The sequence below is a fragment of the Alosa sapidissima genome, chromosome 5 (assembly GCF_018492685.1).
Source record: "Alosa sapidissima isolate fAloSap1 chromosome 5, fAloSap1.pri, whole genome shotgun sequence".
NCBI classification, from domain to species: Eukaryota; Metazoa; Chordata; class Actinopteri; order Clupeiformes; family Clupeidae; genus Alosa; species Alosa sapidissima.
In genome coordinates, this window is record NC_055961.1 from 13,248,546 (window position 1) to 13,375,492 (window position 126,947).

The window sequence follows — 126,947 nt, forward strand, 5'->3', positions numbered from 1 at the left end:
GTCTCAAAAATGGAGCATGTGAAAGGTTGTGGATCACTGGAGTGCTATAGCTGCTCTGAACAAGACAGCAAGCTGAGCCAGAGAATCCACAGGGTACCTCTCTCTCTCTCCCTCTCTTTCTCTCTCTCTCTCTCTCTCTCTTTCTCTGTGTGTATGTGTGTGTATTTGGGTGCAATGTCCCATGTAAGGAGTCCTAATGTTTCTATACTGATATACTCAAACTCCTGATCATGTGAACTCTTGATTAATTACCCTACCACATGATGGTATGACCTCATGGTGGGCCCATTGTCACATATTGCTGCTACAACAACTTTTGATTATATCTCTAACCTTTGCCTTTTTCACAGGAGAAACTAACTAGGAAGCAGGAAATGTAATTAATGTGTACATTGTCATGTCTTGATTAAGGCATTCTAATGGTCTCAAGTCTCATCAAAGTACTTCTCATGTGACCCAAAATCAGCTGACCTCCAATCATGTGATCCATTTCAATGTAACCAACCACAAACTAGGTAAACTATTTAAGTGAGGTTCACAGAGCATTCTGGGAGCCATTCTGTAGTCAGAATCTCCCGCACCACTAAGGTGTGTAGTCATCATCCTCTGAGCTGGTATGTTCATTCTCTGATTGCTTCATATGGTTTCCTAAATGTTCCTTTAACCTGTTTTCGTAATTTTCACATTATTCATTTAGATGTACCTTCTATAATGTATTGGATGAATAGCTTGTACCTGACAAATAAATTGTTATGCTTTGACCCGCATAGTTTTCTAGAGTTTCTTTAGATATCCCTCAAGTTTAAGATGGGCCAGGAGGAACGGCTAGGATTAGTCTCCAGGGCCGTGGAGGCTAAATCAGTGAAAGTGTAGGCATGCTACCAGGAGAACTGGCCATCGTATTGTACTGTGGTGGGTCACTGATTTTATTAGTAGTCTGGAATTAGACAGCTAACCTTAGCACACACTGAACCCTCTGTAGCTTCGGTAAGGTGTTCTGTCAAGATGAGCATAGTGGTCCAGGCCAGCACTATAGCCTCTGACCGACTTTCACACTAGGATCATTACTCAAGTGAAGGCGCCTCCCGAATTAATCGGCCGAGGAGGGCCTCGCACACTATTCTTGGGGAAGATGTGTCTAATTAAATAGCTAGAAGGCATTCTTGTAACAGCATTGTGGGTAGGCCCACATCGGCCTACTATGGATAGTAATATTACTTTGACCGAAACTTCTCCATATCTAGCGGGGTCAGAATCATTAGGTTAACAGGGGTTCTATAATCAGTTGTTATTTCCAACAGCGCGCGGACAGCTTCGCGATTTCCTTCGACCACTCCCAGTTCCCTCATTGGTCCTGACGAGTGACGTCTTACACCCATATAAATATACATGTGTCCTTATCAGACTTTTTGCACTTGTTTCTTGCAGGCACCACCTTCAGTTTCCTTGCATGTTCATCAGGCTTCAGTGCCATTAAGCATTTGGCTCAGTAAGCTGACACACAGCTGACATGGTAAATATACTATGTATATAACAAACTATGTATATAACAAATTATAATGTTTTTTGAGATTTCATTAACAACAACAATATAAGGGCTATTTGGTCATTTTCTTTTAAAGTGTTTGTATTGTTAGGGCATTGTGAGTGGGAAACATGTTTATTTGTACAGTGAATTGTGTGTGTATTGTGTATTGTGCTTTGCTCTGTACAACTTTGCTTTAATGTTAAAAATGTGATCGTGGCAGGCAATGACAGGAAGTTGAACGCCGGGGAGCAGTTCATAATATGAGCCATCATTGATTCTGAAGAGTTATTGCCACGCAGTAACAGAATGTTTGTGATGTTTTGGAACCACTCATGCACGCACACACACACACACTCACTAACGCACGCACTCACGCACGCACGCACGCATACACGCATACACTTTCCTTCCCTCTCTTATCTCTCTCTCTCGCTGTTTCTCTCTATCTCGCTTCCTCTTCCTCGAACATACATACAGTACATACACACGTGTACGTGACTCCCTATAGCCTGTATGTCTCGTTAGCTGGACTGGGGACAGCAACCCACCCCCCCACCTCTGACCCCAATTAGGCCCTATCCCAACTTTGGTGTTAATTAATCAGCCACAGCTTCTGACCCACATTCAAGGGGGAGGGCCGTCACCCATTCAAATGAGGCACTTGTGGCCTTTGCATTGAGCAGGGGGCACCAAGAAGACACACCATCGCTCCATTTAGATGAATGATCTGGATGAGAGCTTCCGTCTGTCATGTTTGCACACACTCACATTAGTTGTTTGTTTAGTTTAGTTTAGTTTAGTTTATTTGACAAACCATTGAAATACATGTAGGTACAAATCATGCATTAAAACAGTGTCAAGGATAGCACAAAAAAGTCATAGACTTATTTCCATTGTGGTCCTTGATCTTAACGATCTAAACCAACAACACTTAAAACACATAGCACAACACAACACTTAAAACACATATCACAAACTCATAAAACTACATGACACATTACTCCAACTCAACAAACCCTCCCACCCCTACCTACCCACCCACCAGCCTACCTATTCTTGGATTTTAGCTAAAAACCATTTCCTGACATTCCCTTTAAAACTGTATGGGCTTGTGTTCTGTTTGAGAAATAAATGCAGATTGTTCCACTCCGGTGCTCCAATATAAGCAAATGAGCATTGCCCCATTCTGGTTCTGCACCTCGGAGGGTGCAGGTTGGTTACGCTAGCCCTAGTCCTATGATTATGAGATTCCCCAGATCTGGAAAAATGGCTATTTAGGTACACTGGGGCCCTGTTGTTAATGACCTTGTGTACCATTTTGAGCCTCAGCTGGGTCACTCTGGTCTGAACTGGTAACCAGTTGAGCTCCTGGAAGTGCCTCCTTCCAATGTGTTCTCAAGGGCCCAGCCCCATTACAACCCTCACTAACTTATTCTGGGAGACCTGCAATTTTCTTTTTAGTGAGGTTGACAGACCTGCTGCCCATGCTACGCTGCTGTAATCAAAATTACACTGCACTAGGCAGTTGGCTAGAAGGCGTAGGCTTTCACTGTCCAGTAGATCGGCCTTTCTGGAAAGAAACTTTGTGCGGGCGTTGACTTTGCCCAGCACCTGGGGCCTGTTGCACAAAAGCAGAATTAAGACATCCGGGATAAGTTACTGAGCTGCGCTCAATGAATCCAAAACAACTGCGTACAGGCTTAATTGGTTGCACAACGAGCAAGCAGGATGAGTAGACACGGATTCATCAAGCCAGGTGAAACCTATCCTGGATAAGTGCGCGCTCACAGCTCCCTCAAATAGACCCCGCCACCGATCACAGATTCACTGATTCACCATGGCAACTAGACCGGCTTCATTGCTTCTTCTACGGTGTGAAGTACTGTAGGTAGCGATAGCCTTTTCACAACAGCAACAAACAGCAACACCTCTGTTTAGGAGAATATTGCAACTAGTTCCGCGACCACCACACACGAAATGGTTAGGCACTCCCATGACGTCACATTGTCGCATGACAGATCAGAAATGGCGAGTATGTAAAAGTTATTTAATGATCACAAACGTTTAAATAATGACAGTGGGTCTAGGTATATGTGATAACAATGTGTAGTGGGCAGTGGAAAAATTATTGGTTTCCGTTTGTGGTGACTGCTGACTGAGATAAGGGATGAGATTAAATAGATCCTGGAACATAGCCTGGTCTGGAGCAGGCTAGCTCCACAGAATAAATCGCCATGGTAACTTATACCAACATATCCTGCTGCCCCCTATCTCGCTTTTGTGCAACTGGATCACGGATAAATTGAGCCAGGATAACCAAGATATCCCGGCTTAATCCCTTATCCTAGTTTTGTGCAATAGGCCCCTGTAACGCTGTTGTTGTTGTTGTTGATGTTGTTTTTTTGACACCCACATTTCCGATACACAGACACAGATGAGTTGGCGCTGGCACGCGAGGCTGGAATTCTGAATACTGAGTGCCATTTGGACCTTTTTATTCCTGCTGAGAAAAAATAGTCTGGCCCTGGCTTGGGCAAGGAGGTTTATTTATAGGGTTAGACCTTTTGCAGGTACGACTTCCCTTTGGGACACAAAAGGCAGTAAAAGTGCACCGGCAAGCTACTGGAGTGGCAGAGGCGGCGATGTTCATGCTCAGTGTTTTTCCTCTCTGCGCCGCTGATGCCATTAAAATAAAATCTCTTCGAATCTCTTCAAGCCAGACAACATACCACTGAAAAAAAGGTCACCACAATCAGGATATATCACACCTGATTGTGATGCCCTATAGGGTATATTTCACTCCTTATTGTGGTAGCCTACTTTTCAGTGGCCTGTTGTCTGGCATCTGAATATGTGTGATATATGTCATATCCTGTTTAGGCTGTGCACTTAAGCAGTGGTAAATGTAGCTGTACACAACACTTGAATGTTGCTTTCGTAATCAGATATGTTTCCGGTGAAATGACAGCTTTCATCTGGCAGCAAATAGTGTAATGTCTGAAATAATGTGTGCCAGCTCACTGAGCTAAAAACGTAATGGCACATGAAGCCTGATGCACAGAAACACATATTAGAAAAACAGGAGATTATGATGAGGAAAAGCAAACAAAATATGATAATGAAACTTTTGAAGCATTTATGAAGACTACCATAATGTATTTACCACAGCAATTCATTTCCATGACCTGTCCATCTGAATAAGAGACCAGAGACAAGTCATATGCCTGTTGTTACTGCATTTGTGACTGTGAAGCCAGTGGATGCTGTGAGTAGCAGTTTGGCCTGAGGGACAGGAACAGTGATTAATTGCTCAGTTGCATATAACATAACACTGATGGTCCTCTTACATCTATATGCATGAGTCGTATTCTCAGCACCTGACATTAAAATAAATTGGTTTGATTTTTTTAAGTTTTAAATTACATTTCATACATGCTATATAACAAACATAACTTGTGTGATTTTTTTACAATATATGTCTGCACAGCCATCTTGTGACATATATGGCCACATCTATGGGATGTGAAGGTTGGAGAGAGAGAGAACATTACTGAAGCAGTAGTGGTACACACACCCGCAAGCATTTATGACAAGAACACACCGACTGACCAGACACATTGTCAGCCAGTCTGTGGTCTCCTAAAGTTCAGTTGCTGCCTCCCTGGAGCACTGACTCTCTCAGTGTTTGTGTGTGTGTGTGTGTGTGTGTGGTGTATGCTTAAGTGAGAGACCAACAGAGATAATGAGAGTGAAAGAGTGTACACATTCATTTGTGTAATTAGGTTGTGTGTGTGTGTGTGTGTGTGTGTGTGTGTTATTTACAGCACCTCAGTGTTTGTCCAGACAGCAGTAACACCATCGCATGAAGCCTGCATGCAGACTAGCTCTCCCTGTCTTCTTCCCCGCAGTCATTTTAATGACCAGAGAGGTTGCCCAGGGTCCATCACACCCCACTGAGGATTGTGGAGCAGCACTAACGTAGTGCTTCAGGATGTTGTAGAGCTGTTTGCCTTGTGTAATTACTTCTCTGCACAAGTTTGTTATGACCTTATTTTTTCATTCGACACTGTTGGTTAGGGCAGGCCATCATACACCCACACACCACAGAGTACACAGCTGTATGTGTACTGTATACAATGTCAAAGGTGACGGGTGGTGCTCTACTCCCGGTGTATCTTTATCTCTAACACACACACACACACACACAGTGTGTGTGTGTGTGTGTGTGTGTGAGAGAGAGAGAGATTACATTGAGTATGTGACAAACTGAGAAAATGATAAGATAAGAAAAAGAACTACAAGGTGCAAGCACAGCAATCCCAGTCAGGCACCATTTTACGTGCTGTATCAAGTGCTTAACAGTGTAAGATTAGGTTCCTCTTCCTTTTCTTCTCTCCCTTTGCATTCATACGCTATTGTTGCTGTGAATACAGCCCATTTGTACTTAATTTAGAGAAGCAGAGAGAGCAGATCATTGATGTGTTTTGCAAGTACTGTGCTTAACCTAGAAGCTGAAGCTACTGTATGAGGTGCAATCTCAGTGTTCATTGCAGGGTGTTAAGATTAAAAAGGACTTTCAAGGAAATTACACTTACACTGATTTTAAAAGTATCACATCTAATACTATTATAAAAATCCTTGTCTGTCCCAACAGCCAAGGGCTTTTGTGGTGCAAAGGGGGCATAATGCTCTTCGAACTAAAAAGTAATGTCACAAATCACACCATTTCATCAAAGGGCAAATATTAGACCAAACTACTCACTGTAAGGATATGTTTATAATACAGGGCCTTATGTTTGCATTTGTATGGAGGCATATGTCCATGGGGATTTGGAAGCAACCCAAACACAGAAACATCCTGACAACGCTTTAAAAACACATTTGATATTAATATACTGAGATTCCAAAGCTAAACCCCATATTTTGTTATGGTACAGTATATTATAGACTCTGTGTTCATAACTGAATAATTTATAGTCAAACTAACACACTGTTTATGTCTATTGCAGATATAATCTCAGTAAAGAGTATACAGTATCTAGGGCAAATATGTTTGTATAGTGCTGGATGTTTGCTTAAACATACACATGCTTTGCATGATCTTTATCATTTAATACATTTTTTGTAGAGCTTTTATGTGACAGCTTGTATATTTCAAATCATCTCCTCAAAATGAGGTAAGATTTTTCACTGAACATAATTGGTTGATCTTTGCTTCGTCTTTAAAAAAAGGGGGGGGGGGGGGGGGGAGTACCAAAGACAGCTGAACAACTTACATTCACACACTTACAGTACACACACTGTGCATTCATCTCACTGCTGTGAAACACTTCCTATTGCTAATCATCAGCACATTCAGCCACAAGGGGGGCCTTGGTTTTGGCTGCAGCCTGTTTTTTTATTTTTTATTTTTTTAATCCTGAAAACCCATCCAGCGCCTTCCTCCATGCACTCACCCTAATGACGATTATGCACTGTTTTGTTTTGTTTTTGCTCTTTTTTGTCTTGTTAGTTCCAGTGATTGGCTTGGGCTTTATTTGGCCTCTATCATAATTAGTCCTGCACTTGAAAGGGGGAGAAAAAAGGATAGAGAAGAGGATAGGGAGCCCCAGACCAACACCGCCACTGCTACAATCAAAACAACAACAACAACAAAACAACATCAACAATATTATTTGGCCTGGTGCAGGCTGGCGGAGAGCCTTGGTGGTGATGATATTTAACGAGGGAGGAGAGGGCGTCGGGCCTGGCCCTGTGTGTGATGATGTGGGGAGTCAGGAGGCGAGCGGAGTTATATAAGCACATTTAACAATGCTTACAGCCACCGCCTCCTGCCCTGGCCAGCTCTTCACTGCCCCAGGTCCCTTATTAACCTTTTCTCTCTCTCTCTCTCTCTCTCTCTCTCTCTCTCTCTCTCTCTCTATATATATATATATATATATATGTTCACATATATATATATATATATTATCTCTCTTATCTCTATGTCTTTCTCCCATTTCTCACTTTCCATTTCTCTTTCTGTCTGTCTCTCAGTTTCTTTATTTATCAATTCCTTTTTTTCTGTGTGTGTGAGATGTGTGTATATGTTCATATATGTGACACAGGGGTGTGTATTTACTGTATTTGTAGATATAAAAGTGTGTATACATATGCATGTGTATTTGTATGCAGAGGGTGTGCATGTGTACACATTTTTGTGTCTTTACTTGTTGTGCATGTTTTGTACATATGTTTAGAAACCAGGGAGAGGGATAAAGAGAGAATGAGGGAAGGCAGGGGATGTAGGTTTTCATCTGTGTGACAGGAATAAACAGTAGGTCAGTCGTTCAAGCATAAGATATCTCCATTTAGAACCTTTCCACAGCTCAGCTGGTTGCCTCCGATGCACACGTTCATGTATTCCGCGACACATGGTGTCCATCGGATAATAGCAGAGCACGTTCTGCAGTTGGTTTCCAGGTGGTGAGCCTGTCACAACAGCTGAAGATAGGGCCGTTGAAAAAAAAAAAAACACAAAAACACTTCCGAAATGCTTTTATTCTCCTCCCTCTGCCGGAGTAAGTACGCCAGCAGGATGAGAGCCTGGGTGTGTGTGTTGGTCTCGTCGGGGGCTTTCCCTCTTCATTTCCGCACTGCTCTAAATGGCCCTGTTCACTCGCATTACCTGGATGAGGGACATACTGTCCACGTATGGAGGAGGGAAAAGAGGGGTGCGGGGAGGGCAGTGGAAGCAGAGGATCAGTGGAATCAGGGAGGGCGGAGGAGAGAAGCAGCAACAGATATTTCAAGCTTTCAACAGATTCACAAATTGGGTTAAAATCACAGGCTTTGACATGTTGCACATCGTCGCTGTCAAGCTGAACTGGTGCAAAAAAATATATCCATATATCATATTGCCTCATAGAGAGTCATTGGCTTTTACTTTATTTTTGGGAATAGCATTTGGCAAAAAATAATGTTGTTATCAACAATATACTCCTGACACCAAAAATGCTTCTATTTATGATTCTGCAAATGAGTGAGCATAGTTTTTATCTGGGACGTAAATAGACTGAGGGCCTTGCCAAACAGAAAATCCATGTGTAAAGTGGCGCTTGATGATGAGTTATGGGCCACAGTGCTAAAGTGAAGTCCGACCACATACTCCTGGCAAGGATTTATCAGGCTGCTTGAATTAACTTGGAGCTGTATTGTATTTTTCTATCTTGTATTTTTTTCTGGCTATTACTGGCACTACCAGGCTTAACATTGTGGTTATTTGAATCTCTCACTGAACACACAGACGCATTATGTAAATTGGCTTTTCAAAGCAGCGAGAAAAAAAGTGCATTGCTGTCCATGTAATCAATGGCAATCGATCCCCCACCAAGAGCTGATTATACTGAAACTACTGAATCCATATACTGCATAGACCTATATGGCCCGGTGTGAATTATGCCACTTTAGGGGCTGACGTCACATTATCTAACAAGCTAGCATGTGTTCAGTTGTGGGTTTTAGCTTTTTTACTTTTGTTATTCCACTTTTGTTATTTACTCAGTGTTGGAAGACACACAATCATTGCGTCTATGTAGCTAAAAGCAAGACTAAAGCTTACCATATTTCATCTACTGTTTTTTAAATCATCAACCAAAATAACTTAGGCAGGAGAAGGTAAAAACTGCTAAAAGTATGCATGGGATGAGAATAGTTGGTACTTATAGGGTATAGTTTCCATTTTCATCTACTAAAAATAGTATATTTTATATTCATTTTATAAAAAAAGTACTCCATGGATGTGCTGTTCTGTAGCAGAATGTCGATGATAATATAAACAGAAGCTACTGTTTGTCATCTCAATTAACACCTTTCTTATGAATTATCTTGCAAGAAAGAATAATGGTAGTAACAAATGGGTAAATGCTTACCTTTGTGTAAACATAACACATTTCTGGGAAGCCGTTCTCCTTTTATAATGAATGTATGGTGAGGCAGAAAGACAACATCTTCAGTGAGTGAGTCAGTGACAAATTAAAAAAAAAATACATACACTTTTATTTAGCAAATACAAAGGGCACATTTTATACAAACTGTAAACTAGATACTGTAATAAATTTGAGGGCTTACCCTTGAAACGTTCTGTACAACAGCAGCACAACATTTTTTAATCTTACTGGCGTCTCTTTGTGTTCCACAAGCCCACATTTGACAAACAGCACAGTTATCTACTCACAATTAAGGATTTTTTCCCCAGATAAAAAGCACTTGTGTTCACATCTACATTTTAACATAATACAATACATTTTCTTTTTTTGTATGTTTGTTTGTTTCACTCACTGTATGTTACACTTTGTTGTTCAATACCGAGGTAGGGGGTGATTTTTTCAAAACAAATTCATCAAAAAATGTTCTTTGTTTTTTTTTTTCTATAACTCATTACCATAACTTTTCTTTATAACTCATGTAACTCAAAACAGCTAAATCTGCAGTGGCTTAATTTGACATCCACCCATCTTATTCTTAAAGATGGCTGACAAATAATCTGTAACAGACAAATGAACCCTTTACCTTGACAACAGTTATTCATTGGCGGTCATTTTTGCTCAACAGTTAAAAGAAGCTTTCTTTCCATTTAACTTTAGTATGAGAGTGGATGGGTTTGGTTGGCAGCAACATTTACTCATCAGATCATACTAATGACTGAGATCTCTCTCTGTGAATGGTCAAAACATTGAACAGAAGGTCATTAAACTAGAGAACATTATTAATTATTTTCCTTTTAATTAAGATTAAAGAGATAATCCCTTAGCCAAGGCAGAGGTGGTTCAGCGATAAAGCCTGCACCTGGGTCTCCCTTAGATTTTACAGTATTTGCCTCATTTTAGAGAAAGATCTGGAAGCACTAGTAACCAACCCTTAGGGTCATTACAACCCTGACCAGCATTGTTCAGACAACCGTAAAAGGTAAATAAGCATGATATCTCCCAAAAGCCTATGGGATTTTCAAGAGATCATGCTCAATTGTGGAAAGAAAATGCACTTGTTTAGATCAATTTGGAGAACTGCAGAATCTCAATAAACATAAATAAATCTGGCATTGAGAGAGTGAGAGAAAGAGAGAGAGAGAGAGAGAGAGAGAGAGATAGTGAGATACAGGGTGAAATAAAACTGTAAAATAATTGAGAGATAAAGAAACGCAAAGGGTGTGTGTGATAGGGATAATTAATGCCAATGAGCCTCCTGGGTACGGCTCCCTAGACTCAGGGATGATCTTGGATCAGATGGCTGAGACAAAGCTAAATGGGTTTCCGATACGGATTAAGGGGAGGGCGGTCTGTATATTGAATCACTTTCTCTATTGATTCACTATCAGTTCAATACTGCTCTGTTCAAGCCTTCATTATAACACCTGCTGTAGGGAGTGGAGACAGCATTTGGAGCTGTGGACTTTGGTCCTCAGCTCATAGCGAAGGGCTTGTCACATTGACTTATACAACAGTACAATGACTCTCCAGACCGTCGAAATACACACTAAACAACATGCTGAACGATTCAATGTTGATGTAGCTGGAGAGAGAGAGTGCCCTTGCCATCAACAAGGTGGCAAAAAAAATTGCCAGTTGCAAAAATCCACCCAGATCTTGGCTTTGAAAATACTGAATAAAATGCTTGAGTATGCATGTCTAAATGTGTTCAAGGGACTGCACTTATGGTACCGTAGAGCTAAACTATTTCAACCAGTGACCATTAAAAACACTGCAGTCATTCTGATTTAGAAAGCTTTTCTCCAACCATGCACAGGCCTGACATCTTAGGGCAGCTGCGGATGTGACTGTTTATATCTAAGAGACCAAGGCAGAGATGTCAACATTACTGTAAATACAGGCCAAAAAAGAACACTACAATACCATCTATAATATGACACTTTAAGAGATGAAATCACCAACTGGGAATCCTGTTAGGCCAGTATAACATCAACAATTACAAACAATTCAATTTTAAAAACCACACAATCAAGTGATTTGCTTGTTTTTGAATGGGCCACTGACTCACATAATGAGATTATTACAGTGAGGCATATATTTTTCCAGCCACACAACCAAACCCTTGATGACTCTCAATTTCAAAGTCTGAGTTATTCATGAGAGGTCACAACGTGCCATATGTCCTTCCTATCTTACAGTATCTTTTGTCATTGCTATCATTGCACAAGGTACTGTACTGTAATTGCATTTAAATTATGCATGGGCGACATTTTGCAATTTCACTGAGACCTTTTACGGCACAATACTGTTGCAGGGTACCAGTGGAAACAGGCCGTTGTCCTTCAGCGAGGGTGAGAGAGGTTACTGTCCCCTGAGGCCCCTGAGCGGATGGCTAGTTCAGCCCATACTGGAAATTGTCACTACACTCGGCTCCGACCAGAGGACGGGTGGGGGTGGAGGCCAGCTGCTGCACTAACGATAACTTTATAAAGGAATTTGGCTGCGAGATACTATCGAGTTCCAATGGAATGTGGAGGCAAAATGGCCTGTTTGAAATCCTGGCGTTGGCCTGGGAGTTCCATTTGATAATAGCAGACAGAGGCATCCGTCATCTAACCCCTTCAAAATTCTCAAAATAGCCTGTTAGAAAGGCCTTCCGTACATTGTTAACAATCCTATTGTTCTTTTTCCATGAGGGGCCATGACAAAATAAACATGACATTTGTTCATTCATTTTCAGTCTGACAATGTGAGTATAACCTCCATGAACTGGCACTGTACTCCTTGTTCTCTCTTTCATCTCTGTCTCTGTCTCTCTCTGTTCTTAGGTCCTTTCCCAGAAGTAAACTAATTTTAAAAAAGACAAATAATTCTCTTGTTATCAATGAGTGCAAATCTGAAAAATGGAAATATCACAAAAGACCCGGTGGCTTGACACTCCCCCTAATCACCATCAACAAGAACACAGAGGAAGGAGTAGATGGCCACATACTCACATTAAAACTGTCAGATGACCACACTTGCATCTATTTGATTCCTCTTAGTTAGCACAAATAGCGGTGTATTGAGAGGTTAGTTTAACCAACTTTGATAAACAGTGGAAACTATGTACACAACATCGTTGACATCAAGTAGATTGAACCAAAGACTCCTAATTGCCTTTGACCTGTACAAGTGGAAGTAAAGCACTCACCTACAAGGTAATCGACTAATACTCTAAGTATCTCATTATGTTTCATTGGCTTCTGGAACATTATTAATCTCATTTTATAAAACCACGTACATGTATACACACATGCACGTGAAACAATTTTTTGTATCTTATTTTGCTTACTTCAAGTTGAGGCATTTATCAACAAACCTGTCAGTGTCATTAATAAATGCTGAGAGTGTTTTGCAGATAGTTATCCAGGTTAAAGTGCCATCAAATATTTGACATTCTTTTGATTCCCACATTTCAGAGTAACAGTATTTAAGGTCTTCAGTGAAGCTCAGCTTAGATTCCCCAAACTGTGATTCTGGTCCCTCTCCAACCCTCAGCTAGTTATTCTCAATTGCACAAACTTGAATGTTTTTTTTTCCGTAATTGTCTTCTGTTGCACGTAATAACGCCACGAGCGAAATATGAGGCTCAACAGGCGAGGGATTTGTGCTGGCCATTCTGTGTGATGGGATTGATCTTCTCCAGCGAGACGTCCGTGTCGCTCTCCAAGTTCGCGGACATGGAGGGCGAGAGTTTCTCAAACTCCTTAATCCCAGTCTCCTCCTCCTTGCACTGGGCCTCGTCCTCAGGGCACAGGGTGCTGTGGGGCATGACGTAACTACCACTGTTGCTGTTGGGCTCCTTCGGGATGAGCCCCTTGGGCTGATACTGGTTGCAAATGGCCGCCGGTGGGGGTGGCGGCACCGCCGCCCCGTTGTTGTTGATGCTGAGGATCTCGACGGCGTTGCTGCTGCTGGGGCAGAGGCGGTGGCAGCCCAGCAGGATGGAGAACGCCTTGCGAAAGTCAGCATTGAAGGCGTAGATGATGGGGTTGAGCGAGGAGTTGGCCCAGCCGAACCACACGAACACGTCGAAGGTGGTGGAGCTGATGCAGGGGAAGTCGCTGCCGCCCTCGTTGTCGGGTTCGCAGAATGGCACCATGCAGTTGAGGATGAAGAAGGGCAACCAGCAGCACACGAACACACCCATGATCACCGACAAGGTCTTGAGGACTTTGGTCTCGCGTTTGAAGGACATCTTGAAGGAGCTCTCAGACTCAGCAGCGACGCTATTGCCCGTGCCGCTGTGGCGGTTCTTGGCACTCTCTGCCGCCCGCTCCAGCGCCGAGATGCGGCGGATCTGCACCTGGGCGATGCGATAAATGCGGGTGTAGGTGACAATCATGATGGCCACGGGGATGTAGAAGCTGATGAGCGACGAAGAGATGGCGTACGTCCGGTTGAGGCTGGAGTCGCAGTTGTCAGGTGGGATGTCAACGTAGGTGCCATTGAGCTCGCTGTAGCTGGTGGTCTGCGCCTTGTGCCAGTTGAGCTGCACGGGTATGAAGGAGATGAGCACAGAGAGCGTCCATGCCACACTGATCATCACAAACGCCACCTTCGGAGTCATCTTCCTCTCATAGCGGAACGGGCTGGATATCGCCCAGTAACGATCCACACTGATGACACAAAGGTTAAGGATGGAGGCAGTGGAGCACATGATGTCAAATGCCACCCAGACATTACAGAAGGCACCAAAGGGCCAAAAGCCAACGATTTCTGTCGCTGCCTTCCATGGCATTACCAGGATAGCCACCAGCAGATCAGAGATAGCCAGCGAGATGACAAAAAAGTTGGTTACCTTGGTGCGCAGGTGGCGGAACTTGGTGACGGCCGCACACACCAGTGTATTCCCCAGCAGAGTGGTGAGAATGAGGAGAGAAAGGAAGCAGCCTGTGAGCACGCGCTTAGACGAGTCTCTCTCCGACACGTTGCTATCCAGAACAGTGGAGAAATTCACATCCATGATTTACAGCCTGCTGTCAAAAGCAAGAATCACCCCATAGTTTCCCCTTTCTGGCGAAAAAGCAGCTAGATGTAAAAATGTTCTGCAGCCATCCACCGTGCACTTCGCTGATTTGAATGCACTCTCACCATCCTCAATGTGGTGATCATCATGCAAAAATGTCCTCATCAACTTTAAAGCAGAAGCTCTTTATTCATAAAGCAGACGGTGGGAAAATCACCCATTTTAGGCCACATGTCTCCAAAGCTGGCAAACTTTCAAAGCTTTTAAGTTCCTAAGAAATCCCAAATGTTTGCCGTATTTTGTCGTCAGAATTTATGGCCGGTGCTCTAAACTCAAACGGCTGGTAAGTGAACTTTCCCAACACATTCTTCCATGCGCGTCAAACAAACATAGGAAAGAACGATCGCTAGCCTTATATATGAGTCAATCAATATAGTCTATTGATCATATGTGTGCTGTGTTGGTCTGATTTGTTCTCGTTCATGACCGACGAGGCGTGTCCGCGCGCTTCTGTCCTTATCTAGCTGATATAAAACCCAGGACAAGCGCTTTTATGAGCAGGCTCAAAACAAACACACTGAACACAGCACGACATACAGGCATTGCCAACTATACCATGTTGATACTTTTTTTTAGTTATGTAGCTTTCGCAATTACATAAAACAACAAGTCAACCGATTGGACCATGTCCAAGCAGAGCACCTTACTTCTGAGGAGAGACGCTGCCTTCGATTGAACTATGATCAGAATGATGGTACGTTCCATATTGAAAGAAGCACGTTATTACCAGCATCTTTATGGTTCGGAGACTTGCATATGCCGATAGTCTGTGTCCATGCCATAAGTCCTTTTTCGTCCCATGTTTTCTTCAAATATCTCCTTTTTTGACGAATCAACATTTAACAAAGACCACGTGCCGATACCAATATTTATCCCAGAAATTGTATACTTTTAGATAACTGTTTGAGTTGTTGTCTTGTGTTCGTCTCCTAGACAAGAAAAGGAACGTGCTTCGCAATCCTTCCCTGCTGGCACGCTCTAAGATGCACGCTGCAGCCTTTCCTGTCGGTTTTATGACTCACTTTCCAAATCCTCTCATCCATACATTCGCTCAAGTTTACGCTGTTCTTGAAGCGTCGCTATTAATGTCAACACATAACGGAAGCTGTCCAGTTCTCAAAACTACGGCGTGCTCCACGAGGACTGTGCTTTATGTCACCCGTTTTTAAGTTGACGCATAGTGGTGTTACGTCTGCTTACACTCGGTGCAGACGTGTGCACTTCTAACATTACAGAAATGGGACTGTCATCATAACAAGGCTGTCTAAAGAATTTGCCTTCTCTCCCTATCTCCCTCCCACTAGCTCTCTCTCAAACTCTTCCTTTTCATCTCTCTCTCCTTGCTTGTAGTCGGACGAAGTGTGTTGTGAACAAAAAAAACAAAACACAACCTCATCTGTGTCCATTTCATTTTGTTATTCACGCACTAACATGCTGGGTGGTTGCTTCACTCTACAAGCGTTGAATCATTTACTGGTTATTGGTTCAGGTTTGGAGACTCTTCCGTTATATTACAGACATATTTCAAACCTACTCTCCAGTTTCCAATTTAAAACAAGATAACAGCTTTTACAACATTATCATTTATCAAATATAATGACAGAGAACAAGAGTATACTTGCATATAAACAGGCTCAGTGAGGCCATCTACTGGGTAAATCATCACAGGAGACTTGAATCCAAAGGCAATCACGTGAACATGTGATATGTGTTCTTATTTCATTAATGTTGTTCATAGTTACATTTCAAGAGACTGGGATTTATTGGAGGCAGGGATTTATAACTGTTGTGTAATTAATGCATGTTTTCTCATAGCATTGCATTCAGGAACATGACCACTTGCTACATGCAACAGTCTTGACCTGGCTTAAGTGATTAAGTGTTAACTGAATGGATGAATATCCCCAAGATGTATATATTCATTAGCATGCTTCCTCATGTAGGTCCTCAACCAATCTTGCTCTCTCTCTGTGTGTGTGTGTGTGTGTGTGTGTTTGCGTGTGCATGTGTGTAAGTAATTCATGTAGACATCTTTGTGCGGGAGTCCTAGCAGGCAGCGTGATCGGGCATGTCTCCTCACAGCATACGCTGTCTGCTCATGACAGAGGGACCGGTCAGAGGTGAACCCTAAGCCGTGTGGCGGCAGATCTTCTTGCACTGACAGAGGTGCCCTCTGCTCAGCCGACCTGATTGAATAAGCAATTCAGTGGTTTGACAATCATCCTCCACCTAATCTCCATTTCCTAATGTTATTATAGCTTCTGAAACTTGCTTGTAACACTAGGAGCACCAGATGTTGCTTTGCAGACCGACATTTGAAGAAGTGACAAGGACTGACATGAGCAGATATTATTGAAGGTTCTTTCTGGGAAAGGAAATTCTGGAATAGGAAACTCTGTGTCTTTCTTCCGTATTTCAAATTTGTGGATCTTCAAATCAGTATTTATGGGAGGACAATTTCCCTTTAAAACAGTACAGATACACAATACTGCAAATGATTCACTCTGTTGTAGACACTGAGCGTATATTCGCTGCATGAGATGGATCAAACACAACCATTAGAAGTGACTTCAGTGGTTCTTATAGAATGTCTGGATGTCAAAATGACTCTCCCCCTCTCTCTCTCTCTCTCTCTCTCTCTCTCGCTCTCTCTCTCTCTCTCTCTCATTCTCTCTCTAATTCTCCTCTCTCTCTCTCTTTCTCTCTCCCTCTGTATTGATATGTGTAAGGAACAGATAAGCTTCCAAGGAAGAAGAACAGTAGACATAATCTCTGGGGAAAGTCATGAGTCCCCCTTTTGACTTCAAGACACAATAAAATTACACTGAAGCAATTCTGAGCTAAATTGATACGCTTCACGCAAATCAATGAAATAATTACTTTGCTGGTATCAACCCCTTTTGTGAGAGTCTTTGTCCATGAGAGATAAGAAGACATTGTGCTCAAAAGAGAAACCCACACATAGGCTCCACACACCCGTGTGAAGAGCTCTTGCACATTTTCTTTAGCTTCCTGTCAGAGATGTAGTCACTGTGGTAGACACCATGCCTTGGGCTGCTGCAGGAAGACAGGGGAGCAGAGGGGGTGGCCACCCGTGAGGGCTTGTTTTCAGAGCACAGGAGATTAAAGTGCATTGGTGTTTGGAGGAATGCCATTTTTTTGTGTCGTGACCCAGCAGGCTGTCTTACTACATACTGAGTAGAATGCTCAATGCCTCTTACTGTCAGGCAAAGACTTTCCAAATAAATTGAGCCAGTGACAAAGAAGGTGTGTATGTAAGTTTGCACATGTGTGCGAATGTGCAAGTGTGTGTGTATGTGTGTGTGACAGAGAGATAGACTTTGGAAAAGAGTACAGATGCAAAGATACCACAATGAACAATTGGATTTTTTTAGGGTTATGTGTGCCAAATGAAGCAACCAGCAGGCTTTGAATAAAGAATTATGGGCAAAGACAAGATTGTCAGCATATCTGGAGGTTCAGATTCAACCTCTACACACAACACTGAAATGTGCTGGAATGGAACAGCCAAGCTGTTGAGTTGTCGCTGTCCAGGGTGCTGGATGAACCAGTCTCCTAGCAATGTCCTTTTGAACAAATTTTTAGATGTATGTATGTTAGATTTGTAGGTAAAAAATAATCCAATTTCACCAGTTTGGATATAAAAGAATAAACTGTTCATTTCTACAGTCATTAGAATTAATCTTCTCAGACTATATGATATGTCTTATAATGCAGTAATGTGCATCATCACCTAGATTCAGCATTTGTTTGAGCTAGAGCTAGACTGTGTATTGGCCAAATCTTTATAATGGTTGAGATTATTGGACACACAATACCCTTCTCTCTCTAAGTTTAATGGGCACAAAAGGCTCCAGCATCTTGTTGACATTTTGCAATGAGCTTTTAACAGGTATCTATCAGTCCACTACCAGAGTCCTTTGTGTATTTCTTAACAAGCCTGCAGAAAAAAAAAATCTTTTGAATTCAAAACCCATTTCTACAGGCTGACACATTTGTTGTGATATAGACTTCTAATATCATCGATAGTATGACTAGGTTCTAATTTTGTGGTTTATGAATTTCTATACTATCAATTTCTATACTACTTTCTATACTAAGAAAATCTAGCTCCCTGTGCAAATTACTTCTAAAACAAACATTGTGAATAAACGTAATGCAATGCCTTTGCACATAGCATAACCACCAACAGAGAGTTAGTTCACTGAAAAAGCAGATTAGAATATCTGTTTTTAATTATTATTTTTAAAAATATTGGCTGTTATGATGGGTTTTTCTTTATGACATTGTCCTTGACTGGTTTCCCAAGGCTCAGATAAGTGCGTGTGAGGGTCTGAAGTGAAGTGCCACAAAGGTAATCAAGGTGATAGTGTGTTCTGAGGTAAGCTCTCTTGGGTGGCTCTCTCATTATACATGGTCAGAACGGTTCCCTTCCTATCCCCAGGGCTATTGCAGAAAGCATCAATGTGAACACTTTAATTTTCACACAATGTGGTTTTGACCGGTAATATATATATATATATATATATATATATATATTTCATCTTGAGGTGGGCCATAAGAGAGAGAGAGAGAGAAAGAGAGAGAGAGAGAGATTTCATAGTGTATAGTATGGTATTATATACTTTATTAGTGCCTTCTACAAAATTGGAACAGACTGAATAATAGTTCATATTAACTTCTTAGGTGGGGCATTCAATATAATTCAAGCTGCTACAATTTTGCAATGTGAATTACTCCTATCTTTCTCTCCACAGTCTGTCGTTTTTTAATGGTCACACAGTACAAACATGTAGGTACATTTAGGTACATTTTTTTTTTAGTAAATTCAGTCAGATTAATACCTCACAGTTTCCCCATTCACACACATGTTCACACATACCGATAGCAAAGTCTGCCACGCAGGGTCCTAACCTGCCCATCTGGAGCAGTTGGTGGTTCAGTATCATGCTCAAGGCCACTTTGAAATGGTCAGGAGGAACTGGGCTCAAGGTAGTGACCGGCCGGTTGCTGAGCGACTCTACCCCCCGCATACCTCGACCTGCCTGTCCTACTACTTGCTTGAGTGGTTGTGGTTAGCCCTACCTGTTTTTTCAATGCCCATTTTTTCAATTCCCAAATGGTCATGGAAATTCAGGATTTTTGTCAGGAAAAAGTCATCGAATTTTACATTTGAGTGGGAAACCTGGTACACTATACACTAACAACAGGGCCTTAATTACCTGAGCCACTATTACCCATTGCAGTGGAAAAAAGGTTTATTGTGAACGTGCAATATTTTTTGTTGATGTTAAAAGTTCTTTAATAAATAGAAGCAATATTACAAGTACATTTGAGCATAGACAATATTAAATGAATGCATGTTGGTTTAATGCACATTACAGACATACTGTATACATATATTTAATTCTCCTGATTCCTGATGTCCTTCTTATCCGAGTGGTGGATGTGCACGGTCACATCTGGCCATTTGACAGCTACAAGAACATATTTGTGGCCCTCTCTATCATCAAAGGTGCCCATCCCTGCTTTAGAGCATTGCTTACAGAACATCATACATTATAATAACAAAACATACATATTTTAAAAAATCATTATTTTTGTTTTTACAATTCCGGTCTGACCACTCTAGCCTCCCATGGCTCAGGCAGATAATTTTCGACCTGTCCTGTGCACTTCCAGAGTCACATCAGAAGGTCATAATCAGTTCATGTTTTCGAGACTTGACGTGGGCTAATTTTCAAACAGTTAGAATCTTAATGCAGTGCAAAGTATATTCACTGTGGTTCCATTACGCAGATTGAGACGATAACTGCAGTTGGCACATTCTCTGTGTCTCAGAGGGAGATATTAAAAGCATGGGCATATATTGTGTAAGCATGCAATAACCTTCTAAAGCAATCATTATTTAATTAGGTGAAGGCAACCATCATAATAAATCCACAATATACGGTGACATTATGTCTATTCACTTTAGCCTCTCCCAGTCAGATACAATAAAAGTCTTCTTTTAGGAGCACCAGGATTTGCATTTCAACGATGTCCTTTTAACTGTATGAATTTAGATAATGCTAGACAATTAGACAATGTAACTATCATGAAATGGACACTTGGGACGTCTTTAACAGCTTAATCTCTCTCTCTCTCTCTCTCTCTCTCTCTCTCTCTCTCTCTCTCTCTCTCTCATCTGGGTCTTCTGAGACAGAGGGACAAAAATGTATCCATTTTGCCTCAGCACTGATTTACCACAGGCATATAGGCCCTTATCCATCTTTCCAGGCTTTGTTTAACTTTTACTACAAAATTCTTTGTTAATGCTTCCGTCCTCCTGCCCCTGATTGTTAGGAGGATCAGGTGGGAAACACATAAAACCCAACCCAGTGCCACTAGTGGCATGGAAATGGAATTCATTTCATTTATCACTTGCAGTTCCTTCTTAATATTTATCTCCCATTTTGGAAGTCAAGACAACAAATCACCCATAGAAAGCATACTCCGTTTAAGGGCTTATGTGATTTAGATTATTTGATAATGGAGACTGATTAAAACAATACACGGTAATGCGCATGGTAATATAGAGTGTCTATATACAGGCATACAGACATAAAGACATTGTTATTCATACAATCCCTCTTAACTGATATTGGAGCAAAGAGGTGTAAATTGAATTTCTTATCTGTATAATTACAGAGGTTAAATGGCAAGTGAATGCAATAGGCAAACACAGCATCAATTTTTCATCAATTTACTATTGCATGAGACCTTTTGAGTTACATAATAGTTGAGATACTATTGATTTACACATAAATCATGTATGTAGGCACTATCCAGAACTCCAGTAGGCATATTTAACCAAAGTTGCATATTTACTACCGTTTTAGTCCAGTGTGGCACACAGCATCCAGGCGACATTCTCCCATTTTAGAATCATGAACAGTGACTTACATGTAAACCAGTGGTTCTTAAACTGGGGGTCGCCAAACATATCGGAGGGGTCGCAAAATGATTTGCAGTCTGAATTAAAGACATTTTTCTAAAGGTTTTTTAGATCAACCTGTTTTAAAAACTGGGATAATCAGTAGCCCTAGATGTAGGCTTCCAATTCACAGTGTTTCCATAATGTTCCTCAGAATGTGGATACTCAAATATCTACCTGTGCCTCTTAGAATGATGAGCTCGAAGATGCTGTAAGTATGTAAGCTTACCAATGACGAAACACTATGCAGTCTTTTTTGCCACAGGAGCACCAGTTATATATGGGATGAGTGCTTTTTATACTTTGGATGTAATAAATCAGATTGTCAAAGGCTGGCATTGACATTAATGCCTTTGGTGTTGACATAACCTACCTATGAGAGAAAGCATTTTCTGCGTCTGCTTCCAATGCCCATCTCACAACATTTTGAGACCAAATTTCAATAATTGGAAAGAAGGGGGTCCAGAGACTTGACCCATGTTTTTTGGGGGGATGCCAGTCAAAAAGCTTAAGAACCACTGACTTAAACCTGTGGTTGCACTGTCAGTTTCAAGTCTCGCATCACAAATGACCTCTTGGTACAGTCTCTACACAGTAGACATCAAACATTCACATGGAATGTGGTGTAGGCCCATTCCAGGATAGTGGACGTCAGTTGGAGTGGACCTTGACTATTGGACAACCACACTTTGAAATCTATCATTTGTCTGCTTGAAACATCCTTTTAAGATGTACAGTTAAGAACAAAATTATTTATACCCCTGGCAAATATCGATGTAATGTTGATTTTTTCTTGACCAATATGTTTGTTCTGACTGAAAATGACACTGCCACATGCCAAATGGTTGTAAGACAATGTGGTAGAAACATGGAATCAAATAAATAATCGTTTTTATCTTTTTTAGCATTTTGAATAATTTTGTTCTTAACTGTATCATACACCATAAATAATAAAACTGAACTTTTTGAATGCACATTATGAATACATGTAATGTTACTTTACGTTAATTACCTAGTGCTCACTTGTGTCCTTTTTATCTTTGAGATGAAAAGACATTACTTAAAAGTAGCCCACAAACACCTGCACAGCCAACGTATAAATAAGGACAGGTTGAGATAAGAGTTTGCCCTGAAGCAAAATAACCTTTTTCACTTCATTTATCAGAATTGCTGGCAGTGAACACGAGATTGCTAACAAATCATGCTGTCAAGGAGGTGTTGCACTTGAAAAGTGTTTGCTCTTCAGCCACCCTTCAGAGCAATAGACCTGACATGTGGGCTATATGCTCAGTAAATAGCTCAATATCTGTCTAATATCACCCCTGTTGCATGTTTTTCAGCCTTTTCACTGTAGATGTGACAACACTCTTCAAACAGACCGTGCCAAGCAGTAGAATGTGTCGACAAAAGAGCAAATATGTGTTCTGGACACGTGGGTCAATATTATAATGCGTGGCTTCTTTTTTGCGCGAGAGTAATTTTATGACCCAATGAAGGACTAAGAGTAATGAGGGTGATGCAGTTACTAAACGAAATTTGAGATTTGACACGTGACATTTTTGAAAATTAAACATCATCTGACCATAGCATCGATTCCAGCTTAGCATTGCTATATCCTCCTCTCACTTCACCTCACCTTACCTTACGACCCATGTCCCCTCTCCTCTCCTCACAATCAGATCTGAATGGGGCTGGAGATGTTGAGTACGTACGGCCTTTGGACAGACCAGGATGGTGAGCATGACCTTATTTGCCACTTCCAATCACACATTTTTTGCTTACTGATAACAAAAGTGGGAAAAAATGGTTTGAAAAACATAAGAGAGCATCCAAAAGGATTATCAGGGCAGAAATGGATAAGAGCCATGACCTCTTTGGCAGAAAGTCGATGTCCTTTTATCCAGGTCACTCTCAGGAGAATGCCCCCCCCCCCCCCATCCCTACATTGAGCTTCTCATTTCTCATCATGCCACTGAAAGAAGCCTTTAACTGGAGGTGGGAGTGCCCTAGTGCTGCTGTGACTCAGCTTGGAGAGGAGTCATGATCCATTCACAGTTCATACATTCAAACAAGGTCAAACAAATACATAAAATAAACAAAGTAGAAAGAGGAGCCAGGACTGGAAAACCATGGGGGAAATGAAGATCCAATTCAGGGGTTCGAATAAAATCAGTTCATTCCTTTGACATTGTCAAGATATAGCCAAATACACACCATTTGTATACTAATACAAACCATTTCTCTTGCTTCCTCTGTTTTCTAATTCACTTGCTACCTTTCATCATTGCTTATTTTCTTGTGCACATCAGACTTGAATGATCCTAAAACCTATACAAATGGATGCATTTACATGGAATGGATAGCATGCCATTGTCTGGCTGACATCCACTGACATTCAGCGGTAATGCTACACAGCACATATGAAATTATCATAGACTGTATAGAACTGGACAGTGTGTATATCAGTCTATGGAAATGATAGTATAAGCTAACACAACATCAGGGCAATTTGTGAGTGTTAAGGTTAGTTCCCAAGGAAAACTCAGTAAATCATATCTATGAGTGAGAAGCTTCTAGCAGTCCAACAATGCCTGATCCATCTATGCTTCACACAAAACCATATAATTATAATTGTTTGCTTTGGCTCAACTTTGATATTGGCTTTTTCAAACAATTTTTGTGAAGAGAGAGGCACTGACTGAGTGAATATACTAATAAATGACTGACCACATCACTAATGTTTATGGTGCTGTCTCCTCTAACAACGTTGTTTCACTTGTTGACTGAAGCTAGAAATTGTGATCTTTGGTAGCCGACAGACCATTCCCTTGAGGGAGAACAACAACCACGTCTGATCCAATTTCAATCAATTTGTCTGTCAAGTGATTTCACATCCATTTCAGATGTTAAAAAATACAGCTACTACAGTAGCTGAAGCACAAGGTTTAACAAATGCCAGAATATCCCCTTATATCATGACAGTGGCAGGTGGCAGTATCATGGTGACAGTGATGATTTTTTGTTTGTTGTTTACTGGGATGTCATCTGCACACAGAAAATGTGAAAATAAATAACATAAGGTGTGCATGAGAGAATGTGATATTAGAGGGATCAAAAGAGATATGAATGACTGCAGTAGCCTACCTACATAACGTTCTCAATCTTCTGCACACTCAAGTTGAATTTTGCAATCGGGAAATTGCTGCATCAAAACTGTTAGACAAACATTTTGTATTTTGTACAAACACTTTTTTCATAATGATGACTAAATATGTAGTATAAGTATTGCTTTGTGATTTACTTCCTTACCATTGAAAAATGGAAACTAAAAAATAAATAAATATGGATTTATGTGTTTGCCTTTCTACCTGAATTAGATTAATGCTGCCCCCTGTTGGCCTTATAACCATATAATTCAGCATCTCAGTGAGTGAATTGTGACAAGTGCAACCCAATAATCTCACGTAAGCATCAAGTGGGTGATAGGCTTGTATGCCACATAGGTCCAGTCATAAAAGGGTTAGTGTACATGTCAAAGGCACCACTCTGAGAATTCAACTCTGCCATGACATTTGAGATTCAAGACCAACCTTTCACTCTGGTCAGATGAATCCCTTCGGTAAAAAAGAAAATGCATATGAAACTTTCATGTAACCATTTTTTACTGTAAATAAATACTGATCAGTTCTAAAACAAAACCAATATACAACAAAAAAGTAAAACACTTGGTGACAAATTACATAATTTATGATTTAGTTATCTGTTTGTCTAGTTTATACACTTGTCTGATTAAAAGAAAAGAGGCACATGCTTGACTCCATCATGGAGACCCATGAGGTGTCATAAGGCTTTAGATAAGGGTCACCAAAAACTGAACAAAAGTTCGAAAAATACATAACAAAGCTGTAAAATTGGCAGAAATGAAAAAGCAACTAAACACAATAAAAACTTTCATCACACTTAGTTATACACTCGTTCATTAGTTACATTCATCCTCTTGCTGTAAGATAAAAGTGTCAGCTTAATGAATAAATGTAAAAGTAATACACCATACATCAACCTTACATCTTACTTGTGAAATAATTCAAGACATTGGGAAAATTAATTTGTTGGCAATACATTGATCCCTGATTTGCCATTGAAATGCATCCAATGTTCAAATACATTATTTTAGCTGAGTGGGTTAGGATAATGGATGCTCATGATATATTTGAAAGCCAGTCTTGGAAAAACCTTATATAACGATCTATAAATGCTGAGTTTGCCATGCTGTTGATCTTAACAAACATGATTTTGTCTTTGGCACAGTCCTCCTCTGCCTAGAAAAGAAAAAAACATGTATTAGAAGAAGCTGTATAACAATGGATCAGGACTATTAAGCAATAACAGGGATGTTGTTAAAGATACTTACTTTAATAGTGCTTTTAAATTGGTCTCCTGCAATCAATCCTTCAATATTGATTTGCAGTTTATTCACAGTTTCCTGAAGTCGATGAGTGTTATGAGAAGATATTATTTTAACATGGTCTAATGCTTGCAACAGTTCGTGAGCAATGACCTTTTTGCAATGGAACTGTCAGAGAAAAGGCAAAGTCATTGGTCAAAAATAATGTAGGCTATGCATTTGTCAGCATTGACTAATTTTCTAAGCTGCACTTTGCACAATCTAGGCTCAACATAAATTTATTTAATTTTACCATTTACCATCAAGAAGCATATTAAATGTATTGTTTGAACACAGACTGTCTTGAAACTGCCATTACCACATTCCAGTGGATTCTTATGCCAGGGTAGTAGGGGCTCTCTAAAACCTTCAGACATGAGGGACAAAACAAAACATTGCTTCACCCACTTGCTTTGGTAAACATAGGTTATTTCATGTAGGCTAATCCTTATTAGCCATTTATGCAAATATCATGGAGCATGGAAAATTAAGATGCATCAAGTCTTAGTATGTCTATGCATCAGATTGCATGCCACATTGCGTGTCTATTGGTTTAGGCCTATTTACACTCAATCCATATTATAACCATATAAAATTGCTTACTCACAAAGGTGAGGAGATGCTGCTGATCTCGAAGGTCTCTTAGATGTATAATTATTTCTTTAATTGTGTCGTCAGTTTTTGAAAAGTGGAAGAGTGCCAGAAGGACCACTAAGTGTTTCAACATGTTGAGCCTCTAATGTGCAAGACCTGTTTAGGATGGATGGTATGGGAACGGGGATTTCCTGGCATAGGTGAGAATAATGTTTTTCAAAGGCAGCCAATTTCCAACTATTACTAACTACAGAATAAAACATGACATGTATGAACAAAGTGTCAAAACGTGATGTGTCAAAGTTACCTTCAGATGGTTACCTTCAGAACTTTAATCTGCCGCGGACCTGTCTTCAAATTTTGCCTCGAAGGTTAACCTATCCTATCCCGCCCCCTCATTTTATACGCTTGCGCAATGTTTTCCGTCACTGGTTTCACTCAGTACGCGCCAAGTAGTCTTGTAACATCATGTAAGTTCCTGAAATTCTTTTCTTCGGTCCGGAGCGGGTAGGCTATTGACAAAAAGCAAGTTTCAGAGTCAGCATGTGGCTTATACGCATGAGTAACGTTAGAAATATTCCAAAGATTTAATTGCGTTTACCACATCAAAGATTTCGCAGCTACGCTGAAGCTAAATGCTACCCGGCTAGTGAGGTGCCACTAAAACCAGTGCTGACAATGTAACGTTAACGTAGAGCTGGCGTGCAAATCACAGTTAACCCATGATCAGTCGAGCAGTTCGTTAAGCTTCTCCAATAACGTTAGCAGCTACATGTTCCATATGTTGTAAATTCCACGTTAGCTTGGAAGTTATTGAAGTTAGAACTATCTGCTAAGAAGAAAGTAAGTTGTCAGTCAGCAATTGCTAGCAGTTTGCTAACCTTGCGTTGGGTTTCACTTCAGCGACCGTAGCATTAGAAGTAAGTTACCCAGAAAATAGTTAGGAAAAAGACTGACACCTAGTCACCCAACTTACTGTTCACCTTAGTCACTCAACATTGTACAGTGGTTAAATTAGCTCTTGGGTAACGCGGTCTTGAGGTTTGTCAACTTTATAGGTTAGTGATCACTGTACACACCGACGCCCTGACTAATATTTGCTTGTCCACGTTACGAATCGCAAGTACACTATCTACGTGAGGACAGTGTTGGGGTTATGCCTGGTGCTCTGTCAATCCGTGTATCCCAGACATACATGGTAGGCTACGGCCAGACATTTTTTCTGTGGAAATAAACGATGACGATGGTTTTATTTTATTCCTCTATTCCTCCCGCACCAGTATTAGGACTTAAGTGATCCCTTTAATAAGGACCATACGTATTAGGCTACCTGGACTCGTAACCATGTCTATTAAAGGTCCTCAATCTCTAAATGCCTGGGCCATTAATCAAAATGGGGAGTTTTTTTTTAGAAGTTCTTCATAAGAGAACTGCAGAATGAGGTTATGGGCAGGGAGTTGACCTCCAGGTGTCAGTCAAATTTCAGAATACAGTTAATGGGTGGGTGCAAAGGCTAAGTGACAGCTGTAGCCTAAAAAATAATATATAGACTGCAATTTGCATTTAAAACACATGATATTAACACTGTATGGTAACATTCTTGAATATAATTGGAAGTATGATCTTGCTGTTTGTTTTGCTGGCGGAAATGTAAAAAGCTGTGATTTTGTCACCCTACACAGCAGCCTGAAGGGGGGTGAGCAAACATCCAAAGATGTCCAAGATTGAGAAGATGAGCATCCTGGGTGTCAGGAGTTTTGGAGTGCAGGACAAAGACAAGCAGGTGATCACGTTCTTCACGCCCATGACCGTTCTGGTTGGACCCAATGGAGCAGGCAAAACGGTACGTTTTCTAGTGATGAAGAGATGAAGCTTCATGAAACCTTGAAGCTTTCAAGCCAGATGTGTTGAAAAGTGGTTCATTTCCGAGGCTTTGAATGCACCCTAGGACACATACTGGTCAATCAAAATACAACTCAAATACAAATACAAGAGAAATTCAGAACACAAAAGCAACACAAAATGCGCCATTTGTGTGATACATTTATACGTACATTCATACGTAACACAGGCGTTAGGGAATACAAGCGATTCTCTTATGTTGAAATATTAAAGTAGTAGGCGATCTGTGAAAATTCATTAAACATAAGGATTGAACCCAGGTTCAACCCAAAGCACAATTCACTTGAGTTTAAATGTTTCCTATCTTTGTAACAAATAAAGTAGTAGGTCATCCGTGAAAATTCATTAATATCGAGGTATGACTCGATCCCAGGTCGCAAGATTTCTAGTGCAACACCTTATCCAGTGTCCAAATTACAGTGACTAACCATTTGAGAAAATCTACATTGAATTGTAGGCCAGCGTTGGGTAAAAATGACTTCGAGAAGAGAGCAAAGTGTTTATGTAACTGAGTGTTTTTCATGAACACAGGGCAGTGAAAGTGCTTTGGTAACTGGGTAGTGTTTTTCATGAACAGAGGGCAGTGAAAGTACAATCAACCAACGACTGACAACAACCCACAGGTACTTATCAGAGTATGGGACATCTTTGTAGTCAGAGTGTCCCGCCTAAAGTGAAACAGAAGTCGATGCAGTGGAGTCAAACAAGGCTTCGAACGTCACGTCTGACGTCAGGGGGCAGCCATGGCCTACTGGTTAGCGCTTCGGACTTGTAACCGGAGGGTTGCCGGTTCAAACCCCGACCAGTAGGCACGGCTGAAGTGCCCTTGAGCAAGACACCTAACCCCTCACTGCTCCCCGAGCGCCACTGTTGTTGCAGGCAGCTCACTGCGCTGGGATTAGTGTGTGCTTCACCTCACTGTGTGCTGAGTGTGTTTCACTAATTCACAGATTGGGATAAATGCAGAGACCAAATTTCCCTCACAGGATCAAAAAAGTATATATACTTATACTTATATCACCAATATAACTCAAGCCTCCATACAGGGCTTTGCTGGGAATGGCTTGACATTCTCGACACACACTTCAGAGTCTCAGTATCAACCTGATTAATCAAAAAGTATAACATCACTAACGTTTTCCCCCAAGACTCTGGAATGTGATCCTGTGTTGCATCTCTTAGATATGTGTAGTATATAAACACAGTATATCAGTGGTCCCCAAACTTTTTCTTCCGAGGGCCAGCTCACTATGCCTGGCTCTAAGAGAGGGCCAGAGACTCGGAGTATATCAGTAACCATAAATAGCTTAGTCAGTGTTTCCCCTAGAATTTTTTCCAGCAGCGGTGCTGTTGATCGTAGGAAGCACCCCCCCCCCCCCCCCCCCGAAACATTTGAAAAAATGACTCCTTAAATGGTGACTTCTGGTGGATTTTGTGAAAGAAATGGACAGATTAAGTTACAAATTATGGCATTATGACATAACCATCAACACAAGCATGATTATTGCAGTACTTGAACAGGATTATTCATGTTTTTCTTTCACCTTTTTCATTTACATTATTAGTATTAGCCACTGTACAACTGTACACTGTAGGCCACTGTACAAACTATTACTATTTAGAATATAAAGTGCTGTGCATAAGTTAAGACATTTATATATAATGTATTTATTTACAATACATGATGCATTAAAAAATAATTGATGTCCTATTTTTTTTTTTTTAATTAAGGCATTAAGACAAAAGGCAAAATATGTTTTTTATTCCTCCCTTTTGTCAATTTCAGCATGGGTGTCTTAACTTTTGCACAGCACTGTATAAACTATATAGACTTCTCTTTCATGCCATTACACTGTATTGGTGCTGTGCAAATCGAATTGAGTGCCTGTCACTTTAATGCCGTGACGGCCCGTGACGCTGGCTTGATTCTCACGGTTTTAAGCTAACTTAGTAGCGTTGTTGTAGCCTGGCCTTGGCCTGTCTACGTACTTCCGGTCGATTTATTTTCCCTACAGTACAGTACTGCGAAGTCAGAGAGTCTGGTTTCCAGGCTAGCGTTGTTGTGCATGGTGCATAAGAATATGTGGATGAAATTAATTAGGTTTCCCATGTAATTTGGTAAAATAAATGGTCAAAAATTCGAAGAAAATCTATCTTGGATTATAGCAGATAAGTGTCTTCTATAATTAATATCATATCTATAATTTTGGTGAGCTCTACGGGAATTACAAACTATCTCAGATGTAAATGCTTGCGTATCCTATTACTCAAATTCAATTAAACCCACCAATAGGCTAGCTAGACCTTAGTTTCACAGCCCATGCACATGTGAGCTAGGCATGTTAGCAATACAGGGCTTAAAACCATTGCCTGCATCACAAACAAAAACGAAACAATGCGTGGATTTATCTGGGAATAGGCTACTGAAGGTAGGGGCGAGCTATCTCGCTGACGTGTTTAATTTGGTTCCTTGGTTAACATAATGTAGGCTACGTTTTTTTGCACAAAATTGCATCTGCTAATAAACTTAAACATAAACACAAACAAAAGTGATCTCCTGTGGAATCCCTGACTGCGCCTTCAACGTTAGCCTACTATTATTTGTTGACATGAAACCTGAACGAACGGCAGCTGTTCCTGAAGTTCACTTGCGTCTATTTATTTATTTTTTATTAGGCAACTTTTTTTGCAGTGGCGCTTGAATTCCAGGAGCGGCGCTGCGCCGCTGATGAATACATTGTAGGGGAAACACTGTTAGTGCTGTGAACAACAGCAGTCTATCTTAGTTGAATATTCCATTACATTTAATCTACTGCAATTTAATACCATTGTTAGCTGTGTTTATGTTGCCATCATGCCATATCAGTGTAAAATGTAGCTCAAATGAAATAATGCTGATAAAAAGACTTTAGCATTCCCAAAAGTGTTAGCAGGGAGTCCCAAAAGTAGGCCTATATTTTATTCAAAATGTGTGAACTCTGAACTCTGTGTCTTTGCATACACAGCTCATGTTGTGAACAAGTAATATCCTACAAATAATTCAAATAACTCAAACTATGAGAGTTTTATGAAGTGCTGGCAAAAATATCTGAAATGACCACCATTCTAACTTAACGAGTGAATAAAAAATAGAAATAATTATCCCAGAAAGTCCCAGAAATATGACTTGAATAGAAGTTAGTTAGTTATTTATTAACAATTAATTGATAAACTTTTAGAATACTTTGAGCACTGATGCAGTCAGCATAGGCCTCTTACATGTTTGCAGATAGGCCTACATTTCATTCTGTTTTCAATGGCAAACGCAAAACAGCGCCAAAACAACCACCAGTGGACAAAAAGAGTATTACATGTGTACTGTTAAGACTCGAAATAGAGAATGAATGGGGGAAATTGTGGAGGTCATAGTTTGACGATGGCATACTCCCGTGCGGGCCAGATGCTATATACCACGGACATGATTTGGGGGGCCATCCAAAATGAGGTGGCGGGCCGTAGTTTGTGGACCACTGCAGTATATGTTTGTAAATAGAGGTCCAGAATTTTTTTTCTTCTTTTTTTATCAAAGTCAAAAAGTCAAAGTCAAAGTCTGCTTTATTGTCAATTTCTTCACATGTCAAGACATACAAAGAGATCGAAATTGCGTTTCCTACTATCCCACGGTGGAGACAAGACATATTTTACCAATTAGGTCCACAGACAAACATAACATTCAAGTAAACAATATAAAAAGTAAAAATAAGAAGGCACATACAATGAAGAAATAAGAGCAGCAAAATTTGGTAGAAATTGTGCAATTGTGCATACAGTAGACAGTCAATATAATAGTGCAAAAGTCATTTATGAGAGTTTCTCATGTAAATGCTGATGTATATTTTCATTATGGAAATCTTTACAGAGGGCCATATATTGTTGAGGTGTTAATGATGAGTACCATAATGCTAATGTATATTTTCTTCTTACCTTCTATCCTTTGTATTTCCATGGTGGCCTTTGTATATCTGCTAGCTCACTTGCTTACTAGCCCTAGAGTTTAGGCCCACTAAATGGCCAATCAATAACTAATAACTCCCAAATTCTTTGAGTTATATGTAGTCAACAGGCCAAAAACCATATTTCATTTTCACCTTTTCCCTCAGACCATCATCGAATGTTTGAAGTACATCACTTCGGGTGACTTTCCCCCAGGAGCCAAGGGTGCAAATTTTGTTCATGATCCCAAGGTAAGATGACGAGAAGCTCTGTGAGCCATGTAGCATGTAGCATTTTTTCTTTTTTCATATTTTAAAATAGAGATGCGGAATGCTGTATTTCTGCCGGTATTTTCAAACTCATTTTGGCCGATTGGTGATGCCGATACTAATATGCATAGCATTTTTTTTATTTCCTTTAATGGTCTCTCCTGTACTAGATTCATTCATATTCTGATGGCATAGTTGTTGCAGATACAGGCATAAAACTTCATTCCCATTAAGTCTACGCTAAATGTATGCTCAAAGAAATGGAGACATTCATTTACTCATGAAAAACAAGTAAATCATTGCAATATAAAATATGCAATTCAACATCAGTAAATGTCTGGTAAATGAGGAGATCAGATGCCGGATAGCATACCTGTGCAAGATTCTTATCCTGTCCATCAGGTTTAGTTTGTTGTTATTTCTGTGTTGTAGGATGCCCAGGAGACTGATGTGCGTGCTCAGATCCGTCTGCAGTTCCGAGATGTGAATGGTGAGTTTGTGGCCGTGCAGCGGTCCATGCAGTGCTCGCAGAGACGGAAGAAGGTGGAGTTCAAGACCCTGGAGGGAGTGATCACCAGGATGAAGTGAGTTTAGAGCAGTCACAGCTTGTGTACTGTCTCTTGGTCCTGGGTTATAATCCTTTAAACCTTTGGTCACATTCTGTGAAATCTAGGGTCCTTTCATTTAATTTTAAATCTGGGGGCCTATGAAGTTCTAAATAATTTTGTTAAGCATTTTGATGAAGAAGCCCTTTGTCCAACTTTCAGTATTCTTGGTTCCTTGATATGGCACATACAGCTTTGAAACTTTGTGACCAGGAGTTTTCTGTTGAATTCAAAAATGTAATAGATATGTACTTTCTCTCTAACACTTAAAATGGCCATAATTTCCAAACGTTAAAAAAATGTGAATTATCTGAATGCTGCACAGATTTGAGAATATTTTGGAAAAACATCAGCAAAGACATGTTTTTGTACACTTTGTGAAAATTTGTAAACAAAGGATACACAAGGATACTTGGTAAAAAAAATCATGTTTTTGTCCTCTTGGTCAAATGAGAAGATGAAGAAGGACAATTTTGAATATTCTCATATAGTCAATGCAGCTGTTAGACTATGTCATTTTGATCTGTAAAATATGTCACATGCAGCCATGCCTAAATTCTGCTCACTGCACATTCATTATAGGCTAATGTATTATCATATAATATTCAGTATTCATTATTGAATATTAAATATATAGCTTTAACTCAACACAGCATTTAGCTGATATGCTTTTCCCCCATCATCCTATTTTTAAAGCAGGTATACCTGTGGGCATGTGAATGGGCTATGGGTTTTCTACAGGAATAGCATGTTTGAACGGGTACTGCATTAGTTTTATAAAAACTCAGGCCTGCACTGCCCATGCACTTACTGCACAGAGCTTGAAGGGGATCACAAATGATAATCAATAAACAAATATTTACCAATAATTCATGTGAAACAAGTTACTCAAGTTTGACAATGATACACACTGGATCTACAGTATGCAGTGTTTCCCACAGAATTTTATTTGTGTTGGTAGGTTTGCAGAATTAACTTGAATGCAAAAGTTGTTAACAAATTAGTGCAGCGGGGTTACAGTATGATGCTAACCAGATTTAAGCACAATTTAGCCTTCTAGTCGTCTTTTATGCCTTGCAGGATTGTTAATGTTGCCTTTAAACATGCATGTAGGTTAGTTGAGAGACAGAGAAACAAGGAGAGGCTTTACAAAGGTGCACATAGCTCTACAAAGAATTCCATCCAATTGAAATAGTACAACGTGGAAAATCATTGTGTGGTGGTCAATGTTGATATTGTGGTGGGCTGCCACAAATAAGTCAATGTATGGGAAAAACTGGTGTGCCCAGATCTATGACCTAACCAGAGCAGTTCAGAGTAGAAAACAGTGATTAAGGCATTTGACGAGAAGAAGCATGTGTTGGCTATTCCCCCTACAGGACTCATTCGTTTCTCTGATTGGTCTATCCAATTGCACGCAGAGGCTTTTCCCCCTGTATTGGTTGAAACACGCCCCATTATCCCAATGGTGCAGTACCAAACTCAAATTCTGAATAGTGTTGAGACTGGCTGCGTCAGGCTAGTTTCTAATAGTACTAGGTTAAGTAATGCCATCACCCCTTTCCGTTCTTGTTCTCACATTAACCTGTCTGTCTTTCTGTTCATCCTCCTCAGGCATGGAGAAAAAGTAAGCATCAGCTCGAAGTGTGCTGAGATCGACCGTGAGATGGTCGCGGGTCTTGGCGTCTCCAAGGCCATCCTTACCAATGTCATTTTCTGCCATCAAGAGGACTCCAACTGGCCGCTCAGCGAAGGGAAGGCCCTGAAGCAGAAGTTTGATGACATTTTTGCAGCTACTAAGTATGCTGTCTACAGTGCAATTAGCTGACTCTGCAGGATATCCGAGTCATTTTGAAAACCCAGATAAGATGGGATGTGGGCAATAGGCTATGATTTGGATCACAGCATGTTGCTTGACACATCTTTATCAGTTTCATCATCATCATCATCATTTATCAGCTGACCAATTGTTAAAGTATTTAGTCAGCACAAATGCACTCTCTTGGAGGATGCCTTCATGATTTTGGATTATTTGTGTTTTATCAGTAACAGGCACAGATAGCAAGTCTCTCAAAAGCATACACTGATCATTTTTATTTATTTTGGTAGTTGTGTGTAAGTCAGTTTTTACGTCATTGTGTTAACCTTGTTGATTAATCTGCCCTCACTCCTACAGGTACATAAAAGTGCTGGAGACACTGAGACAGCTGCGTCTAAAGCAGAGCTCGGTGGTCCGTGAGTGCCAGACGGAGCTCCAGTACCTGAAGCAGAACAAGGAGAAAGCCCAGGAGATCAGTGACCTGCTGGCCAACAAGGAGGAGCAGCTGGCCGCTTCCAAAGACAGCGTGGAGCGCATAGCCGGCCAGATCACTCCTCTAGAGGTGAGGCCTGCGTGCGTGCGTGACGCGCGTGTGTGCATTGCCTACTGCAGCGTTTCTCAAACTGTGGGTCACGACCCACTACTGGGTCGCGGAGACATGCCAGGTGGGGCCCGAACTAACGTGAAAAACAGGAGTTTTTTTATTTATTTTTTTTATCTGTAGCCTGGGCCCAGGTAGCACCCGATGCGCAATGGTGTTATTCACAGGGAAGCGCTCGTGTCAAGGCAGCTTAGTTAGTCCCAACCTACATGAGATTTTGAACGTTGTTGTGAGAGTGGTGAATTTCATCAAAACCCGGCCCTTAAAAGCGCGTCTATTCTCTGCACTTTGCGAAGAGATGGTAGCTGACCAAAAGGCTGTACTGTTTCACAGCGAGGCAAGGTGGCTTTCCCGAGGTAAAGTGCTGTCGCGCGTGTTTGAGCTCCGAGTCGCCTCTTCTTGGAGGAAGAGCGCATGTTTGAATCTGCAAGCACGTTCACTAGTGAACATTTCTTGACGAAGCTGGCCTCTCTTAGTGATATATTTGATATATCTTAGCGATACATTTGAGTTAAATGTCCAGTTACAAGGCAAAGACAAGCACCTACCTCACCTAGCAAATAAGATTACTGCATTCACCAAAAAAACTTGAGTATGGGACAGGCGCCTTGATCGTGACAGTATTATGCCTTTGAGATTTCTGAGCGAAATCGCTGAAACATCTGATTGGGAGGCACTCTTGTGATCCCATGTATTAAACAGTAGGCCTACATCACATCCCTGCAAAGTTTATTTCAAAAATATTTCCCAACCAGCAGTGCTCAGTATGACTGGATTATGGATCCATTTAATGCAGCATGTTGGTATTTCATTGAATATATTGTACAATGCTGTAAAATGGCCTATGCTTCCTAATATGTTGCTGGAAAACAAAAAATATGTGTGTTATGTATTTATTTATTATTATATCTGCAGCACCAGCTGACTTTAACTCTGTTGAAGAGGATATATTTAGAACTTGTCATTATTTCAATAAATTTGACAATTTTAAGCTTGACCTACCACTTTCTTAGAGCGATGAGGGACAGGTGGGGCTCGAGAATGCCCCCTTGATCAAAGTGGGGAATGAAAGAAAAAGTTTGAGAACCACTGGCCTACTGTATGTGGGTGAGGAATGGGGAACATGTTTTAGAAATATAAACTAAGGACTGTGTGATATGATCCTTCTCTGATGATTCCTCCTTTTTTCCCTGCAGTGTCTTGATTATATGGAATTTTGTTTTCTGAGTTCTTACCAGTAATGCTAGCTACCTCAGTATTCAGAATCTGCACCTACTAAAATGCAAATAAACTTATCTCTGACCTTAGGTCTAATATGCAATAGCAATAGCAAAATATGACATTTTGTTCTTTCAAATTTACCATCAGAACCAGCTGCTGGAGAATGATGAAAAGCTAGGCAAAGTGGTGACCCTGGATAACAACATCAAGGCCTTGGAGAGCAGAAAGAAACAGATGGAGGAGGACAACAAAGAGCTGGAGGAGAAGATGGAGCAGGTAATGCTACTGTGAAGGCCTGACGAGCCAGACCCACATCAAGATGTAGGGTCTGGGAACCTACCATTGGCAGTGCTCAATCCGAGGGGCGGGATAAACGGTTGTCTTTCAAATTTCCTCTGCACGCAATAGGATAGCGCTACAACTCATGAGTCCTATGCATTTTCACACCAGCAGCGCTAGTTGGCTAGTTGATCAAACTTTTGCCAATTTAAAAAAAGATTAAGTCGTGTCGCGATTCAAAGACCACTGTTCGCCAGCAGCAGCATCCATCTTCTTTGTTTTTAAGTAGCAGGCACCGTCGCCGACTCTATACACGATGTGATTCGCCTGATAGAAGTTTCATTTTTCCAGCTCGCAAGCCAATGGAGTCGCTAGACTACCCTGGCTGCAAATTACATTTGCTGCCGCTAGGGTGTGTCTAGATTTCTAGGCTATGTTTTAGGCTCTCTTTTTGAACAAAAAATAGTTCAAACATTGCTTTGTTTGCCTTAAAAGATACAAAATGTGGACAAAATGAACACATTAAATTGGGCTATGTAGCCTACTGTATAATATTATTCTAATATATATTATTGTTATTATTATTATTATATTTTTTTTTTTCTTATATTATATTTCTAACTACTGATATAAAAGGAAAAAATACTTTTTCTGATATTTATTTATGACAGCGCACAATATGCAGATATATTATAGCTTAGGTACATCAAGCTCCAACAGCTCTCTCTACCTCTTTTCTGTGTATTGCTGGAACTGCTGTCACCATCATGGATGAGTCCAATGAATGTAGAGTCATCTCCAAATGTCAGGAGGGTAACACAGTAGGCTCCATGGTGGTACTATGGATCATTTGTGTTTAACAGCCATTCCCAAACATGAGAATGCCGTGGTCCAATGAGGCCTGTCCAAATCCTTATTTACAGCTCTCAAGACAAAGAATGTATCTTATACATTGTTTGTGTGTGTGTGTTTGTTTGTGTGTGTGGGCGTGCGAAAATGTTGGCAGCTGTTCGAGGGGTCGGACAGAGAGCTGCAGGACATGTATGAGAATCACCAGCGGCTGGTGAATGAGAAGGAGCGGCGTCTGACTGAGCAGCAGAATGAGCTGCACCGGGCAGGGCGCGAGTGCCAGAGGCTCACCAACACCAAGTCGGAGCTGCTGGTCGAGCAGGGTACTCAGAAACACCTCTGCATGTTTCACAGATAGGAGAAGCCGTGAACAGCATTTTTGTTTCAGCTAGAGCACAGTTTTAGTCGCATGATCTTTAGCCGAACAGCACGTGTTACCACAGGAGGGATCAGTCAGCCTTGTTATATTGTTATATTATTCACCTTTAATCACTTAATTAGCATTTTAGGTGAAACACAAATTAGGTATATTTTAGGTTACTCCTTATTTTAGAGTTGATATGTTACTTGACAGTAGGAAACTCTTCAAAAGTTTATCAGTCTAACAGTTTTTGTTTATTATTTGTATTTATTATATTTGTGTTTTTCCACTTTCACATTCATTTAGAAGTTTTCCGGGGTTTTTTTTTTCACCCATTCTCTGTGTTTCTCCTCTCCAAGGTCGCCTTCAGCTGGAGGCTGACCGCCATGGCCAGAGCCTGAAGAACCGTGACGCCCAGGTGCGCTCGCTGGCCTCGTCACTGGAGCTGGAGGGTTACGAGCGAGCGCCCTTCAGCCGCCCGCAGATCCAGAGCTTCTACCAGCAGGTGGAGGAGAGGCTAGAGCAGGAAGCCCAGGCGCTCCGACTGGTCATGGTAAGGCTGGGAAACCACCGAACGTTAGCTCCACTCTCAGCACTCCCAGAGAGCCACAACCCATTACAGAGTTCGGTTAGGGAAATGACCTTGGCCAAGTCCGTCCGCAGGATTACACAAAAAGACTACTAGCAGTCCAATTCCCAAGAAAACTGGCGGAGGAGTGTAACAAGAGCCATGGAAGAACCTGTGGTCATTTATTTTGTATTTATTGTGAAATCTATATCATTATGTAGGAGGCAGCCGTGGCCTACTGGTTAGCGCTTCGGACTTGTAACCGCAGGGTTGCCGGTTCGAACCCCGACCAGTAGGCACGGCTGAAGTGCCCTTGAGCAAGGCACCTAACCCCTCACTGCTCCCCGAGCGCCGCTGTTGTTGCAGGCAGCTCACTGCACCAGGATTAGTGTGTGCTTCACCTCACTGCGTGTTCACTGTGTGCTGAGTGTGTTTCACTAATTCACGGATTGGGATAAATGCAGAGACCTCACGGGATCAAAAGAGTATATATACTTACTTACTTACTTATTGTGACATCTGCCTGCGTGCTGCTCTCTTCTCTCTCCTCTCTTTTAGAATGATCTGCAAGAGCGGGAGACCCAGAAGCAGCAGAGCCTAGACGAGATGCGAGACAAGCGCACGGGCCTGGAGCGCACCATCGAGCTGAAGCGTGACCTCCAGAGCAAGAAGCAGCAGGAGCTGCGTGCCGTTAACCAGGAGCTGCAGCGACTGGAGGGCTCGTCCGGGCGCCTGCACGAGCTGGAGGCCCAGTTGGCCAAAGTGGTGAGACGACCCTTCTCCCCAGCAAGGGAGCCAGGCCGCTTGACTCTCAGCAGAGTTCACAGTGGATGTAGTGATATGTAGGGATGTACGGATCCAACAGCAATTTGAGTGTATGTGTGAGCCTATGTACACACATTCATCCCTTTGTATGTGTGTGCATGAATGTTTATTTGTGTTTGCACCTTATCCATGCGTGCGTGCGTGTGTGTGTGTGTGCTAGGAGCATGAGCTTGAAAGTGCGACGCGTAACTCCTCGGTGGACAGCATGCGAGCAGAGCTGGATGAGCTTAAGAGAGAGAAGGACGACCTTGACCGCAAGCAGAGGCAGCTGGACCTAGAGATGAGCAGCCTCAACACACACACCACCGCCCGCACTCAGATGGACATGCTCAAGAAAGATAAGGTGGGCCCACGTCCAGTCCTCCAATCAGTCAGGCCTCTATCACTTTAGTTGTTTGCATTTTTAAAATGTATTATTTTATAGTTTGAATTATGTTATAGTTTAACTCCAATATGATCTGTATTTTCCCAACTGTTACTACAGTGTATCAGGCAAATTACAGAATTAGATATGGATTATTTAAAACTACCAAAACTAGTAGGCTGTTGATAAAAACATTTCCTCTGAACCACTGCAGCAGCAATAATAAAAGTAATAATAACAATAACAATAATAATTTATATAGCACCTTTCTCAAACTCAGGGACGCTTTACAGAGTCAACAGCCGTATCATGTTTGGTGTACACTGCGTGTATTTCTCAGGTGGAAAAGGAAGAGCAGGTGCGGAAGATTAAAGCCAGGCACAGCGAGGACCTGGTGTCCCTAATGGGACACTTCCCCAACAAGAGAGAGCTGGAGGACTGGATCTTCTCCAACTCCAGGGAGATCAACTCTACCCGAGAGAAACTGGGCAAACTTAAGTGAGTCCAAGTGTGTGTGTGTGTGTGTGCGTGTGCTTGTGTGTGTGTTTGTGTGTGTGCGTGTTTGTGTGTGTGTGTGTGTTTGTGAAATGCTTCGTTATTTCAGCAACGTGTATGAGTAAGAGTAAGAAGTTTTAAAATGCTCTGGATAGCCACATTCCACTGTTCAGCAACTATGCCCAGCACTTGCCTGCTTGGAGAAAAAAAAAAGTTTATTCTTTTCTGCGACTTGAAACTACAGTCAACTAGTCTGCTTGCAACGTCTCTCCTCAGTTAGTCACGTCACTTTCACTTTGACTTGTTGGGGTAGTTGGGCCTACTGGTTAGCCCTTCGGACTTGTTACCGGAGGGTTGCCGGTTCGAACCCCGACCAGTAGGCACGGCTGAAGTGCCCTTGAGCAAGGCAACCTAACCCCTCACTGCTCCCTGAGCGCCGCTGTTGTTGCAGGCACTGCGCCGGGATTAGTGTGTGCTTCACCTCACTTGTGTTCGCTGAGTGTGTTTCACTAATTCACGGATTGGGATAAATGCAGAGACCAAATTTCCCTCACGGGATCAAAAGAGTATATACTTACTTACTTACTTACTTCTCTATAACATTTGCTCTACAACATTTAATCTTAAGTAGGCTATATTCTAAGCTATCCATAACCTTTTTTGCTATTTGCCTATTTAACATACAAAAAATAGATACCATAAATCCTCAAATAATGGCCGGGATTCTATTTATAGCCGGGGCTTGGATAATAGCTGGGCGCATGATCGATTCGGACAAATAAAGGCCGGCCCCCAAATACAAGCCGGGGTAATAATTGGCTACCAGTAGGGCTATCAGTCCACGAGCACTAGAAGACTTTGTTTCAATTTAACTCTAGGAAATAAGAGCCCTTATTAATATTTTCTATTGTTGGTTGGTTTAATAATGTTGCCAATGAAAAATTGTCCTACACCATGGGTCTCCAACATGTCGCTCTCTAGCTACCAGTTACTTGCTGCTCCCTTCCAGAGAATGTCTAATAAGGGGAGAACTGCCACTCTCGGAAAACTTCTGGTTTCTGAACTGGTTGCAGTTCCTTCTGTGGTTCCACATGAGGGCACTCGTCCACGAGTGCAGAATGAATGGAGGTCTATGGAGCTGTACCCCTCAAAATCCACTTTTCTCGGGATATTTGTTTTGTTTTTTTCAAGTAATTTCAACATTGTATTCGAAAGGGGAGGCAAAGAAAATATACTTGGTTGATTATTATATTTTTTTAAGTCACTTAATTGTTCTAAAAAGCCTTTCAAACGTGTCAATGACGCCATTCATTAGCACAATGCGAGCGTGTTATGGGCAACAACGACCCAACCTGTAAGAAATCAAAAGGACATAAGTACTCGTTCATTCAACTTTTGACCAATAACCCATGTTGAAGTTATACAAACTACAATCAAATCTGAGATTTGTCAATGACAATCAGGTGAAAGAGACAAATTTAGCCGTCTAGCTCCATTGACTCCCATTCTTTTTGCATTCATGGCGATTGCCCCCAGTGGAACTCTGGTGGAACTGCAACAAAAAATTCAGTACAATGGGACTTAATACGGAGTGGCCAGGCTCTCCGTAGACGGGCTCTGTCCCTTCTGAGTTTGCCAGAGGCTGAAGCAGTACTACATTTAAACACAATTGTTGCCGTGAGGCATTCCAGCCTACAAATGTAATAAAAAGTAAATCATGCATAATTAAAAAATAATAATAATTAGGCTACTTGGCTATGCAATAAGATTTCCATTACAGCACAGCGCACGTTTAATGAATGAATGAAAGCGGTTGCCTTGTCTCGCAATAAACAGCGGGTGGAAATCCAGACACACTTTCAACTACATGAAACTTGTGCTCTAAGCGATGCTGGGTAATGTCACATCTGTTGACTTTCAAACAAAACAGAGAGCTAGCTTGTTACTTCCTCCCCCTTCCTCCTGTGCTGCTCCTGTGCAATTGGAACTCCCCTCAACGCGCATAACGCGCATCTCGTCTGTGATTTGCTGTAGCAGTTTATGTTTTTATGGGCTAGGTTTGCCCAGGTTGTTTTTGTTGCCGTTTCTGGAGCCTGGGCTGTCCACAGAGATCGCGTTTTTTTACAGTGTATTCAGGACACAGACAGCTATCGGTTGGTTAGGTGATGTTTGCAGTAAGAGACATAAAATGTTTTAGCCTAGATGTTGGCATCGCTTAGAGCACCTTTAATAGTGAACCATCAAATACCCTCCAGGTTTCAGTGCTTATCAGTCCTAACATTTAGCAATATAATCAAACAGGGTAGTGTTAACGTTTGCTAGTTGGAGCGCCCCCAGCACCCACCTTCCCACGCCCCTTGAATTGAATTGATGTTTCCTAGATGAGATGATATTAAATATCTTGACAACTTCTATAGAAAGGATTGTGAAACTGTGTTGGATTCACTTGCTTGAGTGTTCATGATGTGTGTGTGTGTGTGTGCAGTAAGGACTTGGCCTCGGGAGAGCAGAACAGGAACAACTGTGCGTCCGAGATTCGCCAGAAGGAGCAGCAGCTGGCTAGTTATGAGGAGAGGCTCTTCAGTGTATGTGGCAGCCAAGACCTGCAATCGGACCTGAGCAAACTCCAGGAGGACATTGAGAAGAACTCCAAGCAGAGAGGTACGCCAGCTCTGCTGGCCCAAAGCAACCGCACTGCTGAAGCTGTATAAGCACTATGCATGGTAATAGGTGACTGGTTTGTAATACTACTAGATGGCTATGGTAGAACAAGCACACAAAGGGACTATGTGTAGTATATGTGGCGTTTGGCCTGTTTGTGTTTGTCTGCCTGTGTGTGTGTGAGAGAGAGAGAGACTTTTTCTTGAGCACAAAAGAGAGTGGGTGTGCTTAAAAGTACAAAGTAAAAGGCTTCTCCTTATATTCCGTTTTGTCTATGTATCTGCACTGGCATTTTTTTTTTGTTAATATCTGTGTGTGTGTGAAAGATTCAAAACAAAATTCACATTTTTATTTCACAAGTTATTCAATAAAATTGCAATACGATTCAATACTTAGACTACACAGCCTCGCTGCAAGCTGCCAGTGAGTCCTTGTCGCTCCATCCTGTGTGGACTGCAAGGCCCATTTTCCACAGTGTGCTTGTGCATACTACACATAAACAAATGAGCCTAATGATGTGTGTGTGTGTGTGTGTGTGGGAACAGCCATGCTGGCAGGCGCCACAGCCGTGTACACTCAGTTCATCAGTCAGCTGACGCAACCGGAGGAGGGCGAGCCCTGCTGCCCTGTGTGCCAGCGCATATTCTCCACCGACAGTGACCTGCAGGAGGTGATCAACGACATGCAGTCCAAGCTGCGCCTGGTGCCTGACAAGCTCCGGAACACTGAGCAGGACCTGAGGAGGAAGGAGCGGAGGCGCGACGATATGATGGCCCTGAAGCCCGTCAGGTAGGAGTGAGCCATCAGCCCCCCGCTGCACGTTTCTTGTGTGTGAGGGCGTTGGATGTCCATGCAGTGGCCTACTAGAATAAGGCTTGGTTAACTTGCCGAGAACCTAGACCGTTTGATAACATTAGACTCACCCTCGGTTACAGTCTCGTTTAGTAGCCTGGCGCTCTCTTCGTGACTATGCTACTGAGCCAGCATTCACTTCTCTAACATTTAACTTTATAACTTTAAGATTACATGACATATGTAGGCTGTTAGTAGCCTATGAGATGTACTTCCTCATCAATAATGTATGAATTGAAATGCTATGAACAATCATGCACTAACAAGGCTTGGTTAATGAATCAAACTTGCCGAGAACAAGACATGATTAGGCTACAGAGCGGTTGCACGGTTACATTCGGTTATTCAGTCTCCTTGTGACAGCCTGCAGCCTACAGTCATTCACTTCTAAGCATTTATTTAGCGTAACTACCAAGATAACACTATGTGTATTTGTAGGTGTGATATACTTTCCCATCAATATGAATTTCCATGAACATAATCATCTACTTTATGCACTAGAAAGGCTTATGTGATCGGTTGATTACTGGAACTTGCCGAGAACCTAGCGAGCTGTTTGACTCGTGTGGCAGCCACGGTTACGAGGCCCAGAGCCATACAGGCTCATCATAGTTTGACTGATTATACTACCACTCCAGTAGAGGCGCAGTAGAGGCGCTAAACGAAAGAGTAGCAGAAGACTAGCACACTCGAGCACAGCCAATTAAATCAAGCCAGTGTTGTGCTGTATGTGAAAACGAATGACGTTCGGAACACTGAGTCGGTTTATTGACGTTTGGCACTCGATTCTCCCGGCTCAGTGACACGAACCGGGTGAATTAACCGATACATCGGTCAGTTCGTCAACACTAGACCAAAGCCCACCTTGAGACCCTTGAGAGTAACGAGAGAGAGGAATAAAGAGTGACGAGTAAGGGAGTGTTCAGCAGTAGATAGCGCAGATTATAGATAAATATTGATAGCATAGATAGATATATAGACAGGTAGATAGATAGTAGGGCTGTCACTTTTGTTAAAAAAAAATCTGTTCGATTTTTGAGACATAAGTGTTCATTGAATCAATTGTAAAATCGATTTTCCATGTCTAAAGATGTTTCCATTTTCAACGCCAAATACAGGCCAATCCATGGACAACTAATAGGCATTAGGAGGAACGTAGAGAGGGCACTTGAATACGCACCAGCCAGCAATGTTTCTGATGATTTATTGGTGTGAAGTTTGGTGCACAATGACAAACAGGAGTGCAACATTCTCGAAAAAAAATAAGCAGAGTGGACTGCCATAACATAAGTAAAAACCTTACTGCGGGCTTCAACGTGGCTGTGTTTACGATTAGAAATGTCAAACAAATTTCGCCTAGCCTACATAGGAACTCACGACTGCACAGTTTGCATACCGCTTTCTCCATAGTTTGACCTACCCCAAAACCTGAAGTGCTTCCATATCGAACTCCTCAAGTTATTAGGGCTTATTACTCGTCTCTCTCATGTCGCACAGGTTGATCGCGTTGCCCTTCATTTTTTGGCAAAACACCAGCAGCACAGCAACCGATTGAAACAGCTGTTTCCGTTGCGTAAAATTGTTGGGAATTTTCTTTTTAGCTTTCGCAATGCCTACTGCACTTTCGACATGATCACTATCACTAGATATAAAGAAAATGTTGACTTTCACTCTGTGCTGTTCACTGACAGTTAACGTTAGGCTAAACAAAGACAAGTGTTGTATACTGTAAGGCAGTGGTTTTCAAAGGGGCCTAGGGGGGCCGTTGGGGGTGCCAGGGGGGCCTTAGCAAGTTCGAAGGAAAAATAAAAGCAACAAATAAATACATTTGAAAAATGTAAAATATACTTATTACTATGAGGGTTGTTATACAATGCCATTATAATAATAATTTGTTCATATCTGAACATTATATTCTCCATGATAATGACTGGGAATAATAGTAGAGTGATAGCTCTCATATAGCAAAAAGCCCCAAATGCAATTTTTACACACTGTATGCTCCATCGCGAAGTGTGCTAAAATAATTATTAGGATTAGCTTAATGTATTTTTACATTTGCCGTAGTATTGTCGATGGGTTTAATAACACATCAAGGGGGTCCTTGGCCAGAACCTAGTGGTATTTGGGGGGCCTTGTCATGGAGAAGTTTGGGAACCCCTGGTATAAGGAATGCATTAAACTGAATAGGCACATAATGTAGCCTTGTAACGAGACTTCTCAAATTCAGAAAATTGCATAAACTAAAATCGGAAAACGTTGTTATCTTTGTTAGACCATAGGGTAGTTGTGATATAAATGTTGTAACGAAATTCGAAGTGTACATTTTATAATTTTATATGTAAAACTTTATGTTTGCGACCGTTTCCCGTAGGAATGAATGTAGAACATACCCTTCAAAACGAGACCTCCTGAAAATCAGAAAAAAAATACTAAATTGAGATCAGACGTTATTACCTTTGGTAGATCATAGGGTAGCTGTGATATAAAATTCCAAGTCTAAATATACAAACTTTATGTTGAAAGTGTAACCGCGATGTCCATTGGAATGCATTGAAATGAATGAAGTGCTGGTCATGTAGCCCCCTAACGTTACGTCAATACCGAATTGCATTGAAAACCCCCGCTAATACCAAAACGACAGAAACTGGCATTTAACACCATTTGGAGACATTTTTAAGTGGTATACATGTCTTGAGTGGTTTATGTACCGATTAATCGACAGTGGTGATTAACCTGCAACACGGGCTTTAAGACACAGGCACAGTAAAACACGCACTACAACAACACATAAATAGATATGCACTGACAAAGGCACTGAAAGGACACAATAATCACAGCAATCTCTGCAACATAAATCATAACAGCAATGATAGTCAGCAGCTCTTATTAAAAAGTCTGTAGGAACAAAGGACCTCCTGAATCTCTGTGGAGCACCTAGGTAGGAAGAGGTCCTACCACCAGTGGCTCCTACTGTACCACTTTTAGTGAACATGCTGTACAAGGGGTGGTCATCCTTTGACGGCACACTCCTCATCTTCATCACTCTCTGCTCCAGGATTTCCTCCACAGAACTTGGGCATGCGCCAATGATGCAACCTGCTTTTCTTTTCAGCTTATTGAACCTGTTCCTGTCCTCCACTTTAGGGTTATTTTTACCTTTAGAGGTCTTAAAAAAAGGTCTGAAAAGTCAAAAAAGGTCTTAAAAGTCAACAATGTGTAGATACCCTGGACCTATTACAGTGTCGCCACTAGATGGCAAAACTGTCCTTAGGCATTTCACTATGTGCGCTGTGTGTAATGTTAAAACAGAATGGGCTCTAGTAAATTAGACTACATTATAGCAAGCTGTAAAAAATACTGGTGAGTTGTGTAGTCAACCTATTTATGTCTACATAGATGTATCTTTTTTTGTCTGATAAATATGCACATGTTTCATGTCAAAGATATATGTCAAAGACATAGGGCCCTAGTTTGGTGGCAAAATCTGCTTGCAGAAACGGCCTATTCTGCTGGGGAAGGTTATTAATGGCTGGCTCCTCATGGATCCTTAAAAGTTGTACACCTTGTATTTATTATTTATATTATTTATTTATTACCATGTATTCTCAGGGAGACCATTACTGACCTGCAGGAGAAGGACCTTCCCACGCTGCGGAACAAACTCCAGAGCATCAACCGGGACATTGAGCGCCTGAAGGCGGACATCGAGGAGCAGGAGACGCAGTTGTCTCTGCTCATGTCCAAAGAGGACACAGCCAAGGCATGTCAGTCCGACATCTCGCTGATGGACCGCTACCTGGTAAGTGACAGGTTAAACATGGAACCTAAACTAAACCAAGGAAATGGAAGCAGATGAACACACAACAAGGCTGACGCAGTAGGAGTAACTTTAGCACATTTTTTTTAAAGGAAATAAGTCAAGTCAAGTCAAGTTTAGAGGTCATGCAATGTGACAGAAAGGAAACAGGAATAGCAGGTAAAAACATAGAAGGGCAACGGTCAAAGAAAAGTTTTAAAAAGTAAAGATCATAAGAAAAAAATGAAAAGAAAATGTAAAACACACGGTAAAATCATTTAAAAATAATTAACAAGAAAACATAAAAGACACAAGGTGGAATAGTTGTAAGACAGATACAGAACTCAGTGCAGTTAGCAGAAGGCATCTGAGAAGAAAAATGTGGACCACAAATGTGTTGAACCACATAGCAGCAAAAAGCTGCTTCACCGTGTTTATAACAGCAGGTTTTACGAACAGGTTTTTCTCCCGAGACCTGAGAGGTCTAGATGTGTACTGCCGAAGCATGTCTGATAGGTATTTAGGTCCTACTCCATTTGCTGATTTATAAACAAGCAGTACTGCTTTAAAGTAAATTCTGTGACTTACTGGAAGCCAGTGCAGGGACTTGAGAACCCTAACTGCTGCATTTCGTATCACCTGAAGCTGTTTGATAGTCTTTTTAGGAAGGCCTTTTTCAACGTCCTTCCGTACCGCTGCGTGGACGTCACTTCCGTAACTTGGGAAAAGCCCTTTTTTGATATATCCAAAGTTTTTAACTATTTTTAACAGTTGTATTTTTACAACTTAGTGTTAACTAATAATTTTTACAAACTGGTACTACCAACAAAATATTAGCGCATTCCTGGAACTGGGTGTTCCAAATGACTTTGACGTAGCGGTAGCAGCAGAGAGTAGAAGTGTTATTTAAATACTTATAAACTTTTCAATGCCTTGTTTTATGAGTACAGAACATATTTGTACTACTGTAGAAGTTTGGTACCATTCCGGGCATTATTAGTGGGGTAATTTACAAGATGGTTGTAAATGGGGTAATCAACAAGCACAGTTGGTTCCATTAGCACCTGCACTAAGCCATCGGCTGCTAGTGCTAACTACAGTAATAATGGGCGATATAAACAATATGTGGCCTACGATAGTGCAAAATAATTAAAATCTCTATCGCGATAATGTGTAATAATAATACCAAAATACGCAAAATTTAGAGCCATGAGCTGCAACCGGCTGCAACACATCTTGAGTAAACATGGCTGAAAGCGAAATGGAGGAGCTGGTGAAAAAGACCAGTGCAACATCCAATATTTGGACTTGCTTTGGATTTAAGTGGGCAAACTACGGCCCGCTACGCACTTTAATCCGGCCCGCCGAGCATTTCATTTGGTTATCATAGGCTGCTCGCAATTTTTCCTGCGATACATTTTGGTTATCTTTACTGCAAACTGCCTTTCATTCATCATTAGGGTTGGGCACCGAAACACGGTTCTAATATGGCACCGGTGCCAACGCAAACGGTAGTAACTGCATCGACGTGGATTTCGGTGCCTCATGTCGGTGCTTAAATAGCGTTTTTTTTTAATATATACGAGGCATCACTGCATGTCATGCGCCATCTCTAACGTCTTGCTCTGATAGCAACACATCCAGATACAGTTAGCTAACATATGATAAACCAGAGGGGTGCACCACATAGGCGAGACAGTGTTTGACAGCTTGCATGAGCCCAAAGTAGCTTACTTTAAAGTGATATCGCGAGCTCCTGTCTAGCAGTGGGCCTAACTACACACAAGCAAAAGGCTATGAAACAACATCAACAGTAGGCTAGCCCATACGTTACACAATATTCTTGCTAATGCGCTAACAGACATTTATTTGAAATGTTATCAGCAAAGTTGTAAGGTGAAAACTTTGTTTCACAGTGTGTTATAGCATGATATTCATTTTTCATGTGCACGAGGCCCATATAGCATCACAATGAATATGAAGATCATGTTAAAAGTTTGCTGGCAAAAACATAAATATGTAGGTTACAAACCTGATGTCACTGAGCTGTCAAAGAGGCTACGAAACCATCTCCGTACGTTATCGCTAATTAAACTCAGCTGACTGGTGTTAGCGCATAACCATAGTTGCTGTTAAAATGCCTACTAGGCTAGCGCTGAGAATCTAAACACTTCAACACCGACATGTAGCCTAACATGTTCAAAACTACTGCGTGTTATGGGTTAAGACATGACATTTCTTGAAGCATTTGGGAACACACTGAATTAACTGGAAAGTAGAGTCCCTGTTAGATTAGCTTGCTTGCAAATGCCGCTGTCCATGACCTGGCAGTTTTATGGCAAGCGGTTTTAACATACCTTATGGCAACTCGCCTACACTGGGTAAACTTAAAAGCAGAGCTTACCATTGTGTGTGCATGCATGGCAAGCTGTTTTAACATTTAAATATATTATTCGTAGGAGCAATGAGATATTGATAGTAAATTGAATATAACAGTTCAATTTCATGTTCAAATTTGTCTTATCAATAATAAAAAAAAGCAATTCATGCTTTAGACCATTTTAATTTAAAACATTTTAAATACAAAGTACCGGTTCAGGCACCGTTTCGGCACTGGCACCGTTTTAAAAGTATCGATTTAGCACCGGTATCGGATAAAACCCAAACGATACCCAACCCTACTCATCATAGAGAACGTGGTAACACTTTACTTTACAGGTGAGTTCCACATTCATAATTTAAAAAATGAGGAAAAATCCAACTTAAGGACACCAATTTACTTTGTGAACGAATAACATATCGTAAATCAATACATGTTCTTCATTAAAATACAGGGTACATAAGTATTCATACCCCTATGTTAAATCCCCATAGAAGCAGGCAGATTTTTATTTTTAAATGCCAGTTATTTCATGGATCCAGGGTAGGTGCTATCACCTCATGCTCATTACACCCATTTGTTTGCTAAGATTCCAGGGAGTTTGATGCCAGTTATTGACTTTGAGTCATTTCAGCTGCAGCCGTGGCCTACTGGTTAGCGATTCGGACTTGTAACCGAAGGGTTGCCGGTTTAAACCCCCTTACCAGTAGGCACGGCTGAACTGCCCTTGAGCAAGGCACCTAACCCCTCACGCCGCTGTTGTTGCAGGCAGCTCACTGCGCCGGGATTAGTGTATGCTTCACCTCACTGTGTGTTCACTGTGTGCTGAGTGTGTTTCACTAATTCACGGATTGGGATAAATGCAGAGACCAAATTTCCCCCACAAAAGAGGATATATACTTATACTTATACAACCCCAAAACAGAAAAAATTAGGACGTTGTGTAAAATGCAAATAAAAACAGAATGTCATAATATACAAGTCTCGTAAACCCATATTTAGCAGCATAAAGGACATAGACAACATATCAAATGTTGAAAATGAAAATTTGGACTATTTCATGGAAAGTATATGTTAATTTTGAATTTGATGCCAGCAACATGTTTCAAAAACAGTTGGGACGGGAGCATTTGTGCTGTGCCAAATGTGCAAGATGCCCATGCTGTTGGCACTAATGCTCCTCCACACCGTCATAGATGTTGGGTTTCGAAGTGAACACTAAAACAAGTTGGATAGGTTGGATACTTGGATAGGCCCTCTCCTCTTTAGCCCAGATGAGTCCTTGATTTCCAAAAAGAATGGCAAACTTTGATTGGTCTAACCACAGGACCCTTTTCCACGTTAGTCCATTTTAACAACCTCAGGCCCAAATAAGAGGGTGGTATTTTCTGTATCATGTCTCAATACAATTTTAGCTGTTACAATGTTGGCTGCAGTTTTTGAATTGATATTAAACTGTGCACATAGACAAAGGTTATCAGAGATTTTCCTGAGCCCATACAATGACAGGTCTGTTAACAGGTCTAGTATTGATGCAGTGCCATCTGAGGTCCAAAAGACCACGGCCATCCAATGTGCTTTTCAGCTCTTTTCCCTTGTTTGCAAAGATTTCTCTGGATTCTCTGAATGTTTTAATAATATTATGTCCTGTAGATGATTAACTCCCCAAATACTTCACAATTTTATGTTAAGAAGCATTAAAATGACATTGTTTCATCATTTGTGCACGCAGGTTTACACATAGTGATGAATACCCCTACATCTTTACTTCTAAGAGTACCTGCCTCTCTAGGATGCTCTTTTTCATACCCAATTGTGTTGCCACTTACCCTAATTAGTTGTGAAACATTCTTCCTTCTTTTGTTTTCTTTATCATTACACAACTTTTCCAGCATTTTATTACCCCGTCCCAACTTTTTTTGAAACGTGTTGCTGGTATCAAATTCAAAATTAGCATATATTTTCCACAAAATAGTCAAATTTGTCATTTTCAACATTTGATATGATATCTGTGTTCTTTTTGCAACTAAATATGAGTTTTGCAGATTATTAGATTCTCTTTTTATTCATATTTTACACAACGTCCCAACTTTCTGTTTTGGGGTTGTACTTATTAACTTCTGACATTTTGGAAAGGGCACAGTAAGAGCTGATAAGATGAGTCAAGAGTTTAAAGGTTATTTTCTATTGTAGCTATTTTTGAGATTAGGTGTCTTTTAGGCTGACTAATATGTTTAGGAGGATCATCTGATATGACTTCAGCAGATAGATGCTTGCTCTGTGCATGAAATAGCCTGATTGTTACTGTTATGATTGCAACTAACTGAACATCATGTGGCAGAGCATGTATAATCCAGGGACAGATACAGTAATTTCCGGTGTATTAGCCGCATTGTATATAAACCGCAGGACAGTGTTTTATGCAAGTTGAAAACCATATTAATACCATATTAACTGCCCCTGTGTCTCATAGCTGAAGAAATTTTGCAAAGTCAATGTATAAATCTCTGCTAATAGTTGGGACATTTTCCGGATAGAGATGTGCATGTCTGCACGTCTGCATTTTTTTCTTTGTCTTAGGGAATGTACCAGGATTAGTCATTATATGAGCAATCGTTGAGGGTTTTCAAGTCGCCTCCTGTCTTTGGTATTTTGTTAGGCCCTCTGTGTTTCATTGTGTATAATCTTTGATCATAAAATCATAAAATACAACACTGAGATTAATGATGAAGTTATTCAGTGCACCGAGTCTGTTTAGTATTTAATTTAAATGTGTCAGCAAAAGATAAACGGCACAGCTTAGTGAAGCATTTTGACACATCATACAGTTTTTTGGTTTTGCCTTTTTCGTTTTTACCGGATATCAGTACTAGCAGTTGATTTTGTTTTGTTTCGTGATGTTTTAAACATCGAAAATAAAAAGTTTTTCTTCTCTTGGGGTGAGAAACATATATAAACAGTAGGTGATAGACTTGTAATGTTGTATTTTAGCTTGAGGAGTTGACAGACTTGTTGTAATGTTGTATTTTAGCTTGAGGAGTTGACATTACGCCGTGTTGCATACAGCATTTGGGTAATTTACGTGTTTGTTTAAAAAGCAATGCATAACCCCTGAAAGTGGCATTGCTTTTCAGATTAATCTTAAAGTGAAATTTATAATTAAACATTTTTAAAAACAACCAAACGCAGGAGGTTAAAAGTAAGAATTTTTCCCATAGTGACATGGAATATACTGTACAGTGCATATAAAAAGTCTTCAGCCCCATGCTAAAGTTGACTAAAAAGAGGGATAAAAAAAAAAAAACATCTTTTGAGGGAAAATCCAACCTTTAAGGACACCAGTTTTCTTTGTGAATGAATAATGTATCGTAAATAAATATATGTTCTTCATTAAAATACAGGGTACATAAGTATTCATACCCCTATGTTAAATTACCATAGAAGCAGGCAGAAGGCCAGTGATTTCATGGATCCAGGATACTAGGGGTACAGGGTTCCCTTGGCCTTTGGAATTAAAATAACCCCACTTCATCACATACCCTTTACCATACCTAGAGATTGGGATGGTTTTATTTCAGTTAGCCTAATAGCTAGTTTGATTTGCATTGAGATGATCTTATGGGAAGTACCCCATGCCAGTCGTGAGATATGGTAAAGGGTATGTGATGATTAGGGTATCCGTTCTTTAGAAAGGCACTAAAAGTAAAGGGTATGTGATGTTATTTTAATTCCAAAAGCCAAGGGAACTATATCAGGATGTACAGTATAGTACCCTGGATCCATTTAATAACTGGCCTTTAAAAATAAAAATCTGCCTGCCTCTATGGGAATTCAACATAGGTTTAACAGGTGTAGGAATACTTATGCACCCTGTATTTTAACGAAGAACATTCATTTATTTACAATAATACATTATAAATTCACAAAGAAATTTGGTGTCCTTAAAGGTTTGATTTTTCCTAATTTTTTTAATTAAGGCATTAAGATCCATTTCCAAAAGATGATTTTTTTTATTCCTCTTTTTAATCAACTTTAGCCTGGTGCTGAAGACTTTTCATAGGCACTGCATCTCTCTCCTGTCATAATGAAATGTCCAATTCCATGCGATTCTGCATTTAATGCCACTTTAATGACATGTTGGCTATTCGGAAAACCTGACTTTTGGCCATGGTAAAATGACTTGAACGCAAAGTCTGATCGGATTTTATGCACAGAGACTCGTTGGGAAATCTTGTGCCCTGATGTACCCGACTTGACGTCACAATCATGCTCTCCAACCACGGCGGCCTCCATTGTAACAACACAACAAGATATGAACCTTACAAATAGGCAAGGTTTCACTAAATTAAAACTATAAATGTAGTGGTAACACTTTACTTGACAGGTGAGTTCATAACACATTCATAGCAGCTGTCATAAACTGCATATAAAGCATTCATGACTGTTTCATGAGACATGACTCAACATTCATACCAAACCTTTCATGAATTCTATCTATCTATCTATCTATGAATGTGGAAGACAGAACAACGTCAACTTGTCAAAATAAAAGTCCAACAATCTCAAAGCTGGAAATTCTAGCTCTAATATTTTTGTGAGGCTACAGCACTGAAGTGCCAAATGCGTCCTTCTCCACCGAGTTAAAATAAACAATTTATTTTGTTATCGTTATAGGATCAGAAGATATACGTCTTTCACTGTAAGGCTTGTATTTGCATTTAGCAAAAGCCCCAGACAACAGAAGAGTGGTAATCGGGATTTGTTATTTGTAAAAGTTGCTTACTTCGTCCTCCTAGCCTGGACTGTGCAATTACAGCCTCTTAACTCTCACTTTCCACTGCCCTCATAGTCGGTATGCCGGTAGCCTAATAACATGAGATTCGTAGCATGTGAGGTTACAGACTGGGCTACTTAAGATTTTAGATAAGTGACCGTGATATAGTCTTAAGTAGCTTTTCTGCTAGGCCCACTGAAGGCTGGCAATGTGGAATATTCCACTGGTTGGTGCACAAGTGTCTATCCATCTTTTACGAGGATTTTCTTAGAGCAGATCTTCCACACAACTTCGGTAGCCTAGTCAGTATGTCTCTTAGCTGTCCACGTTCATCAGGCCATATAGGCTACATAATATTTAATATTTTTTTATGTAGAAAATTAAACATTTATATTTTTTGTACGGACACATGGTAATTAATTAGTGTTTACTATCCCCCACCCACTGACAGTATCATCGTCCATCACAATGTACTGTACACATCGTCAAATGCCGATTAAGGGGACATTGCCCAATCCTAACTGTTTACGTACTGTTTACGAATTATGTGATTCCGACAGCATTTTTTGCAACATGGAAATCATAGGGCCCTTTGAGCCTTTGTCTTAAAAGATCCCTTTTATCTGTCAGGATCAAGGAATTGGGTTATTTCGGCATATTTTGTAAGCAAAGTACTTTTATTGTTTTGTTTTTTTTAATTGATTGATTTTGATATACTGATGTTTGTTTGCTTGTGGAGTGCATGCATGTGCATGTTATTAGAAAGTATTTCCAAATATTTTACTGGCTTACAGATGGACCTGAAGGACGTGGAAAGGAAGATAGCTCAGCACGCTGCCAAGCTGCATGGAGTGGACTTGAGCCGCACCATGCAGCAGGTCAGCCAGGAGAAACAGGAGACACAACACCGGCTGGACACCAGTAAGGCCAGCAGTTCACACGTGTCTCTGGCGCTGTGGCTGACCATCTACATTTACGCAGCATTTTTTTAGTTTTGCTTTTGACTGATTTCTCTGCATATTTGTAGCTTTCTTTTAGTAGGCTATGTGACTGGTGAAATGCTCTTATCTAAACCTGGCTAAGTCAGTGGGCCCTTATTTACGGCATGCCGGCGTGCCGCTGACGCACCCTTCGGAAATGACTAACTTTAATAGACTTACCATCGTTGTCCAGAGGTGCCAGTGATGTCTATCGAAAGAGGAGGGTTCAGGGATTACAGTACGATAATTGAGTAGAACCAACGTTATCATTTATCATTTTAAAAACATGTCATTTTTTACCGCGACCGGAATGTGTCAAAGACGTTGTGAAAATATAATAGCGGGGGAAAAACTCACAAAACATCGTTTTATCGTTATTTTTGACCATCAAACCAACCAGGAAGCAAACTGAAATGACCATGGGACGTTTGTATGGAAGTCATTTCCTAACCAGGGATGGGTAGATTAACTAGATCAGCAGCAGCGCCATCAATCCATAGACCGTAATCCACCCATTGACTTGCATTATAGAAAGTAGTGTCAACATGACTTTGAGGAGGGATATCTCGCTGACTATAATAGTTGTAGTAAAAATGTCAATGGTATTTATTTCAGAATAAGTGTGTGTATGATTTTAATTAGTAAAAAAAGTTGAATCTACGTATTTGTGTTCTTTGCTAATAATTTCTTTAAAAATAAATAAATACATATTTTGATGTTTTTTGCTCATGTTTTTGTATATAGTTTGTTAAAATAAAATTAAACTACTTTAATCATATTGCTTAGATTGTGCTTAAAACCTCTATAAAGTCATTAAATCATAGTAATGCAAAAACCTGCAAAAAATGGCTGGAGTTCTAAGGGTTAAATTAAGAGGTGGAGCGATTGTTTTCCAAAAAACCTTTCTCCTTCAGTTCATATGTTATCTTTGACTCAATTAGATATAGGGTTAACATGATTTGTAAATCATAACATTCTGTTTTTATTATGACCGCCGCGCAGCGAAGTGGTCTAAAAAGGTTTAGTCAGATTTTTTTTTTTTTTTTTTCGCATGCCCAATATTTCCGTCAAGGATTCCCGGGACACTGAAAGACCGGGGTACACGAAACTTGGTGGGCATGTAACCCCACATAGATAGCATGGAACCATTGTTTTTCGTTTTGATCTGTAGCCCCCCCGCTGGACTGGACCCCCCGAAAGGAGGGTAGGGCAGACAGTTTTCTGTGAATATCTTGAGAACCGTAGGGTTTAGGAGGACCATTTTTTTTTTGTATGTTGATCTCAAGGGGCCATGTCAACCCATTCCATAACCACTCATTTCATGTATAGCGCCACCTAGTTAAACACAAAAAAGCAAAAAATTAGGTGTTTTCATCACAATATCTCTGGCTGACAAGGTCAAAACTGCACGAAATTAAAAGTGTAGGATCATTATGACACCCTCCGAATGCATGCCAAGTTTTGTGTACTTTCGTTCATGGGGGGCCTTACAATAAAATAATGTATGTGTACATTTAGTGACGTACACCAACAAGGATTCCCGGGACACTGAAAGACAGGCGTACACAAAACTTGGTGGGCATATAACCCCACATGGATAGCATGGAACCGTCGTTTTTCGTTTTGGTCTGTAGCCCCCCCCGCTGGACTGGACCCCCCGTAAGGAGGGTAGGGCAGACACAGTTCTCTGTGAATATCTTGAGAACTGTAGGGACTAGGATGACCATTTTTTTCCGGATGTTTGCCTCCAGGGGTCATGTTATCCCATTTCATGTGCACACATGTGCACAAACAGATACACACACACACATACATTCACAGTAATCATACGTACATGTATGACACATACTCACACAGTAGACATATGTACGCTTGCATGCACAGGCACATACGCAGGCACACACACACACACACACACACACACACATAACATATGTACATGTGCACACAATTCAAGAATTTCTCAGAATTATGAACAGGCAAGATGGAGGTGGGGTTGTATAAAATGAATTTTACATGTGAAATCTATGAACTAATCATGTTTTGGTACTTGTTGTCTAGCAGACCAGTGAGAATTGAGTGTGGATAATGCAATTTAGTGAGACAGTTAGAATCATATAGGCCTTTCAGCGCGATTTATTTTTGTGGAAAAAATGTGCTGGACTGGGCGGTGGTCATATTTTGTACCGCTCTGCGGTACAACTAGTTTACAATTTACACAGGATTCCAACTTTTTCGGAATTGGGGCTGTACACTTTGTCCATGATGAGTGTGTCATGGAGCTTTGTGAATCAAGTTTCTCTCTTTTTCTTTCCATTTTGCCAAAGCGTCAAGTAAGATGGAGCTGAAGCGCAAGCTGATCCAGGAGCAGCAGGAGCAGATCCACACACTGAAGAGCAACATGAACGAGGTCAGGGCCGAGAAGCTCCAGATCAGCAGCAACATGCAGAAACAGAAGCAGTTAGAGGATCAGTGTGTGGAGTTTACCACTGAGGTCCAAGCCCTCACCAGAGAAATAAAGGTATGAAACTGTAGCAAAAAATGAATTATTATTGCATCACTTTTTAGGGATGCACCAATTGTGAAATTCTGGGCCAATATAGATACCAATGTATAAAATAACAAATTTACCGATAACCAACATTTTTTTCTTAATTTGTTTACTTTGTTGTTAATCGTTATGGAAACAAAAATATTTATTGAAACAAATAACCATTTTAAAGTCTGTCAGGCCTTCATAGCATTTACCTAGTTTTGACATTAAAAAATAAAATAAGAATTGAAAATTAATTTATATAGATTGGGATTTATGACTGCCGCTAGCGTAGCGGTCATGTAGCGATTGTCAAAGTTTGTTTTTTTCCCTGTCATCTACTTCCTGAATTTTTGGTAAGTGATTCCCGTGACAACGAAACACCGGGGCACATGAAACTTGGTGGCCATGTAGCCCCACTAGACTTTTACGGAACAATTTCGTTTGGTCCCCGGGGGCCACTCCCACCCCCGACCCCCCTGCGCTGTGCCCTCCGAAACCCAAAAAATGCAGTTTTTCCTAAATAACTACCGTGGCACCGAGGATGACAACATTTTTATGGTATTTTGGTCTCAAAGGCCCACATCAACTTAGCCCATAACCAGTCATTTGTGATTTGCACCCTCCCCCCCCCCCCCCCATCATCAGAGAGGTTCTGAAATGTCATGTGTATGATTAATCTGACATCCTCTGGGGTTATGCCAAGTTTTGTGGAATTTCATCCATGGGGGGCTATAAAATAAATGAATTTATGTGTACATTAAGTGACTGTACACCCATCGGCCTGTAGATGGTGGTGTTGAGCGAAGGGTTGCTGGTAGAGGATGATACGGTCTCACACACTCTTGCAAACACACTGACACACACACACATAAACACTAGGGCTGTCACTTTTGAGAAAAATCTAATTTGAACGGATATCAAATATTAATAATTTCAATATCTACAACCCCCCCCCCCCCCCCCCCCCCCCACCGTAATGGAGATTCAAATGTGTAGTGCCATTATGCATGGGGGAAAAAACAGAATCGGAACAGCACGGCACAAACAATAACCTGACAACTTGCAGGAGCATGGCCGGTAGCATTTCTTAATATTGTTCGCTAGAAACACCAATCTATCAACTTGATCAGGACCAAGTGCGGCTCTTTTTTTTTCCTTTTTTTATTGATTATGTTCCCCGCGGTGGAGAACACATGTTCGGAGCGCGTCAATGTTGAGAGAAGTGAGTATTTGTTGTATCCCTTGTCTCATTATAAACCAGGGGTCTCCAAAACGTCACTCTCAAGCTACCCGTCGCTAGCGCCGCCGTTTGAGCTTACCAAAGGCTGAAGCAGTGCCACATTTAATTGTTGCAGCAAGGCATTCCAGGCTACGAATTTAATAAAAAGTAAACCATGCATAATTAAAAAATAACTTTAATTTAGGTTACTTGGCTATGCAATGAGGTTCCCATTAGAGCACAGCGCACGTTCAAATGAATGAGTGAAAGCGGCTGCCTTGTCTCGCAATAAACAGCTGGAAATTCTGACACTTTTTCAACTACATGAAACTTCACAGTGAACCATCAAAGACCCCTTAGATTTAAGTGCCTATCAGTCTCAACATTTAGCTAAATAATAAAACAGTCCAAAAGTAAATTAAATCCCAAACCAAACCTAAAACTCTTTTTTGCAGAGTCGGCAAACTACATTATCTTTAACGGTTACTTTACCATCTACGATGTAGAACCCCAAGTATTTCCAGTCACCACTTTTTAGATGAGTTGGGGTAATTGGGGTAAAAATGAGTTTTAGACGTAATTGTCCGCTTAGGCTGGCCGTTCTGTACGGCTATTGAGGGCTCTGGCTCCAGTCATTGTTGTGGCTACTGGCTATTGGCTATTATTAGCCTGATTTGGTCATGGGCCAACGCTACAATACGTTTAGAGCACCTGCTACTGGATGAGATGGTAAACAATAAAATAAAAAACAAGCTAATCATAGACTGTAAAAATGTGCTACACATGGCACTAAAAATCAAATAGTTTATTTATAGTTTGACTACTGATATTTCACGTCATGTTCGAATGCATATTCGAATATCAAATAAAAAGTGACAGCCCTAATAAACACACTCGCGCACACACACACGCATGCATGCACACACACTTACATCCACACGCACAGACACACACATCCACATGCACAGACACACGCACACACATCCACACACACACACAGACTTATAGCTGTAAGCCGTAATCATCAAGATTAAAACAAAAAATGGCTTGAAATATTTCACTTCATATCTAATGAATGTAGAATAATGAAAGATTAAGTTTTTAAAAATTATATATATTATTATATATATATATATATATATATATATTAGGGGTGTAACGGTACATGTATTCGTATTGAACCGAAACGGTACGGGCGTCACGGTTCGGTGCATGAATTTACACAGAGAATATGTCATGGTGGAAGGTCATCAAAACGGCCAGTAGATAAGTAGAAAATTGATCTCATGACTTCAAGAAAAAATCAACAATAACACTTATGCTAAAGCAAAAAGGAGCTTTCAAGCAGGCAGAATTAGATGCAAAAATGGATTTATTGATGCTAGCAGCAATACCAACAGCAATAAACCATGAGTGTATCTCGAGAAGGCACTCCCGAACAAAGGTAGAACTCTCTTACTTATACCCCTCCAAAATGCTGACACAGCACTACCCCGAACCCACAGATGGCGTTATGAAAGGATCGTTGTTCGCTCTTATCTTCGCAAGTCAGCAATATTGCTGCAAGGGTACAAACTTTTCACCTTAAGTTTAGGAAAGTTCAGGGGTGTACAGCAGGGCTCCGAACCGGTTCAAGGAACGAAAACGAAAACCGAAAACGAACGAAATTTTATGAGGAGCGGAAACGGAAAACGAAAACAAAATGGTCTTCAACTGTTCCGGAACAGAAACGTTATTCTGAAATCCACAAAACCGGTTAATAACGTTTTTTTTTTCGTTCTCTATATATTTTATAAAATTTCACAAAAGCATATCCTAAGTGTTCTACTCGTTTGATTGTAGGCGAACAGCCTAATGATTTGATTTCTGCAGTTTGAAGAAACAAATAAATGGACCTTTGGTCCAAATGGGTATATTTTGTCTTGCTGTTGTAATGTAACCTATCCGTCTGCCACTTCGGATCTTAGGCCAGCTCATAGCGTAGGCTACTGAAACTGATTTGGAAATTGTTTGTAGCCTATGCGTAATAGCCTATTTTGCCTGTCCACGCCTTGTCGTTTTAAAGTCGGGATTTGAAATGTTTGCGCAATTATAGCCTATTCTATGTAGAAGAGTTAAACGGGAAATTTGAGATAGGCCTTGTCAGCAACAGACAGGTTCGTTTATAAACAGGGTTGGAATTATAGCGCAAGCCTTTGAAGATCTCCATATGGATAAAACTTAGGCTACAACCAGGTAAGGAGTTTAGCACGTATCTAGAAATATTTTTGATAAGAAATTATTTATAGGCATAGGTTAGGCCTACAGTAAGTCTGTAGGCTATGGGATGGATAGCCCATCTGAATGTTTTTGGATGCCGCCTGTGATTTATTATTTTTGGGCGTAGCTAGGTATAGGCTAAATCGAGGGGAAATAATGAGTACGTCTATTCTAAGGTAAAGTCCACAAAAATAGACTTGATAGGCCCGCCAAACACTGGCGGAACTTTAAGAACGAACAATATTTTGCGTTCCGAACCAGTTCAGGACCGATATGTTGGTGGCGGAACGCATGCAAGAACGAAAACGTTAAACATAGGCCTACCTGGAACGTTTGAAAAATAATTTCATTTTCAAGCCCTGGTGTACAGTATAGAGTGATTGTGCATGGGTTAAATATCGTTCACCCCCCTGCACTCTCCTACTGGTTGTTATGAGTAGAGCTCGCACTGTGTACGCGTTATCTTGCAGCTTCAAGGCCGACTTTGGTTTCTTCAAAAGGCTAAGGCAGCATGAGACACAGCGCAACAAAATGAGACACAGTGCAGCAAAAAGAGACATCGGGATACAGAGTGCACATTCTGGTAGGATGGCTTCGATATGTTATTAGTAATAGTTAAACTTGTTATTTAAAAAGTTATGAAAGGTTATTATATAAGAAGGATGTCTGGGTATTACTTGATTGTCGTTGAGGTTATATAACGTGCGTGCAGATTAATTAATGTAAAGCAGAATTACTGTTAAATATGAGAGTTCTTTAGCGACACCTAATGCTAATCTGTAGCCCTTACCTTAGCTCTGAAGCTCTGAGTGGCGCCTATGTTATTTTTTTGTCAGGTCGTCGGTCGAGTCAGTCAGTCAGAGATAGCAGCACTAAGCGAGTGGTGGCAACCCACAAGAGTTAAAGAGGACCCGCTGGGTGGTCTCTTTAAGATCACAAGTTTGAGAATTTCAGTTACAGTAGTACAGGCGAGAGAGTGGTGGTTCAGCAGTTGTTGGGTGACGTTATGTGAGTGGAAATATATTGAACATGCTACACATATTCGACGCCATCACCCAGATGATGTAGGCTACCAATCACTGAAATGAGAAAAAAAAAAACTTCCTCTGCGCTTCACCAGCCTTTGGATACACATACAAATAGGGCCAAAACCTATGGCTTAAAATGATTTTGTAATGACAGAAAGCTTTGTAAATCGCGTGGTAATTACCTTTCTGTTAGGGTAACTTGTAACTTCTCACATGAAGAGCGGGCATGTTTATGAAATGAAAGGAGCAATTTCATTGGCAAAATAGTGTGATATTTTCAGTTAGTAGATTATTACTGTACACACACTGAAAAATATTGAGGCAAATTGTAGACCCTTCCATATACAACTAAACACGGATGTTGAAGGTCTTGCTTAAATGGATTTTTAAAAATTATTATTCTATGTAATTTGCACTTTCAGAAATAAGTGATGCTGTAGGCCTATTTTCAGTTTTATAGCTGATTGTCTTATTGTGTTTACAAGTTACAGATGGAGTATGGTTACTTATTGTACTGTTTACATCTTACACACTTCAGGCTGTTGCAGATAGCTCAGGGGAGAGACTGTATGACACTAGGTGGTGCAGCCTGAGACATGCACAATAAAAAAAATTGCTTTCTGCATTTTTGTTTTGCTTTTCCCTCCATTGTACTGAACTCGTACCGAACCGTGATGTCCGAAGCAAGGTATGAACCGAACCGTGACTTCTGTGTACCATTACGTTATATATATATAGAGAGAGAGAGAGAGAGAGAGAGAGAGAGAGAGACTAACTAACTAACTAACTAACTAACTAAAGAGACACAATATACCAGCAGGCACTGTGTTAATTGGGTTGTGTGTGTTTGTGTGGTCACAGGAAGCTAGGGAGCAGGTGTCACCACTAGCTGCCACTCTGGAGAAGCTGCAGCAGGAGAAGCAGGAGCTAATGGTTCGTCGCTCACAGAAACAGAACGAGGGCCAAGAAAAGGTGTTCTTCTAAATCTACCTCACACACATGCACACTCTTAATGATACTTCACATCACCTTCTCTCTCTCTTTTGCTCACACCCACACACATACACACGGACAAACACACACACACACACACAAACATGGACAAACACACACAAGTCAAAACGTATCTCACTTTACTTCCCTTGATCCTTCCCTTGTAGATCAATGCAATAAAGGACAAAGTGAAAAATATTATGACACTTGAGCGGGAAATCAAGAAGTACGTTGATGAAGGAAAAGATGAGTATAAAGAGGTAATTAGTCACTTTATCAAACTTTAACCTTATTTAAATCAAGGCTTTAACTTTGTAAAGCTTGTAACATTTGTTTACATTTCTTAAGCAAAAAGAAGCAGAACTTCAGGAGACAAACAGAAAACTTTATGAAGCAGAAACACTACGAGAGAAGATCAACAAAGAAATGGCCAGCATCAGGCAAGACATAGACACACAAAAGGTAAATGAAAAAAACAGATTGTACCAAGGAAGACCAATAACAACATCCCATGCGTTCCCTTTCTCCCTTTACTGTACCTCATCCAGAATCTCTCCTTGTTTGCTAAAACTGAGCTACTGAGGATAGTATTGGTTTGGGGAAAAGGTGTAACTTAAAAAAAAGTACACCCCACTCACGATCAAAGGTGCTAGAAACAAGCAAAAACTGAATTATGTGTGTGTGTAAATAATGTGAAATGTTTGTTATGCCCTGATAATGGTCAGATTACAGAAAGCTCAGCTCTTTATTAAATAATCTAGCATGGATTAGTGTGCAGACAAGGTTTTTTTTTTTTTTTTTTTTTTTTACTATTGTGGGAAAAAGAGTTAAAAAAGTGTGATTGTTTGTTAAACTTCTACTATTGTCAAGTACACATACAAAAATTGTAAGCCTGTGAATATGACAGTGCTTATATGAAATATGAAAATGCTTCATAAGAATTTCATTTCATTTGTTTTTGCCTTTTTAAACTTTTATCTCGTTTAGGTCCAGGAACGCTTGCTGCAAGATAATCTCACCTTCAGGAAGCGCAGTGAGCAACTCAAAGATGTTTCAAAACAGCGAGAAGCTCTTCTGAAGGAAATGGGCAACATGAGAGTCCTGGAGCTCCGCCAGTAAGATTTCACCTTGAGTGTTGCAAGAAACTATTTTGGCCCATATGTAATAATCCTACTGATGATAATGATAATAATATGTTACATAATTATTCAAATATTTAGCCTATTTAGCTCTAAATAGGCTATACAGCAGTATGTATTGTGCATGACTAACCAAAGGTATGGACGAAGGTGGGAGATTCATGATTCAATGTATGCTGAATTACATCTAGAGAGTATATACTCTGCAAACTGGGCAAACTCTGGGCTGCGGACAAATTAAGAGACTGCTGGTCTGCGAAGCTTGGTTTACAAATATACGACACAGCACTATGTATTGTGCATGACCAACCAAAGTATGGAGGAAGGTGGAACATCTCTCAAAACATGTTAAATGACATCTAAAGAATAAAAATATATGTGGTTCACCAATATACAGTACAGTATGCACACAACACCACACTACACACACTAAACAGAGATGGGTCAGCGCATAGTATATTATCTCATGGACTCAGCTTCCACTGCTATGCTGATGACACTCAGCTTTACATCAGCACCAAACCTTCTACCCAGCTCCCACCCACCACTGCATGCAAGAAATAAAAACCTGGATGTCCACTAACTTTCTCAAACTAAACAGCAAGCCTAAAGAAGGTCAGTGACCTCCTTCTGGATGTGGAAAAACACAAAACCCTGGCAGCATATCACGACTGACTGACAATGGGTAGCATAACCCATTGACTGACAATGGGTCACCATCGAAAACCATCTGAAAAAAGCAACACTTACCCAAATAATATTCGAATGACTGAATAAAAAGCCTAAGGACATTTATCCTGCAGGGGAGTTGCTGCTTATCTTGTGACAGTGCGTCTTCAGCTGTGCTCCATATGCGACTCGCTATAGACCAGGTTTTTCTTGGTCAGTGGCGCAATGCTTTTTAGATAGTGTACGATAGCTATTTTTAGATCAAGCGCCACACCATACCTTAGGTTGTTAATTGCTACACCCCTGAGCGCATTGTTCAATAAAAGAGACGCTATACATTATTAACTAAATACAGTTTATATGAATATCAAAATATATGAAATAGAAACATATGACACAAGCCATCATTTTCCATGTGTATTTGTGTGTGTTTGGAGAGAGTCAAGCAGAATCTAGGATGGCCACTGGCCACCCCTACATGAAGAACCTAAGGGGGGAACTCCCCCCATTTTGAAAAATTAATTTTAAGCCCTGCTCTCTCTTCTAATTTTCTTGTTGAATTTTTTTTAAATGTATTTTGAATACTTTTTTTGCCAGCAAAGGTGTATCAAAAACATTTGCCCAAAGTTTTCAGAAACAATAGTTTTCAGTGATACAAACTTCATGGAAATGACCAGACAAACTACCAGCAAACTACCAGACATAGCTGAGACTCGTCTAGGCATCGTAGATGCACATGGTAGCTTGTGTGACACATAGTGAAGAGTGTCTCCACACTGTGCCGCTTTGCCATCGCCACAGTTGTCCCGCAAATGAAACAAACGCAAGTTTCTTTCACAGTCATAAAAAAGAACTCCTCCTCCCATTCGTTGTGAAAGTAATACGTTTTCTTTCTTTTTTATGTTTTTGGGGTAAGAAACTGCTGCATTCAGTGCCCATCTCCGCTGCCCCCGCTAGCTTACTCTCCACAGACTGCTCTCTCCCTTTGCTACACCCCCCCCTGTCTTTTAATCCTAGTGACGTCCCTGATTATCATTGCGCCAGTGTAATCTAGCACCAAGAGTTGCGTCGCGCCCTCAGTGTTAATGTCTAATAGTAGGTTGCATGAGCATTTACAAGCACCTCTGAAACATTAAAGCATGCTAATATCAATAAACCCAGCTGTATTCTAATATTATTTTAGCTATCCTAGGGCTCTTTATGCTTGCCATATAATTCAAAGAGTTTGGTCTAGGGCAGTGGTTCCCAAACTTTTAACAGGCATGTACCCCCTGAGACATTATGATCTTCCGGAGTACCCCCAGCACCACCAATTGTTAACAAGTTTTTTTTTTTTTAATTGTTTTATTAATATTTATTTTTAGCAATTTTGTCGAGAATAGTGAATAGGATCATAAACATATGATACAAATCTAATCAATAGTCAACATATGATAGGCCTACAAATGTGCTGAATATAATGATTTTAAATAGATCTGCACCTAATCTCACACACGTCTTGATGAATGCAGTGATCTTATCTGCTAGGTGCTTGTCTTTGCCTTGTAACTGGAGATTTAACTCATTGAGCTTTCCAAATATATCGCTAAGATAGGCTAACCTGACCCTAGCCAGATGAATTTCGTTCCGCTATAGCTCCGCCTAGCTTCACTCACATCCATCTGGGACCTCTTCCATTGAGAGTGATTTCTGCAACCGACTTTATGGTTCAGCCAATCAGGACGCAGGGCGGGAGTTTCATAGATGTGACATAGCGTAGAAGCGACTGTGACACTGTTATTAGCGTCACGGGTTGGCTTTGATGTGAGTGGTTGAAGTAGCACGTCAATAGATGACGGACAAGTGGCTTATTCAATCATATGCAAGCATTTTTTGATTAGGCCCAGCCTTCTGAAGCAACACTTCAATGGATCGGTTCCAGATGGATGAGTGGAGCTAGGCGGAGCGAAATTCATCTGGCTAGGGTCAGGTTAAAGATAGGCCAGCTTCGTCAAGAAATGTTCATTAGTTAACCTGCTTGCAGATTCAAACATGCGCTCTTCCTCCAAGAAGAGGCGACTCGGAGCAAACACGCAACAGCATTTTACCTTGGGAAAGCCACCTTGCCTCGCTGTGAAACAGTACAGCATTTTGGTCAGCTCCCATCTCCTCAAAGTGCGGAGAATAGACACGCTTTTAAGGGCCGGGTCTTGATGAAATTCACCACTCTCACAACCTCGTTCAAAATCTCATTCAGGTCGGGATTAACTAAGCTGCCTTGACACAAGCGCTTCCCTATGAATAACACAGTGCGTCCATTGCGCATCGGGTGCTACCCGGGCCTAGGCTACAGATAAAAAAAATAAATAAAAAAAACTCCTGTTTTTCACGTCAGTTCGCGCCCCACCTGGCATGTCTCCGCGACCCACAGTTTGAGAAACACTGTTTTACCCTCTCTGTCTCCACTCTCGAATATTTTGTTAATGCGGAGAAAATAAGTTTTTAATGTGCAGTGCAAATGCGGAAGTTAAGTTACCAACGTGGGATAGAGAAAACATTTGAAAAGGCATATGACTTAGATCTTTTTTCGCGTACCCCCTGAAATAAGTCCACGTACCCCAGTTTGACAACCGTGGGTCTAGGGATGTGTCAATCCAACTTTTTCAGTCCGGATAATGAGACCTGGACAGGGTTCCCACGGGTCATGGAATATCATGGAAATTTGATAGAGTCTATTCCAGGCATGGAAAGTCATGGAATTTTATCATTTGTGGGGCAAGGTCATGGAATATCAGGGAATTTTGTAGTAGCAGGTTAAAATGTACTTGCCAAAATACATTAATGCAAATATATGTCCACGCAGAATTGATATATATCTGGTAATTAGCTTTACTGCTTGCTTGAGTAGTTGTGGTTAGCCTAACTTTAATTATTCAATGCAGATTATTGAATGCTACGCGGCTATTGTAGGCCTATGATTCATTCCAAGTAGGTCATGGAATTTCAGGACTGCTGCAGCTAGCTTGCAATATCTCTAAATTGCTGACCCTATGTTTTTAGCTCCCTCCATGATGTGTTCGCTCTCCTTGAAGCAAAATCAGTATATACTGTATGTGCACATATGCATTAACATGGAATAACATAAACAGATTTGAACAGTTTGAACAGATTGGCCCCATTATCACCAATACCAGACCCAGTTAATTGTCAATATTGAACTGTCATCCAAAATCTCTCTCCCTGGCTTATAAACTCCATCTTTTCCCCTCTCAATCTACTCTGTGATAGACAACGGAAAGATCTTGAGGACAAACTGGAAGAGTTGAAGAGGAAACGTAGTGTGGCGCTGGGAAGACAGAACGGCTTCAAGGAGGAGATCCTCCGGTGCCAAAAGGAGCTACGAGAAGACCAGTACCGCCACGCCGTGGACCGCTTCAGGGACAAGATGATTGTAATGAGAACCACTGAGCTCATCAACAAAGATCTGGATATCTACTACAAGGCCCTAGATCAGTGAGTACAGATTTAATGCCTTTGTATCCACTGATGTGAATGTCTTCCTGGTACCTGTACAGGTGTGGAAAGGACTTAATATTTTACTGTAGCAGGGATTAGATATGGTTCAGAATGTTAAAAATGTAAATGTAAATTAGGTTTCTGAGCCAAGTATACTTGCGTATACAAGGAATTTGGTTTCTGCATATTATCCCATCCATGAATTAGTGAGCACACAGTGAACACACAGTGAGGTGAAGCACACACTAAACCGGAGCAGTGAACTGCCTTGCTACAGCGGTGCTCGGGGAGCAGTGATGGGTTAGGTACCTTGCCCAAAGGCACTTCAGCCGTTCCTACTGGTCGGGGATCAAACCGGCAACCCTCAGAATAAAAACAAAACCTGGAAATGAAGAAAATTTTAGGATGCACTAGGGCTGTAACAATATGCTATTCAAAACTGAAATCGTGACATTCATATCCACGATACTGTGTCGCAGTGTAAAAAGGCAGAACCGTGACACACCCTTTCTAGTGTTTCACGCAGTGCTTTGCAGCTTACGCTGCCGCATAAGCAACACACATCTCCCGTTTTACTTAGCCTACTGGTAGCCTACGTTGTCCAAAAATAAATAAATAATTTCATACCTCTCGTTGCTTTCATTGTAGACGTATGTGTATGTGTAGAGTATGTGTTTACCAAACAGTATAAAAGTAAACCCCCTCTCCTTGCCCCGCTCTCTCTCGCGCTCCCTCCCTCTCCTGCTCAATGAACACGCGCGACTCGGCCAACACAATCCAAATAAAATATTCACAATCATGAAAGCAAGGACTCATAGAAGACGACTAGCTAAATTAGCCTACTATTAAATCCGCTTAGCATCATTAGCATGCTGCACATATTTGTTTAAAACTTTTGCATTCAAGTTGAATGAAATGGGGCCTGTCCCAAGGAGAACAAGTATTACCTTGAAACTTAAACACACATTGGGAAACTGAACAGTCCAATCAGTAGACTATGATAAGCTAGCCAACTATGCTACTTTGTTTACAATATTTCCAGGCTTCAACCAGACAGCTGATTTAAAGAGGTAGAGTTGTAATAAAAATAGTAGGCCTAGGCTATAGGCTAATCTGCATAAAGTGTGCTGTCATAAATATCAGACATTCAGTAAAATCCTTTCATATCAGGATATAAAATAATACAGATATATTATATATATTATATCTGAACCGTGGGTCAAAAATCGTGATACAAACCGAATTGTGAGGTTGGTGTATCGGAACAAAACTAACTTCACTTTCTCCGGGGTGAAAATGTTTTTTTTTTTTTTTTTTCAATTTTGGATAAGCAGTTAATAACCGGTGTATTGTTACAATTAACTTCTCTTGAAATAATATTCAAAAGTTAGTCATTAAATTGATCTGCCCATGTAGTGTTCTCCTTGACCCACAGCTTAAATTAAGTCCGATTGTGTGAGTTTGCACATAGCCCTGCATAATAGGCTACTACGAGTTGGTAAGATGGATTTCCTGTCTAACACTACGAGGCTCCAGAGTGTGACCAATTTGGTCACATGCATAAGGGTGCAACAATTTTTTTTTCCTTGGTCACACTGGTGCACCTAATGTAATAAGGGTGAGTGCCTAGACTTTCCTCGCATCTGCGGTCTCTCCACGAACTAAGCGTTTGTTCTCCTTTGACTAATGTTTAGGGTTGGGTATCGTTTGGGTTTTATCCGATACCGGTGCTAAATCGATACTTTTAAAACGGTGCCGGTGCCTGAACTGGTACTTTGTTTTTAAAATGTTTTAAATTAAAATGGTCTAAAGCATGAATTGCTTTTTTTTTTTATTGATAAGACAAATTTGAACATGAAATTGAACTGTTATATTCGATTTACTATCAATATCTCATTGCTCCTACGAATAATACATTTAAATGTTAAAACAGCTTGCCAGAATGCACACACAATGGTAAGCTCTGCTATTTCAAGTTTACCCAGTGTAGGCGGTTTGCCATAAGGTATGTTAAAGCCGCTTGCCGTAAAACTGCCAGGTCATGGACAACGGCATTTGCAAGCAAGCTAATCTAACAGGGACTCTACTTTCCAGTTAATTTATTCCGTGTGTTCCCAAATTCTTCAAGAAATTTCATGTCTTAACCCATTACACGCAGTAGTTTTGAACATGTTAGGCTACATGTCGGTGTTGAAGTGTTTAGATTCCCAGCACTAGACTAGTAGGCATTTTAACAGCAAATGGCTATGCGCTAACACCAGTCAGCTGAGTTTAATTAGCGATAACGTAGAGAGATGGTTTTGTAGCCTCTTTGACAGCTCAGTGACATCAGGTATGTAACCTACATATTTATGTTTTTGCCAGCTAACTTTTAACATGATCTTCATATTCATTGTGATGCTATATGGGCATCATGCACATGAAAGATTAATATCATGCCATTATGTTGTTTAACACACCGTGAAATAAAGTTTTCACCTTACAACTTTGCTGATAACATTTCAAATAAATGTCAGTTGGCGCATTAGCAAGGATATTGTGTAACGTATAGGCTAGCCTACTGTTGATGTTGTTTCATAGCCTTTTGCTTGTGTGTAGTTATGCCCACTGCTAGATTTTGACAGGAGCTCGCGATATCGCTTTAAAGTAAGCTACTTGGGCTCACGCAAGCTGTCAAACACTGTCCAATCGCCTACGTGGTGCACCCCTCTGGTTTATACATCCAGTGTTTATCATATGTTAGCTAACTGTATCTGGATGTGTTGCTATCAGAGCAAGACGTTAGAGATGGCGCATGACATGCAGTGATGCCTCGTATAAAAAATAAATAAATAAAAACGCTATTTAAGCACCGAAATGAGGCACCGAAATCCATCTTGTTATTCGATGCAGTTACTACCGTTTGCGTCGGCACTGGTGCCATATTAGAACCGTGTTTCGGTGCCCAACCCTACTAATGTTGCACTGCAAAAGTATCGCAATACCCTGGAATAAGAAATGTAACAATATCTTATTGTGTTAGCATTGATGCTTTTAAGAAGTTTTGTTTTGCAATAACAAACATATTTCATGTCAGTGTGCGCAAAGCATGCTTAGTGCTTCCCGTAGCCTATGTGTCTTTTCTCCTCATACACACACACGCAGCTTTCATCCTGCAGCTGTCATGGCTGCTAGTTTAAGTGATGCAGCAATGAATAACTTAACATTAAGTTGATTTGCTGACTTCTCAAGTTTGTGTTGCTAACCTACCTAGGCTAGGTAATTTAGTTAATTTAGGCCTACTGTTGGGTTTAATGACATTTCCGAAATAAGCTAAGCAACCAATTGGCAAAGTTTTACATCTGGGGAGCATTTCTTCTAGGTAACTATCCCGTTATCTAACATGTCGTGAATAATTTGTGTAATTCAGAAAACATAATGAATTGCATCCATATATCCTTGGACTATCGTGGTCTAAGACAGAGATGTGGTGGGTCTTTGCCTCTGATTGGCGATCTGAGCACCAGAGAATCAGCAATGGATAAAGCAAATAAACGTGACAAAACAGCCAACCCAAAACATCCGCCCAATACTCATTCTCATTCCCGGTCCATACTCTGTCAACAGCTCAGACACGGAATGTATATGGAGGGCGATTAAAAGGTGACCTTAAAATTGTGGCGTTAAAGGCGATGAATTTGGGCGCAACGATGAATTTGGGCGCACCTACATTTTGTGCTGGTGCACCTAAATAAAAACAGTTAGGCGCACCAGTGCAACCACTGAAAAAGTAACTGTGTATGAAATAACCTACTAAAAAAACAGAAAACACTAAGAAAATATCAGTGTCTAGCAATTGGCAGCAACAGTTCGATTAGGTTTTTTTTAAAGGGCAATGACCATTTCTGTTATCAAACATTTATGAAGATGTCATATATAGAGGCTAATTGGCTATTTTCCTATCTTAAACGGCCTTGCTCACACCTGAATTCAGGCACAGTACCTGAACAGTTACAGTCTTGATATCTGCTGTGCTTTTATTTAAGCCTTACGGCTGTTGTGCAGAAACAAAAATAGACTATTGTGCCGCCTGTCAATCAATTTGTAAAGGCGATGTCATTTTAAAAGAATGATATCAACCATTCTTCTATATGGTTTAACCAGTAACCGTTTAGAGGAGAGGCCTGTAAATCACTGGAACGGGAACGGTTCTGCTTAGCTCGAGTTGCTGCAGCCAACAGCTAGAGCTGCCAGGCAGCTGCAGTGCTTCACTCTGGGGTCATGAACATGGGGGCTCATGAAGGCAAGACAAGGCAATTTTATTTATATAGCACATTTCTTACCAAGGCAGTTCAATGTGCTTTACATCACCAGTAGAACACAGTAAGCAAATCACAACATTTAAAATATAGTAAAAGTAGTAAAATGATTAAAAAAGATATCAATTAAATTAAAGTAAACATTTAAAACAATAAATAAACTAAATGTAGTAAAATAAGTAAAAAGAACCATTAAAATATAGTAAAAGCAGTAAAATGAACTAGAAAAGCATTTCCTGAAGGAAATACAGTGCATGAAAATGCAAAAAATATGATGTAAAATATCATACAGAGTAAAAACAAACTATATTGGTTGCTAGCTAGATGAGGTTTAATATAGTTAGAATGACTGAACAGTTAAATAGGTGGATAGTTTAAATGGTTAAATTATTTGCGAGGTAAATGAGGTTTAATATAGTTGGAATGACTGAACAGTTAAATAGGTGGATAGTTTAAATGGTTAAATTATTTTCTAGGTAGATGAGGTTTAATATAGGTGGATAGTTTAAATGGTTTAATTATTTGCTAGGTAGATGAGGTTTAATATAGTTGGAATGACTGAACAGTTGAAACAGTTGAACAGTATGTGTAATCTTAAGAGAATGAGACTGTATGCTTAAAGCCTGAGAAACTGACAGTTGATGCAGGTGGCCTGGCCAATATAGTTTTTAATTAATAGTTTAATCAATCAATCAATCAGTTTAACTGGCTCTTTGATGGGGCTTAGTTGAGCAGCTGGAAGTTGATACAGGTGCAAATCAAGTTAATTAGCCCATTGTGATGTCATCAGCCCGATGTTAAATCTATTGGGAAATTTTGAGTAGTTTTTAATAAATAGTTTAAAAAGTATAAAAGTTACAAAGATGAAAAATACAAAGCCCAGATGTCCTAAGTAAGACCTACGTAACATAGTTTGAATGAAGTTTCTACGTTAAACGGTTGAAGCTGCATTAACTGTGTTAGAAGAAGAAGAAGAAGAAGCAGCCTAGGAAGAACAGTACAGTGCATTTTCATGCACTGTAATAAAAATTCATTTTACAGCTTTTACTACTGTATATTTTTGCCTTCACTTTCTATGAACCCTGAAGAAATCTCACCGATGTCCTAGGATTCTAACAGACTTCTACCATTGTATTATTGAGAGCATACTCACTTAACTGCATCTCTGTATAGTACGGCAACTGCAACGCTGCTTATCGCAAGGCACTACAAAGAGTAGTGAAATCTGCCCAAAGGACTATTGGCTCCCAACTTCCCTCCATCCACAACACATATCATAAACGCTAAACAAAGCCAAATCCATTGTCAAGGATGCCTCCCACCCAAACCATGGTCTTTTTGGTCTACTCCCATCTGGCAGCAGGCTCAGGTACAGCTTCTTTCCAGAGGCTGTAACACTGCTGAACAAAACTACACCTACGCATTTGCACTTTAGCTGTTACTAGTTTACCTGTTTACTTTTTACTACTGCCCTGTTTACCTGTTTACATTGACTGCATTGCACTGTTTACCTGTTTACATTTACTCCTACACTGTTTCACCTATGCCCTTGCATTGCTAACACCCCATACTATACATTATATATATACCGTATTTTCCGGACTATAAGTCACACTTTTTTTCATAGTTTGGCTGGTCCTGCGACTTATAGTCAGGTGCGACTTATATATGAAAAAAATTATATAATTGAACATGTTTTTAAATGTTAATTTATATTAACTGACATGAACCCTACATGAAACATTATCGTCTACAGCCTTGAGAGAGCGCTCTCAAATGCACAAGTCGTGAAACACACGTGCATACTTAAATCCTAAAATTATGGCCGGGATTCTATTTAGCTGGGCCTCAGATTCTGACAAATAAAAGCCAGTATAATTTTGTTTCAATTTAACTCATAAAAGAGCTCTTCTTAATAATTTATATTGTTGGTTGGTTTAATATTGTTGCCAACGAAGTCATCGTCCTACACCATGAGTCTCCAACACGTTGCTCTCAAGCTACCAGTCACACGCAGCCCCAGGTTAACCTACATTTAAACACAATTGTTGCTGCCAGGCATCAGCCTACGAATTTTATAAAAAAGTGAATCATGCATAATTTAAAAAATAACTAAATCTTAGGCCTCTTTGGCTATCCCTTGCAGCACAGCACACGTTCCATGAATGAATGAATGAATGAATGAATGAAAGCGGATGCCTTATCTCGCAATAAGCGGATGGACATCCCGACACTCTTTCATACATGAAACTTAATAGTGAACCATTGCCATTGATAGCCTACCGGTATGCTGCTCCAAACGAAAACTATAGGCCTATGTCTCACAGTAAAACGCAAGAAATAAAAGCCTAGCTGACTCGAATAGGCTACAAGCCATGGTCCAAATAAAGGTGCTGTGCCCAGCCATAAATTCAGAATTCACGATAGTCTGTCCCCTAAACATTCCTCACCCGTTATCTAGACATGCATGAAAACATTTGAAAACAAAACTCACTGCCATGTAATATTTGATCGCTGTTTTGCTACTAATTATCTTTCACGTGAATACGCACAGAAAGTGAAAGTAGGCCTACTATGCGCTCCGTGTCTGTAGCTGTCTATTCACGTCCGCAATCGATTATAACGTTCCTCAAATGGAGAACACATCCATGTTCTCTTGCGTTATATTATAGGCTGTCATGCTTCTGTGTTTGCGGTTCCTGATCGCTAAACATTTGTTTTCCTTTCCTGTCGATAGCGGTTGATGTAGAAGCACGTAATATAGGCTATAATAATTTGACTTGAGCGGTGACAAATCCTGCTGAGAGAGAGAGAGCAAAGAGAGAGGCACCCCCAAAGTGGTCCTGCATGCGCGCGCGCGCGTGTGTGTCTGCATGGGGTTCAATTGAAGTCAGAGTTGGTCCACATTCAGGCCACTCCATTATTAGATTAACGTCAGACAGCGCTGCAAAATGTGTGGGAATTTCTCGCATTATGATGGCTAGCGTTGCGGGACTTTTATTAGTATGCTCAATACTTAGTAATAATTTATGCGCAATCCCGCGCTGAAATTTAGGCTCTGGTTTTAAATGCGCATCTTTTTTTTCTCGCTCTCTCGGCGACAGCTTGTGCCAATAGCCTATATCGTCCAAAATGCTTGATTGCATTGCATTCTCCACATTTTTAGCTAAAATTTCATGTACCACATCAGCATTTTTGTTCAGTGAATCTTTTGTAAATTGCTTTACAATAGCGTCGGGCACTTGTCCCTATTCACTCTTTCGTCTTCAACATTCCCTGTTGTATTCTCAATATTTTTGGCCTCAATGTGTCCAGTTACATAGCCTGTCTGTTCTTAGTATTGGATTTTGTGAAATAAATGTCTAAATAGGCTATCACCTGCTTGCTGCAGCTTCGGTCTGCACGTCCTTTTAAAACCGCATATTTTTCTCTCTCAAGCATTTAATCTGCTGCTGGCTTGTCTCTCCACATCGTCCAAAATGCTTGATTGCATTGCATTCTCCACATTTTTAGCTAAATTTTCATGTACCATATAAGCATTTTTGTTCAGTGAATCTTTTGTAAATTGCTTAACAATTACCGTTGGGCCTATAGGCCTATAAATTGCCTGGCTTGCCTCAGCTTCGGTCACATCCTTTTAAATCTGTCTTTTTCTCTATCGTGAGCATTTAATCTGCTGCCAGCTTGTGACTCCACATCGCCCAAAATGCTTGATTGCATTGCATTCTCCACATTTTTAGCAACATTTTCATGTATCATATCAGCATTTTTGTTCAGTGAATCTTTTGTAAATTGCTTTACAATTACCGTCGGGCCTATAGGCCTATCGCCTGGCTTGCTTCAGTCACGTCTAAAACTGCATCTTTTTCTCTCTTGTGAGCATTTAATCTGCTGCCAGCTTGTGACTCCACATCGCCCAAAATGCTTGATTACATTGTATTCTCCACATTTTAGATACATTTTGGTGTACCACATGGTATTTTCTTTCAGTGAATCTTTTGCTTTGCAATTACCTTCCTGCCCTCCTCTTGGCTGCCTTCACTCCTTCGTCTTCATTAACATTAATCTTTTTGGCCTCAATAATCCAGTTACATAGTCTCTGTTTTTGGTTTTGGATTTTGTGAAATACATTTCTAAATAAATGCAACTTATAGTCCGGTGCGACTTATATATGTTTTTTTCCTGTTCAGGATGCATTTTTTGACTAATGCGACTAATACGGTATGTATATATATATATATATATATATATATATATATATATATATATATATATATATATATATTTATATTTATATTCCAAAAACTGCCCATAAACCTGTGCAATATACTGTACATATATATTACATGTATTATATATATATATATATATATATATATCAGGGTTTCCGTTGTCCGGTAATTACCGGACATTGGCCGGAAAAAAAATGAAATGTCCGACAAAATTAAATCTCTCCGGTCAAATTGTCTGTTGAAATTGGCTAATAATCCCGTCCTCTAACGCAATCTGAATTTGAGAATAAGCCTTAAGATGTAAGCCTATATTATACGTCCTCTGGCTATGTTTTTAAATGAACAGGCTCGTTTGAAAAGTAAGCTAGTAAACAACATGCTGCATTTCAAATAGGAAACGCACGCTTAAAACGTCCATGTTAAACAACGAACAAATGAGTGAGGCGGTTCAAACATGGCCAGGCCCAGGCAGACTAGCCTTAAAAGTTTTTTCAGAGGCCAGACGCGATGGATGATGATAAATTGGTAACGTCTGAAGCCTCAGATGTCTGGTCAACTCCACCACCACCAGATAAAAAGCAGAAGTGTCGGGCGTATCTGTCGGAATCAGTGACATTGGAAGTGGAGTTGCAGGGGGTGCGGCTGCTCCAAGACACTGTCATTCTCCGTGTACACTGGACATGCAAAGTTATGTAGTGTATAGTCAAGCTCATATAGGGGGTCATGTTTGAACTTGACCACATATCTGTAGTGGCAGAGTAAAATTGGATGTCTTTGATCTCCTTAAGTATGTCGTCTTTCACGCTGTTGTACAGTTGTGGAATTGCCGTTTGTGACACATATGTTCTCCCAGGCAATTCATGCTGTCTGTCAAATGTTTGCAGCATTCGTTGAAATGCTGGCTTTTCGACGATGTTAAAGGGCAGCATCTCTTTAGCAATGAAGCAAACTACACTGTCTGTGAGTGTAATCCATTTCGCACTGTCCTGTTTGTACTTCGTTTGTCGACTAAACGCCCTGTGCTCTGTCGGGAAGAGGAAGACGGCCCACTTGTTGTGTTTTTTTCCCCAACTGGGAAAACTGCAGCGGATGATTGTGTTTTAGATGCATATGCATGTTTGTTGTGTTGCTGCTTTTAATTGCGACTGTTTTCCAACAAATGCGACACACCGACTCACGTTCAGTTGTTCACCACGGGCATTCGGTTTAAATCCGAAATGCTCCCACAATGCAGCTGTCGCGTTTGGCTTAGAAACCAATTCCATCTTTTTTGTCTTTATTAGGCGTAGCCTACTCAAACTCGCAACTAGCTTTCTCTGCCTAGTGCCTACCGGTATACTTCTCACGCGGCTCTTTAGCTGCACTCTGTGGTAGGCTACGCCAGTAGTCCCGCCTCCCCACACACCATGCGACTGACAAGTGACTGACATGAGGGTTCACTCATCATTACTCTAAGGGCCCGAGAGAGAGAGGAAGAGAGAAAGACGAGGAAAACAAACATGCATGCAAATGGCATTTATCACGGCCAGAAAAATGATCGAGCTAATTTTAATTATCATGCGATTAATTGATTTATTGAATATCGCGACAGGCCTAGGCTGGATGAATCTTGACCGGTGGGAACAGGTTTAAGCTCAGAGCGATACATGGTCTTAAGGGGGCCCTCTTCCCATATGGCCTGATCTTAGTGTGTGCCAGTTCCATCCAGACACTCAACAATTTCATACTTGGTGGACACCCATGTATCCTGGATTTTGTGGCGACCGTGAAAATGATTCTTGCAAAAGAGTGTATGTATTACATTTAGCAGACACTTCTTGACCAAAGTGACTTACATATGTCAGCTATATTACAAGAGATCATATTGTCCCAGGAGCAACTTGGGGTTAAAGGAGAAGTTCGGTGTGATATTGACCTAAAGTGTGTTTAAACATGATACCGAGTGTGAACTTTTGTCTCATAGCTCATCTCGGCTTGTCCCCTGCACTCCGAAATCTGGCGCTAGTTAGCCGATGCTATCAACAAGTTTTCGATGGGGGTGCCTCGGGCATCGGCCTAGCCATGCAAATAAATCACTGTTTTACCCCATTTACTTGGCTCAAAATAGCTCCATACTTCATTGGTAGACTTTCAGGGCCCTGACATTTAAAATGAGACATTGAGAACTTTGAAAAAGCACTGGTAGTTTATTTACAAGAATAATTCCGTGGAAATGCATGGATTCCAGTTGGAAGCAACTAGAATCCATGCATTTCTACTGAATTATTTTTGGAATCCATTCGTACTCGTTGCTCGACTTATCATGACTAAATTCAAGGCGGCGAACGGTAAACTTCCTGAAGGTACTGTCTGTATAAATCGTCTTGTAAATAAACTACCAGTGCTTTTTCAAAGTTCTCAATGTCTCGTTTTAAATGTCAGGGCCCTCGGAAGTCTACCAATGAAGTGTGGATTTTTACTGTTTTTTGCATCTGAACCCTTTATATGATTAATCCTTCTTGTGAATCATGATTACGATTAATCAAAGTTTTGCAAACTCATCAGAAAACGGACTATAATTTTTATCTAGTCAACTTCAGGTAGCCCTAACAACTGAACAACTTCAAATGACAAAACTGCAGTTCTCTGCATATCAAAACTGGAGGAATTAATTGCAGTTAGCCTAATATGCAGGAAATGCAATATTGTGGGCATGAAAATATTACCTTTATTACAAATACGCATTTATGTGCACAGTATGTATGTACACACTTTTGCACAAACTTCCTGAGGTGTGTCACAGGACACTGAAAGATATAACCCCCTCTCCAGATACTGCTCTCCTCCCCTTAGGATTGACTAAGGAGTCTCATGTCTCAAGGGTCAATTACTGTAATGTTATTTTTTATAGGCCATTTAAGACAATAAAACAGCTACAATTGAATCAAAATGCAGCAAGAGCTCTCAGTTCAGCCTCATCCAAGGATTCCAAATATACCTCAATGTGTAAGATTGAAATGTTAAACGCATAGATGTAATGCAAAATTTGACACATTGGTGGCGCTAGAGCACTTGACATGAAACTTTATCATATGACCGTACCGAATCAATGTGCCAAATTTCCCAACTTTTTACTCTATGGTTCAATGGCAAATTAGCGTTTCGTTATAATAATAATAAGAATACGTTAACTTTGCTGCTTGGCCCCCAAATATAGCTGCCAAGAAGGTCACAAATAAATCTCTTGAATCTTGAACCTTCCTCTGCCTTAATCATTCAGTGCTACAGCATACTATTTTCCTTCCAAAGTCACCCTCTGTTGAGTTTCAGCTCATTGACACAACCTGATATTCCCCTGCAGATGTCCCCTCCAGTTCTATCGGTGATGACGAGCTGTCTTTCTCCCAAAAAACATGTATGTCATTAAGTATTCTAATAAGGTTTAGCCAGGCATTTCATCTGCTCTGCTCACCGTCTCTGCATTTTATAGTCATATAGTCATGTAAGTGTGTAAGCTAATTCATCAGGATGTCCGTGCGCTTGACCAAATATGGACCGTAGAGACCAAAGAGTGGAAAACCTGTTTGTCTTGTCAGTGTGTTTCGTCAGCTCTGACATAGACACTTCCTCTCAGGGTCTCTGTGGCTTTACACTGAGTGATGTAATCCAGTGAGTGAATGAGTAAATATATGACTAAGTGAAGGGTTCTTCCATCAGACTTTAGACATTACACATTTTTTTCAAGAATATTGTCAACAAACAATGTTGATTACATGTATTACTTTTAGACATTTATAACATTTAAATGCCCCCCAGCAATGCATATTGAACACATACATGTAATTACAGTGCATGAAAATGCACTGTTCTGTTATCCGAAGTATTACGTTTAACGTAGAAACTTCGTTCAAACTTTGTAACGTAGGTCTTGAAAAGGACACTTGAGGAATGTATTTTTCACTTTTGTAAACTTTATACTTTTTGAGATATTAACTAAAAACAAGCTTATTTTTCCCCATAGACTTTACATTAGCACTATGACATCACAATGGACTAATTAACTTGATTTGCACCTGTATCAACTTCCAGCTGCTCAACTAGGACCCATCAAAGGGCCAGTTAAACTGATTGCACCTGTATCAACTGCTTTCTGCTTAACTAGGCCAACTCTCTGTGTCTCTTCATTCTACAAGGATATAAGGCACATTCCATCCAACTTTCTATCCATTCATTCTCTTCAAACCATTCACTCATCCACCCATTAAACTATCCATCAACATCCATTAAACAATCTGCCTATCAACATCCATTCAACTTTCTGTCTATCAACATTCATTACACTATCTACATTCAACTTTTAAACTATATACTCTGTCTCAGGCTTTAAGCATACAATCTGGCTCTCTTAAGACTACTATTTCCTCTGCCCACAACTGTTTCAAAATAAATGTCCTCACTACAATAATTCACTATTAAATAATTTAACTATTTAAACTACTCAACTATTTAACTGTTCAGCCATTTCAACTGTCAGTTGTTATCAACTATGACTCCTGTCAACTGTTTCCAAATAAAAGTTTGTTTGGCATTTTATGTTAATATACAGTATGTTTATATTTTCATGCACTGGTAATTTCCTCGAAATTACATTTTCTAGTTAAACTTCCAATTTCTTCTCTAGGTCTGAACTTTTACAGAGTACCCTTTAAATCATAGATTTAAAGATAAAATATGTGAACGGCCAACCCCCAGAGCAGGTAAAAGGAAGTGATTCAAAGGACCCAGTTTTGGATTTAAACAAGAGAGGCATTTAATTCCTAGTGCTATAGACAGGGGATTACCCACTGCGGGCCAATCAACAACCAAGCCTATTTGCCATCAAAAGCAAACTCACCAACAAAGCAACCCTTGAGTGCAAAGCAAACATCACCAACAGAGTAACATTCAAGAGCATTTCACTGGGGTTATGATCCACGCACCTTCCTTCATCTATGTTTTGGTGAATTAGGTCCACAACACCTCTAGAAGGCTCAACAGCGGTGTCTGCCATTTCAGACCCACCCCCTTTAATGTATGATGAGTTCTCTAGCAACAAATATCAACAAACTTTCCAGTCATTCCTCTTCATTATTCTGGCCGTTTATGATCCGCAGCAACATAACTATACAAACCACAAGCCCTTGATGCGGGCGTCCACAAATTTGTGTGTGTGTGTGCGTGTGTGCGTGGGGGGGGGGTGTGCGTGCATGTGTGCGTGGGGGGTTGGGGGGGGTGCATGAATGTGTGTAGCTGATATGCCCCCCCATGAACAGAATTCCCCGAAACCTGGCATGCACTCAGAGGGTGTTATAATGATCCTACACTTAAAATTCTGTGCAGTTGTCAGCCAAAGATACCTTTGATTACAACGCCTCATTTTTGCTTTATCATTTTTAACTAGGTGGCGTGCCTCAAATGAGTGGATATGGGATGGGTTGACATAGCCCCTTGAGGCCAACATACGAAAAAAGTTGGTCAGCCTTGGCCCTACAGGTCTCGGGATATTCACAGAAAACTGTGTCTTGCCCACCCTCTTTTTGGGGGGCCGGGTGTGGCGAGTGGGCGACAGATCAAAACAATGGTTCCTTGTCATCCTTGTTGGGCTACATGCCCACCCAGTTTAGTGCAGCCCGGTCTTTCAGTGTCCCGGGAATCGTTGACACAAAATTACTGAAGAAAAAAAAATCTGGAAGAAAAAAAAAAAGATTAAACCTTTTTAACGCTTTGCTAGCACTGCGGTCATAATCAATGCAATGGTGGATGGATTACCTTTTGAACATGCCCTAGGCTAAATATCAAATAACAGCAGTTACTTTTTGTCATTAAAATATCAATTGATGTCAATATTTATGAAAATAATCTAATTGTCATTTTGCCTATAATCATGTAGCCTTATGTAAATCCAATGTACTTTTGCGATATGAAGTGAATAACTCCTTTGGATTTTCTAGCTTTTTTATTTCTGTGTATGTAGTAAAAAAAAACTAGTGTTTATATAGAATCCTGGCTCTGTTAATAGGGAATAAAGTGACTTGGACTCAGCCGCACACTATTCAAGGCAATTAAAACATTACTTCAGGAGTACGGAGGTGAGGGGAGAAATTTGATTGGCTTTTGAGCTCAGAGTTCAACAAGCTTTCATTAGAATCATGGACTGTACTTTTAGTTATGTGTCATCAAAATGATATGACTCTTTAGCAAGAAGCATTCTCAAAGGAAGTAACTGCTTACAGCACCATAATGGAACTGGGGTAGATTGTCATCATCCTGTCGCCTCCACTGAGGTGGTTTCTGACCGTATCTGTAGCACTGCAGTCGTTTGAGATTATGACAACTATACACCCAAGAATCAAGGAAATTAGCAGTGTGAGAATCATTGGTTGTAGATCTCTGCAGTTTTCAACAGGTTAGGTCAAGGCAGATGTCACTTAGCATAGCTTCCGCCCAATGCAAACTGAGAGATTTTTTTTTCCTTTTTCTAGGCCTGTGCAGTTTTTTGAATTTCAACTTGTAACTATGTAAGCATAATTAACTGCATGTAACAGTTATAATTTTGACATGTTGTGTTTTGCAAGTATGCTCTTGTTTTGTAGCTTGAGCTAACTCCAGTGCAACCCTTTACAGTGGTGACCTTTTTCTTTATATATAAAATTAAAATAGCTGAGTCCTTTTTTCAGATCATAGATCAGATTTCAGATGTGGAAGTGTATTTTCAAAATTAAATTATTATGGGCGTGCTGATTGTTTACAAAAGTGCTGGGGATATAGATGGGGTGTGTACAAAAGTGCTGTGGACATTAGTTTTACATAATCTTACCTGTCACTGGGCTGTCTCTGTTAGAACAAGTTACAACAAGTGGGATGTATCTTTGCCAGTTAATACCAAACTCTGCAGTGAAAGAACCTCAACAATCACACTCAAGTGCACACTAAATTAATTGGTCTGAGACATCCAAAAAGTGGGGGTCTCATTCCGCATCATATAGCAAACTCTGGTGTAGTCCTGCTGGTGAGAAAGCAACCTGAAACAAATAGGTCTAACAGTCTACTTGTAATGAAGCACTGAATTCTGTGTAAAATTAGCTAAATTTCCTATTTACTTCTTAAATAAATGGCATGCGAAATTGGTCCTAATAACATGAACCATGGACAAACGTGATTGTGCGAGGAGGTACGAACAATGTTTCATAGATGTCTGATAGGATGAGTTGGCTACATGCAGTGTTGGGAAGGTTCACTTTCTACATGAACTAGTTGAAAGTTCAGTTCACAAATTTTAAAATGAACTAGTTCAGTTCATAGTTCATAATTCAAAATTTTGAACTAAGTTCACAGTTCCAAAAAATGAACTAGTTCATAGTTATTTTTTTCCATATGTTGCTGCGAGTTATTATTTTCCAAAATTATTGCCACAGCCTATATAGAACCACAGCAATTAATGCGTCAGATTTCATCTTCATATCCAATTTTGAATCCTTATCCAACCAGGGTTTACATTAGCATTGAGGGGACAGCATTTCCTTATTGTTGCTTTAATTATCATTATGATTATCATTATTATCACAAATATTATTGTTATGCTATATTGTTATACATGCACTTCAAAGCAGTTAATGTTTAAAGTGCTAACATTGTTCACAAAAAATTGTGAAAACATGCACATCAGAGGACTGCTTTACTAATGTAAAATATAATTACAATAGTTGCATTGTATGCTTTTCCATGGTTGAGTAATGCTTGCATGAGAAATACTTCTCAAAACAACAGCAATTATATTGGTGCCATTGTTTTGGGATGTTTCCCTAATGCAAGCATCATACACTGGTAGGCAAATGGAAAACATATTGACATGCTTTTTAATGAAATTTCATTCGAATGCCTGAATGTAAGGAGAAACCAGCTTTGTGGAGTAGATAGGTGAAATCACTGATCTGGAGATCTTTAACAGGAAGACTAATTATGATTTGGCCACGTTATATTTAAATTTGACTATACAATACTCAATACTAGACAGTGTATTATGTCTCTGCTCTGTTTTTATGGAAGTTGCAAGATTCCACATCATTCTATTAAATGTTGTTACATAATTAAATAGCCTTCCAACAGGTTGAAGCAGCGCTTTGCTACCAACGTTATCGAGTTTCTGTCGCGCAGACGTGCATGCATTGAATGAACGCTCATACTACCACTTAATTGTATGTAGGGCCTGAAACGATTCATCAAGTTACTCGAATAACTCGATTACAAAAATTACTCGAGGCAAAAACTCTGCTTCGAAGCTTCGTTAAATTCCGCGCACTATACGTGCAGGGATCTGATTTTTCCACACGGACCATTGTTCAGGAAGCACACCACTAGCGTGTGATACATTCTGAATTTAGTTGGCGCGATGGCGGAGTCAAGATGTCCATAAATGGCAGAGAATGTCTAAAGTTTTGGTATCATTACATACTCAAAAAGGAAGGGAACAAGCATCTGAACCGAAAACATCCACTCCATGCTGTTTCACCAAGCGTCACTGAAACAATCAATAAAGGATCAATAAACTATCTATCAATCTATCTATTTATCTACGTAGCCTATACATTGATGTTCGCTGATTTTAATCGCATACTGTATTTGTAGCGATGTCGTGATATGATGTTACCATACCATGCTGTGATCCCGTCAGTCAGGATACTCAATGGCACAAAAGTTGGTCAGTGTCTCACCGTCCATACCCAACCTCCATAGCCAACGAGGAAAGAAGAGCCGCTGTCTTGCCACCTTGGTGACCACACCTATATGGTGTGACCAGCTCATATCCTCGCTGATGTTAACTCCAAGGAATCTGAAGCAGCTGACTTTCTCCACTGCAGCCTCCTGTAGTCCACTATCAGCTCCAAACAACTCCAAAGTTGTTCTCAAGTCCGGTAGATAAACACCAAGAAAGTGACATGTTAAAGCACACACCAGTGTTTCCTCTACGTTGATTTTAGCATGGCGGCCCGCCATGGCAAAATTACTACCGCCACGGTATCAGAATCAGGGCAGACGCACAATGTAGTTCTGGTTGCTTTTTAAAAAATCCTGCCAACGTATCCTCCCTGCTGGATGCCGCTCACATTGCAATTTAGCAATGAGTAGGCCTAAAACTAGTTAGAGGTTGTTGGCTCGTCCAGTTTCACTTCATATATTATAAATTGATGTGGCCTATTTAAAACATTAACTTTCTTCACAGTGTTTCCTCTTCATTTTAGAGTGGTGGACACCGAAATTTTGACGATTGGTCCTGTCTCGACTTTTCTGACTCGTTTTGAATCGCCTTTGACTACTCAGAGTGGCTGCCAACAGGCATACTCAAACAACCCTTAATGTTTGTTTTCAAAACTGTGCAACTCACAGTTTTGAATGGTTAGTGGTGTTTGTTGATGTTCCAAAACAAGTAGCGTAGCGAAATACAGTTTCTGTCGTGTTTTATTTGGCATTTTATAAAATCCCATTGATTTCTGTTGGAAGTCTCATTGCACGTTGATATTACTGCGCCACCGTCTATGCTTCAGGTTCAAATATTGAGCGGAAGTTTATACGCGGTTGTGAGGTGTCTGAAAAAATTGTTCCACAATAGCAAATAAGACGGCTGGAAATCATACATTGCGCCGATATATTTGATTTTAATAATCAACGAACACCACTAACCACTCGTGAGTTGCACAGTTTTGAAAATGAACGTTAAGGGTTGTTTTAGGACATGTTTGAGTATGCCTGTTGGCAGCCACTCTGAGTAGTAAAAGGCGATTCAAAACGAGTCAGAAAAGTCGAGACAGGACCAATCGTCAAAATTTCGGTGTCCACCACTCTAGTTCATCCAAAACAAACCAGAAAAGGGACTCAAAGTGCTAAATACCGAAATTTTCCTTTAAGTCTCATTAGGTCTCAACAGTGACCACGAAAGTCCACCAGATTGCTGGTCCAGGGAGGGGAGGTTTTTCTGTGATGGGTTATTCATAGCAGACTTTCCAGAATTCCAGAAAATTCCAGAATTGAATTGAAACTGGCTCTTAAATTCCAATTAAATTCTTGAATTTCACTTTCATTTCAATTGAGGTAGCAAACAGGAAGCAGAATTGCAATTTGAATTGTGCACAACCCACAACCGAGTAAGTAAAATATGAAGCCTCAGCTCAGCCTAATGAGCATGTGCAAGTTCCCTTGAGTGTTGAAAAAAAAGAGAATTTATATCATGAATAGTTTTGTTGCTGTGAACCAGCAGGGAGCAGCTTTGATTGCACAAATTGTAGACATGACAAAATAAAAAGTGTCAGGTTCATGATGTGGTTTGGTTAAGTTTCTTTTCACAACTGGCATTGCAGCTAGAGGGATTCAAACTTCTTTCTGATGTGACTTGAGCTGCCAGGCCTGTTGCCAGTGTAAGTGTTTTACATACTTGCATTTTTGGGTCCACAGGACAATTATGAAGTTCCATAGCAAGAAGATGGAGGAAATAAACAAGATAATTCGGGACCTGTGGAGAAACACCTACCGAGGACAAGGTTTTGCTGCACACAAACATGCACGTCATGATGATGGACATCGTGCTCTAGATAGATAGATAGATAGATAGATAGATAGATAGATACTTTATTGATCCCCAAGGGGAAATTCACAAACTCTCATTTGTATGGCACATAATGCGCAATGTGTTTCTACCGATATGCCCAAATTAATGGCATGATTAATTAATTCCAGGAAACTTCTATAAAGACATCAAACTTTCTTTTCAAGTCTTTCTTGGTACTCATCACTCATCTGATTTCTGCTACAATGTGCCATGCAACTCCCCAACAGCTTAACCCCACATTAAAAAAAATTAAATAATGATGAACATATGTAACTGTCACAGAACAGGCCGTGGGTTTAACTCCTCCACTAGAAAAACTAACTCCTCCACACATAGCACTGTCGTGCACGGTTGTTTATTGTACGGCACCCAGCAGTCACAGGCAAAAGTTGCACGGAAAAGTTTGGAAAAGAAAATTTTTTCAAAAACAAAACAAAGCGATTCTCAAAGGGAAAAAAAAAATACGTCAAAGGGAAAAAAAACTACTGTCAAAACTCAGTTTACCCTAAACTTGTTACGGCCCCGAAAAAGATCACAGGTAAATTGTCAACTAGTTCCCCTTTCTCCTTCTCTCCTTAGAATGAACAGTGTTCCCCTTTTAGGCCCTAAGCCCCTCCCCCCGGCCATACTAACTTACAACAATAATTAATCAATGTTACCCAGGTTACAATCTCATAAATGCACAGGATAAATCACACATTCTTTATCACACTGCACATAAATATCAGAATCATTGCACCTCTGCCCACCATTTACACAATATAACTATAATTCACATCACACCCCCTTCCACGGTAGCACTACCCAATCCCATGCAGTATTACCCAGGCCAGACGCTACTGAAGTAGCCCAAGCTACCTCGGTTTCGTTCCCCCTCTGCTACGGCAGCCCGCGAACTATTCAAACAAACAAAAGAGAGTATGAGAGAAACACAGACACGGGGATCAGCAAACATTACATAGACACCCAAATGCTCCAATAATGGTGAGTATGCTAAATGAAAAATGTTGTGTTTGTTATGCTAGGAAGCTATGGTGTTAAACTGTTTCATGACTAGTTAGCGTGTGTGCCGGTCAAAATGCGTGTGTGAGCTACAGGTGCCGTTTGTGAACTGGGACAGAGCTTAGTTAGCGTGTGTGCCGGCCAAAATGTGTGTGTGAGCTACAGGTGCCGTTGTAAACAGGGACAGAGCCCTCTGTCACATTACCTCCCTCCTCTCCTAGATTGCTGAGAATCGGCAATCTGGATAGATAATCCGCCATCAGGTTATGTCTTCCGGCCTTGTGTCGGATAGTGAATCTGTAGGGCTGTAGCGCCAGATACCACCTTGTCACTCGTGCATTATGATCCTTCATGGTCTGGATCCAAGTCAGGGCACGATGGTCGGTATCCAGGTCAAACTCCCTTCCAAGCAGGTAGTACCTCAGGCTGTCCAGGGCCCATTTGATTGCCAAACACTCTTTCTCGATTGTGGAATATCTTTGCTCCCTGGGTAGCAACTTTCTGCTGAGATACAGGACTGGCTGTTCTTCCCCTGGCTTCCCTTGTGCCAGGACTGCCCCAACGCCAACTGACGAAGCATACACCTGCACGAGGAAGCGTTGTTGGAAATCGGGACTTCGGAGTACTGGAGAAGAGCACAAACAGCTTTTGAGGATGGAAAATGCTCTTTCGCACTCCTCTGTCCAGATAACAGGATTTCTGGCTGCTTTGCTTGTGAGGTCAGTCAGGGGGGCAGCAATGGTGGAAAAATTGGGAATAAAACGTCGGTACCACCCAACGAGGCCCAAGAAGGACCGAACCTGCTTCCTGGGGCGTGGTTAGCAACGCTGTTGCTAAATGCCTCCACCTTGTCAACTTGTGGTCGAACTTCTCCGTTGCCTTCCAGGTATCCCAGGTACTTTGTTTCAGGCTGGGCCCAGTCACATTTCTGGACGTTCAGGGTTAGGCCTGCCTCTTGGATTCTGTGAAGGACCCTCCGGAGATGCTGTAGATGTGCAGACCATGTCCAGCTGTAGATGACCACATCGTCCAGGTATGCTGCACAGCAGTCGTCGCAGCCTTCCAGGACTCGGTCCATCAGCCGCTGGAACGTTGCTGGAGCTCTGTGAAGGCCAAATGGCATGGCGGTGAACTGGAAGAGACCCATTGGTGTTCTGAAGGCCGTGTACTCCCTGGACTTTTCTTCCAGTGGTACCTGCCAGTAACCTTTACAAAGGTCCAGCGTGGTGATGTAACGGGCCCGACCAATTCTCTCCAATAAGTCATCTATTCGTGACATGGGATATGCGTCGAACCTTGAGACCGCATTGAGTTTCCTAAAGTCCATACATATCCTGAGGGACCCGTCCTTCTTCGGGACTACCACGATTGGACTACTCCACTCACTCGTGGACGGCTCAATGACTCCCAGTTCCCTCATGGTCTTGATCTCGGCTTTCAGTCCCGACACCAGTCGCTCGCAGAACGCTGACGAACTGGGGTACAGTCTTTGAGGTGGATTTGATGCTCCAACACCCCTCTGCGGCCAGGTCTGGGCTGGAACACGGCTGGCACATCATTAAAGACGCCCACAATCTCACGCTCCTGGTCATTTTTCAGATAATCTTTTGCTGCTCCCAGGCTTCTCCATTCTCCTCATCGGTTTCCACCCTCCGCACCATTATCACTTTGGCCTCCCTCGTCTCCCTCTCTTTCCACTCCTTCATCAGGTTTACATGGTACACCTGAGTAGCCTTACCCCTGTCTGGATGGTGTACTTCGTACGTCACTGGGCCCGTTCTCCTGGTTATGGTATACAGCCCCTGCCACTTGGCCAGGAGCTTGCTGGTACTTGAAGGCAGCAGCAACAAGATCTTCTGCCCTGGTTGGTACTCACGGTGTCTGGCATTCTGGTCATACCAACACTTCTGGGCCTTCTGCGCCTACTGCAAGTTCACTGCAGCCTCTTCTCTATACTTATCCAAGCGATCTCGCATTTGCAGGACGTACTGTATGATTCCCACCTCTGGAGACGTTGATGGTGGCCCTTCCCAGGTCTTCTTTAGGAGGTCCAAAGGCCCCTGAACTTGCCACCCATAGACCAGCTCAAATGGGGAAAACCCAGTAGAGGCCTGGGGTACCTTCCTTTAAGCGAACAAGAGAAAGGGCAGCCATTTGTCTCAGTCCTTCCCGGTGTCCGAGACAAACTTCCTCAGCATGTTTTTGAGGGTTTGGTTAAACCTCTCCACAAGTCCATCCGTCTGTGGATGGTAAGGACTGGTACGGATGGCCTTAATGCCCAGCTGTTGGTTCAATTTGCACATTAGCCTTGACGTGAAGTTTGTCCCTTGGTCTGTTAGCACCTCTTCCGGGAACCCAAATCTCGAGAATAGTTGGACCAGTGCACTAATGACCTTTGGGGTCCATTGCGATACGTCGGAAGGGTGTGGTGATCACCGGCAATGGATTCAGAGGCACTCTGTTAGTTCTACGCACGGCACCTGTTTTCTGACACACAGGACATGAAGCACAATATGCATGCACATCTTTGTACATAGAGGGCCAATAAAATCTGGTACTCAACCTGAGGTAAGTATTTTGCCGGGCCAGGTGTCCAGCCCAGGGAATGGTGTGTGCAAGGTGTAGAACTAGGGGTCGGTACATATTAGGTTCCATTAACCGTTTAACTTGATCTCCCTCAATATATAAACGGCCATTTTCCACAAAGACTCTTTCCCCATCTGGTCCCTCAGATTCATCTCCCTTTGCCTCCACCCTTCCAAACAATGGTTTCAGTGACTCATCAGCACTTTGTAAGGTGCCAATGTTTTCCAGCACCTCCCATTCCCCCACATCAAGCCCCAACCCCTCAGTTTTAACTTCAGGGCTACCTAAATACCTCTCTAAGCGCCACTGTCGGCGTGTCTTTCTGGGGCCTTTTGTCCTACCCTGGCACAGACTATCACACAAGTCTGGCAGCGACTGAAGACCTGCCCTTGTTTGTGCCCTTGTGAGAACTGGACATGAAATCTGTACCTCTACTGCATCCTCATTGTTAGTAGACACCAAAAGATCTGAGAGCACTGGCAAGTCCCTCCCCAAAACCATATCTGTCGGTAGTTCCTCTACCACCCCGGCATTCATCAAGTACATCTGATAGTTCACTGTTACAGTTATTTCAATTGTGGGGTACTCTTTCTTGTCACCATTAACACATTGCACAACAGTTTTCCTACTATAATTGATATTGTCAGATGGAATCAAACATTTCTTTATGAGAGTCATAGAACTTCCTGTGTCCACTAATGCTCTAACAGCTTGACCATTCACAAAAATGTCACATTTCATATCCGTACCTTTTCCCCCAGGATTAAGGCAATCCCCCTCCCTTGGCACATAACAGAACCCATCCAACTTAGACTTCTTCATGGGACAAACAACAGATTTATGCCCTGGTTGGTGGCAATGGTAACAGACTAACCATTGAGGGCATTGACCCCCATTACGAGAACTGTCCCCTCTTACCGTCCCACTACCAACCACAGTACCTTTATTGTCCTGGTAGTCTCTGGGGTCCCTGGGTGGTACTTGGGTGCGTGGTTGAGCCCTCCGACGAGCATTCTGGTACTGAATGGCGAGTTTTGCAACTGCCTGCCCATTCTCTGGCTCATGTTCCTTTACCCAGGTTCTGGGTAACAGTAACATAAATAATGATTTTGTATTTTAAAGGTATACTATGCAAGATTTTCACCTTTACGAAGCCAATTTTATGGTAAACGAACTTTTATAGATGAATCGTTCACCTAGCACAGCTATACAGCATAGACGTAGCAAGTCCCTACCGAGAAAACCAGCCATGCAACTTCCAAGAACAGCAGACCACCAAATCTCCCGAGAACCGTGAAACATTACCGTGAAACAGAATGCAGTTCAAAGAGCTTTACATTTGGAACATGTAACACAATTATAGAATTGCCTATAGGCCTACAGGCTACAGAATCATCCTTTGGCTTGCATCAGATATAATATAGCCCACTGGCAAAGCATATTACTGTCAATGAACAGCCTACCAAATGTGCATGACCCTTTATCAACAGTATATGTCTTTCATTATAGAGTATAACTAAAAAACTTCTAGGCCTACTTCTATTTTTGAAGTTGTAGGCTACAGGTGACGAAAGCACAGGTTGACAGAACCATCTTTTTGGACTCGTTTTCCAACTGATTGAACACAGCTTAATTTAGCTTGAAAGTTAACCTGCCACGGAGCAGGTTAGTTCTGTGGCATAAATTCCCATAGTTACCAAGCTGGGATTCACGTTAACCTTATTAATGGAACGGAATTCTCACTAAAATTAGTGAGACTAGGGCTGCACAATTAATCAAATTTTAATCACGATCACGATTTTGGCTTCCCACGATCAAATTTGCGTGATCGAGCGATATTAAAAATGTGTGCTCTACCCATAGAACCAACCTGGCAACCCATAGAATGCTCCGCTACAAAACAAATCAAGCGCTCCTTAAACCTGTCTGACCATACATGCAGCCTACCAATGACAGCTGTTCCCTGCACTGCTCAGCCTGATGTACTGCTCAGTTTGGATGCACTGTGGACTAGAAGCATTATGTTAACTATTAGTAGGCTAGTTAGACTATACAAAAAAACAACGATCAAAAATCAAATTTGTGGCACAGCACACATGTGCAACCTACAATGTATGCGTTTCAAGACACGAGTCAAAACAAGTGAATAATAATGAAAATGTAGCCTACACACGTCAGTGTTTTACATATCAACGAATGACTAAACCAGGGGTGTCCAAACTGCGGCCCGCCACGCACTTTCATCCGACCTGCCGAGCATTTATTAGTTTATCATAGATCCGGCCCGCCACACTTTAATCCGGCCTGCCAAGCATTTAATTAGGTTAACTTTAGGCTACTGCAAACTGCTTTACACTCTTCCTAAAGAACATTTACAATGTCAATGTCAAAACAGCTTGTTACATCGAGATACATAGTATCTCCATTGCAGCAGATCCAACTACGTTATGCTACTCCATTTAATTGGGAACGCATTTGAGCGTGCACGAGAGGGAGAGAGTGCAATGGCAACAGTTTCCACTACTGACAATTTATAAACTGCAAGAGGGCACAGCACTAGCCATAGGCTATTTGAGTGAAGCTGGCAAAGGGTCTTAACCCTTAGAACCGGATTGACGCAAAGTGCGTCAAAAAACACATAATTTCTTCTATATTACATTGCTCCATAACTGTTCATCGCAGTGAGATGCAACCTTTGTTGCGTGACAGAGCAGAAGTGGGGCTTTCCAACGAGACTACACACTTGTCTGCACGATCAAGTATGAAAATGTAAAAAAATCATGAAATTAAATCAAATTGCATCATATTTATAGTCTATACTGCTCTGCGTCCACCTGCGCACCCATTACTCTCGTTTGAATTACTCGCGAACCAGTGATCGTATAGATATGGCAAGCATATCAGATGAAAGAGGAGCCACAGGGCTGTCCATTGGTACCATGTACATCGATCCTTATGGCTTATAAAAACAGACGAAGTGACTGCAAAATAATAACGTCATGTACACAAACCAACGCACACCCATTACTCTCATTTGAATTACTCGTGGACCCGTGATCGGATAAATATGCCACGCATGTCAGATGAAAGAGGAGACACAGAGCTATCATTTCATACCAAGTACATCCTTCTGGATTATAAAACAGACGAAGTGACAGCAAAATAATAATTTCATATAGCTGGACTTACCCCCACGTTTTTGTCTGCTTTTGTGGCAAAGCATGTTTATAATCCAATGCTATCGTGTGTTTCTCTATGGCAAAGCATGTTTATAATCCGGTTTTGAGATCCTAGCAAATTCCTGCATGGCATCCAATTCAAGGCTCACATTGCATCTCAATTTGTTCAACAAAGAAACACCTTTTTTGCCTTTACTTTGTTCATGGCAATGCAGTAAAAAGTTGAGAATCATTATGAGTGCATACACCATAGGCACACATGCTAACACGCAAACTCGGGTCAAGTCAGGTCAGATCAGTTCGTCATTATCATTTTGGCCATAATCGTGCAGCCCTAAGCGAAACTTATCGAAATAAGCCAGGTTTGGCCTTTAGCGAGGTTGATGGAATACCCCCCACGTGTGTAAAAGTAGATCAATATAGAATGAAAATATGAGTACTTTAGACCATTGTTTGCAAAGGTATGCTCATGCGTTTTGTAAAATGCCTAATGGAAACTCCCCATAGGACTTTTGGTTGCCCAAAATGCATACTGACAATCAAAGGCTTACTGAATATGAACCCCTTTGTGTAGAAGCATCATTTTGGTCTCAAATGAATGAAGTCTCATGATTGCATTTGGATTCTATGTCATGGTCTCTGATATGGAATGATTACACTAAATATGGAATAATTACACAAACATAACTCTTTGCTATTTAAATTCAATTGTGTATAAGAAGAACTATACGTCTACACAACTTATATTGGATGAAATGACATGGATATTCCATTTCTATGGGTTCTTGTGGACATTTCAAGACTCATTATGCAACATCTACATATTCCTAAGGATATACACAAGGGCAAGAGGGTAGGGAAGCACCAAGGGGGTAGGGCCATCAGACATTTTGATTTGAGACATAGTAGTAAGATAAATTTGTGAATCATGTGAAGCGCTACACATATTTTACATGAAAAAAAGTTGTCATGTATTGATGGTGTATAATATGGCTATGCTACATAACAATATGATGTATAAAAATTATTTAGAATGTTGGGTGGGGGAGGGGGGTAACATAGATGCTTTAATTAATGTGTAATTACTGCCTAGTAGCTTTATTATACAGCATATTCTTTTTAATTTAATTTAATTTCACTTATAGAGTGCCAAAACATTACACATATCTCATGGCGCTTTACAGAGTTTTACAGAGTCCACTCTGTAAAGCACTCTATTCTTATGAAGTAATTCAGTTGAAGTACTAATGTGTAGTGTATACACTACACACCCTTTTCTGTTGTTAGCTCGTCACTCTATGGGGAAACCTAAAACTGCATAGTATACCTTTAAGATTTATTTTGTAATTATGTGAAATGTAGTAGATTCTGGATCCCACTCACAGCACAGCAAAATGTCATAGACTAGCAGACCATTATAAAAAAAAAAATAGGCTAAATTGTTTTGGATTGCTCTTGCCAATCTCAGCAACTTCTGAAACGTAGCATCTACTCTTGCAGATATTGAGTATGTGGAGATCCGCTCAGACATGGATGAGAGTGAGTCTGCCAAGAACAAGAGGAGGATCTACAAATACCGTGTGGTGATGGTTAAGGGGGATGCTGCGCTCGACATGAGAGGTCGCTGCAGTGCTGGACAGAAGGTACTTGAAGAAACTGTATGCAAGCAACAACTGACCTTAACACCAGGTTTGATATCTGGGCAACACAGTGCATAGGTGTTACTTCCTCACATTACTGTATTTTGCTAATGGGCTAGCATGTAGTTGTGCCCTTGAGCAAAGCACTTAACCCCAAGTTGCTCAAAGGACACTGACCCTTGTAATATATAATAATGTAACAAATACAATGCATAAACACCTGATAGCAATAATTTTACGGTTAAAATGAATAATAATTGAATTTCTAGACTAGTTTCAGTTGGCCATGTGGCCCTTCTTGGTTTAAAACAAAGACACCCTCCCCTCCCCCAAAGAAATGCTAATGTACTGGTTCTAAGGGCTATCAGGTCCACAAGACAAAGGATGTTACCTTTATGTGTCATGAAATGTAAAAATATATTCATGTTTGGTATCATTGTAATAGTCTCAGTACAAGGATTGTAATGATTTGATTGTGAGAATGTTTGGAACATTCTATAAGTGATATTTCTGATATATAAGATATCTCTCCTCATGCTATTCAGATAGGTGTGAAATGGGTGTGAGTAGGTGTGTCTGATGCCAAGTGGGCTTGTTTTGGCACCAAAATTCTTCCTTTGTTTAATCCATACAAAAGTAACTAAACTGCAATGTTTGTCAGATGAAGACTAAGATTAGAAGGATGGATAACTGAAGAGAGGGAGAGGTCTCATAGACCATAGACCATTTTTTTTGTACCCTCTCTGCTTGTAACAGAATAAACCTAATTCCTGAGTTTTTCCTGAAGTTTGCCAGTCTAAGATTAATATTAAGTAATTATTCACCACAATTACTTTCACACCCAGGTCTTGGCTTCACTCATTATCCGGCTGGCTCTGGCAGAAACCTTCTGCCTCAACTGTGGCATCCTGGCCCTGGATGAGCCTACCACAAACCTGGACCGTGAGAACATTGAGTCTCTTGCTCATGCACTTATAGAGTGAGTATAGAGCACCCTGACATCAACACTAATCCCCTTCATTCAGGTCTTGGAATATCAATGTGTACCTTTTGAGTTCAGGGATGTAAGGAATAGTTGCACAGTGCTTTTTTTTTTTTTTTTTAAGCGAGCTAGACAGAACTTGTTCATGTTTTAGAGGAAGGATCCAGGAGGGAGAGCAATGTGTAAAATCAAAACTATGGATAGATAACAATAGTTATTTACTATCTCAACTTCGTAATTAGGTTGTGAGGTTCACTCATGTTATTCACAAGCCCGTTACTGGTCTGGGGTTCAGTTCCTTTCATAATTCTGTTTTTGCTTTACAACAGAATCACAAAGATTCGACAGAAGCAACGCAACTTCCAGCTGCTCATCATCACTCATGATGAAGACTTTGTGGAGCTGCTGGGTCGCTCAAATTACATGCAGTATTTCTACAGAATAAAGAAAAATATTGAGCAGTGCTCAGAGATCACCAAGTGTGATATCAACTCTGTCAATACTTACCTGCACTAAAAAGACTCTGAGGTTGTGTAGTTAGCCGTTTAGCTGCAGTTCATGTTCCTTTTTGCACTTAATGTGAAACTAATGATTCACTTGTCGATGTTATTGAATGAAGTATTTGTGGAAGTGTCTTATACCATAATAAGAAGTGGCCTTGCCATGGAAAATATGAACAGAATTAAAACAAAAACTTTGATTGTGATTGTGTGATTTTGTTAATTTCCTTGAAGATCTACTTAAAACAGACTTTGCATCTATTTTGGACTACAAGAAGTAAGCGTGGATATATTTAGCCATGATTTCAGTAGGTCACCAGTCACATATTGCACATAAGTGTCTGTACAGTTTAATGTGAAAACCAATACTTAAACTTAAAAGGAAAAGTGTGGTCATTCTCATAACTCTAATCCGGTATTCAGAGAAAAAGACTTCTTGGTGTTGTCTCTTTGATGTACAATTATCAAACCACATCTCCATCAAGATCCTTAGTGCTCTCACAGCTAAGAGGATGCTCTACGTAAGGGCTGAACCTGCAAAATTCTCCTCCTCATCAGTATATAAAAAGAGGGCAGATGGAGGCCAGAAAGTAGACAGCTGTGCACTTAGCTAAAGCAAAACCCGGATACAAAACACTTAGCACAACTGTAGCTTGACAGCCAGAACTTAAGATGCTAACCGCCGTGCTCCTCAGCCTGCTTGCTGCCTTTGTCAGTGGAGCTCCTGCCTCTACGACAGAGTGTATACTGTTGAAACAGATCTATGACGAGGTGGCAGAGAGCAAGAATGACACAGCGGTGAGTTTTGTCTTTATTTCCTGTAGGCACCTGTGGCACAGAAGTGGTTGTGTAGTAATATTGCTTTAGTAAAGATCTCATGTTTGTCTTGTGTTTCTCTTTCTTCCTTTTCTGTTGGCTTTACAGTTAAACCTGAATACAGTGTTTGTCATGGAGCTAAAAGAGCAGAATGAGCATGAGGGGCACTGCAAGGTGAGACACTTTAGATAATTAGATACTTAATTCATCCCCAAAGGGAAATTATGGTGTTACAGCTGCAACTATTAACATATCCATTGCATTGTCTCAGAAGATAACTTATCTCCCAGCATATGGGGAGTCATTGTATATATATATCGTAATATATTGTTATAGCAATGGGCAGCCAGGAATGGCTGACTCTAGCCATCCTTATTACAACAGTTTTTTTTTTTAGTATAGTATAGTCTTTAATATCCCCTTGGAGCAATTTGGTTCATAGCCAGTAGTCAGCACTATCCTTGAAGGAGCCTTCTGCTGAAAACACCACTCTCTGGACAATATGTGCAATGGAAGTATTCATATTGCTGAGCAATTTGTGCCATATTGTTCTCTCAACAAGCAACTCTAGCGGCTCCAGAGTACTTCCAAACACAGAACCAGTCTTTTCAATCAGCTTGTTCACTTTTTTGCGCTTCAAGCTAAAAAGTTGTGTTTATTTTTTGCTTGTCAATGAACATGAATTCTTTTCTTTCACAGATTGCAACTTTATGCAAAGCCAAGGTGATCCTGAGTCACACACAGGGGGTTTTGACACGGGCTTTGACACGGGCTTTGAATGCCTACAGTGTACATCACAATGTAAGAGTTGATTTCCTCATGTCTCTTTTTTTGTGTGTTGTACCAGGACATACCGTATATATTAGGATATCCCCATGACCAGGGCTTAAAATTCATTTTTCAAAATGGGGGGGAATTCCCCCCTTAGGTTATTCATGTAGGGGGGATTTACACAATTTGGGGGGGAGGGGGGGGTTGATTCTGATACCAAGTCAAGAATTGCGATTTCAATACTTCGATACTTTTTTTAAAAAAGTGTTTGATTTTGGGGCCCCCACCACCCTGACGTCATCAGTAATATATACTGTAGTGGGATCATTCACAACAGTGGACATCCTAGACTCTCTCCACACACACAAACACACAATGAAAAAATGATAGCTTATGTGATATGTTTCTATCATATATTTTTGAATTCATATAGAGTGTATTTATTTAATAATGCATTTTTTTAAAGTATAGCATTTTACTAGTAATTACTAGTAGCTAAACATATTTAGTAATTTGAATGCCTCATATTGACGTTTAACCTATAACACTTAGGCATATCTTTAATGTGGTGTGTAGGTCCAATTGAGTGCACATTGCTGATGAGTAGGTGTAATTGAGTGCCTGTCACTTTAAGAAAATACGTGAGAGTAATTCTATGGAGTAATTAGCCCCCCTTCAACCTGACGGTTTTAAGCTATAGTCGCTAGTGAATAAAAGTTGTGCATAGTGCGGTATGTGTATGCAAATCATTATGTTTTCTATGTCATTAGATACAATAAATGTTCAAAAAACTAACATGTCGAAGACAATCTTTCTGGGATCAAGTGTTGACGTGACCTGAGCTAGCAGGATAGTTACCAAGGGGCTCTTTCCAGATGTAAAAGTTTGCCATGGTAGCGTAGCCTATTTGCGTAAGCGCAAAGTGGTTCTCTCTCTCGCTCTCTCTCCGTGTGTGTGTGCGTCTGCATGAGGCTATGTTCAATTCAACTCGGTAGTTGATCAGTCCGGTCAATAGCACCGCATTCACGCCACTTAATGATTGGCTATATAAACGTCATCAGACAGGCTGTAAAAGTGTATGCGGGAATTTCTCGCATTATGATGGCTAGAGTTGCGGGACTTGAACAAATTATGCGCAATACCCGCAATCCCGCAGTGAAATTTAAGCCCTGATGACCTACCTTTTCTGACTAATAGTTACTATTAGACACTAATACCCAAAAATGTTACTGCCCAGCTATTAACTTCCATTAAGTTCAGTGATGGAGAGCTCATACAGGGCAGATATTGTTCTAATTGACAGTTAAGTGCATGAGTAGTGTATCAATTCAGTAGCTTTGCATTTATCTTATCCATTAGATGCTAATGGTGTGTGGCTTAATGTTTTATTCCACAGGCAACTTGTCATGGTACAAAGCTTAAGGATCAGGCTGACGAGAAAACGCTGAACGGTTTTCTGGAGGATTTAGGCCAGTGTGTCCAGAATTTGTATCACGGCTGTCACAAAATCTCCAAAAGTTTTGCCCAGCTACATTAACAACTGTCATCTTAGGCTTTCTTGATATTTAATGCCATTTGTTAAACAAAATGTGCAATTTCGTTTTGGTCTTTTAATTTATTAGAAATATTTTTATTTTAACAATATATTGAGATGTGTATTTATGTATTCCTGTTAACATTTTTTACACCAATAGAATATTATCCCAAATGTTCTTTGTAAAGAAATGTTTTTTTTCTTGATTTAATGACACAGATAAATGTTACAAGGGTAATTTCACAATCAGGGTGCACGCTTGACATTTTTCAAACACAGGCCTGTGTACCCCTAAAAATGTCATAATATTCCAACATTATATGTTATTATTAATGGCTAGACTTAGGAGCACCTTGATAACTGGAAAAAAGAACGGTAAAACTATACTATGGACAGACAATTTGACCGCATCAGGCCATTTTGTAACATCTTACAAATGACATGTGAAAGCGATCGTTTAAGACATCTGTTATTAAGCCATCCCTCAAAAAACCTAGCCTTGTATCAATACTGGTCCTCCTGGACCTCAGCGCTGCCTTTGACACCATAGACCATGACATACTACTTAGGCATCAAAGACTCAGCATTCGATTGGTTTAGATCATACCTTCCTAACCGTCAACAATTTGTACAGGTCCATAATAAACCATCTACCCAGACTATGGTAAAATATGGAGTGCCTCAAGGCTCAGTACTGAGGCCCCTGTTGTTTTTATTATTCTTATGCAGATGATACACAACTATACCTCTCCATAAAACCTGATGAATTAACCCTGTTAGCCAAACTTGACACATGTATAAGAGATTGATGATAAAGACATTGATGACGAATAATTTCCTGCTTTTGAACTCCGATAAAACAGTCAAGTCATGGTTTTAGGTTCTAAAAAGATGAGGGATATCCTATCCACATCACAGGCTACATATAGTGATCTTCCACTGACCTCATCCACAAGTGTTAAAAACCTAGGAGTTATAATTGACCAGGACCTAGCACTAAATAATCACATTAAACAGATCACCAAAACATTTTACCATTTAAGGAACATTTCAGAGATAAGGAAGTCCTTATCCTTACCAGATGCCGAGAAATTAATCCATGCTTTTGTTACCTCAAGGATAGACTATTGCAATGCTCTATACGCTGGCTGTAATAATACCTGTCTAAAGAGCTTACAGCTTATACAAAATGCAGCTGCTCACACACACACAAAATATGAACATATTTCCCCCATCCTAGCATCTTTACACTGGCTACCTGTTAAAAGTCATTGACTTCAAAATATTACTTATATCTCTTGGTTGGTTGCCTGCATTGAAAGAGGACACCTTATGAAGACGCTCTTTTGTCTGCTTCTGACAGAAGAAGCACTTATCTTATGCTGGCAGCAGCTGCTGCTGAACAAGTGTACAAAGTCCCTCTAGATGGACTTGATGCAGTTGCAGGTGTTGCTGCAGGTTCAGAAGATGGTCTACCACGTCTTTTCTGAAGACATTGAGTCCTGCCTGCTTCACATGATTTCTAGTAGCGAATCTTAGCATGCTCCAGATGCTCACTGTTACAGGTAGATTTGTAGCAGTTCCTGTGCCAAACTGCTTTGTTCTGTTATAAATAACTGCACTGTAATGTTGTAATCATTGGCTGATCTGTGATCACCATCTCCATACTCTCTCATGGACAAAAACAAGAAATTTGGCATATGTCTCTAGTGATGGGTCATTCACCATGGTGCAGTCCTCTCTGGATATATAGCCCAAAATCGGTTTCTTTTGATGTAAAGAATATGTGTGCCATCACCTAACAGAAAGACACACCTCAGAATATAACCTAACTAGACTGTGCCACCATGAACTATGAAAATGTGCTTGCTCAAATGTAGAAGGCTAGAAGGTCACTCACTAATATCACCATGAAGAACAGAGCACTATGTGCTTCAGATTATTCAATATTCTAAATTATATAACTGCCAGCTATCAACAGCCAACTGTCACTCTTACACACACACGCACACACTCACCTGTCTGTTTGTCTATCTGATCCTTTTACCCTTTCTTTTCTTCACACTTACATAGGCTACGGAAGACCTTACAGACTTTAGCAGGTACTAGCTATGTAAAAGTCTATTAAACTTGAATTAACAGAGATCTCTGCACTTTGTGCACTGAATGGGTGTAGACAAGAACTGGCAGAGCAGGCTAGGCCTACACTCAAGCACACTAATAGGCATGCATTGATATTGAAGTATTATTTTTTTAAGCGGATAATTTTGAGCATTTTAGGCACAATTTCTTGTTAAAGAGATCATCAGCCTAAAAATGTTTTATACTGTTGTATTGTTTATGTGGTCCACTTTTGCACACTACCTTGTAGAATATCTTTGCTTTTTGGCACCAAACCCTATGCCATAATACCAGCAATGTGAGATTTATGGACAAAACACCAAATTTGACCTTTTCTGAATTTGACCTTTGATTTGGGTCCTTCAAAACCTTCAAAAAAATGGAGACATGTTTTCTTTTACTCTTAAGAACCCCTAGAACAAAGATGTAATACTCTCCAAAAATGAACAAGCGAATCCCACAAGCCCCCAAATTAGACACATAGGCCCCCCTACTATACACTGTGTGCAGAATTATTAGGCAAATGAGTAGGGGAGAACCGGGACGAATGAAACACTTCTTAATTAAACGTAATTTACAAAGACATCGTAAAACACTGAAAGTTAATATTTTGTCACTAGCAACCTACATCTATCCTCTGTCAAATACAGTTTCATTTACAGCTCTGAACAAAACCGTTCAAGAGTTATTTAAGGAAAAGTCGAACGTGCGTTTTGTTTCATTCGTCCCTCCTGGCTGGGACGAATGAAACAGCATGGGGGACGAATGAAACATACAGCTTAAATTATGTAAACATCCCACAATTTCAATATTTGACAAAATATCATAAATAGTACTTCAAGTATGTGTTATTTTAGATAGATTGCTGCTGGGCTATATGTCTTGGTTCATGTTTGTTAACAACTCATTGCCGTCATGGTGAAGCGCATATCTCGCGGTTATGGAAATAGCATGCACTATGCCATTAATATAGCTAGAATAATGCATGTTTCGAATTATATAATGTTTCTATAGTACAAAATGTTATTTCACTCTGTGTTTACGTGGTTAAAGCCACTACACATCCAAATAAGTGCCCTTCATGACCCACAGGCCGTCAGTCTCCATAGGTTAACATGGCAAAACTCGACCCCCTACCTGATAGCCCCAAATATATTTGCATCTTTCTAAAACTGCTTTTCCATGTCTCATCTGCATAAAATATAGTATAAACACAGATATGTGTGCATTGACTTAGAATAAATAGGGTTTACTGCCTGGTCGGGACAAATGAAACAGGTGTTTCAGTCATCCCGCCATATACATTTAGCATTATAAGCTGTTTTGCATCCATTAAAAACAAACATGCAATGTGAACGTCTGGGATTGGGGAAAGCACTAAATGCTCTACTGAATAAGCATGAAGTCAAAACTTTAAATGAAAAACACTCTTTAATAATCAAAAAAAATAAACGGCTAATGAAGTAAACTTGTGACCATCAAAAATCGTTTATCGCCTGTAACTCCGTGATACCAGGACGTAACAGGAAGGCATTTGGCTGAGCAACGGAGGTTAATATTCTCTATGTTTTGTCCAAATGATGACTGTCTATCATCGTTGCACTCGGAGAAAACCGAAATGTTTCATTTGTCCCCCGTTTCTATCGTCCCGGTTGTACCCTATTTCGACCACATCCTTTTCATACATGTTGTCCTACTCCAAGCTGTATAGGCTTGAAAGCCAACTACCAATTAAGTAAATCAGGTGGTGTGCATCTCTGTAATGAGAAGGGGTGTGGCCTAATGACATCAACACCCTATATAAGGTGTGCTTAATTATTAGGCAACTTCCTTTCCTTTGGCAAAATGGGTCAGAAAAGAGATTTGACAGACTCTGAAAAGTCAAAAATTGCCAGGAAGCCATTAGCCACCAGTTGTGCCATATTTCAGAGCTGCAACATGTCTGGAGTGCCGAGAAGCACAAGGTGCTCAATACTCAGGGACCTGGCCAAGGTAAGGAAAGCCGAAAAAAGGCCACCTTTGAACAAGACACACAAGACAAAACATCAAGATTGGGCCAAGAAATATCTGAAGACTGATTTCTCCAAGGTGTTTTGGTCTGATGGAATGAGAGTGAGTCTTGATGGGCCAGATGGATGGGCATGAGGCTGGATCAGTAAAGGGCAGCAAGTTCCTTATCGACTCAGACGCCAGCAAGGTGGAGGTGGGGTACTGGTATGGGCTGGTATCATCAAAGATGAGCTTGTGGGACCTTTTCGGGTTGATGATGGAGTCAAGATCAACTCCCAGACCTACTGCCAGTTTCTGGAAGACACCTTCTTCAAGCAGTGGTACAAGAAGAAGTCGCCATCATTCAAGAAAAACATGATATTCATGCAGGACAATGCTCCGTCACACGCATCAAAATACACCACAGCGTAGCTGGCCAGAAAAGGTCTAAAAGGAGAAAAAATAATGACATGGCCCCCCTGTTCACCTGATCTGAACCCCATCGAGAACCTGTGGTCCTTCATGAAATGTGAGATCTACAGGGAGGGAAAACAGTACACCTCTCTGAACAGTGGACCACCATCGCAAACAGATCAAGACACTGACAGAATCTATGGATGGAAGGCTTTTGAGCATCATGGTGAAGAAAGGTGGCTATATTGGTCACTGATTTGTTTTTTTGTTTTTGAATTTTGAGTTATATTGGTTTACCTGGTGAAAATAAACAAGTGAGATGGGTATATATTTGTTTTTTATTACGTTGCCTAATAATTCTGCACAGTAATATTTACCTGCACACACAGACATCCTCATAAAATGGCCAAATCTAAAAAAAAACACATCAACTTCCAAAAAGATGAAACTTTGATATTAAGGAGTCTTTTGGGTTAATTGAGAACACAATTGTGGCCCAATAATAAAAATAATCCTCAAAAATACAACTTGCCTAATAATTCTGCACACAGTGTATGTCAGAAATGAACCTGTTTATAGACCTCTTAGAAATCGTTGATGCATCTTGCATGTTACATTTAGATGCACACTCAATCGCGCAACCATGCAGGCAAAACTTAAGACTCAAATGTTCCCGACAACTTGGGAAAAAATGTTTACAATGCACTGGCGTTGATAGCCTACAGTTAATGTGAATCGCGGACAATAACCATAGACGGTAAAAGAAATGGACGAACAGACTCCGTCGTTTTCAATGGGAGGGCACTGAGTCAAATAGAACGATTTTTCAGTTGGTCCCCCCAGTACTGCGCAGACTCACACTTAACTTTGTGACGTTAGCCATCGAACTGAATCTTGTAACTCATATGATAGATACACAGAAATTCTTCTCACACTTCCTTCGCCTTCAAAGTCATCAAAGTTAAACATTTTTTTATGTATGTATTATTAATATCATCCTCACCAAGTCGTGTTAATGTTGAAGCTACCATACATGATCATCTTCAAAAACAGTCATGCTAAAACAAAACAAAAAAGTTATAGCCTTGAAGCTAATCTTCTTTCCACTTTTCCGACCTACGGTCAATCCATCGAAAACCTCTGAAATGATTAGTGCCTTTTTAAAAAAAAAAATAGGTTTACTTTTTTATTATTATTAGGTTGCCTCTGTGTAATGCTTTACCTTAACATACGGTCGTGTATGCTAGGTTTTGCTTATGAGTTACCGTCATAGACAGTAAGGTGGACTGAGCTTCTTATTCAAACAATACGGTTATCTCCCTACGGCGCGAAAGAGAGATTACGTCAAAGCTAGCTTCCCTCCAACCGAACAAGCTAACCATTCTTCTTACGGGTAACCAACGTTACGGACGAGGTAGTGGAGTCTGTTTTGCCTTTGTAGTGTTTATGTGGTTTACACAGAAGCTACAATATCGGCACAGGATATATGTTATATGAAGTTATGGTATTTCAAAAAAATCCTAGAATGAATGGGCTTCTATGGGAGTTAGCAGAGAGGTGGTCCCTCCAGCCTACGTCGATTCTTCTACTTCCGGGAATTCGCCTGCCCCCTTGACAATAACCAAAGAAAGGAATTTGCACCTCCATTCACCAAATAAAGGCTGTAGTAGTGTTTCTACATGTTGCCACAAAATGTAATTTCTGTCAGAAACCAAGCTATAATGCATGGGGTAACGTTAGGTGAGCCCATAGACTGTATATCTATGGGTGAGTCGGATAGAAGAGGTGCCTGTCTTAGTAGCCTATTCTGTCCCTTTCAAAACTGATTAGCAGCCAGCATTTTTAGGCTATAGGTCCAAACCTGAGTCTAAGCCTTAGTTAATAATAATAAAAACAACTCACGTGTAAGTAATTAGTCAAAGAGCTATTGCATTCTGTGTAATATAGAGGTTAACAAAGATACTCTAGTTTGTAGTTTATTTTAAAATATACATTTTGGAGACAAATGGAGTCATACCACAGGGTATGTGTCTATAGACTAGGCAGGAGTTTGGAAAAGGCAAATCATGTTAATTTTTGGCATACAACATTTTTAGGGTTTTTGAAGGGTGCTGAATTCAAATCTTCTGTATGCCAGGCTCAAAAATGTCCCATAATGCCTCAAAATGGAGAAATCGCCGCCGCCGCCACCAGGTCAAAATCTAATTAATCACTTATCTTTTGGACTGTACAAGGTAAAAACCTGAATGTAATGTGCTTTTATAGGTTTTCACATATAGGAAATTCAATGTCATGCTCAGATTCAAGATCAAGACTAAAGAAAATGCTTGAAATTAATGTACATGGTTAAAATGGTTGTTTCGGATAATGAATAATTCATGAAAAAACAGGACCATGAAACAGGTTGATGGCTTTCTGAAGAATTTACTTGAAACATGTTTAGAAGCAAGGTTGATTACCATATTTTAACTATTTATTTAGTATTTGAAGAAAATGCTTGAAATTCTTAAGCTAAATGCCGATCTGTTACTACTAGATTTGCCTACTAATGAAATATTGTACCTGAGCCTATTGTTTTGATGTCCAGTGTGCTATGATGACATGTTTGCCCATCCCACCCCTACCCTTACCACTACACACACAAATACCCATATGTAACCCAGAATGAGGCCACACCCTCTACCTCTACACTGAGGAGGCGCTTGTGAATTATGTCATTCCCCTCACATGATGTTCAGCAGTAACAGGTAAACTATAACAGTTTACCTGTTAATAAACAGTTTACCTGTTAATAAACTAGGACAGCTCAGCTCCAGGACATTGATGTGCTGGGATAGCCAAGGTTCTGTCCAGAGACCATTGATGCCTTTACCATCGAGAACGGCGCCCCAGCCTACTGGGGATGCGTCTGTAAATACGACCCGGCGACGAATCACCGGTCCGCATTCACTGGGCGCATCTGAAGGAGGGCAAGGGGGACTACCTGCACCATAAGGCCTAAGAGGCGAAAGCGGAGTTTCCACTCCACCTGGGTGTGCAACGTGAAGCGACTGAGACATGTGGCGAAAGACTGCTGTCTCACTGCTGTCTCGCCGGTGAGAGTCACGGATGCCCTCCTGGAGTCCAGGACCATGCCCAGGAAGGTGGTGACCTGGGAAGGCTGGAGCCTGCTTTTCTTGGGATTGAGGCGCAAGCCCAAGTCCTAAATGTGCTTTAACAGCAAGGCCACGTGTAGTTGGCATTGCACTTCTGAGGTTGCACAGATGAGCCAGTCATCTAGATAGTTTAATATCCTGAGCCCCCACTGCCTCATGGGTGCAAGAACTGCATCCATGCACCTGGTGAAGGTTCGGGGGGCCAGAGAGATTCCAAATGGAAGGACTTGGAACTTGAAGACCCGACCCTCAAACACAAACCTCAGGAACCGCCAATGCCCTGGCCAGATGGGTATCTGAAATGAAGCATCCTGCTGGTTGATGGTAGCAAACCAGTCCCCTGCATTGATGGCCTGCCGCACTCTCGGAACTGTGATGAATCTGCACCTCAGGGACCGGAGGTGCACGTTGAGACCCCTGAGGTCTAAAACAGGACGAAGGTCCCCTGTGCGCTTGGGTACAAGAAAATAACTGGAGAAGAACCCCGCTTGGGGGTCTGAACACCTGACTTCCCTTATCGCCCTCTTGTCCAGGAGGGTGGACAGCTCTGCACATAAGGTCTGAGCGTGCATGGCACTGCTCACCAAGGTAACCACGGGGTCTGGTCCTGAACTGCAGGTGGTACCCATGGGTCATGGTGGAGAGCACCCATGGATCCGCTCCTAAGGCCAGCCAAGCCTTCCTGCATCGAGCTCAGAGGCGAGGCTGGCTGGCCCGGAGATTGTCAGGAATGACGAGGGCACCTGGAGGGGCCACGGCCACTAGCACGCGGCTACCCCACCCCTGGGATGCCTGAAGCCGCTGCCTGACATCAGTCGGCCCCCAAGACGGATGCCCCAAGGTAGGTGTTGGCTGAGGCGTGAATGCCCTAGGGCGCCTAGACCCCTGGCATGCCTACCAAGAGACCCTGACACCTCTTCTGCACAGCGGCGGCTGTAACGCGCCTGCTGCAACAGGGTGGTTGCCTGTGGGGCCGAACATGGACCCAGGCTCCACCGACACTCTCAAAAGACGCTCTCTGTCTGCCTGCTGGAGCTGAGATTGAGACAGCCAGAGATGGCGTCTAGCTACCCAGAACTGAGCCAAGGAGCGGCCCGAACACAACACATACTTATCATGGCCATCCAAATGTGGATGATCAGTTAGTGCCACAGCTACTATCTCTTCCACCAATTCCAAAAGCTTGTAAGGAGATCACCTGCTGTGGTTGTTTCAAGGGATGTCTAAGCCTGCGCTGCAGTTGCAGGAAAAGTGGCATGTTATGCATGGAGTCATGCAGCTGCAGCAGCACCTGTCAGAACACTGCTGGAGAGGAGGAGGATGAGGATGATTAGGATAGCCTAAGGCAGGGATTACATTAGCCAGCGGCAAGCGGCAGGTTTCCTATTGTTCTCTAGGGTTCGGCAGCGGAACGGTGGCAACGCTGGCGTAACGCAAGCTTTGAACAAGCTGGGCGTTGAACTTGGTTCAACTTTCAAAGCACAACGCGAGCGTATTCAATTGACAAACCGTTTGTGTTGCTTAGGAACGAGATAAAATGTATTATGGTCTGAGTGTCGCGTTACGTTTGCCGCTTGCCGCTGGCTAATGTGATCCTCGCCTACCTCTAAGTGTGTAGCCTACCTCTTCATACCAAGAAGTTTAAAGAATTGAATAGAATAGAATGGACTAATTACGAAATAAATAGGTAAATATGCATTATTAAATAAATAGTTAAAATATAGATAAATACAGATAAATAATATAAATAGATAGTTAAAATAGGCATTTAGCTTAAGAGTTTCAAGCATTTTCTTCAAATACTAAATAAATAGTTAAAATACAGATAAATAATATAAATAGATAGTTAAAATATGGTAATCAACCTTACTTCTATACATGTTTCAAGTAAATTCTTCAGAAAGCCATCAACCTGTTTCATGGTCCTCTTTTTTCATGAAAAATACAACAATTTTAACCATGTACATTAATTTCAAGCATTTTCTCTAGTCTTTATCTTAAATCTGAGCATGGCATTGAATTCCCTATATGTGAAAACCTATAAAAACACATTACATTCAGGTTTTTACCTTGTACAGTCTAAAAGATAAGTGATTAATTAGATTTTGACCTGGCGGTGGCGGCCATATTGGATTTCTCCATTTTGAGGCATTATGGGACATTTTTGAGCCTGGCATACAGAAGATTTAGCACCCTTCAAAACCCCTGAAAATGTTGTATGCCAAAAATTAACATGATTTGCCTTCAGGGTTAATTTCTTTTAAAAATTGACCTAGACTACTATGTCCTGGGATGGATTACTGAATGGGCCTACTGGGCCCAAGAGCTCAGGGGGCCCTGATGCCCAAGCCTCTGCGTGAAGTCGCTTCTTCTCCACCCTTCTCTTTTATTTCCTCAAAACTCACCAGAAGTCATCATTTAAAAGGTCTTTTTTTTTTTTTTTTTTTTTTTTTTTTTTTTTTTTAAATCTTCCGGGGGAGCATGCCCCCAGACCCCTTTTAGCATCTGTGCCCAGGGGTTCATAATCCATCCATGCCTATGTCCGTCAAAAGTTTGGCATACCCTAATTGACAGACTTAACTAATGACTTATTTGTGATTTTTTAATAATATTTTTGCATGGCAGGAATTGTATTGAAATTCTAAAAAGGATAAAGTTCCTATGCACAGCCTTCCAGGTGCTGGTGAGGTGCAGTCGTCAATATTCAAAAAAGGGAAAGGATAACCACACACTGGTGGATTTACTTTGCTGTTTTTTTTTTTTTTTTTTTCAGTGAACTTCTGTGTTGAAATTCTGTTTGGGGATCCCCCAGGCCCCACTACAGATTTGGTCCCCCCCAATGTTGACATCATGACATACGGCCTTGAGTTTAGTGAACACATAATGTTAACAGATATACCCACACATAGTGGGTGTTGTAAGTAAAGGTAACAATTCCGTCCAACAAAAATTTGACATTAGTCTTAGAAAGAGCTCAACAGACTGACCCCATTTGGCAGAGGGTATACCTTTGCTATACTTCATACCAAGCAACAACCTCCCAACAACATGCCCAGAACCAATTTGAACATCAGAAGCATGTATGCTTCTGGGAAATCACCCTAAACTTCACCACCAAGTGTAGTGTTTAGGATTATGGTAAACCATACATTTTCAGAATGAAGTTATCTTGTAATGCTATCATGCAGTTAACAAACATATTTTACTAGGTGGTGCTATAGACTAGCCTGGCCACGCCCACCTTTCTCCTTTCAGGGAGATACTAGTCTGGAACAGTCTAGTCTAGTCTAGTCAGTTTCCGTCAAACAAAAAAATGTCATGCCAATCAACGACAGGGGATGACAAAATCAAAACTGACTGTGGTAAATGGTAGAAGCAATGCCTGCAAAACTGCAAACATAAAAAAATTGTAGTTGGAAAAATGCAGGAATGTATTTACACCAAAAGTAAGCTCACATACATCGTTTCCTGATTGCCTATTCTGTTTATAGTTTGTAAAGTTTAGGTGACTCTGATCAATGTGACCAATTATTTCAAAGTTTATGATATTTCGTTTTCATATCATTTTCGTTTATGATATTTCGTTTTCATATCATAAGACCCTTACGTTGGTGACCCTTATCTCTGTCCCTTTTAGCCATTTGTTCATATTTGGAGGGATTTCTCTTCTTTAGATTACGCACTTACACTGCCCTGTCTGCTTTGATCATGGGGTACAGTTGTCTAACAACATCAGATGCTTTCAAATGAGAGACAAGTAATCATTTAAAAGTGGTATGGCTATTCAGTGCAAAACAAATTACACAAGAATATTTTAAAAAAAATGGGTGTATTTGCCACAAAAACCTTAATTATGCATATGGTACGCCATATTCACATATAAAATACCCATGAGTAGGGTTTATTTCCTTATGTAGACAGACAATCTAATACTTTTTTCCCCGATATCATCCCTTCTTGAGTGTTTGAGTGTTTATCCATGCGCCTATGCCTTGAAACAACTTTTTTTTTTTTTATCTTTCTACAGACATATATTGAATGTGTAAAACAAAAAATACATTTGTACATTGTAGATTTAATTTTTGACCGTTTTGAAACAAAGCGCTCACCCTGATTGTGAAATTACCCATAAATGTGCACTGAGATTTATTTGGTATGAATACAGTTGAAACTAGAAGTTCACATACACTTAGCATACACATGCTAAAGTTGACTAAAAAGAGAGATCTTTTGGAAATTATTAATGCCTTAAAAAATAAGAAATGTGAATGAATAATGTACCGTAAATAAATAAATGTTTTTCCTTAAAATACAGAGGCTCATAAGTATACATACCCCTATGTTAAATTCCCATAGAGGCAGGCAGATTTTTATTTGGAAGGGGTCAAGTGAGGGTAGTAAACAGGTCTTGAGGTGGGCGAGGACCAGCCTCTCAAAGCACTTAATGATGATTGGGGTGAGTGCGACTGGACGAAAGTCATTAAGGCTTGTTGCAGTAGAGTGTTATGGCGTATGCCAGTAACAAAACACTACACAGCTGCAACAAGCCTTAATGACTTCCGTCCAGTCGCACTCACCCCCATCATGGTCAGTTATTTAATGGATCCAAGATACTATGCATCCTGAAAGTTCCCTTGGCCTTTGGAATTAAAATAGCCCCACATCATCACATACCCTTCACCATACCTAGAGATTGACATGGTTTTATTTCAGTTAGCCTAATAACAGATTTGATTTTGCATTGAGTGATGATCTTATGGAAATACCCCATGCCAATCGTGAGTAGTGTAGTGTCAGTTGAAGAGGCTGCTACCAGCCAAGACCAGCGGTTCTTTAACCTTTTGTCTGGCGACCCTCCCTAAAAAACTTCATTGAAGTAACCCTGCTTTCCTAACCCACTGATTTGAAAACTCATCGTCTCATCGTAAGGTTTAATAAAAGTGGCGAAAAATTCCTTACTTTATTGTGTAAGATAAGAATAGACACTTTCAACAATAAAAACAAAAACAATGCTTGAACGTTCTATTTGGTTCCAAATCTACTTCCTCTGCATTCAGATAACATATGGAATGTTAAAACGGAAGCCTTGTGGGGCCAACTATGATGCTGATAATGGAACTCTCTTGAAAGGGTCTATTAATGTTTTTCATGTGACGGATGGATGCAAGTTTGTCCAACATCCTCCTTTCACCCAGCCAATAACAGAGCCAGCATTCTTAACCAGCTTATTTAGCTTTTTTCTGTCCCTCTCAGAGCTCCCATTTCGCCAACAGACCACTGTGTAAAAAAATGCAGATGCTACAACAACTAAGCCTCTTATATTTCCCATCCATAAACCATTAACTTTTTGTAGAGTCACATCTCACAGTGGGCCTATGACTTCCTGAGGATGTCGCTCTCTTCCTCTGAGAAATACTTATGGCACGTGTTTTATAATCTCTCTGCAGCTTTTTGGAGTGTTGTGATGGTAGTCCTATGAGAGGCCTTAAATGGTCTTTGGTTGTGCCTAACATGAGCGCAGCTTGATCTGCAGCCTCAGAACTGTCAGATAAATGACAGCCATCCTCCTTTCTTCAGTACCGCCTAATGCTGATTTCACTGTCCTTGGCCTTCTGCAGCCCACCTTCACAGGCCTGCATCTCACTCTCCATCCTGCAGGCCTCCTTAACACAGTCCTCCATGGACTTTATTGTTGGGTGTTAATAGTGGTATCTAAGGCTGCACAATTATCGCAATCGTAATCGCAATTACCTAAAACCGACGCAATTACCTAATTGCAAAAGCTACAAATAATCGTGCACGGTTAATTTTGTCACATTTATTTCGTCCTCCTTGACTTTGCCACTACTTGTTGGTGGGTGTACATAGTGTGTGAAGGGCATAGAAATTCTGATTGATGAGCTTCAGTCGGTCAGGGGTGCTGTGCTTCTTATATAGCGGGCGTGCTCACCAATCAGGGGTGGCACAAATTAAAGATATATTTGGAATAGTGAACTGAATCAATTCATTGACATTCAAAAATCATATATATCATATCATATATCATATCATATCTATACAGTATATGTCAGAAAAACCACAATAAAATCACAATTAAATATTTTCCCCAAATCGCACAGCCCTAGTAACCATAGAAAGTATGGAAATGATTAATGTACACTGGAAATATAGTCTTAAAGTCAGTGATGTTTAATGATGTAGCACTGTAATATTCACTCAAACGACTGTATTATAAATTTGATTCCTCTGACAGAATATTCATATTTTTATACTCAATAATTGTTTCAGTAAGTATTTGACGAGCAAATGTATCCATGTGTATTCTGTTGACAGAGATGTAAAAGCACAATGGTACATGCAGAAAACCAACTTTTTAGTAAATTGATTTTTTATTGAAGCTGTTAGTGGTCAAATCTCAGCTGTGGTTCATCTGAATTACAGGGAATGCTGAATAAAACGTGTTTAAAGCATTAATATATTGTAAACATAAGTGTGTTGAGGGCAGGCCCCCATGAACTGTTTATCTGTCATTTTACTTCATTGCCACACTGACTAACTCTATTAGAATTATTCTCTATGTATGAATAATTTAGCATTGTTTAATAATTAATTACATTCATTAATAATTTCATGACAGATAAGGGCACTATTTGATTTTATGGATGGATGTTTTTATCAGACCCTCACTCATTTTGTCAATACATTTCTGTCAAGTCATATTTACATCATAAACATGTATGACTGTTTCTCTAAACTTACAGTCAGTGAACATGATTCATTAACAAATGCTGAACATGTACAGTACATTCAGTGTATGTTTAAATGTAGGTTAAAAATTGCGAATTGCGTAGCTGTGGTGAAGTCAGAAGGCATGTGGCAGACTGGGCTGGTGCTGTTGGGTATATGTGAAATATCACTTCACCTCTCTCCAGAGACCACTGAAGTGAATGCAAATGATCTGTTGGCCTCAGGCACTGCGAGGTAGCCCCACTTTGAACTTATCCGCTTTCCTGGTTCCCTAATATCTCAAGATTTCTCTCTCTCACACACACACAGTACACAGACATACATACACACAAGCTCGTACACACTTTGAGTGCGGGCACTTTGTTTTGGCAACCCCCACCTCTGTGGCCTCCTTGTCTGGCAGAGCCCTCTGTTCTCGCTGTTATTTGCAACTCAAGGCTTCTTGCCCCCGGGGTGTTCCGGAGGGCATGGGGGTGCTGTGCTGGAGGTGCTTTCTGTGCGCCGTACGCTCCTGCCGGATGCCCCCCCCCCCCCCGTCTTCTCCCCTGCATCTCCGTTCAACGCTCCGCGTGGTCGGGGAGCGTCCTGCCGCATCCTGCTGCCTGCTCCCAGTCTGGACGTACTCCAGGGCCCTCTGCACTGTCAGGAGGGCTCAGCATCACCCTCACCCCCCGCTGACGGAAACACGCACCTGATGTGATGAACTCCGAGAGGTGAAAGCAGAGCAGAGACATGCAGTGAAACCAGCAACATGCAGAGGCAGTTCAGCCAGAGCGTCCTTTTGAGCATCTCCCAAACTTTTCTGGGGGTCGATTTAGTAAAGGACTGTATGTGGAGAGACAAAGGTGTTCTTTTTTTTTTTAAATAGCCCCACAAGTGCGCACGCACGCACACACACACACACACACACACACACACACACACACACACACACACACACACACACACACACACACACACACACAGAGAGAGTGCAGGTCTACTGTTGAAATGCTGTGCTGTTCCCAATGTGAATATCTTGACTGGTTGCATCTCATTTGTCATGGGCACATGCTGAGAACACAGGCAGCTGCTGAATTATGCATGGGGAGCACAATGGCATTCTTTAGAGGGCACTGGCTTACTGCAGGCAGGTGGCATCTTCACTCGTGCTACAAGAACTGGTTCCCATGATTATTGGGTGGCATGGCTTAAGCAGACACTTTAACACAATAGACCTGACACAGCCACCATATGGTGATTGGTAAGCAAAACATGATAACAGGTATCCTTGTATGTCAAACTGTCAGCATTTAACTACTTAACTGTATTCAGAAAATGTTGTAATTGTTATGGGCTTCCAGTCTAAATTAAAATACTAAGGGTTGGAAAAAATGTACTTTGTATTAGATTTGATACCATCGAATTGCACATGGTAGTATCTGCAATCGTAGAACAGGTCAGATTCACCATGCACTGTGTCTCTCAAATCACTTCACAATCATGTTCATTTAATATACAACATAATGAAATGATTTGGTTGGTTTTAATTTACTTACTTTCCTTATTCTTTTATAACCGTCACACCCAAGCACATATAGGACATTAGTAGCCTGCATTTCATCTCCCTTGCTGCGTCTAACATTGTTATTGTTATAGCATACCCACACCAAAGTTTATAGAGCATTTTATTTCACCAATATGCTTCCTTTGCCTGCAATGACATAAGCACAATCAGAAGATTGGAATGGGGAAAAAAACACTTGAAGGATTTGGTTCCAACACGCTATATCTATAAGTCATGTTATTTAATTGTGTATTTCAGGTAATATCAATAAAATTGCAATTGTGTTTTGATTGAGTAAAGATAAATCAAATAACAATACCCAATTACAGTTCTACTGAAATTACTTGGAAAACAAAATGTAAAAATATTATTTATGAAAATTCAATAAAATAGAGGATATAGCGTTGTGGAACGAAACTCTTAAAATATTTCTGGATTTTCTGGATCATACAAGAAATCACAATCATACTTTGCATGGGTATGAGTAATTATGGGCTTTTTTCGTACATTAGGGTCATTCAGAGATGGTTAGAGTTGTCCCCAGTTCTCCCATTTCAGCCTTTAGCGATTAAGTCAGTATCTGTTTGCAAATGCAGAGGGACCAGGCTCAAAGACTACAGCCTCTTATCTCTGTACTCCCCACATATGCTACACACACAGGCAGAAGAGTGAAGAGAACTGGCATGATACTCTAATGGGTGATTTAGCTTTCTATAAAGGCAGACACTAGATCTTTTTTTTTGCCATTATGGATGCTTCTTCAATAGCAACACTAATGCCATTCTGTAGATTAGTAAAATTATTTGCCATTTTTTGTCGTTTAAAATTAGTTGTTATTATAAACAATGTAAGTGATTGCAGCAAAAGTCTGCAAACACACATCAGAATGCAGTCATATTGGGAAAGGCAAAACCTTGCTTTCATGTGTCCAACTCCAAGATAATTGTACATGTAAATACTTGAGGGTTAGAAAGGCTTAAATATATAACACCTGCGTAAGAAATGACAGAGATACAGACGGAGCGATGCCCCAGTTTCACCTCAGAAGGACAGCCTCATGTTTCGCTGTAACTGAATCTCACTGGATGAGCGTGCAACGCAGTAGAGCGGTGCAGATGGTTGAATCCTGAAATGGCTTGGCCTGTGATGATGATCGGAGCAGACTAATAAACTGCTCAAACCCCACTGTCTGTGTGCACATCGCTCACATTCTCATTTTTATGCTGCTGGCATTGTATGAATAATTGAGGGTGCGGTTCTTGGTTCTGCCATCCCCATTCCCATTCTCGCTTCAAGCGGAGTGCCAGAGAATAGCAGTCACCTGGGTGTGGGCTGGGGGAGCGAGGAGCGAAACAGGCAGTCTGCTACTGCGACTGTATATCCCCATTCTGTCAAAGTTACACCTTCCCCTTCATCGACCACGGGAAGTTCACATGCAACTAATGCATACCTCCTTGTAACAGTGACTTCACGAATGAACCCCATCAGTCCTCTGTCAAAGTCTTTTGGTTAGACTTTTGTTGATTATTTTTTGTCAGGTAAAACATTTTGGCCTTTAAACCCAGAGACTTTGTGTCTGGACTATTAGGCTACTGAAGGAAACAGCTAGTCCAACAGGCCGCACAGAAGAAGCAGTTTGCGGCTTGGTAAAGGCTGCTACCTTTCAATCGGCCATGAATAATTAAGTCCCCATCATTCGCCAAATGCTCCATGTTTGCGTTTAACATCATCTCGGTTTACCTGCTGACATGGGCGTTATGATATCAAGCGGGCCATTAATGTGATCAATAATGCATAATGCGCCTGAAATGCCTAATATTGTTTATTTTACGCGCATAAATTGCGCACAACAGAGCAGATATCTTGACAGAAATGTCATTAATGTTATTATATGCCTCTAACTGATTTGCTGGTTGATGCTATCAAAACAGGTTTAAAATACGGACTGGGATATAGGCTGATTCGGAGAGATTAGCAAGCATAAGCAGAAAAGGAACTTTACATTATGCTGAAATGCAACATCAAAGCGCAGGAAAGGAGGCTGAGTCCCGCGGCGTGCGCCAAACAGAAACCCGATGAGACCGTCTGCATAGCCATGGCCAGGAGGCAACCATGGGAGCGCGTCTCAGGCGATGCAACATGAGGCGCCTTGCTGCAACTGAGAGAGGTAAAGGAAAAGGGTGGAAGAGAGACATAACACGGAGGAATACAGCCTACTTTTACCTACAAGCACACATTTTTTGTGTAGCCTTTGTTGTGGACTTTTCTTTGTTTTTCGGAATAAATTAGCCAAATGTCAAGAGGTTATTCTCAACAAAAAATTTAAAGGATATGCTACGTAGCCTATGAAATTGTCAACACATGATTCGTTTAGAAAATTCTCCCCATGTCTTAATTTGCTTAATAAAATGTAAGATATTATTAAGACTATAGACAAATTGCATCACGCCCATTCAACAGGAAAGTGGGTGCAAATTGATATAAAGACAGACTACATTTTGGCTGAGATTTCAAATAAAGAAATTTCATTTGACAATGGAACTTTAGCCTATGATCTCCTAAATGGTCTTGAACTGAACGAATTTCTGACATCGAAACTGCAACTAAAACTTCGTAATAGTTTTAGTTCGTAAAAAACTTCGTAGGCTAATAATATAAAATAACTTCGCAATAATTTTGCCTTTTTTGGAATCAGCTATATCGACAGTGACCGCAATAATAATGTGGCCTACATGCGATCAACCTGCAAGACGCAAATAAAAGGAAATAATCAAAAACGGAAAATAAGTAGCTTTTTATCGATGCTGTAGAATACCCAGTACAAATTCAGTCTTTTTGCAAAGAAAAAAATCGTCAGTAAATCCTCACCTGAAGTTGTTGATTCCCCCACATCCCAAGAGCCTCCGAGTGCCTTTACAGTCTCCAATAGTCCTGCAAGCTCTTCTCCACTTGGTTTTATACCAATATACAATTAATATTGCATCATCATTATTTAATAATCCCAAACCCCACGACATAAAGCCGTGACATAAGGACATTCATTATTTAATGAGGCCTGATTAAGAAACGCTGCAGTTTACTTAAAAAATGGACTTGTTCGTTTTCATAATGAAAGTTACATTAGACCTTTTTGCCCCGTCCTTTTCTTTATTTTTCTATTTTCATTTGACCTCTGAAAATGACACCATATGATAATAACCATGAAACTTCCCTGTTTCTGAGCACATTACTTATGTTAATGCAAGGTTCTCGTCGATTTAGAAAACAGTCCTACGAATTAATAATATAGCTTAAACCAGTGGCAAGTAGGCCTATATTGTATGAAGGTTGTTATGCCCTATCCACCTGGCTTATTTAACATGTTTCCCAATGGAATTCTCAAAACAATTAGCCTAGGCCTAGCCTAATTTAGGCTACTTGATTCTTTTACATTGAAATATCAAATAATATAGCAAGTAGGCTAAAGCAGACGAATTTTGTTAGAAAATAGACAATAATTTATTAATTTTCAAATTCACACACTTTATCAAGTGAAATCTAAACGTGATAAGAACTTCATCTTAGTGGTTCGAAGTGGTTCACATTTAACACCAAAAATAAGCCGAGCAGCGTCTCTGTGAATAATCCATTAATTCGATGGATTTACCACAAGAGAATATATTGGCTCATCCAATGCCATAACTTAGCAGTAGGACAGAAAGATGGATTTAAGTAAAATACAGAAAAACAGCGCGGAGTGAACTGTTATTAACGATGTAGGCATCTAACTTAACAGGTTCAGTGGGGAAGTGTCAACACTTAATAAATATTAATCTGTTCCTGATTATATGGTAGGCTATAAGTAAACACTCATACACACTTCAAATATATGAATGACAATTATAATGAAGTTAAAAATAATATAATTAGCCTGTTCCATATATCTGAGACGAATCTGTTATTGCAAGTCCAGAATCTGATCAATGAACTTTCCTCTCTTGATTTCATGTTTAAACATTTATATCAACATCAAGCAGTGAGTGGTAGTCTAGGTCAGGACAACAAGTGATATAAAGGAGAAGAAAAGTTTAAGTCCAAGAGTTTTCACAAATTGAGTGGATTCCCTGTTTTAAAATATTCCTTGCATGATTTGAGTTAATGTGAGGCAGAATATTTCATCCTTTTCTGTTTTTGACGTTGATTGCAAAACCAAACACGAACCACGTTCTTTTTTAAGTCCAACTTCTCTGCTATGGCAGCTATTTTTTCTGAAGAGGGACGCGGTTGTATTGCAAAATATGCTTCCAACGACCGCTTTTCTGGTGCAGCAATGGACGTGCGTTTTCTTTTTCTTTCGTTGCCACTGAAAAGGTCCGGCTTGCTGTTTTTCTCTCGGTAAGCCGCTTCAGCCTCCTCCAGCCATGCTTGGAGAACCGGTTTCAGCGCTATCATGTTATTGTGAGAGAGGGTTAGGGACTCGAACCTGCAGATCGTGCTCTGACTCAGAGAGCCCACGCCGGGAATCTTAAGGTTAGCCAGGGCGGACCCAACGTCTGCCTGGGTCACCCCAAGTTTTATCCGCCTCTGTTTGAACCGTTCCGCGAACGCCTCCAGCTCCCTGGGATCCGATTCCACGTCGTTTACGCAGGTCATTCCATTGTGCACCGACAGTGAATGCGGATGACCCATGGCCATTGCTTGATGGAGATGGCCCATGGTCTGCAGGTGATGCTGATGAGCTTGTGTAGTCATCACAGACGGGTCCGGAGCCCCCATCCCGCTGACGGACAGACTCGACGAGATATGATCCAGCAGATCGCCCTCCAACGTCTGATTAAGGTGGTGGTGCGATGTCAGATTGGAAGGGTGGGATATGGGCACAGTGGAGGAGGTGGAAGTACAGGGGACACTGCTCATGGTATGGTAGGTCACGTCCGGCTTGAAAGGGTGACTTTTGCCGTGAGAGACAATGTCAGCAGCCGCCAGAGCTTCCGCGCGGGCCAGCAGGCTCTCATCAAAGCCACCGAATATATTGCCCTGGAGCTGCAAGCAAGAATGCGCATGTAGATGTCAGTTGGGAATACTGTCAACTCAGGATTAAAAAACATTTCCAAGCACAGAGAGAACCCTCCTCAAAGCACAGGTCATAAAAATTAATATGAAAGCAGCGCTTTGCTTGAATAGACATGTGGATGAGAGAGGGAGAGAGAGGGGTAGAGGGAGCGCGCGCAGGGGAGGGAAAGAGGAATAGATGGGGGAGGGGGGATGATAAAGAAGAGAAGAGACGAAAGAAGGATGAGACTTTTGGAAAAAAAGAAAGAAAGAAAAAGAAAGAAAGCAATAGCATAGAGCTGTCACAAATTTCAATGTGCGGTCTTACGAACAATCGGTTTGAAACGTACCTGCGGGGCAGGTAAGCAGGCTCGCCGCATGCCTTCGGGGCTTGCGTGCAGGCTTGGATATTTGGGCTCAGATAGCGCCGGGTGCATGCCGAGGTGCTGTTTTCCGTTCATCGCCATCATCTTCTTTACGCACCTTGCAGGTAAGTGGCCCTGACATAGAGGCAGGTGCGGCTGTGTGCCTCGCGGCTTTCACTGTGGGCTCTTTCCATTGGCAGTGTCTCCCGTCCACCCCTTCCCCCGCCCTCGACACCACCACCGTCTTTACTCAACTTACAAGTTGGGATCAGCGGGAAGACTTACACTCGAGTCTGCATAATTATGGTTAAGTGTAGGTCACTTTTAATGGCCCCGCTTTCTCGACATTGTAGCAGATTTCAGATTATCTAAGTATCCATATCCACTAATAAGTAGCCTACAGTCTAAAATTTGAATTTGTTGTAGCTTATACATTTTCGTTGGCAACTAGCCTATGTTGTCACTTCTAAAATTGTCCTCGGAAAAGACAACCTATCATAGCAAGGTTTTCATAAAATGTTAATATAGCCAAGGCTCAGGTACTTTTTTCCTCGAACCAAATTTACAACTTCCATTTTGACTTCTATATTTAATGGGCTTATTTTAAGGCCACAGAAACCGTTCATTACATAAGGCTTGATTTTTTTTTTTATGCTTATGAGTTTCAAGGCCCATATTTTATTTGTGAAAACGGTCAGCCTGTGACACTTCATAGGTTATGTAGTGATCCAGTGTGAGGAGGGCTCTATTTATTTGTGTACTTCACCCAGCATCTAAAAGGAAAGAGGACGTTTTTAGCAGCCACAACTTGTTGGTAATAATTCATTCATCATTATCATCATTATCATTATCAAAATTATTATTATTATTATTGTTATTATTATTATTATTATTAGTAGTAGTAGTAGTAGTAGTAGTAGTACTAGTAGTAGTAGTAGTAGTAGTATTGTGGTTGTTGATACTAATATTAGTAACCCATGGCAAATATACCATGTATATAGTAATTGAACCATTGAACAATTTGTATAATTAATCTCAACAATAATTCAATAGATCAATAGACTTTCATCTGTCTAATCTTCATCAGTACTTCATCAGTGCTTATAGCAGGTTTGCAGCTCAGGATTAAGTTCATTAGTCACAGTCTTTTGCTCTATCTATCTATCTATCTATCTATCTATCTATCTATCTATCTATCTATTAAGAGAGAGAGAGAGAGAGAGAGAGAAAGAGAGAGAGTGTGTGTGTGTGTGTGATAGAGTTTGTGTGTGTGTGTGTGGGAGAGAGAGAGTTAGTGTGTGTGTGTGTGTGTGAGAGAGAGAGTTTGTGTGTGTGTGTGTGTGTGTGAGAGAGAAAATGTGTGTGTGTGTACACACACACGCACAGAGAGAGAGAGAGAGAGAGAGAGAGAGAAAAAGAGAGAGAGAGATGCGGAAAGAGGAGTAGGGGCAGGGGCAGGCTGTGACACAGCACCACCAGATGATCCTGGTCAGCTCTCACATTCCCCAGACACTGAATAATGCAGCAGGTATGTGGCAGCGAGGCCTGCCTTTCAGTGCACATTCTCCTATTCATTATACAGATTAAAGCACCATCCCCTCTTTGACATCAACTACTTCCATAGAGCCAGCATCTGCCAATAGGTGTGTGCTATCTATGTCCAGATCTTGTCATAATCTGTCCTGTGACATGCTGGGAGGCTCGGACTGTAGAAATGCATTTACCTCCCTTCAGTGAAAGTTCAAACAATTCACATTCAATTCTAGAAAAAAACAGTGACTTTGGCATTAACCGCTTTGCATTGAAGCATATTGGAGGCATATTTCATTAATATGACCAATTAAATCAATCAAATATGACTAATTAAATAAAGGTTAAAGTTCCTTTCTGGATGCAGAACCAGTCAGCATAGTCTAACCGCACCACTGTAAATGCGCCACCAATATGGCCTAATGTCATGGCAGTTATTGTTTTCTGAATGAAAATGTAATTTGTGTAAAGCTGTTCGTAAACAGGATAGCATGGATGCCCGCCACTGTCTGACATGACTGTTCAGTTTCTGCATGGAAACAACCAGTGTGGGGTAATATCAAGCTACACAACAGAAAAGCACTGACAAAATGGGAAGTTCTCCAAGCTTTCTATACTGAACACAAAAATATAAACAATACATTTGTTTTCACTTTCGTTTTTGATGAATTGTAGGCTAGTAAAAATATATAAGATTTGTTCTTTGCACACAAAAGGCACACACATTTGTTCAAATACACTTCACCTTTGTCAAGATAATTTTTCTGACAGATGTGACATATCAAAAGATGCTGATTAAAAGCATGATTGCATTGATGTTCTTTGGAATGGTCACAATAAAAGGTGACTCTAAATTGTGCAGTTTTATCACACAACAGAACGCCACTGATTGATGTTTGGGAGAGTGTGCCATTGTAATGTTGACTTCAGGAATGTCCACAAGAGCTGTTGCCTATGAACTGAATGTGAAGGTGAGGTGCTCACTGATACAGATTTTTACCAAATTGCTGATTCGAAAGTTGAATGAATTAAATATTTTGTGTCCATATTTTGAGCGTTCAATGTACATATTTAGATCTTCCAAATGGATTATCCTTAAACTATAGAAGAGCACCTCTTGCCATGTCAATATTATCTCTATTTTATAATGTTTGTCAGCTGCATCAGCTTTATTGGCCAGGTTTGCGTAAACAAACAAGGAATTTGACTCTGGTTAATCTTTGCTCTCAAAGTACAACACTCACTTAATACTCACTTAACATATATGAATAAATAATATAATAAAAAATCTACAAAGCAGAACAGTAAGAATGGATTGAAGAGCAGTAGAATGGCTATGTATAAGTATAATTACAGTATGTCTATTTGCTATAAATAGAACATTATGGGTGGGATAGGGCAGTGCAAATGGTCCCTGTCAAGGTTGCCATGGTCGTGGACACCTCAACAGGCACAGGCAAGATACAATATACAGTTGAAAGAGAGTATAGGAATAGTGCAATATAAGAACAGACTGAGATTTAAGATTTAAATATAAATATAGTGCAAGGCAGTATAGTGCAATGATAATGTATTAACAACAATGTGAGGTAGATGGGCAGAACAGTGTTGAAAGACTTTGTTCAGTATAAGGGTCGGGGCTATTTCTGGGCGTTCAACAGAGTGACTGCTTGGGGGAAGAAGCTGTCTTTATGTTGGCTTGTTTTGGCGAAATGTGCCCTGTATCTCCTACCAGAGGGAAGGAGGTTGAAAAGTTTGTGTCCAGGATGTGAGGGGTCTGCAGAGATTTTTGCTGCCCTTCTGCTGATCCTGGACCGGTACAGGTCCTGGATGGAGGGAAGGTCAGCTCCAATAATCCTCTCTGCAGCCCTAATTGTCCGTTGCAGTCTGGCCCTGTCCTGTTTGGTGGCTGACCCAAACCAGACTGCGATAGAGGTGCAGATGACAGACTGACAGATTGTGTATTTTGAACCAATAAAACTTGGGAAATATTTTTTGACAATAAATAGGCAGACAAAGTTCTAAGGTTGAATAAAATTAGCCAATAATGCCCTTTACAACATTTTCTTATTGGTATTTCTAAATTGACATCCTCACACACAAGGTCAAGAAATAAAAAATGCAACCCATAATTGGAAACAGTTCCCTTGTTGTCAGCCAGTAGCCCATCTAATATGCATGTCCCAGAGTTGAGAGACGCATAAGGAAACACAGGAGGTAGAATGCAGCCAGGGACACCCCCTTAGCCCTTATGAAGACATGGACGCATGTTGTTCTGTGTACACGGCAGGGTTGATCTGGTTGATATTAATGCATCCACTAGCTTGTCATGGAGGAGCAGTAACACATTGAAGATCTCACTTGACATGTTTTATT

General features: G+C 40.7%; 3 protein-coding genes and 2 long non-coding RNA genes across 9 annotated transcripts; 1 reads left to right on the forward strand and 4 right to left on the reverse strand.

The window, feature by feature from the left end:
- Positions 1–9,589: 9,589 nt before the first annotated feature.
- Positions 9,590–15,776, reverse strand: drd1b (dopamine receptor D1b). The gene has a single exon (XM_042093743.1). The coding sequence runs from the start codon at positions 14,501–14,503 to the stop codon at positions 13,127–13,129; it is 1,377 nt and encodes a 458-aa protein (XP_041949677.1). The 5' UTR covers positions 14,504–15,776; the 3' UTR covers positions 9,590–13,126.
- A 9,431-nt stretch (positions 15,777–25,207) lies between these two features.
- On the reverse strand, positions 25,208–27,295 carry LOC121709676. 2 transcript variants are annotated; one of them, XR_006032001.1, is made up of 6 exons: positions 27,203–27,295; positions 26,909–27,113; positions 26,615–26,792; positions 26,327–26,374; positions 25,975–26,136; positions 25,208–25,882 (listed from the first exon to the last, which is right to left on the reverse strand). It is a non-coding gene; the product is annotated as an uncharacterized LOC121709676 (long non-coding RNA). The 2 variants fall into 2 exon arrangements; XR_006032000.1 differs by having other exon boundaries at positions 26,268–26,374.
- rad50 (RAD50 homolog, double strand break repair protein) lies at positions 27,002–98,758 on the forward strand. 4 transcript variants are annotated; one of them, XM_042093186.1, is made up of 26 exons: positions 27,002–27,071; positions 28,284–28,444; positions 32,643–32,726; positions 33,177–33,328; positions 34,964–35,149; positions 35,526–35,730; positions 37,138–37,266; positions 38,276–38,441; positions 38,839–39,032; positions 39,606–39,812; positions 40,033–40,215; positions 40,577–40,734; positions 43,217–43,392; positions 43,938–44,181; positions 47,857–48,046; positions 55,992–56,118; positions 58,505–58,698; positions 64,081–64,191; positions 64,380–64,472; positions 64,561–64,674; positions 65,200–65,327; positions 69,288–69,512; positions 88,510–88,595; positions 96,931–97,073; positions 97,916–98,049; positions 98,382–98,758. In XM_042093186.1, exons 2-26 carry the CDS (start codon positions 28,316–28,318, stop codon positions 98,566–98,568), a joined length of 3,945 nt encoding a protein of 1,314 aa, XP_041949120.1. In that variant the 5' UTR covers positions 27,002–27,071; positions 28,284–28,315; the 3' UTR covers positions 98,569–98,758. The 4 variants fall into 4 exon arrangements, with proteins under 4 accessions (XP_041949120.1, XP_041949123.1, XP_041949122.1 ...); XM_042093189.1 differs by lacking the exon at positions 27,002–27,071 and adding an exon at positions 27,085–27,108; XM_042093188.1 differs by lacking the exon at positions 27,002–27,071 and adding an exon at positions 27,103–27,126.
- LOC121709679 lies at positions 79,573–92,239 on the reverse strand. Its single transcript, XR_006032004.1, has 4 exons — positions 92,229–92,239; positions 91,514–91,518; positions 85,093–85,108; positions 79,573–79,643 (listed from the first exon to the last, which is right to left on the reverse strand). It is a non-coding gene; the product is annotated as an uncharacterized LOC121709679 (long non-coding RNA).
- Positions 98,759–121,779: 23,021 nt separating the features above from the next.
- Positions 121,780–123,146, reverse strand: pou4f3 (POU class 4 homeobox 3). Its single transcript, XM_042093225.1, has 2 exons — positions 123,027–123,146; positions 121,780–122,667 (listed from the first exon to the last, which is right to left on the reverse strand). Exons 1-2 carry the CDS (start codon positions 123,144–123,146, stop codon positions 121,780–121,782), a joined length of 1,008 nt encoding a protein of 335 aa, XP_041949159.1.
- Between the last annotated feature and the right edge of the window lie 3,801 nt (positions 123,147–126,947).

What these genes read in the sequence shown, in the direction of transcription:
- drd1b (XM_042093743.1), bottom strand. Translation starts at nt 14,503, where the DNA reads ATGGATGTGAATTTCTCCACTGTTCTGGATAGCAACGTGTCGGAGAGA.
- pou4f3 (XM_042093225.1), bottom strand. Translation starts at nt 123,146, where the DNA reads ATGATGGCGATGAACGGAAAACAGCACCTCGGCATGCACCCGGCGCTA. An exon ending in CCTGCTTACCTGCCCCGCAG is followed by an intron (nt 122,668 to 123,026) that starts GTACGTTTCAAA and finishes TCTTGCTTGCAG; the next exon opens with CTCCAGGGCAATATATTCGG.
- rad50 (XM_042093186.1), top strand. Translation starts at nt 28,316, where the DNA reads ATGTCCAAGATTGAGAAGATGAGCATCCTGGGTGTCAGGAGTTTTGGA. An exon ending in GGAGCTGCTGGTCGAGCAGG is followed by an intron (nt 38,442 to 38,838) that starts GTACTCAGAAAC and finishes CTCCTCTCCAAG; the next exon opens with GTCGCCTTCAGCTGGAGGCT. An exon ending in GCTGCAGTGCTGGACAGAAG is followed by an intron (nt 97,074 to 97,915) that starts GTACTTGAAGAA and finishes TTTCACACCCAG; the next exon opens with GTCTTGGCTTCACTCATTAT.